At 38.4% G+C, this 144,179-nt stretch overlaps 9 protein-coding genes, 1 long non-coding RNA gene and 1 other non-coding gene across 12 annotated transcripts; 4 read left to right on the top strand and 7 right to left on the bottom strand.

Annotated features, from left to right (window-relative positions):
* The first annotated feature begins 5,640 nt into the window (after window positions 1–5,640).
* On the top strand, window positions 5,641–10,203 carry LOC131312786 (polyphenol oxidase, chloroplastic-like). Its single transcript, XM_058340762.1, has 3 exons — window positions 5,641–7,095; window positions 7,273–8,282; window positions 9,957–10,203. The coding sequence occupies exons 1-2, from the start codon at window positions 5,701–5,703 to the stop codon at window positions 7,675–7,677; spliced, it is 1,800 nt and encodes a 599-aa protein (XP_058196745.1). The 5' UTR covers window positions 5,641–5,700; the 3' UTR covers window positions 7,678–8,282; window positions 9,957–10,203.
* A 6,132-nt stretch (window positions 10,204–16,335) lies between these two features.
* Window positions 16,336–19,169, bottom strand: LOC131314055 (uncharacterized). The gene is made up of 5 exons (XM_058342551.1): window positions 17,934–19,169; window positions 17,853–17,877; window positions 17,673–17,753; window positions 17,181–17,519; window positions 16,336–16,688 (listed from the first exon to the last, which is right to left on the bottom strand). Exons 1-5 carry the CDS (start codon window positions 19,167–19,169, stop codon window positions 16,336–16,338), a joined length of 2,034 nt encoding a protein of 677 aa, XP_058198534.1.
* Window positions 19,170–25,973: 6,804 nt separating this feature from the next.
* Window positions 25,974–32,145, bottom strand: LOC131312783 (uncharacterized). The gene is made up of 9 exons (XM_058340760.1): window positions 31,788–32,145; window positions 30,547–30,741; window positions 30,369–30,464; window positions 30,159–30,285; window positions 28,595–29,804; window positions 28,323–28,488; window positions 26,808–26,972; window positions 26,519–26,671; window positions 25,974–26,406 (listed from the first exon to the last, which is right to left on the bottom strand). The coding sequence occupies exons 1-9, from the start codon at window positions 31,833–31,835 to the stop codon at window positions 26,206–26,208; spliced, it is 2,361 nt and encodes a 786-aa protein (XP_058196743.1). The 5' UTR covers window positions 31,836–32,145; the 3' UTR covers window positions 25,974–26,205.
* Window positions 32,146–32,593: 448 nt separating this feature from the next.
* On the bottom strand, window positions 32,594–34,249 carry LOC131314054 (disease resistance RPP13-like protein 4). The gene has a single exon (XM_058342550.1). The coding sequence runs from the start codon at window positions 34,247–34,249 to the stop codon at window positions 32,594–32,596; it is 1,656 nt and encodes a 551-aa protein (XP_058198533.1).
* Window positions 34,250–47,089: 12,840 nt separating this feature from the next.
* LOC131314053 (protein ALP1-like) lies at window positions 47,090–48,544 on the top strand. The gene has a single exon (XM_058342549.1). It carries the CDS (start codon window positions 47,246–47,248, stop codon window positions 48,542–48,544), a length of 1,299 nt encoding a protein of 432 aa, XP_058198532.1. The 5' UTR covers window positions 47,090–47,245.
* Window positions 48,545–54,939: 6,395 nt separating this feature from the next.
* On the bottom strand, window positions 54,940–62,710 carry LOC131312782 (COP1-interacting protein 7). The gene is made up of 9 exons (XM_058340759.1): window positions 62,339–62,710; window positions 62,061–62,237; window positions 60,400–60,533; window positions 60,164–60,216; window positions 60,002–60,054; window positions 59,744–59,896; window positions 58,383–58,639; window positions 55,943–57,639; window positions 54,940–55,547 (listed from the first exon to the last, which is right to left on the bottom strand). The coding sequence occupies exons 1-9, from the start codon at window positions 62,395–62,397 to the stop codon at window positions 55,362–55,364; spliced, it is 2,769 nt and encodes a 922-aa protein (XP_058196742.1). The 5' UTR covers window positions 62,398–62,710; the 3' UTR covers window positions 54,940–55,361.
* A 22,005-nt stretch (window positions 62,711–84,715) lies between these two features.
* LOC131312781 (uncharacterized) lies at window positions 84,716–85,297 on the bottom strand. The gene is made up of 2 exons (XR_009195981.1): window positions 84,932–85,297; window positions 84,716–84,781 (listed from the first exon to the last, which is right to left on the bottom strand). It is a non-coding gene; the product is annotated as an uncharacterized LOC131312781 (long non-coding RNA).
* A 6,270-nt stretch (window positions 85,298–91,567) lies between these two features.
* On the top strand, window positions 91,568–97,709 carry LOC131312779 ((E,E)-geranyllinalool synthase-like). Its single transcript, XM_058340757.1, has 10 exons — window positions 91,568–91,997; window positions 92,811–92,934; window positions 93,037–93,152; window positions 93,345–93,562; window positions 94,172–94,287; window positions 94,404–94,502; window positions 94,686–94,901; window positions 95,321–95,450; window positions 96,483–96,713; window positions 97,138–97,709. Exons 1-10 carry the CDS (start codon window positions 91,664–91,666, stop codon window positions 97,435–97,437), a joined length of 1,884 nt encoding a protein of 627 aa, XP_058196740.1. The 5' UTR covers window positions 91,568–91,663; the 3' UTR covers window positions 97,438–97,709.
* A 20,669-nt stretch (window positions 97,710–118,378) lies between these two features.
* On the top strand, window positions 118,379–124,833 carry LOC131312780 ((E,E)-geranyllinalool synthase-like). Its single transcript, XM_058340758.1, has 10 exons — window positions 118,379–118,775; window positions 119,398–119,521; window positions 119,624–119,739; window positions 119,933–120,150; window positions 120,636–120,751; window positions 120,866–120,964; window positions 121,149–121,364; window positions 121,805–121,934; window positions 123,532–123,762; window positions 124,456–124,833. Exons 1-10 carry the CDS (start codon window positions 118,451–118,453, stop codon window positions 124,759–124,761), a joined length of 1,881 nt encoding a protein of 626 aa, XP_058196741.1. The 5' UTR covers window positions 118,379–118,450; the 3' UTR covers window positions 124,762–124,833.
* Window positions 124,834–125,248: 415 nt separating this feature from the next.
* TRNAQ-CUG (transfer RNA glutamine (anticodon CUG)) lies at window positions 125,249–125,320 on the bottom strand. The gene has a single exon. It is a non-coding gene; the product is annotated as a tRNA-Gln (tRNA).
* A 1,396-nt stretch (window positions 125,321–126,716) lies between these two features.
* LOC131312778 (helicase-like transcription factor CHR28) lies at window positions 126,717–142,900 on the bottom strand. 2 transcript variants are annotated; one of them, XM_058340755.1, is made up of 12 exons: window positions 142,333–142,895; window positions 140,893–140,986; window positions 137,437–137,673; window positions 135,980–137,013; window positions 134,126–134,197; window positions 133,618–133,695; window positions 132,344–133,232; window positions 131,204–131,334; window positions 130,824–131,045; window positions 129,047–129,634; window positions 128,512–128,721; window positions 126,717–127,245 (listed from the first exon to the last, which is right to left on the bottom strand). In XM_058340755.1, the coding sequence occupies exons 1-12, from the start codon at window positions 142,456–142,458 to the stop codon at window positions 127,141–127,143; spliced, it is 3,786 nt and encodes a 1,261-aa protein (XP_058196738.1). In that variant the 5' UTR covers window positions 142,459–142,895; the 3' UTR covers window positions 126,717–127,140. The 2 variants fall into 2 exon arrangements, with proteins under 2 accessions (XP_058196738.1, XP_058196739.1); XM_058340756.1 differs by having other exon boundaries at window positions 127,042–127,236; window positions 128,502–128,721; window positions 142,333–142,900.
* Between the last annotated feature and the right edge of the window lie 1,279 nt (window positions 142,901–144,179).

Below are 144,179 nucleotides of genomic sequence, written 5' to 3'. Positions count from 1 at the left end.
TATATAAAATTCCCATGATATACATATATTCCAAGTTCGCGAGCTTAATCGAGCCGAATGCTGCTACGTTCATGTTCGGCTATTTATGAAACGAGCCAAAATTGAGGTTCAGGTTCGGTTCATTTAGTAGACGAATTGAACTCGAACGAGCATTTACCGAGTCGAGCCTCGAACGGCTCAATTTATTTACAGCCCTAGGTCACGAGACAAATCCCTTATAGTGTAACCTTCCAAAAACAAAGGTGTATAACCATTCATAGAAACACCACACAAATCCTGAAAGTAAGCAAACTTGCAGGAAAGTGAGTTTAAAATGCTGCTAAAGCACATCAACAAAGTCAAAATGTCTATTACAGTTTAATTGTGACCAGGAAATTTGTCATCCTGAAGAGCTCTTATTTGTCAGGTTTCTACAACTTTCAAACTAATTCCTGCCCAAAAAAAAAGAAAAAAACGTATTTGATTATGCCTATGAAGGGAGAATCCAATCATTTTTGTTCTGCCTTAGAAATTCATCCATTGAGCTTTATCACCAAGGCTATGATTTAGAAAAGTTAAAATAAAATAAAAAAAATAAAGTCAGTTATTCCATGTGCAAACAATATTTCACAACAAATCGCAATTTACGGACCATATTTCTCTGCTCTAGCTCTGATCTATTTCTGTTTAAATAAAAAAAAAAAAAAAACCTGTGATCTATAAAGTATCAACAAATTAACCTCTTTATTTTCTTTCGCAATTTTCCTTATTACGACCAGGGCACGAAATCCTTATTCGGCTCCAGGACTCTTCTTAGAAGACTGTTGGGTCCTTTCTCTAAAAAACTCTCTCCTCCTTCTCTCTACATCTTCTAGCGGCTAGGGTTTCCGGGGGGCTGCTTTCTCCTCCTCCCCCTGCCTCTCTCTCCCCCATCCCTCTTCTCCTCCTCCGTTTCTTGCTGTCTCTCTGGTTTGGAGGCCTTAGGTTTGTGTTGATCTCCTCCCACCCTCCCAAAAGTGAAAACTTGTTTGCAATGGCCGTGCTATGAGGCTCCGGTTTACAATATGGCCATTTGCAGTTGACAGTGTCGGTTTCGGATCATTAAGTAAAAGTAAGTGGCCAGAGTGTTCCACTTTCTTTTTAAAAGTTTTTTTTAAAAAAAAAAAGTTTTTCAAACTCAATAATCATGTATTCATGTAAATAATTTTTCTATTAATATGAATCTTATTTGATAGATGTCATTGAGATCTTTTAAACAGTGTAAAAAAAAATTTAAAATTATTTTTTATTTTCTTTATATTTAAACTTAAAAAACTTTTTTTTTTTTAAAATTCTTTTTACTGCGCATCTGAAATCCTCGATCTAGCAAAAATAATGCCTCAATTGACGATGTCTAACTAGAAACGGAAAGCGACGTAGAGGAACTTTTGTACTGACAAGAATGGCAATGGATGGGAATGATCATTTTGAAAACCATGATTCCATTTCAAATGGGCATTCCCTCGTAGACATACAACACACCATAATTTCTGATCAACTTGCGAACACCTCAAATTATTCCATGATTCCATTTCACATGGGCATTCCCTCACTTTCCAGTTCTGTGAGGCTGGCAGCCCAATTTGGATGGTAGTCTCGTGCCAGGCGTAATTAAAAAAACGGAAACTGCTACAGACACTGACCGGGAGAAACCGACCGTATGTTTCGACGACACACGGGGCCCACTCCGGTCCGTACGGATAATCCAAGTCGTTCAATAATTTTAAAAAAAAATCGAGTGGGCCCTTTAAAAAAAATTTAATCCGATATGTTTAGGTGTTTGATCTAATCTTCTCATTTCCAAAAAATTGAAAAAAATGGGAAGATTGGATGAAAAATGAGAAAATTGAATCGAATACCTACACTTATCGGAATGAATTTGATGAACTATACAGCTCTACAACATTTGAAGTTGCATGCTATCCAATTATTTGAATTTGTCAATTTATTTTGTTTTAGGAGTTCATCGTGCTTTAATTTAATAGTTTAGATATGAGTATGAGACTGTCATCATAACTCATTTTCAAAATTTAGCATTATCATACCAAGAGTTGTTTCTTTTTTTGTTACTGTTCAGTTTGGATTTTTTTTTTTGCCATATTTATTGCTACCTTTATGTATGTTTTCTTTTAGTTATGTTGATAGATTATGTTAATTTCGCCCGTGCATAATAAGAAAAGCTAATTACAAGACATGATAATTAAGGCAAAATCGTTGTTTAATGAAGGCAAAACATCAGTGTACAATCTTTAAATCGCTGAACTTGTTCTTACTTTGGAAAGATGCCTTCTACCTAATGTGCGTATTTGCTAATAACAAATACTACAGGCTGGGGCACACGTGATGCGTGTGCAAGACAACGGACACAACCCTTGTTGAAAGTTAAGTATGTTCCTTTTACATTATGAAGCAGAAGTTCTTTCTCGATTATATTATTAGTACACAAACCTAGATGTTAGCTCGAGTTTAATTCTTTATGTGATGGTGAATATTTTACTATGTAGTTGACCTTTCCTTCGTCTATCTAGTTTCAAATAATTTTTGCATGCTAATATGGGCTTCCCGACTGGAAAATGCCAAACAACTATCACATCGAAACTTCAGATATTGCCAACCATAGTTGCTGGTCAGATATTGCCAACCATAGTTGCTGGTCAAGCAAGCTAGCAGTCCGGCCTGGCCAACCCAACACACAAAAGACATCATTTACATTTTGTACTTAAACATACATCTGAGTGGCGGATATATTAGCTAAGATGGGAGCCGACCAAGAAGATCAGATAGTGGCAGATTTGGCGGGGGAATCAGTTTTTTCTTCTTCTTTTTTGTAGTTCACTGGAAAGGAAAAAAAAACATCTCCCTCAGCAAGCTTACCCCGAATACCCTGAGTTACAATATAAGAAAAAAGAGCACTGCCGTATGAGCACATCGATTGTGTATATTATTGTACAAAATGCTGCGTTAAGAACATAATTAACCACGTTGATGGGCTTTAAGATGTCAATTGAAAATTGAGTGTACACCAATATTCTAAATGAAGTACATGTTTCTACATAAATTCCAGAGATTATATGAATTATTTATGTGTTTTTTTTTCTAATTTAATAGGATTGGGATCTGCACACGTGGGTTTTACCAAACGCAAGGACTGCAAATTAAAACGTGAGGGAGTTGATTTGGAGCAAGAAAACAGGGGCGGTATCCCCATTTCAAAATGTTGGTTGGTTATCAATTTGGCCATGGCTTTGTTTTTGACAATCACTGTCATGCATGCCAATATATTCCTGGTCCTCCTTCGGTAGCTTTGTTGAATCCGGCATGCATTACGACCACAGAGTGTAGATCGATAATTGTCAAAAGTAAAGGAGGAATATTTCTATTCGAGTCCAAACAAGAATGCTACCCAGTATCCACGAAAGTCGAAAACATATACATCGTTCTGTAGGGACGAAGCCATGATTTAACTCGTAGGTGGTATTACGTCAAATTGGAAGAGAATGGTAGTTAACAGATTAGTTTGGTAGCAAACACGTTTTAGATTAACGTACCCACTACCTGATGAGGATGATATAATGCATAACAGAATTACATGTTCCAAAAGAAAGATCAATGGAAACAATTACCCTTTCTGTCTTCTGGCAGCTTGCTTCTCTGGTAAAGGGAAAGTAGTAAAGAAATTTATATATATAGTCAGTCTCAAATGGGGGAGTCCTTATTTTAGTTAAAATGCAGACCTCCTCATTTCTCCCATTTTCCGATCGAATTTCGATGATCCGAGCCGCTCAATATGTTCAGAACGTGATTTTAAAGGTACCCGCGAGAAATCGACGAAAAAAATGACCAGGAAGGGCTTCATCCGAGCAGTTTTTGTTTTAACCGTTCGATAAAAAACAAACAAAAACTGCTCGGATGAAGCCCTTCCCGGTCAATTTTTTTGCTGATTTCTCGCGGATACCCTTAAAATCACGTTCTGAACACATTGAGCGGCTCGGATCATCAAAATTTAATCGGAAAAGGGAGGTCCGCATTTTATTAAAATGAGGTGGTCCTTACGGGAGACGGACTATATATATATATATACCGTGATAGAGAAGGCATTTGATCAGGGGGCCTCACTCAAAGCCTATCCTACACTAGCAGGGGCCTCACGTAAAACCGAGACCTCTCTTTTGTCAAAAAAAACAATTCCATTTTCCTAACGGTGTTTACACCAAGGAAAAACTTGGAGAATTTTTTTTGTTGTTGAGAAGTTGTTAGTGGTTTTCGGTAGTGAATAAGTTGGTGAGAAATATCAAGTTATTTCCACCAGTGAACAAGTTATCGATGAGTATGTGAGTGCAAAAGTTATTTGGAAAGAAGTTGTTGCTAACAACTTTTTTGTTAGTATGAACCGAGATGATAAAATGCTGAAACTTGTTGATTATAAACAACTTGCAAAAAAACACCCAAGTTTTTTTTTTCCTGTTTTTTCTTAGAGGAAACACGGGAGGACTTTCCTGCAGCCTGCTAAGGAATAATTCTAAACAAAATTTTCTCCATTGCAATACACCACGTTTCCTTTATTTATTTATTTATTTATTTTTACAACATTGGAGGTATTCCCACTTTCAAAGAGGATGAGATTAATTCACCGAGGGTCGGTCGCCGTAGGAATCAACACTCACGGAAAGCGATTACAAACAACTAGGAAGGGGATCACTGGACGCGTCCATAAAGCTACCCACATGAACGTTCACCTCCCAATTGGTTAGCGTTTACCTCCGAAAATTGAACTCACCTCCAGGACGGGAGCATAACCGTGGCGTGGTGGAGACGACTCTGAACGTTTCCCCCCACATTTAAGCCAATATATATATATATATATATATATATATATATATATATATATATTTGTCACTTTCAAATTAGTCAAACTGAAGAACTTCCGCTACTACAGGTAAATACCCCATACACAATTTGTGTAACCACACAGGCTGAATAAATCTAAGTGAAATAGCTGCGGCAGCCCTCGTTTTTAATTTAGTTTGTCAACTTGGGAGACTAGTGTGGTCCTCAGTGGTGGACCCAGAATTTGCCTCACGCGGAAGTACATTATACTAATAACCTTAAGCAAAAATCGAAATTAAGCGCAAAGATACAAGCTATGAAAAATTGAATTGTAAATTTTATTCATTGGGTAAAAACCAAGTAAAAAAATGAAGGCCTAATTTTCCCAAACAATCAAGATATATATTACGTTCGAACCTTATAAGAAAAGAATAAAAAGTCCTAAATTATGTAGCCCCAAATTAAAAATCCATTCAATAAAATGTTACTTTTGCCGTGTAGCCCCAAATTTAATTGATGATTGGTGAGGAAGACAGTGAGATGACGGGCGATGACCACAGAGACGAGCGATCGGCAAAGACAAAGTAAATCAAGTGTCGAGCGAGTTCTCCCCGTCGAGTGTTTTGTGTAGATTTTTCGTTCTCCCACTCATTTTTGCCCAAAAAACAAAAAACTAATTTTTGCATAAAAAATAAACTGTAAATTTGTTTTTTTAAAAAAGGGATGGGGTAGGGTGGGGGCATGTGACCCCATGTGCCCCTTACTCGATCCGCCCCTGGTGGTCCTCACGCATAGAAAAGTCAATAATCTACCCCTATATAACCACAACTCTCATAAACCACCCAAAACAAAGCCATGGCTTCTCTTCCACCCTTAACCATCACCACCAACGGCACCGCCACGGCCGCCTTCTCCACCCTCTCCTCCTCTCCCTTTCTAAAAAAAAATCAACTTCAAATCTCCTCTATTAAGAATACCAAGCACCTTTTCAAAGTATCATGCCAATCCACAAATAACCATGACCAAAACCCAACTTCCAAAAACAGTGAGAATCCCCTAAACAAGCTTGATAGGAGAAATGTGCTAATTGGGCTAGGAGGCTATAGTGCTGCCACTCTAGTACCCAACCCGGCAGCCTTATCCGCCCCGGTTCGTGCCCCGGATTTAACCAAATGCGGGAAGGCGGACTTACCCACCGGGGCAAAAGCCACCAACTGCTGTCCCCCAATAAGCACAAAAATCGTCGAATTCAAACCCCCTCCGCGGCCCAACTCCATGAGGATCCGACCCGCAACCCATTTGGCCTCCGACAAATACACAGCCAAGTTCGAAAGAGCGATCCAACTCATGAAGGAATTACCCGATGATGACCCGAGAAGCTTCTCGCAACAAGCGGACATCCACTGCGCTTACTGCGATGGGGCGTATGATCAAGTTGGCTTTCCGGATTTGGAGCTCCAAGTCCACAACTCGTGGCTCTTTCTCCCTTTCCATAGATACTACCTCTATTTTTTCGAGAGAATTTTGGGTAAACTTATCGATGACCCAAGTTTCGCTATGCCATTTTGGAGCTGGGACTCGCCCGAGTCCATGAAAATGCCCGCAATGTACGCCAACCCGAATTCATCGCTCTATAACAAGCTCCGCGACACCAAACACCAACCCCCAACCTTAATTGATTTGGACTACGATCTAACCGACCCGACTACAACCAATAAGGAGCAAATCTCGAGTAATTTATCCATCATGTACAGACAAGTGGTGTCTACTGGGAAAACTGCTAAGCTTTTCATGGGTACCCCTTACCGGGCCGGGGATGATCCCGATCCGGGAGCTGGTGCCCTTGAAAACACCCCTCATGGGCCAGTCCATATTTGGTGTGGGGATCGGACCCAGCCCAATATTGAGGACATGGGTAATTTTTATTCGGCGGGTAGGGACCCGATTTTTTTTGCCCATCATAGTAATGTGGATCGGGTGTGGTCCATTTGGAAGACTCTAGGTGGAAAACGAAAGGATTTCACCGACCCGGATTGGCTGAATGCGGAATTTTTGTTTTATGATGAGAATGCTCAGCTTGTTAGAGTGAAGGTGAAGGATTGTTTGGACTCGAAAAATCTTGGGTACGTTTATCAGGATACAAGTGTTCCATGGCTGAAAAATCGGCCGACGCCACTTGTCTCGAAGGTTTCGAGGAAGATAAAGAAGTCCGGCGTGGCCATGGCGGCAGAGATCGCGGCAGCTTCCCAGGTATTGTCGTATCTAATGCTTCAAACAGTTAACATAGTTAATATCTATCCACCTAAAAATATACTCCTCCTGCATAGAACTCTATATGCCAAAAGACAACAATAATGCTTGCGTCTAATAATCAAGTTCAGTTTTTGAATTTTATATACATAAATCTAACGGTTTAAATCCCATCAGGTATTTCCCACAAAACTCGACAAAGTGGTGAGAGCGATGGTAGCAAGGCCCAGGAAGTCGAGGACCACGAAAGAGAAAGACGACGAAGAGGAAATACTAGTGATCGAAGGGATAGAGGTGAACAGAGAATCCTTCGTCAAGTTCGACGTATTCATTAACGACGAAGACGAGACGGTGATCCGGCCTGGAAACAGCGAGTTCGCCGGAAGCTTTGTGAACGTGCCGCATAAGCACAAACACGGTAGTGGCAAAAACATCACCAAGACTTGTTTGAGGCTTGGGATCTCGGATTTGCTTGAAGATTTGGGAGCCGAAGATGACGATGGGGTCGTGGTCACTTTGGTCCCTAGGAGTGGGGCCGGTAACGTCACCGTTGGTGGAGCCAAGATCGAGTTTGATTCTTGATTAGCCTCGTTTGTTTTGGAGTCTCAAAATCATTGGGCGTGGTATTTAAGATTTTCTCTCTCTCTCTCTCCACACTTATTACTCCAAATTTAAAAGAGAATAAATTGGTCCCAAATCAAAGAGCGAATAAACAAGATTGGAATCATCTCTATAATGGTGTGTGAGCAAGTTGTTGGAATGATTCAAATTTATTTAATTTAAAAGCTGTAGTGCATTCTCCCACTTTCCGATTAAGTGTCTATAATTTTTACCTAAATTACAACTGTCTGCCATGTCTTATAGTGCATCCTTCCATTTTCCGATTAAGTACCTGTGATTTTCACATAAATTACAACCTGTCTGCCATGTCTTCTTTACTGCAGATCGTCTTTTCTTTTCACGTTAATTTCAAATTTTAAACTCTCTCTCTCTCTCTCTCTCTCTCTCTCTCTCATGATAGTGAGAAACCCAGCCACCACCACCCCTCCAGCCCTCCTCCTTCCCTTCATCACCCGCGCACGATTTTGCTGCTTCCATCTCTAGCTTTTCATCGTACTCTCTCCTCAATTACCAGCGCCGGCAGCAGGATGTTTACCCTCCGTTCAAACCCTGCTTCTATATAAGATGTAATTTTTTGATCTACAACTTTGTTCTTCCATTTCTGCTCTTTTTATTCTTTGTCCCAGTTGACATGTGGGTTTTTCGAAGATGCCCACTTTGTATTTGTTTAAATGCTTGTGTTGAGTGAGTGAAAATCGTGGAGAGTGAATTAATTTTTTATGATTTATTTTTAAGAGCAAACATATTTATGGATTTTCTTATTTATTTTCCTCTTGGTGATCACATATTCTGACTTACGGGTCAAAGTGAGTTTCGATTCCAACCTACTTGAACTTCAGTTGCTTTTAAACATTATTAATGTGTGGAATTGCCAATTGGGTAAAGACATCCTTCCCCAACTTTGACATATATGTTTTTTTATTGCTTTCCCCTTTCACCAATAATAGCTGTGGGAGGGAGGGGCGGTAAGGAATAGTCTGAAGTGCGAAAGGCTAAGTTTTCCACATGTCAAGGCACACCCTGATGAACACCAAGTTTACATGGGCGAGACAGAAATCTCTATTGTGGATATTAAATATTAGCTAGCTTAAAAGTTTAGTTGGGGCAGTGCCGCATGCACGTGTAATTTTCTTTCGTGTTACCAAGAAGAGGATCACATACTACACACTAATGAATTGATTTAGTGTTTGAACTTTTAGTAAGTACCGTAGGCACAGGCAATTCCAATCAGGGTGGGTGGGTATCATGTCAATTGATTATGAACATGTTAATGTCTTTAAAAAAAAAACTTGGTTATTCGATACTTTCACTATGAACATTGACCTTCATGTGTCCAAAGAAAATAATGGGGAGAAATTGTTTTTATGCATTTTGACGCACCATTACTCTGATGCATTTATAAACTTCGTTTCTTTTAGAGTAAAATCAAATTGACTGTATCTTAATGTTTGCAAAAGATGTTGAAGCTGTTTGCTCACGTTGAAGGACTTTTCTATTGAACGTTGGTTTCCTGTTTTTTGGTCCTTTCTAAATAAGGATGCTCGAGTTTAGAGCGTATCAATTAGGAATTCATGTATGCGTATTTTTTCTGCCCGACATCTTTGGATAGTGTGGCCTTGGCTAGGATGTTCATTGGTTACACAATATTGTCAAAGCTTGGATCCTTAGTCTTTTACTTCAGAATGCAAAATTATTCCATTCAAATGGAAAGCATAGTTGTGTCTGCTTGAGATCCGTTGTTGTGAGGTTAGGGTAATGGGAACAGGTGGAGAAGGGCTGTTTGTAATCGGGAATGGTTGGAAAATGGGATGTGTGGTGTGAGAATCTTAAAGTTAAATTCACGCATTTGAAGGTTGATGATACTACCCAATATCTCTCTGTTTTTTTGTACTTGAAATCATCTAACATTCGCATTAATTTGGTCCCTCAACCAAAAGTTCGACGCCTTGCCCAATTTTTACCTCAACTCATCAATGACCTAATAATTTTGAGCTTATTATAACCTGCTGCTTCAGTTCTTTTTTGTCGTAAGAAGTGTAACTAATACTTAGAAGTGGGTCTAATAATCGATTTAATTTTTTGAGCCATTATCAAGATTCAATAGATAATTCCAATTAGGGCGGATAATTCCAATTATTGGAGTAGATGCAACTCCAATAATGTAATGGTAGCGACTTCTACTAAAATACTTGATGCTTGAAATGGTATGTGTGAGCTGAAACAATATTTGATTTTTGCAGGTTGCAGTGGCCAACCTTGTAACGTCGAAAGCCATGTTGGGATAGAGTTGATGTTAGAAGTGAAATCACCTCAATCTTTTTTCATTTCGAGTTGATTAGTTAGATGTTGCTTTGTTGTATGGATAAAATATAAGTTTTTCTATGTCAAACTTATAAAGTAGATTTTGTGAAGACAATTGGGTTTTTGGGATGTGATCAGTATTATAATTGAGTGGTTTATATCACTGAAGTTAAATTTTGTTTGTAAGTGCCTTCAGTTATGGGAATTCCGCTAGCTAAACTCACTCAAAATCATACTAAATACTCCATCCGTCCCTTTATTATAGTCCAGTATTCCATTTTGAGCTGTCCCTTAATAAGTGTCCATTTAGTAAAGTTCGTGGGTAAAATTTGGTACATTGTCTATTTTGTCCCTAAAAGTAGATTCTATTTTGAAAAGTTAGTGAGTAAAAAGTGTAATGATGATGGGTAAGTAGGGAAAGTGGAGAAAAAAGTTGATGTGAAAGGTATAATGATGATGTTTTTTTAATAAGTTAGAGTTACGAAGTAGGACATTTAAAAAGAGACGGAGGGAGTAACAAATTCATCGACCCGTGCCTTTAGGCATGGGCAAGCACTAGATACAACAATCTTGATTAGATACAACAGCACCCCAATTTACAAAGTGGGGTGTTGTGAAGATCTTTGAATTTGTCAGGGTGTCGTGAAGATCTTTGATGCTGATGATGTACATTTCTGCTCTATGTTGAGTGTATTTCTATTGCTAATCAATTTGCTTCTCTGTGATATGATGGAATCCCATCTCTTTATTATAAGCACGGGTAATTCTCTTTCGTGCTACTAAGAAGAGGATCATATACTACACACTAATGATTCGATTTAGTGTTTGAGCCACTAGCTAGCAAGTGCCGTAGGCATGGACAATTCTAACCGGAATGCGTAGTGCCGTAGGCACGGGTAAGCACTAGTAACCCGATAAATGGACTCATGTTAGTTTTATGGTTAAACTTGGAAAATTTTCTCTTGTACTGTAATCAGTTTTTTTTTTTTTTGGGTCAATTGGCTGCCATATTGAATATTGATAATTGCGACAATGGGAAGTCTAACAAAGCATCTTGACAAACCCAGTTTGGAAAATTATTCTCCCAGGTTGCGGAAGTCTCCACAGACAGAGTATCCTTAGTTATATCATGCGCCACCTTATTACAATTTCGAGGAATGAAAGCAAAAGAAATACTAGAAGAAACAAACTAGCATAATAAGTAGTAATTTGTATCGTTGGCGATGACGGCCAGATTAGACTTGGCCACAAGAACTCCCTGTAGCATCTTCAAAATACTCTTAGCATCTCTCCCTCAACAACAAAGCTGTCCCCTTCCAAATTCTTCGCCATTGAATTAGATGTGGCTTTGATTGATCTATAGCTCTATTGGGCCGCCTTGTCTCTGTTCATATGTTGGTTACCCTATCATTGTTCATGTGTCTATTTTCAACAATTTATTCTGTTCATTTTGGTCGTGCATGCACTTGATAGACCTAACCCACATGGTGTCATAACATCTTTTTTCAACACTTTTTTGTCGTTCATATATGTAGTGATGAGCTCTACAAGAATGTGTAGTCGAGAAGGGTATTGGGTCACCAGGTGACAGTGCCGCAAGACCACCCAATAATTTTTCAACATAAAACCTTACCATTACGATCTACTAGAAATGCATCACCACTCATGGCGTTATCCAGTTGCATTCTTGTTTTTTCTTTTCTTTTTTTTCGCTCTGTTTGTTTTATTCGTCTTTTCTAAATTTTTGGTAAATTTGCCTAATATGTTTTGGGCTAATCATCCATCACGACAAAGAGGAGTCTAAAAAATAATAAAAATTCACAAAAGACAAAAAAAATATCGAATAACTGTATTTTTTGTTTAAAGTGTTGTATTACATGAATTTTTTTCAACATCGATCTATATTTTTATACATTTCCGATTCCTCTCATTGAGACAAATGATTAATCTTAAAATTACAATGAAATTTAAACAATAAGTTACGGAAAATAAAAAATACCAAAAAAAGTTTTGGACAATTTTTTTTACAAAAATCCACCCTCCGTGCTTAAAATGACAAATTAGTGGAATGAGAGAAGCTGTAGTGCACCTACTGCATTATACCGTATAGTGCGGCTGATCCGACCGTCCATCTTAGCACGAATGGCTCGGATTTAATCCGACCTCCTGCAAATCCTAGCTGTCCATTTTTCAGATAAAAATCCGAGCTGTTTAATACCTAGATGAACGGACGAATTAACCGCACTACACGTGCATTGGTTGTTAAAATGGTCAAAGTGCTGTCCTTTAAGCCCCTATGGAGCACCCTCCGCACCCGGGGTCCCCAATTAGTACTCCAGTAGTCTAAAAAGAGATCTGTGGGGTATCAGCTTGACCCATTAAAAGTGCTGTCCTTTAAGCCCCTATGGAGCACCCTCCGCACCCCGGGTCCCAAATTAGTACTCCAGTAGTCTAAAAAGAGATCTGTGGGGTCATCAGCTTAACCCATTAAATAATTGTACAGTAGTTACATCAATATGTAGAATTGTTCTTTATGAATCTACGGGCCCGTTCCAAAATGTGAATAAGAACTTATTTTTTTTCAACAATAAGACTTGTTCCACAAAAATAAAAAGAATGTACTTATTTTTTCAGAATTTATATAGGTACCAATGGGCGCCGGGGAGGGAAAACGTACCGATGGCTGCGCCGAGCTGTCTCCGACCACCGGACAGCCGATCCGAGTCGTCCAAAAATTATTATAAAAAAAACCGAGGGAATCGTCATAGGAATCAACGGCATCCGAGGAGTGTAGGAGCTTGATCTGAGTATCCCTTTTTCGTGTATATAATTTCACACGAAAAAGGGGTGTTCGGATCAAGCACCTTACACATCTCGGATGCTGTTGATTCTCGCGTAAGCTCCCTCGGTTTTTTTTTTTGGAATTTTTGGACGGCTCGGATCGGCCGTCCGGTGGCCGGACACGGCCCGGAGCAGCAGTCGGTACGATTTCCCTCCTCGGCGCCCATTACTCATAGCACAACTCCTTATTTTTTAAGAAGACAATTTCAAGCTCAAAAATCATGTGCTTATGCAAATAATTTTCTTATCAATATGAATTTTGTTTGATAGATCTCATTGAGATCTTTAATACGGTGCATGTCACGTCCTCGATTTTAAACATAATTATAAATGATTTTCATAATAAAAATACTCACAAATATCCGTACGGTACCCAAAAGATTACTGTGTTCTCATTCCCTTAGTTACACTTCCAAGTCAAAAGAATTACAATTAAAGTTACAAATACATCTTTCAAAATAGATTTACAAAGATGAATAAGTAACTCCTTCGGTTAGCTTTCAAAAATAATGTCCACACTCCAAGCACGCCAAGCAATGCAAGCTATGGTTCCGGGTTAGCACCTGAAAATAATATATGGCTTGAGCTACACTAGCCCAGTAGAAAATTCTACGCAAACTTTATATGCAAATGAGTGAGACGAATGAACGAATGATGGGAAATCAAATGACAACGAAGGAAACACAACTTTCATGAACAAGTGTTCCAAAATCTTCAATTTTTTTCTTTTATTCAACCCATAAATCATACCCGTTCAATTCATGTCTCAACATGTCGTGTCGTTTGTGTGTCTGAGCCGAAGCTCCTGTCGGGCTAATTTTGGGACCCCGATATCCCCTGCCAAGCACCCACCTTGAAGGTTGGGCCTTGAGTGATTATTTTGAGCATTAGCTCCTGCCAGACTAATTATGGGACCCTGATATCTCCTGCCAAATACCCACCCGTCGATAGGCCCTGAATGTTCGCGCGTCATTTGCAAGTTCATGTGTATCGTTCGTAAAACATTGTGCAATTCGAAGCTCATCCTTAACATTTAAAAAAAAGGAATTTACATTTTCGGACAAATCCAAGTTGGATGTCTCAATGATCATGGTACCATGCATGATTGCCCATGCCATCATCATATATAATAAACTAATCATTGAATCCCCTGGAAAGGCCTTTAGGCTTGGAAAAGAAAAAGTAAGAACGGTACAGGAGGATTTTGCTCTTCACCGGTGGTCTACCGGTAGGGAACGTGGAGCTACCGGTAGGAATTGTAAACAGTGGGTACAAAGTTTCAGCTGGTACGAGTTCTACCGGTAGAAAGAAAAATACTACCGGTAGGTGGGAAAAAAATTAATAATCCTATCGGTAGGGAATAAGCCCTATCGGTACAAATTCAAAACAGTGAGCACACATCTTTACGGTAACAAAGTTCTACCTGTAGAGGAAAATATCCTACCGGTAGAAATCCGGAATTTGGCGATTTTTTATCAGATGACAGATTTTGATCCAGACCAAACAACAACCAATACAAGCTCAAACAAAGCATGGAAATACTCAAATAAGACATAGGAGAACCCAAATAACATATAAAGAGAGGTAGAATCTCCTACCTCAAGTATCCAAACCGAAATCAAGAAGATTGTGCAAATCCTAGCTTCCGGAGTCCAAATCAAGCAACAATACACCAAACCAAACTTTGTCCAACGCGATACAAGCTCGAATATACTAGTAGACGATGGAGTTAAGCTTGATTGTTATGAGTTTTGAGTGATTGGGTGAGAGAGTGAGAGAGAGACCGAGAGAGAGAAACGAGAGAGAGATGAGAATGAAGAAAAGAAAAAAAAAGAAAACATTTCCCAGGTGATATACACGACACACATATGCACACATGCACTAATTGCAATAACACCCCAAACTTTCCCAACCTCTGCACATATAACCCCCCACATTTATATTCAAGCCATTTTCACCCTTTTCTTTTCTTTTTTTTTCTTTTACTACAAATATTAAAATTAAATAGGAAATTTACGGGTCTCTACATCCTACCCTCCTTAAAGAAATTTCGTCCTCGAAATTCAAATAAACGTGCTCACTAAGTCATGCACCACTTATACATGCAAGGTCTCAATCACCAATATTATGCAACATGTTAAACATCAAAATACTTCGATCTCGGATACTCACGTTGGGTTACTCCGGGAATAAATGTGGATACTTCTCTCTAACCTCATCTTCTCGTTCCCAAGTTTGATCCTCGCTACCCTGACTTCTCCATAAGACTCGTACTAACGGTATCGTCTTACCCCTCAACACTTGATCGCGCGAATCTAGGATACGGACCGGTTCTTCCCCATAAGACGCATCGGCCTCTAATTCGAGTTCGGACCACTCCAACACATGCGATGGATCCGGTTCGTACTTCCTTAACATAGACACGTAGAATACGTCATGGACGCTTGATAACCTCGGTGGCAAAGCCAAACGATACGCAACCTCCTCAATCTTCTCAATAATGTCGAACGGTCCGATATAACGCGGCGATAGCTTTCCCTTTTTCCCAAAACGAGACAAACCTTTACGCGGTGATACTTTGAGGAATACATGATCCCCCTCTTCAAATGATAACGGGCGACGACGACGATCAGCATAACTCTTTTGGCGGCTTTGCGCGGTTAACAATCTTTGGCGAATCACATTCACTTGTTCGATCGTTCTCTCTTGAGCTTCCTTAAGGCGTTGACGAATTACTTTCAAGCTCTCGGAGGTCTCCTTAATCATGTCCGGTCCTACAAGCGTAGCCTCTTCCAATTCGGTCCAACACACAGGCGATCTACACGGTCTTCCATACAAAGCCTCATACGGTGCCATTTCGATACTAGATTGATAGCTATTGTTGTACGCAAACTCGACTAACGGCAAGTGATCCTCCCAACTACCCCGAAAATCCATAACACAAGCCTCGGTCGGCGTGAATCATCCACCCTTCTTGAGCGTTTCCGCTAAGGAATCTAGTACGAAGTTTCTCTGCTTCCTCATCGTGTTGTTGAGCCTCAATTACTCTCGTCGATAAAGTCGATTGCATCGTCAGGTTACACAATGTGACCCCTTCCCGAACTTCCTCAAAGTGCATGGCATAGGAGCCCAAATCGTTCATTGTTTTCCACTCATGAATCGCTAGGCTCGCTAAATGTGTCGGTTTTCTACTCAATGCGTCAGCCACAATGTTCGCTTTCCCCGGGTGGTATTGTAATTCAAAGTCATAATCCTCCAAATGCTCCATCCACGGTGTTGACGAAGGTTAAGTTCCTTTTGAGAGAATAAGTATTTCAAACTTTTATGATCGAAAAAGACTTCAAACTTCTCACCGTACAAGTAATGGCGCCAACTTTTCAAAGCAAATACGACGGCTGCAAGTTCTAGATCGTGTGTCGGGTAATTCCACTCATGTGTTTTCAACTGTCGTGACCCATACGCTACCACTCGTCCCGCCTACATTAACACGCATCCCAACCCTTCCTTAGACGCATCACAATACATGGAGTAGCCAACTCCACGTTCAGGTACAATCAAGACAGGTGCGGTAGTCAATCGCTTCTTTAACTCCTCAAAGGCTGTCTCACACGAGTCACTCCAAACGAATCGAGTCCCCTTACGTGTCAATCTAGTCATCGGTGCCGCTAAACGAGAAAAGTCTAAAACAAAACGGCGGTAGTATCCAGCCAAACCCAAGAAGCTTCGAATCTCGAATACGTTCTTTGGTCGCTGCCAATTCATAATGGATTCTATCTTTCTTGGATCAACAGACACTCCACCTTTCGAAACCACGTGACCCAAAAATTTGACTTCAGATAACCAAAACTCACACTTACTAAGCTTAGCGTATAGCTGGTGCTCTCCCAAAAGTTCAAGAACGATGGTGAGATGAGATTGGTGTTCCTCCTCCGTAGGCGAATAGATCAAAATATCATCCACAAAGACGACAACGAAATGGTCAAGATAAGCACAAAAAATACGATTCATCAAATCCATGAATGTAGTCGGAGCGTTCGTCAAACCGAAAGGCATAACAACGAACTCATAATGGCCATAACGAGTACGGAAAGCGGTTTTAGGAATATCTTCCCTTCGAACCCTCAACTGATGATAACCGGACCTTAAATCGATTTTAGAAAAACAAGTGGCACCCCGTAGTTGATCAAACAAATCATCGATTCTAGGCATAGGGTACTTGTTCTTAATGGTGACTCGGTTTAGCTTACGATAGTCGATACACAAACGAAGTGAACCATCCTTCTTTTTTGCGAAAAAAGCTGGTGCCCCCCACGGAGACGTACTTGGACGAATGAATCCTAGGTTTTCCAGTTCTTGTAATTGAGTCTTTAGCTCTCTCAATTCGGCGGGTGCGAAACGATACGGAGGTACGGAGATAGGAGCGATACCGGGAAGTAGATCAATGGTGAACTCAATCTCTCGCTCGGGAGGTAAACCAAGTAACTCTTCCGGGAATACATCCGGAAAGTCGCAAACCACTAAGGGTAACTCCCCACGCATGAAGGCATCCTCATCTAACGTCAAGCTCGCCAACAATGAATAAACCGACCCTAGCTCACGAGGCCCACATAAATAAGGTTCCAATGGTTCTCGACGCTCCTCAAAGAATTCAAAACAAGGACCTTCGGGAGGACAAATACGAACTCGACGCTTGAAACAATCGATGGTAGCATGAAATGTGGATAGCCAATCCATCCCCAAAATAAGATCAAACCCCGACATTCCCAAAACAATGAAGTCGAACACAAAGCGACGATCATGAATCATCAACTCACAATCTCGACAGATTCGATCAAGAGGCATTCTACCCCCTAGAGGTGTTTCGACAAACAAAAGAGGACTAATAGTTTCCGATTCTAATTCCAAAGTACACACAAATGATGCAGTAATGAAAGAATGCGATGCTCCAGAATCAAATAGTACTTTAGCAAATGAGTTGAACAAAAGAAAAATACCCCTCACAACAGAAGTTTCCGGAGCCTGAGAAGTGGTAGGTGGGATAGCAGAAGTGATGTTGAAAACTCGTCCCTAGGTACCTTGGCCCTGCACAAAACCTCCCCTCTGATCGGAACCCTGAGTAGGCACGGAAGAACTCGCTCCCTTATCAATCCCGGAGCTCTGAGCTGATGTAGTCTGGCGAAAGTAAGGCTGCTGCGGCCTTTGAGTACCCCTAAACGGCTGGCCCACATTACGCCCCGTTCCCGGCTGCTGCACGGAACCCGACTCGCTACGCACTCCCGACCCCTGAGGACAATTCCTTGCGAAATGATCCGCTTTACCACAGATATAACAAGTTTCCCCGAGGCGTGGACAATGAGCACGAACGTGTCCAGGTTGGTTACACTTGTAGCACACAGGCGAAGGCCTAGACAGAACACCCCGAGCCCCCAAAGAAGAAGAAGGCGGCCTAAAGTTCGACGAACTACCCTACGGTTCTGAGATGGTTCCCTTGCCCTTTTCCTCCCTTGGCTTCCAAAGCTCCCCGATGAAGAACTCGTGTTCACGGTTGGTTGTCGTGGTTCCCAAACTCCCCTATTCCTTTGTGCTTCTTTCGGTATCTCAATACTTCTCGCACACTCAACTACCTCGGCGTATTTAGTCTTGCGTTGCATCATTACCATTCTCCTCACGGTATTATGCAGTCCTTTCTCAAAGCGTCTACATTTCCTCTCTTCCGTCGCCACCAACTCTGGCGCAAAACGGGATAAAGATTGAAATTTCTGTGCGTACTCCGACACGGTCATGCCTCCTTGCTCTAACTTTTCGAATTGGTCCCTCAATTGCTCACGGCTAGTTTCTGGAAAATACTGCTCCTCAAATAACGCCTCAAATTCAGCCCATGTCAAATTCTCAACGTCTGGCTCATCTACTTGAGCCGCGGTCCTTGCCGCTCTCCTTGCGTCTTTCCTGCTTTCAAGAATGGATTCCCACCATTCACCGGCCTCCCCAACTAGTTGCACCGCCACGATACCTACCCTGATGTTATCTTTTGTGATATTAAGAGCTCTGAAAAGTTTACGAATTTGGGCTAGCCAATGGTCAGCCACCAACGGGTCGCTACTGGTTCCATCAAACACCGGTGGATTCCTACGGCTAAACTCTCGCATTGCCACCATGGCTCGATCCTCGACATTCTCTCTAGGTGTTTGGTTTAAAAGATTTGCAGCTGTAAGTGCTGCGACGAGGTCCCTAGCAAATTGAGTCTGAACAAGAGGTACTCCTGCACCTCGACCGGCCCCAGCCCCCGGGTTCCCACCTGGGGTTCTCCCCATGCTGACTAACCTCGTCCTCAAGAGGTACCCTACGACCACGACCACGGCCTCGACCACCCCGGGTCCCAGCCCCAACTCGTCTGACACGGGTCTTTGGAGGCATCTTACTACAATGATTAAGAGAGAAAAACTATTAATCGCAACATTATTACTATGAGGTCAAAGCCACGGACTTCCCAACACGGGTCAATAACGACTCTACGCCACTCTACAGTATCGAAAAATGCAGTGCCAAGTAATCACGTGAATGTTAGTCACACAAGCATGCACAAGTTATGTTAGAAGGCGTGACATTTTGAACCCATGAGACAAAACGTCTCCCCACGGTCTCTAGGTGTTCTAAATCTATGCTCTGATACCAAGTTGTCACGTCCTCGATTTTAAACATAATTATAAATGATTTTCATAATAAAAATACTCACAAATATCCTTACGGTACCCAAAAAATTACTGTGTTCTCATTCCCTTAGTTACACTTCCAAGTCAAAAGAATTACAATTTAAGTTACAAATACATCTTTCAAAATAGATTTACAAAGATAAATAAGTAACTCCTTCGGTTAGCTTTCAAAAATAATGTCCACACTCCAAGCACGCCAAGCAATGCAAGCTATGGTTCCGGGTTAGCACCTGAAAATAAATAAGGCTTGAGCTACACTAGCCCAGTAGAAAATTCTACGCAAACTTTATATGCAAATGAGCGAGACGAATGAACGAATGATGGGAAATCAAATGACAACGAAGGAAGCACAACTTTCATGAACAAGTGTCCCAAAATCTCCAATTTTTTTCTTTTATTCAACCCATAAATCATACCCGTTCAAATCATGTCTCAACATGTCGTGTCGTTTGTGTGTTTGAGCCGAAGCTCCCGTCGGGCTAATTTTGGGACCCCGATATCCCCTGCCAAGCACCCACCTTGAAGGTTGGGCCTTGAGTGATTATTTTGAGCATTAGCTCCTGCCAGGCTAATTATGAGACCCTGATATCCCCTGCCAGGCACCCAGCCGTCGATAGGCCCTGAATGTTCGCGCGTCATTTGCAAGTTCAAGTGTATCGTTCGTAAAACATTGTGCAATTCGAAGCTCATCCTTAACATTTAAAAAAAAGGAATTTACATTTTCGGACAAATCCAAGTTGGATGTCTCAATGATCATGGTACCATGCATGATTGCCCATGCCATCATCATATATAATAAACTAATCATTGAATCCCCTGGAAAGGCCTTTAGGCTTGGAAAAGAAAAAGTAGAACGGTACAGGAGGATTTTGCTCTTCACCGGTGGTCTACCGGTAGGGAACATGGAGCTACCGGTAGGAATTGTAAACAGTGGGTACAAAGTTTCAGCTGGTACGAGTTCTACCGGTAGAAAGAAAAATACTACCGGTAGGTGGGAAAAAAATTAATAATCCTACCGGTAGGGAATAAGTCCTACCGGTACAAATTCAAAACAGCGAGCAAACATTGTTACGGTAACAAAGTTCTACCGGTAGAGGAAAATATCCTACCGGTAGGAATCCGGAATTTGGCGATTTTTCACCAGATAACAGATTTTGATCCAGACCAAACAACAACCAATACAAGCTCAAACAAAGCATGGAAATACTCAAATAAGACATAGGAGAACCCAAATAACATATAAAGAGAGGTAGAATCTCCTACCTCAAGTATCCAAACCGAAATCAAGAAGATTGTGCAAATCCTAGCTTCCGGAGTTTAAATCAAGCAACAATACACCAAACCAAGCTTTGTCCAACGCGATACAAGCTCGAATACACTAGTAGACGATGGAGTTAAGCTTGATTGTTGTGAGTTTTGAGTGATTGGGTGAGAGAGTGAGAGAGAGACCGAGAGAGAGAAACGAGAGAGAGATGAGAATGAAGAAAAGAAAAAAAAAGAAAACATTTCCCAGGTGATATACACGACACACATATGCACACATGCACTAATTGCAATAACACCCCAAACTTTCCCAACCTCTGCACATATAACCCCCCACATTCATATTCAAGCCATTTTCACCCTTTTCTTTTCTTTTATTTTCTTTTACTACAAATATTAAAATTAAATAGGAAATTTACGGGTCTCTACAGTGCAAAAAAAATTGATTTTTTTTTTCATTTACATTATTTTTGAGTTTGAAAATGTGAAATAAACTTTTTATTTAGGTTTTGTGGAATGACCCTTCTTTATTTTTGTTTGAGAAGTTCTAAAATAAGTATTTATTTTTTAAGAATATTTTTGAAATGGAGCCTACAACTTATGGGCAAAAGTCAAGTTCTTTCCTAAGATATCCTCACCTTTGGGTTATCCTTCCCTCAAAAATTGGGGCTGATCAGCCCACGTCAACCACGCCCAAGTCACACACACCACACATCAAGTGTGTGGGGCTCCACGCACATGTGTATAATTTTGTGTGGTACTAGCATTTTTGGAACCAACCCTCCATGGGATGCCCACATTTGAGGTGAATTTACCATCTTACCCCATTCCCTCCAAAATTGTGGTGTTTTTTTGTTATTGTAGACATGGCATTGGGGCGGATAGTGGCAACCAAAAACCTACTCAAACCCGTCCCGATATCTGAATGGGGAATGGATAAATGAACCATAACCGAACCAAAAGGGGTTTGGATAATCCCCCAAACTGAATGGATAATCGAAAATTTGGTTTATCCAAATGAATGCGCCCCGCCCCGCCTCGAATACACACACACCAAGCTTCTAATGAGGGATCCCTCATTTAGCTTAGATGCAGACTTTTTATTTCTGAGTTATATTTTAATGATCTAAACCGCTCAACTTATTTAGAATATTTTTTAAAAGATACGTGCGAGAAATCAGCTCAAAATATGACTGAATATCAATCATCACCAAGAGAACTATGTCAATTTCCTTGAACCCTTCAAACAAGATATATTTGAATATGGCAACTAAGTACTAAGAGCATCCTCATTGTAATAAATAAATGGGTGTGGATAAGCAAACTTAACTACAATGTTCAAAAAATACATTCACATTATAATAAGTAAAGTTACAAGTCTTTTAACAAATAGTCAAACTCCATCCATTTCATAACCAAACTTAAACAACTTTTTGCCAATAACCAAAATTCAATGACCCAACTTAAAACTCATTCATTCAAAAACACCCAACATTGGAATCGTCTCATCAAGACGAATAATTTGGTGTGGTCGGGTGTGTGATGAACTCATTTGCTATTAGACATATGTGTATTGTGTATTGTGGGGCGTTTTTTTGGTTGGGGATGCAAAAGTAACCAATATGGAGGTAAAGATTGTTAAGTTTGATTATGAATTAAATGGATCATCAAATACTGACGTAACACATTTTAATTATTGCTTTTGATTATTCCCATTGCGGATGCTCTAATGATCACACATTTCTCCCAAACTGAACAACAATATACCAAACCCATTCACTTTGTTTGGTTTATATTTTAAAAAATTATTTTTGAGAGTTGAGTGGTAATGAGTGAAGAGAGATAGAAAGAAAAATTTATTAAAAATTGTACCAATAGTTAAAAGTTACCCTCAACAAGTTAAATCAAGCGAAGTGATTGCTATTTTCGGAACTGGAAATAGAAAAACCCATTTCAGTTGGGTGTATTTGGGTGTGTTTCAAATGCTCTTTTACACTCGCGCACTGGCACACAAATTATGTCCACCTAGAGCAAGTTTATCAGAGCAGCAAAAGGAACCTTTGTAGTTACTTTACCTCTTCAAGACACCAAAAGGAACCTTTGTAGTTACTTTACCTCTTCACGACACCAAAACAGCGTTGCAGCAAAGGAGGCAAACATGTAGGTATTTACCATTTATAAATAGTTCTTCTCTATTTCTACCGCACAACTGTTCACAGGGTATGTATTAAAATAATATTTCCTTATCTCTCCTCCCTAGCAATCTCTCGTTCTCTCTTCTTCTCTCTGCAACTCTCTCTCTCTCTCTCTCTCTCTCTCTCTCTCTCTCTCTCTCTCCCTACAAAGTGAAAATATCTTAATTTTGTATAATCAACTTTTGAGTTTCAAATGGGGTGAAATGAATTATGTGGAGCTCTTTTTCATGTTCAATTTGGTGGATTAGAGAAGAATTTCAGGTTTCTTGAATTCGAATTTAGGGTTTTTCTCAGTAGGATTTGGGAGGTTGCTGATAGTCTACTTTTGAAATCGTGAGCTGAACTTTGTCCAGGGATCTTGGAATTCTGTCAATTATTGTTGGAAATTTATTAGCTTTTCATTTGTTTGAGACTGGGTTTTGCTTGTTTGAGACTTCGTGTTCTTCAACTTCCGAAAAAAGGAAGACCCAGTTGAGGTTTGCTTTGCCATGGAGGAAACTCAGGAAAAATTAAATATAAATGATAAAAGATAAAGAAAGAGTGAAGAAAAATATATATTTTAATTGCTGTTAGGTAAAATAGATAATATTGGTGTAGTTGTGGAAGAAAAAATTGATAGCTAAAATAGAATTGTGAACTGTTCACAAGGTAGTATGACTACCCACCGGTAAACTTGCTCTTAGTCTGTCCGGTAACTTGGAAAATTGCAGTATGTTACGCCGACTTTCATTTTTTCACTCTCACGGACAGTTCTTTCAAATGCCCGCTCTCAGGGGAAAAAAAATTTAAACCAGTTTTCCCACTAAAATCTGTTGTCGAAAATTCCCTGGACCCAACACCTGGAAATTGGGTTTTGATCAATCGAAAGATCGCGGATCAAAAAAAAAAAAAAAAGATCAATCGAAAGATCAACCGATTGACTAATTGATGGGGCTAATTGAAGAGCAGCACACCAGTGGTTTGGGTTTATGTATGTGAGAAACTCAGCATCCAGTTTTATTGGTAACTGGTAAGTTGTTTCTAGTAAATCTGTCTCCGTACCGGTTTGCTGTTTTTATTCCAAGAATCCATGTCATTTGCATGCCAATATTGGTTTTGTCATAATTTCCGAAGGGTAGTGATTTTCCTGCTCTTTTTTTTTGAGAAACGAACTCCATTTTGTGTTCTTTAATAAAACTTTTATGTGTAATTTTTTTTATTAAAAGACAAGTAGTGGAGTGCAATTACAAAAAAGAAGTGTGCAAATCATTCCCTTTCCAAATGCTTTTCTTAATTTCTTTGTGGGAAAAAGCATTCCCTTTTAGTTTTCCTTTTTCGAGATATATTTCGTTTGGGGAGCGAAGTTTATCTCTTTTTGGTTTTTGTTCAGTTCCTTTGAAAATCACTTCCGGCTAGGGCTGCAAACGATCCGAGCCGCTCGCGAGCGGCTCGGAGCTCGGCTCGATAACGGCTCGGCTCGGCTCGGTTCAAGACAAAAACGAGCCGAGCTCGAGCTAGTCGAAACTCGGCTCGAATTGGCTCGCGAGCTCGATTATATAATATATTTATATATATATATATATATTTTTACATATTTATATTTATTTATATATATATTTATATATATTTGTTTCATAAACGAGCCGAACGAGCCGAGCTCGAGCTCCGTAAATACCTATCGAGCCGAGCTCGAGCTCGAGTTCTGCAGCTCGTCACGAGCTCGAGCCGACTAAATTTTTGCCGAGCCGAGCTCGAACACTCTAAAACTCGGCTCGGCTCGGCTCGTTTGCAGCCCTACTTCCGGCCAATTCATGTGTCCATTAATAAAACGTGGGACTTTTCTGAATACGTGGCGGTGATTGCTCTTAAAATGGACTATTAGCGAAGTCATTATTACCCTATAAAAAGTGCCCCCACTTCAGTACCTAGTACCTACCATTCGGTGTCTAGGAGGGTACGTAGATTGGGTCCAAACTATGCAAAAAGTGGTTGTGCTCAAATCCACGACCTCATGGTTATTTACGCCCAAGTTTTACCAAAGTGGCAAATAGCTTGTTGGATTTCTCTAGACACTAAGGTATGCGTTTATACATCTAGTGCCATGGCACTTCACTTAGAATTGATGGAGGACGACTTTCTAGCACGGACACAAATACTAACACGGGACACAAAAATTCTAAATAAACGAGGACACAAACATGGCAGGGAACAAGTCAAAATATATGTTGATATAGTACGTTGGGTTTTTCTCTATTATTCTGACGTTCCATCAGAAAACAACCAAAACTAGTAGTATCCTTTCTAAATGTTACAAAAACCAAACGAGGGTATTATTTGGTCAAAATTAATTTGTTTGTGCTTTTCCGCTTCTATTTTTGGAACATCATAACCGCAAAATAAGCTTTCAATACTGTAAAATGCTTCTATTTGTGTTTAAGTTGAGACAGGTGTCCCCGGCTAAAAAATAATCAAATTTATTGGACATGTGTCCCCGTAATGTCCGACATGGATACGGCAAGCAATTAGGAGTGTTGGTGCTACATAGACGACTTTCAATCCATCATAATAAATCAAGTTCCGTGCTTGTGTTTTGGTAGTTTGGGTTTGCTACTATTTTCGCAAGAATGAGAGATGTTGTATCAATGGATGTCTCTGAACCTTATGTTCCCATTACAGATTGGATGAAATTAATATACTGCTCTACTGAGATAATACTATACTAATATTTTCTGCATCAACATGTCCTAATGTGCCTGTGTCCTAGCTTTTAGAGACAAGATGTATTCGTGTCATGTCGTGTTTGTGTCCCGTGTCTATATTCCAGCTTCTTAGCAACAAATTTCCAGAAAAGTGCACAGGGATATCACTAGGAAAAGATTTTCTTTCCATGTTAACCCCATGACCATTGAAGGATATAGGTGCTTTGTAAAAGATTGATCTTTCTCTCAGAGTTCTATTTGGAAATGAAGAAATGAAACAAAATGTAGATAAGAGGATAAATAAGAGGACATTCATTGCAACATATAGAGGGTAGTTATTGAGAAATATCCTAGTATTTGGAAATCCTGTCTCAGAAGAAGCATCTCCGAGGCACTTGCCTGGACATGCTTCAACGTGATCAAAAGCCTCAACACGCAAATATATCAAGAGCATGTCATTTTTGTATTTGTTAAATCTTTTAGTAATCTATATTTATTGTACTAGTGATGAGGGTCGGTCTCGATTTCCTGAGCCAGTTCTCTTGTCAACATGTCGGCGCGATCATCGTGTCCTCCTGCGAATGTATAGACCCGGTATGCAAACTGGAAAGCCCTCCAAAGCATTTTTGCAGATCCTTTCTTCTTTGCTTCAGCTTTAGATCCACTTTCTTGGTTTTCCTTCGCCTTAGCTTCTCTCTTCTCCTGAGTCAGTGCAAATAAGTTCCATTTAGAAGTTTTAGCTACTTGACCAAGAAAGTAAGGACTTCATCAAATCAGATAACTACATTAGCAATTCGCTCTTAAACATAAGTACCTTAAGTGCCAACTCCATACAACCGGAGGAAACATCGACTATCAATTCTTTGATCCTTGTGAGAATTCCGAAATCGAAATTAATCTTGTGACTTTGGAACTTCTTGGATTCTTCATCTTTAGTTCGTTCCAGTGCTTCCAAATCTCCTTTGATCTATGCATTATTGACTTTTGTTAGTTAATGGAAACCAGGCTGTGTTTTTTTTTTTTTTTTGGTAAGTAAAAAAATCTAGACTGTTAATTTGACTCATATTAGCATATTGATGTGTAATCAAGAACCAAATGTTTACCTTATTGACGTAACTCTCAGACTTGTCAAGGAGCTGACTTAGAGGAGCCTCTATCTTCCAATTTGTCAGAGTATTGACCATTGCATCTAACTTGGAGTAGAGTGCTGCTGCCATCCTCAATGCCTCCAACTTTTTTCCAGGAAATTCTTCAAACCTTGCTAGCACCTGCGCATAAAAGAAATGTATGTCATCTATTCTAATATGTAAAGCCAGAACCACAGTTGGTTTCTTCCAATTTCTGTGTGTCAACTTTTGCCATTCCAAAATTGCCATACAGAATAACCTAAATTCAAGGTAAAAGCCTTTTCATTTGCATAGATGTTAATGGAAATGAACCATAACTATGCCCCGTAACGATAAAATGCCAACTACTCTACCACAAATCACTCCATGTTAATGATCCACAAATCGATGCGGTTCAGCCTACTTTCATAATCTCCTACAAATGATTTAGAAGGGAGTGAGATTTTCCTTAAGTATTCAACCATCCCAAATAAAGGTATGGAAGATAGTGCCGGGTCAACCGCTTGAGACATTGGTTCTCTTACCTTTCAGTTTCGACTTTTGGTTGTATTTTATTGAAGAAGAAAATTAGATATTGTATTGTTTGCTTTTAGTAGTTTATTTTCTTCATTTAGTTTTCCCTCCAATGGGCGAGGCTGTAAGATTTTCCTAACATTGTGTTTGTGCTCTATGTCTGTGACATACAGTTAACTTGAAGTTCATTTATCGGTGTGGAAATACACCTGTTATTCTTTTTTCCCATGTTTTGACACAAGACCGATATATACTTTGAATTGAACTCTCGTGTATGATGGAATTTTAAGAATGGCGACGAAGATAGTTTCCACAAACACTAAATTAAAGAAGAATAGACATACAGTGCAATTCCTTAGCAATTTGTTCAACATGATTTTTGCAAAACAGTAAATTACATTGATAATTTTACATCTCTTATGATGTATTTATTTATTTTTCAACGTAATTCAAAAATGAATATACGAAGACATGAACATTCATGGCGGTTGCGATGACTTATAGTGATCATAATGTCAGAACCGATCATGGTGAGCTAAGTAGCATGGACATAGACAAGGGACAAGACACGATCACACAGATTCCCAAAAACTGGACACACCACATTCAGGACACGTTAAATAAATATTTTACATATTTTTGTGTGTCATGCATATGATTATTTTGTGCATAAATAATGGAGAATGCAACATAGCACTAGTTTATACTAAAAAGACCATGTATTCCCGTAACTCAAATGATCAGATGGATGGAAATGTATACCAAAGTGTGGACTGTTTTTATGTTTGCCCAAGTTATGTGAATTTGCATTCTGAAGTCTCGCATACTAACAAAACAAAGAAAAAATGAGACATGCTAGTATGAGTGTCCAACACAACTTGAAACCCTCTTAGAAAGCTCTGGGATTCTCAGATGACGAGGATGAGGATGAATGGATGATCATGATAATGGTAATGAACAAGCTGATATGGTATAGACCTGAGATTCATCTGTTAGTTTCTCTAGATGAGATTCCACGTATTTATGGAACTTGAGGAGCTCAGCCATGTCTGTAGTTTGGAAAGTACTAATAGCAACTTTAACCTCCATTATTGTCTTTGCATGGTTTTTAACATCCTCCTCAATTTGTTGGTAGTATGCTGATCTGAAATGGAGTCAAATATGAAAACATGAACGCACGTTATTCCAAATTACTTTCACTCAAATATAGTAGTTTGTTTGGTTAGAGATTTTGTGGAAGGCGCACATACCTTTTGGTCATCTCTGCTAGTGCATCAGCCATTCCCTGTTGTCCTCCAGCTGGTGCCCCAGCTTTACTCTTTTTGCCATGTGATGATTTACCATGTAGACTAGACCCTTCTACCTTACCTTTTAGAACTCGATAGAGATTACCCATCTGGGATGATCTCTTCAATTTAGTTGCTGCTTTCTTGGGACGTAGGGATCTTGCACCACCCAAACCAGGAGGTGGCGGGGGAGCAGCTCCCTTTCCCGGTGGCATGGGTGGTGGCGGCACAGGCCCATTTGACGATGTCCCAGGTGGTGGCGGTGGCGGTGGCACTGATCCATTTGATGGCATCCCAGGTGGTGGTGGAGGCGGTGGAGGTGTGGCGCCATTCCCTGTTGGCATGGGGGGTGGTGGTGGAGGTCCTGGTGTTATATTTGGTGCCAGTTTGGGTGGTGACGGTGGTGGGGGTGGTGGCGACGGAAGAGGAAATGTTGTTACGTTCGGTGATGGTATGGATGGAGGTGGTGGTGGTGGAGGAGGCATAGTCAGTGGTGGTGGACAAGGAGGTGACAGTACAACATCGGGTGACATGAGCGGCGGTAATGCTGATTCTTCTGTCTTTGGGAGCACGGGTGGTGATGGTGGTCGACACATCACCTCTGGCGCTTCATTAGGTCTCAACTTAGGGAGTGATGGAGGTGGTATTACCACATCCATGGCACCTCTTGCCAAGGTCTCATGACCTGATGCTGGTGTCAAACTTGGGGCATCAATCCATTTTCTTCCTTTGTCACTAGTCAGCTTGTCCAGGTTAGACATCAGCATTATGTCCTCCATCATTTCGCATTCATCATTCTCAATCTTTTCTTCCTTCCCCTGCTTCAGTTCCTCAACTTCCGTATTCATCTGTTCTGTGGCTGCTACATAAGGGAACATATGGAAAGAGAGGCGCTTAACGTCAATGGGGTTCAACTTCCCAACAGCTTGGATTCTCAGAGGCAAGAGAAGAGGTGAGGAATAAGGTGCTCCGGACTGAGTCATGATGTTGTTCGCAAGGACTGACGTCGGAGTGACAGGTGAACCGGAGGGAGTTTTATCGTCCGAGTACTCTGACAAAGCCCTCCCAAATGCATTTGATTTGGGACTGTAATCTTTGGGCGGTTCATCTTCTTCCATCAGATCGAACAACCTCTCTTTTGCCATGTTTATCATGTCGTCAAGTATCGCCAATGCTATTTCAATTTCAAGACAAAAGGTGGCCATCAATTTATAAAGAGGTCTACTATATATCACCAGTTCTTTTTTCACTGGTTTATTTATTTCCATACATAGCAATATATAAGGCAATTGCCTGTTTGAGATACCATGTTGGATTTTTGGTAGATTTTTATTTTAGTGGCTCTTTGACTACTTAGTCCATAATTTTTTTTACTTTTCTAATTCTTCTCATGGAGACAAGTCGGATTATGACAAAACTTTGACCAAAAAGTGAGAAAAGATTTTTAAAAAAGCCCGAAAAAAAACCACAGGAAAAGTTAGGCTGAACTTGGCTGCCAAACACCGATTGGAGTAAGAACTTGACATACCTTGTTTTTCCAGTTCATTGGCTGCCAAATTATCATATGCTTTTTTTTTGGGTTTGTCCATCCATTCTTCTCTACTCGTCCAGATTTCTCCAACAGATTTCAACGCATTGCAAAACAAGACCAGTGCCTATTTGAAATTTCATGTTAATCAGCCAAAGTACATGATTAGCAATTTTAATCCTGATTGTTGGTATCACTAATTTGATTAACCTGATGAATAGGTGTTCCTTCACTTTCTGACATTGAATTTTTTGGTACGATATCAGGGTACATAGTGTGCAGATCTTTCAATGTGTTTATCACCAGCTGCAAGAAAATGAAAGTGGGATTTTGATATCTACAATGAGTTTCTGAGAATAAAATGGCAGAGAAAACAGTTGAAGAGTACCTCGTTTGCAGAAGCGGAGGCTACACATGGAGGTAAGTCAATTAAGTCCCTGAAAGTGAGGACCTTTGTCCTAAGCTCTGCCATTGTAACGAAATTGCCTGCCACACTGTGAGAGTTGTGCATCTTGAAGCCTTTAACTTCCCTCGGATTCTTTGATACGTCGGGCTTCTTGTTTGTCTTTGGCAGTTGCTTTCCCTGTTGAAATTATTAGCTGATTTATGCATGGTGCACTGCCGTTCTTAAGTTCTAGAACTAGCATGGCCTCCGCTTTTTCTCCATGGGCAAATAATGGAGTGGCACACAGATAAAAATATTCGAAACATTGACCTCGTTATCATAAATCAAGTTATTGAATATTTTGAATGAACTCCAAAATTCAAAACTAAATATTCCATAGAACCTTTAAGAAACAAGAATCTCGACTCGATTAGTGGCAAATGCTTTTTGACAAACCTTGGCTGCAAGAGGCTCTGTAAACCAAGACCCTATGGAAAGATGCAATGCATACCAAGTACCTACTTATTACCAACAAACATATTAATGTGCTTTGAATTTGAACTTGTTACTAATCCCAACGTGGACGTACTGAAAAAACTCATGTTAGCAAAAAAATCTCGAGTATCCTTGATCATGAGTCATAGTTGTAGCTATAAATAGGAACCCTAATTCCTCCTACGAGATTAAAATGGAAAAAAACCAGAAGAGACCTGGGATCGATAGTCTATCAATTCGTATACTCGTACTGATATATATGGATCTACCTGAATTGTTAGTTTTTTGCTGAGGATGCATACTAAGGATTGTTGGCTACTAGCTGATTTTTATAGGAACACACAACTAATTGTGGACGTACATATCTTTGAATATGGGTTCCCTGCGGGGCAAGTTATTTGCCGTTGAAACATGCATGGATTATTGCAAGGAAACTTAATACCGGAAAGAAATTCCAGCCAGAATATGGCGCAGCTATTCATCAGAAAACTGAAATTGTACAATCAATTTTTCAAGAACACAAGTTCATCAAATATACAAGAACACAATTTCATCAAATATACATCAAAACTTTCAAATAGTCTATATAGGCATGCATCATTGTAGCATTTTTCCAGATTGAAACAATATGATAAACGATGTGAAGATGCTTTCATCTTCGCGATTCGCGAAAATGGGTTGCATATACATAAAAACAACAAAGGGTAATCATGAAAATCTTAAGAACAAAATTGATGTCTGAATCATACCTCAACTCCAGGTGACTTTTTACGAAACAACATTGGTCCGTTAGCCATGGGTAATCAACGGGGAAAAACCTTATATAGTCTTGAACAAGAAGAGGACAATAATAAAAAAAAAATTCTGTTAAACCACTCGATTTACCATTCCGGATCAGTTTCCTTAGGTTTGACGAGAAACCTAAGGTTTGCAGGGTAAAGAAATGTATCACCAATAAAGAATAAAACAGGTATATTACTCCGAAAAAGGACATTCAAAGATCGGGATCAAAATTTTGGATAAAAAATTCAACACAAAGCGTGCAGCGCAATGTCTGGCTTTCAATTCCCTCCCTTGGAACTTCTTCTCCTCTTTTTTTGATGAGAAGGAGAGAGAGAGTCAAATTGGAGAGAAGAAATCTTTGCTTATTTAAGAAGAGAGACGCGAAAATGTGGATAGGGACAGTTTTGTAACTTTTGTTATTGTTATTTTTTGGAATGAGGTTAATGGACAATTTTGGTTTGTTTCAAACGGCTAACTAAACCATTCCTTAAATGAAGGAACACTGTTGGTTCTAGATCTTTGCCAACTCAGGCTATGAATCCACTTCTTGTACGTTGTCTTCAGATGACATGGTTGATTTATTAAATCCGTGTTTGGTACCCCTCTCTCTCTCCTTCTCGCGCGCGTGATAGAGAGAGAGAGAGAGAGAGAGAGAGAGAGAGAGAGAGAGAGAGAGAGAGAGAGAGAGATTTGTCGTTAGCAAGTTTTTGTGTTTTATTGTATGCCTTTAAACATGTTTCTCTGTAGTCATTGAGCACAAATGCACAATTGATCAGGAAGTAATATGCAGAATGAATTTGACTGCTGGTTCTGCTTCGCTCTTGGCTTGTTTTTTGATTCCAAGGTCTTCGTTGTCTACAGCCAGTGACTGCATTACATCATCTTGTGTTTGCATATGAGCACTTTGTGAAGAGCATCCTCCCCATGATATTGTAAGCTTTTGTAGGGCTTCAAATTTTTGGAAATCGTTAAGGTCCCTTTCTGTAGGAAAATCTTCCACACTCGTGTAGATATTCAGTTTTCTCAGCTTTTGCAGTCCAGACAAATCGCCGAGTGTACACGACTGTTTGTCATACTTGGAATCTTGAATGAGGAATCCCTTAAGGACTTCAAGCTGTGATAGATGAGCAAGGCTCTTGGGCATGTATTCTAGAAAGTAACACTCAGACATGTCCAATTGTGTCAACTGCTGTAGCAAACCAATCCCATCTGGAATTAACTCAAGATTGTGACAGGCTTGGAGATCAAGGATCTTTAGATGAGTGAGCTCTGAAATGAATGAGGGAAGCTCTGTGATCAAAGAAATTCCTCTAAGGCTAAGAAACTCCAACTGACTCGGATTCTTCAGGCCATGGAGAATTTTGGTATCTGCAACCTCAATGTGGTGCGTGGCTAAGCTTTGCCGCCTACCCAGGTAAACAATCGTGATATTTCTCATCTTCTCAAATAGTTGAGGCCCGCCGTCAATAATAGCCTCGCCGATATTGATAACACGTAAATACCTATCTAGACGAATAGTTTGATTATTTCGACCAAGAACATAAAATGTGCGTAGATAAACATTGGCCGCGATGGTTAGAGCAGAATGAACAGAATGACTCATCTGGCAACTGTCCGGAACCAAGCCACGCTTTTGGAAAACAGGCTTGATGAAGCACTCTGCAATTAGCATATCGAAGATCTCATTGCCAATATCCTCACCCGACTTTCCTGCAATGTTATTTCGCTTCGCATGCCACCCCACTAATCTGTTAGCTATCCACCAATACCTCAAAAACGTTCTCTTTATAATAGTCATTGGTGGGAAAATCAAGAAACAAAACAAATAGCGTTTTACCATGTACGGGAGTCCATCCAAAGCTCTCTGTAGGTCTTCAGGTTCACTGGAGCTGCCAAACTCTGGCCTCCAGTACAAGTGAATCATTTCATCGCCGGTTTTGTTTATGTCCGGCCATGTTCTGCGGTTGGAATCATAAGAAGGGATTTTAAGCCGAGAAGGAATCTGGGATTTTAGCCTGGCGACCACCATTTTGAGCTTTCTGAGCTCGTCGAGTTCTGTCCTGCTGCTAGTACTACCTATTGTTTTCAGCTCCTTAAGCTTGTAATGGGCATGGTTGATTTGCTCATTCAGACGAGCTATGAACTCTTCCATGGAACTGAGGTCTTGATGGATCAATTTGTAGAGGGCTGGAGCTCCACCATGGTCGTGGTTGTTGGCGGCGGTGGTTGCACTGCTAGACGCAGCGTTGCGGTTGCTCAGCTCAAACCGTTTAGGTTCGGGTTTTGATTTGTGTTTGGAGATATTGAGCTTGGCCTTGAAAAGAGCTGCCAAAGATCCTATTGAGCACTTGGCCTTAGAAGGACTGGTACTGTTGATGGATGGAGTACTGTCATCAGACTGTGAGGGTGGAGCTTCATTGATGGACATGGTTCAGAATTTGAATGATTCTCTCTGAAGTTTATGTGTTGAGAGTGTCTCCAGCTACAACGCTGAGTCAAGAAGTGGAGAACTTTTTCGGCGCTGAAAAGTGTTGGAATATTTTCAAAATATTTAATGAATATTAAATGTAAGTATTGGTGAACAGTTTTAATCCAAGTGGCGTGACTATTCAGGTTAAATGAATAGACATGAATATTGGATTTGAGCACAAAAGGTGCGTCTATTCAGGTTAAATGAATAGACATTACCAGACCAAAAGGTGTGACCATTGTGGTGGAATAAATAGACATGACTATTATAAATAGACATGACTATTGCATTTAATAAAAGAGGTGTAATCATTAGCCAACGGTCACGATCTATGCCTATAAAAGGCAAATGGTTCTACCAATTGAAATGATGAAGAGAATCAGAACAATTCTTATTGTTCTTTCTCTCTAGAATTATCTCCTACGATTATACTTAAGAGGCTCGCAAAATCCAAAGGTATTCGGGTCTTTCTTTGTTTGTGCATAACGCAGTTAGACAACAGTTGGAGATTGGACTTCATTTTATCTTGGAGGCGGCTTCGCTGTAACCCGGTGCACACCGAATTCTCTTGAATTGGTGGGGGCGAATATCGTATTAAGGACAGCGACATAGTAACGTGACTTGAAGCATCTCTATTTATCCACTTTCATCGGCTACGACGAATTTTGTACCAACAATCTTAAGACGATATTTCCGAGAAGATGAAAGTGGATTGATTACGTTATGGGTCCTTAAGACGAAGACGGAAAGATGCGATTGGAGACTTAATGGCGACAGGATTAATAATAATTACCTTTTGGGGCTATGATTTCCAGTGAGCCGTAAACTCTTACTAGTTTTCCTCAAGGTGAAAGGTACACTATAATCTCATTTTTGTCATGCCTCTGGACTATAGTTTTTGGGTTTGCAAACTCATAGTTTCATCAATACGTGGGAGAATTGTCAAGGAAGACAATTTTGGCATTGTGATTATGGTTCAACTAATAATCCAATGACTTGGCGGTAACGTGTCACTGACAAAGAAACCGCAGGGCGTATGTGTGACAGGAAAGTCATACAGGTTGGTGCGCCGATTAGAATGATTTCATCATTGTCATCGATTGTGATCGGACAATTCACGGAATTGGTGCCCATCCATGTATTCATTCGGGTGAAAGGAATGATTGTGGACGGTCACGACACTGGTTTGAATTAGTTAATTGCAATATGAGTATATGGCATCGGAATGGTATTTATTTTTATGCATGACTTGTATGCTGGAGTGGGTAAGTGATACAACCTTATTTCCCGGCCAGTTGTGATCTCTTTTTGGAATGTTTTTTTTAGAACTTTGACATTTGTTCGGGTGTCTTTCTATTAATCGGTGTCTTTTGAAATTTATTTTTAAATTGTCGGTAACCGTTGCACCATTTGGTTAAGAGCGGTTTATGAACGTTGGTTGCTTCTTGCATGAGCAGTCTTGGTGACTTTTGGAAAAGACATAAGTACTCTTATAAAAGGGCATCACCCATCAGTTTACAAGTCAGACACATGCTATATAAATATCTTTAGTGCTTTGCTTGTCCTTTTCCGATATACATTCTTCTGTATTCTTTTGGCTGGGTTGCAATTTTGAAGCACATTATTCCGACGAAATGCCTTCCGAAATTCCTTTAAACGTCATACGTCTTTCCGCTCCTTTCCTTCCACCGTTTAATATTGTTTTGGGAAATTCATCACATCCAAGTCCCGATGATATTCTTTGATTTAAAGAATGGAAAGAAGTCTTTGCAAGGCGAGGCCTCTTGCATGAGAGTCAACCGGTAATGATTGATATCTCTTCTGATGAAGAGGACTCTTTTGTGGAAGAACGTTTAATCCAAAACGTTGCGGCCATTCCGGTTAAGGAAATATCGGAACATGGATCTCAGGAAATTGAAAAGGATTCATCTATGTATGATGTTTTTCATAGTCCAAAGGAGATTGTTCCATTGGAAAATATGGAGGATTCCGATGAGTCTACTGCAGCAATGGGAGGTTCGCCTAACGGTAACAACCATGAATTGTCCCCTCCGCCGGCATTTGAAGGAGTGAGCGAGAGTGTTTATACTTCGACTCCTTTGCGTCAATTGCGGACGATGGAAATGGCGCGAAAGAAACGTCATGATGTTTTTGGTCACAAAGGGCCAATAATTAGGCGAACAGCGCGCAAGAGCGTTCCTTGTCCTGGATCGTTAAAGAAGATCAAATTTTCGGTTGATTAGGGTGTTTCAGTATGTGTTATCATATTGATTATGATTTATGTTTCCACATGTTAAAAGGTTTTATCCACATTTCTTTTATGGTTTTAGATGTGTACTATGTACTCTTGTGCTTATAATAAAGGATTTTAATTTGGAATTTTCTTATAATTCTGCGTGGGTTTGCATACTTTGGATTTATGTCACTACCACTCGGTTATCCTAAATTATAGCAATAATTATTTACATATAAATCATGTGAATAAAATGTGTGATATTAGACTTTATATCATCTAAGTAGATGGGAAGTACTGCAGAATGGTATGTATGCACGGGTAAGTATGGTGTCAAAGTGATTTGTAATGTTCAAATCATATAGTGTGTTTTGGCATACATGTATGAATGTCGTTTCGGACATTAGTTTGATTTCCTATGCCAGTCTTTACTTGATCAGTTGGCTTTAAGCCTCTAACATGTGCTATACTATGGAGTTTTGCCGATCAGTTTCTTTGGCTCTCATAATACACCTGACTATTAGTTGATAGCTACATTTATCCGTTCAGTTTTATTTGGTGACCTTGACTAGGCGCTATGTTCAAATGTTTTTTGAACATTTTTAGTCAAGTTTAATTATTCACGGGTTTGTAGCGGTTTGCCTCTTTCACTTATGTAGAGCATTTCTCTTTTAAGTGGAATTTCTTGACACTTGCCTTTATGGAACGATCATGTTTATAGATGTTTCTTTTATGAGCATGGGAATAAGGTTATATTTATGGAAAGTTTCGAATAGATTTTTATAGCCAAGGTTTATGTGCCCTGTCGAAGGTGATACCTGACATGGTATTTGTGTCATGGTAGTGTTTCTGTAACACGGAAATGTGTTATGTGGCTCTTGATGAGCGGTGTTTGACGGCCTTGATAGAATCGTGTCGGGAAAAGTACAAGGTTACAGTACTGTTGGACACGTGGTCAGTGGTAAACCAAATCAGTAGCTATTTAAATTATCTCGAATGTTTTGCTTTATGCAAATTGCTAGATACAGAGTATTCTGAAATCCTAGTTTTGGTAGCCATTTCCAAAACTGAACATACCATCATAAATTTGGAAAATTTATATGCATGTTATATGCATAAGGTAATCAAAATGGTGGGTGTTGTGAATTCTTTATATGAATGAGTTTGTTTTTATGAGGAAATAAAAACGGACGGGACTCTTCTCTTAAACTTTACCAAAATACACTTTGATATATACATGTACATATGTATATGTGGAGGTTAAGGATTTAACCGGGAGGTGTAACCCAAAAGGTGTGGCTCTTGGTTTTAGACTAAATGGTGTGACCATTGGAGGATAACCAAGGGTGTGATGTTTGGATTAAAATGAAGAGTCGTGATTATTCCATGAAGTATGAAATGTGGTTTTCATTGGAAGGAATGTTGATTATGTGGCCTTTCGGTTACATGTTCTCCTGTGTATATTGGAGATTAAACAAAGATATAGAGTGAAATGACAAATTCCTATTATCTTAGTTGCATAGTTGTTCCAAACAATTATGGTCCACAAGTTAATCAAATCCAAATTTGTTTATTTGGAGGAATTGGTTTATATGCTTGTAATTGGTATTCGTCAGTTATGATGGATACAAAGGCGCCTGATATAATTTAAGCATGGAAACCATGGATAAATAGTAAGTCTATTTTGTGGGGTTTTCTCTCTTGAATAAAGTAAGGATTTTACAATGAGATGGGGTGGCATGGTATTTTGTCACGGATATATTTCTCAGTAGGTCACTTAAGAAAGAGGGTTGATAGTTATGACTGTGGTGGAAGTCCGGACAAGTTAATCACGTCATAAACTATGATGATATAGCTATGGTAAATATTGCTTTCAAGGCAATAGTTTTATTTACTCTTGCAAGGGGGTTGATGTGGCAAACATCAAAAGGGATGGGATTTTAGCCCAATTAGTTAAATCACTCCTGGTGGAAACTCGACTCAACGCTTGAGCCATACCTCAAGTCTTGAGTTCAATGAGCAAAGTACACCATATGTTGTAATTGTGAGCACTTAATTTTTAAATTGATCCATCCCAAGGTAAAGTGCTTGGTACCTGTAATGTTGAAAAACAAGAGGGTGAACTACTTAGTTCTTAATAGGATTTTTGTGTTATAATTACAGGAACACTGACAAAATCCTACCTATATGAGTGTGGAGGTGGTGCCGCTTCCTATAGGTCTCGGGGGCTTTAGACTTTAGAGCACTCATGAAACCAAGATATAGACCCAAGGCCAATACATGGGTCAGCTTTTATGAATTACCTAAGGAGAAGAAAATTTGTGTGTGAGACGTGTCCGGTTAGTCAATAAGGATTGCTAGTTCAAAGACAAGTCTACTATGCTCTTCCGACTGACTTTGATGTGTCTTCACTAAGTGAATGGTTCAAATCGTAAGATACCTTCATTTATGCACAAATTTTCCAAGCTTAAACAAGTTTTATTTTCAATATTTTGAAAATGGTGGGGGATTGTTGGAACATTTCCAAAATATTTAATGAATATTAAATGTAAGTATTGGTGAACAGTTTTAATCCAAGTGGCGTGACTATTCAGGTTAAATGAATAGATATGAATATTGAATTTGAGCACAAAAGGTGCGTCTATTCAGGTTAAATGAATAGACATTACCAGACCAAAAGGTGTGACCATTGTGGTGGAATAAATAGACACGACTATTATAAATAGACATGACTATTGCATTTAATAAAAGAGGTGTAATCATTAGCCAATGGTCACGATCTATGCCTATAAAAGGCAAATGGTTCTACCAATTGAAATGATGAAGAGAATCAGAACAATTCTTATTGTTCTTTCTCTCTAGAATTATCTCCTACGATTATACTTAAGAGGCTCGCAAAATCCAAAGGTATTCGGGTCTTTCTTTGTTTGTGCATAACGCAGTTAGACAACAGTTGGAGATTGGGCTTCATTTTATCTTGGAGGCGGCTTCGCTGTAACCCGGTGCACACCGAATTCTCTTGAATTGGTGGGGACGAATATCGTCTTAAGGACAGCGACATAGTAACGTGACTTGAAGCATCTCTATTTATCCACTTTCATCGGCTACGACGAATTTTGTACCAACAATTCTTCCCAGAAGGGGAAGTTTTTCCGGTGCCGGCAGGGTATATCTCACGTGGTTCTCGCTCGGAGCATCTGGACCTCTAATGCATTCTTGGACGGTCCAGATTGAAACACTCTCTCTCCTCTTACCCCAACACTTTCTCTCTCTTTTTTCTCTCTCCAAATCCGAGCCGTCTAAAACCGCAACGTACGATCCGAATGTGCCGAGCGGACTTCACGTGCTACCCACTCTTGGTGAGAGTGATTCCCTTTCATCTTTGAACATAGAAGTCAATACTTTCGTTCTCTATTTTGAAATACTTGCAAGTGGTGAGAGGGGACAGGAGCCAAGGGCTCCACCACAACTTTTGCTTCAGCTGCCCGACAAGAAATTAGGGGCGCCAAGTTTAGTATTTCTTTCATGGCTGTCTCAATTTGTAAAAAAATTACTATTCCCTCCGTTCTCCAGAGATTGAAATTTATTAAGAAAAAAAACGTGTGATTTTTGGATAAAAAAATAAATTGCTTCCTTGCATGATTTTGTAAATTTATTGATATCAAATTAAAGATAAAATTATTTTAAGAATGGAGGAGTAGTAATATCAAACTTCTCTTTATTCTTTTTGCACTTTTTTTGGGGTCTTATTTAATACTCCATCCGTTCCCTTTTTAGAGTCTAATATTTTATTTTTGGTTGTCCCTTAATAAGTGTTCATTTTGTAAAATTCGTGGGTAAAAGTTGATAAATTTTCCATTTTACTCTTAAAAGTATATTGAGTGCAATTTTGTTCACCTTCTCTTTTATTGGTTGAAATGATGTGGATCTCATCACAAGTGATGTTATGTTTCCTCTTGCAATACAATTTTTTGGTAAGTATGACATCACTTTGTGGTGAGAACCACACCATTTCAATCAATAGAAAGGAGGGTAATGCATGTTCACCCTCTTTTAAAGAGGGTGGGAGGGTGAACAAAACTCAACTCAAGTATATTCCATTTTGAAAAATTTAGTGAGTAAAAGTGTAATGATTAGAGGAATAGAGATAAGGAGGAAAAGTTGAGGTAAAGTTGATGTGAAAGACATAATGATGTTTTCTTAATAAGTTGAAGTTACGAAGTTTGACACTTAAAAAATGACGAAGGGGGTAATACCTTATGTGTGAACTAGTGAAATAGTAACATTGTAAAGTTTATATGAATAAACCGAAAAGAGCGCGGATGGTAAAAAGAGATGTGCGAGAATCAATCGTCTAAAAACAGTGCTTCCATGGTGTGAATTTGGAAAAAAAAAATTTAATTTATTTTGGAAAATTTATAAAAATGGTCCCTCTAGTTTGCACGAATTCTCATTTTCGTCCCTCTACTATTAATTGTATCAATTTTAACCCTATAGTTTTCATTCCATCTCAATTTCGTCCTTCTCCCTAACGCCATCCATGAAACAAACGGAATTGAAGGGCAAAATTGTCATTTTTTCTCTCAGAGGGACCAAATTGAAATTTTATGCAAACCAGAGGGATTATTTTTAAAATTTTACATTTTACTTTCGTTTTTTGCAAATAAAATAAAAAAAGACCATAAGTAATGTATTTGACAACTGAATTATTTTTTATTGGGTAATCAAACTATATTGGAAAATTTATATTTCATTACACATTACAAAAATATTAGAAAATGTACAAATCAACCTCTTAGCTAATGTCTTTGTATCATGTTCTTATAATCTTTTTATTTTTTCACCTAATAAAAAAATGTTTAAAATCCATATTTATTTGTTATATGAGTGATCTTATGAGTAAGTCTCAAAATAAATGCACTTATACCCATATTTTAATGTATTTGATTTCTTAATATTTAATAGTGTTTCATTGCTTAATTAAACACAATTACAAGATTTCTAAATACTACTGAACAACTTTTTCTTTTTAATCATGTGACAAAAAAAATAACGATAGTGAAAATTCAATTGAAAAAAAAATACAAGACCAAGACAATTAACATAAGGGTTGTTTTTCGAATTTTCTCATATTTTTTGTGATGTATATAATAAAAACTTTACAAAATTTCAACATATATTTTATTATTCAATATAAAATGATATGAGAAATATATTATATATGATGTATTTTAAATTTATTTACAAAAACAAAAGTAAAAAACAAAATTATAGAAATAGTCTTTCTAGTTTGCATGAAATCTCAATTTAGTCCTTCTGTGAGGAGAAATGACAATTTTGTCCTCCAATTCCGTTTGTTTCATTAACGCCGTAAGCGAGAGAGACGAAATTGAGACCGAATGCAAATTACAGGACTAAAAGTAACACAATTGATACTAGAGGGACGAAAATAAAAATTCATGCAAACTAGAGGGACCATTTATAAAAATTTTCCTTTAATTTTCCTATAAGTAGCTTATTTAGTTGTCGATTTTTTCCTTACTCTTCTGATCGAAACATTTGATCAATTTTTATTTTTATTTTTCTAGATGGAAGAAATCAGCAAAGCAAAAAGAAAAAAAAAAAAAACCTAAAGACCAAATGTGAATTTTTTTAGAATAAATAATATAAATTAAAAAGTTTGTCTGCTTTGGCCTATTTTTTTATGTAGAGGCTCTTTTTAATTTTCAGTCATAGCATTTTCCTTATTCGATTTCTCTCATCAAGACATACCAGAAAAGTGAGTAAAAGTGTTTGGCCCAAAATTGAGAACAGATTAGAACGTACAAATATAAACTTAATCCAAACCCCAGCTCAAGTCAACATGCACTCAACAAATAAAGAAAGCCAAATTGGAATTGAAAACATATCACCTCAACGGTATTTTTTTTTTTGTTGCCAAAACCGATAACAGAGAATATTATTACGCATCAAAACATCAAGTGGAGCTTCGATCCCTTAATAAAGGATCAAGGATCCACGTAGGAGAGAACTCAGTCCAAAGACTACACCCCTCACCCACTAAACCCTTACAAGCCAAAACATGCGCTACATTGTTAGTAGAGCGCCTAGAGAAAGAAAAAATACAACTATGAAAATTCTTTCCTAATGCCCTCACATCATTCAGAACAATACGTACATCTTGACTAACTTCAATTTGGCCATTGAGCATATTGATTATAGATTGATAATCACTCTCCATCACAACTGATATCAAGCCCAAATGAAGTCCCAACTGCATCCCCGTCGCAATGCCATCGCCTCCGCTACTGCAGGACTAGAACACCCCAATGATACTCCCATAGCTGCAGCCACAAAACAACCTGTATCACCCCTGACTATTATTCCATACCCTCCATTGGATGATCCCATTTCCATGATCCATCAACGTTAACCTTAACAGCACCCATCCAAGGACGCTGCCATCTCTCTTGAACTTGACCCGCATCCCCAACCCTTGCATTGTCACCTCCGTCCTCCCCGTTCCCTATCCGGTTCGCCACCTTAAACTCTTGCAAACATCTCAAAGCCCTTTTACTAATTACATCAGGCCGAAGCACTTTTTGCTCAAACAATACCCCATTTCGGCCCTTCCAAATATGCCACATTGTAACTAGGCCTGTCAATGGACCGGATCCGATCCGAATCCGACAGATCCGGATCCGGATCCGATAAGACTCAAATCCGATAGTGGTAATCCGGATCCGAATCCGAAAAATCCGGATCCGATCAGGAAACTTTTTTTACTTCAAAAATTTTAGCCAAAAAAAAAAAATCAAAAAAATACAATTTTTTTTTTCAAAAAAAATATTTTCCGAAAAAAAAATAAAAATAAAAAATAAAAATACAACTTCTTAAACATTTTTTTGTTCAAAAAAAAAATACTATTTTTTAAAAAAAAATTTAAAAAATAAAGTTCGGATTCGGATTGATAATGGATTTAATCCGATCCGATCCGGATCCGTATTGAATTACCGGATTCGGATTATCGGATCGACTTTTTCGGATCGGATCCGGATTAGATCCGCTCCATTGACAAGCCTAATTGTAACAGCAACCAAAGACAAATTCCAAATTCTATTTTGAACATTTTGCCATTGCATACTCAATGCATCCCATAAGGCATAAAAAGAATTAAATTGTGCACTCCCAAAATTCACATTAAGACTTGACGAAGCCCATACGTGTCTTGCAAGCGAGCATGTACAAAAAATATGGATGATCGTTTCCTCTCCTTCCCCACAAACTGGACAGCAAGAATCCAGCAAAATCCTCTTTCTGCAAAGCTCTTCTTTGGTGGCCAAGATTTCTTAACAACACTTCCAAATAAAAAATAGAATTTTCATTGGAATGGGAAGGTGCCAACACTGTCTCCACCGCTTCTCTTCCGCCTCTTCAGTGTTTATATTTCCCCTATTCTCACCTACTCTCAACCCTTGATTTTCCAAATCCACCGCCGCCATGTATCCCGAATTAACTATATATTTTCCTAAACGAGAGAAGTGCCATATCAACGTATCTGCCTCGTCCATCCATGATAATGGAATCCCCAAAATACTTCGAGCATGATCTGCCTCAAAGTTATTGTTCACCACGTCTACTTTCCAAGCCAGTGTAACTAGATCAATGAGTTGATTCACTGTAATCAAACTGTCATTCACTACCTTTTGACGAGGTTTAAAACTCCCTGGAATAGGAACCCAAGCATCATCAATACGAACCGACTTCCCATTCCCAATTGCCCATCTCACTCCTTTTTCCAAAACTTTCCTACCTTCCAAAATACTCCGCCACACCCACGACGGGTTGTTACTCAGCTTAGCCTCCATGAAAGAACAATTTTTAAAATACTTACATTTAGAACTCGGGCCATGAAACACTAGGGGGCGACCATAAGCCTCCATCCCTGATTTGCGAGAAAACATAGATTGTAAGAGCTAAGGCTTCGAAACCCCAACCCCCCTTTGAACTTCGGTTTACACAGCCGACTCCACTTCATCCAATGAATCTTCCTCTCATTATCTTTTTGCCCCCACCATAATCGTGCCATAGCCGCCTCAATCTGCTGGCACAATCCTAGTGGGAGTTTAAAGCATGACATCGCATAATAGGGCAGCGCGAGTGCTACCGACTGGAGCAAAACTCTTTCTAGCCAGATTAAGAATTCTCTCCTTCCACCCCGCTAGCCTTTGAAGAACCCTGTCTTTGATGTAGCTAAACATCTCCGTCTTTGTTTTTCCAATCTCGATCGGTAATCCGAGATAACGACCAAGATCACCACGGGCCGGAATAGCCATGAAAGCACTCAAATTCCTACGTAAATCTGGCCCAACATTTCTACTAAAGAACATGGAAGATTTTTGGAAATTAATAAGCTGGCCCGACGCATTCCGATAATCCTTCAGAATAGAATCAACAACTTGCAGTTCACTTCTTTTAGCTTTGCAAAAGACAACCGTGTCATCTGCAAAAAGCAGATGACTAATAGGAGGCCCATCACGACAAATTTTAACACCATGAGTTAATCTCTGCACCTCTGCGTTTCGAAACATCTCCGAAAGCCCCTCTGCACATAACAAAAATAAATATGGAGAGAGAGGGTCCCCCTGCCGCAATCCTCGTGATGGCTGGATGTACCCTGATACTTGCCCATCTAGGAGTAACGAGTAGCTAACCGATGAGATACATCCCATTATCCACCTAATCCAAACCTCCGCGAAACCCATTTTCCTCATTATCGCTTCCAAAAACCCCCACTCCACCCGATCATAAGCTTTGCTCATATCCAGCTTTAGTGCTACCGATCGATTACTCCCACTCCTGCAACTTTTCATATAATGAACAGCTTCTTGCACCACAATGATATTATCTGAACAAAGTTTTCTCTCTCTACATGAGAGCTTCTCTCTCTAGAGTTTTCTATCTCTAGGGTTTTTCCATCGATTTTTCTATCTAGAGGAGCTCTCTAGGGTGGTTTCCGTGCTGTGTTGAGGGTTTTTCAAGGTGAACCACATCCTTAGCCTTCCTTATATATCTTGTATCAAGGGAACTAGGGTTATTTGTGGTGTGGGCATCTTAATATACTGCTATGGCGGAAGACATGGTGGAACAGATGCGACGTTTTTCTCTCACTCAAGATGAGGAAGATATCATTGTTATTGATCCTTCATTACGTGCTAGAGCAGTTGAGGAGCGTTCTGCGAGTCTGGTAGGAAAACTCCTCACGAAGAGAGGGTTTAGCAAGGCAGCGCTGAAGGATACTATGAGGAAGGTTTGGGGCTCACCTTTGGGACTGCGTATTGTGGATGTTGGAGATAACCTTTTCCATTTCCGGTTCAGTAATGAATCGGATTTGCAGAGAGTGGTGAATGGGGGTCCGTGGTGTTTCGATAATATGTTGCTTTTACTTAGAAAATGGGAGGTGGGAATGAAGGTGGATAATGTCGATTTTCATGAGATAGATTTTTGGGTGCAACTTTGGGGGCTTCCTTTTGAATGCGTCTCGCTGGAGTTCGGGCGGGCAATCGAGAGCCGAATTGGGATGGTGATCGATGTATCAAAAGGGACTGATCAAGGAGACCGTGGTCGGTACATTCTGGTTCGCATCCGAATTTCGTTAGATCGCCCTCTCCAACGTGGGGGACATGTCACTCTTGGAGAAGGTGATAATGTTTGGGTTGATTACAAATATGAACGTCTTCCGGCATTCTGTCATTATTGTGGGATGCTGGACCATGATGTTAGGGATTGTATGGTTAAGAATAAGGATGTGGTGGCTGGAGTAACTAAGGAAAATGCGTACAGGGCATGGCTTGCTGCTAGTCAAGGCTTCCGAAGGGGATACAAGTGGAAGGGGGCAGAGGGAGACTTTCAAGGGCGTAAATCGGGGTGGGATGTTAGCTCTCGGAAGCAATCCTTGGTGTTTTCCGGCGGTGATGGTTCCGGCAGTGGCCGGACGAATGATGATTCTGGAGATAAGCATGAGAAGATTACGGAGATGATTGAGGGGCGAGAATCTCGGCCTAGAGAGGTGGATGATAACACGTTAGAGCATCCCCAATGGGGATGCATTTTAGAAGTGGTTGTATAGTTATTTTAGATGTAAAAAGTAGTTAAAAGTTGGTTAGATGTAAAATAGAACCCATGCCTATCCAATGGTGGGATGTAAAAAAAAGATGGATAATTAACTAACTTTCCATCCTCCTTAATTTTCCTTAACTTTCTTAATCCTAATTTAAATACTACTTCCGTTGAAAAATAATTTTGGTATCCGGTAATCGAGAACTTTAAAAAAAAAAATTTCGGAAAAAAAAAAAAACTTCCTTCTCATTTTTCTTTTTTTTTACTTCTCATCCACTTCAGTAACACAATTTACTTCATCCATTTACTCCCATCAATTCTCAACCACGTCATTTAATTGATCCATTTACTCCACACTCTCAACTACACCATTTACTATAGTCATTTACTTATATCTACTCTCACCTACATCATTTACTGTCATCTACTTTCACCTACATCATTTACTCTCATCTACTCTCACCTACACCATTTACTTCAGTCATTTACTCTTATCTACTCTCAACTACACCATTTACTTACCATCTATATATACTATCCTCCCCATTATTCATTCTCACACTCAAATCTATATACAGTCTTCTCTTTCCAAAAAAATCATCATGAGCAATTTAACCCACAGAATATTACTGGGAGAATTTGACGGATCTTCCTCCGATGATGATGAGATTACAATGGTGCAAATGATCATGGCCAGGCAATACCAAAAATTTCAAAGAAGACGCCAACAAGGAGGTCATGTTGGTTCTACAAGCGGTCGAGCCTGGATCCCCCGTGACAGAGTTGCTGCCGACCAACGACTCAATGATGATTATTTTTGTGAGTATCCGCTCTATGACGAAAAATTGTTTCAGCAACGTTTTCGAATGAGTCGACCCTTATTTCACAAGATCTTGGGCAAACTCCAAGAGCATGACGTGACGTTCGTCCAAAGGAATGATGCGACGGGAGCTGTAGGTCTTTCTGGTATCCAAAAGATGACAGCAGCTCTGAGGATGATGGCATACGGGACGCCTGCTGATAGTCTTGATGAGTATCTCAAGATTGGGGGAAGTACAGCAGTTGAGTCTCTTCAAAGCTTCTGTAGAGGCGTTATCTCTATTTTTGAAGCAGAATACCTGAGAAAACCAAATGAAGCAGATACTGCAAGGCTCCTACATGTGGGCAATCAACGTGGTTTTCCTGGAATGCTAGGCAGCTTGGATTGTATGCATTGGCAGTGGGACAAATGTCCAACTGCTTACCATGGCTTCTTTAGTGGCCGCAGCGGAAAACCCACTATCGTACTTGAAGCAGTTGCATCGTATGATTTGTGGATTTGGCATGCTTTCTTTGGCATGCCAGGTTCATTCAATGATATCAACGTGCTTGATCAATCTCATCTCTTTGATGATCTCAGTGCAGGTCGTGCCCCTCCAGCCCATTTTATTGTTAACGGGAGTCAGTACGACATGGGGTACTACCTTGCTGATGGTATATATCCAAAATGGGCGACTCTCGTCCAAACCATTTCTCAACCACAAGGAAGAAAGAAGCAACACTTTGCGAGGATGCAGGAGGCATGTCGCAAGGATGTTGAAAGGGCATTTGGCGTACTCCAAGCACGCTGGGCAATTGTGAGAGGACCGGCGCGATTCTGGAATGAGGTGGATCTAGGCTACATCATGAAAACATGTGTCATTTTGCATAACATGATAATTGAAGACCAACGTGATCATGATGCTAGTGATGAAATTACTGAACTTCTTTCTTCCAACCCAATTCAAGTTTCGAGAGATATCACTCCTGCATTGGTTGATTTCTTTAAAAATAACCGGAGGATTCGATCAAATGAGGCACATCATTCGCTCCGCAATGATCTTATTGAACACCTATGGGCCCGTAATGGAGATGAAGAATGAGGTTCCCGTGTCTTGTATTTCATTATCGAGTCGTGTATTTCATTTTCGAGTCTTGTATTTCATTATCGAGTCTTGTATTTCATTATCGAGTCTTGTATTGCATTTTCGAGTCTTGTATTTCATTATCGAGTCTTGTATTTCATTATCGAGTCTTGTATTGCATTTTCGAGTCTTGTATTTCATTATCGAGTCTTGTATTTCATTATCGAGTCTTGTATTGCATTTTCGAGTCTTGTATTTCATTAACAAAATAATAATACCTCATTTTGTTCTGTCATTCCACTTTGATGTTGCCTTTGAATTTGCCTTAAATGCCCACGATATTTGTTGCAAGCTTGCTGGATGACTTGCCATCGAGACTTGATAGAAGCATCCGATCGTACATCACCTCCTGTGAATTCGGTATATTTTTTTGCAACCCGATCCCATAATTTAGATCGTGGTTGGTTGGTACCGATAATCGGGTCTTGACTAACGCACAAGTAAGCATTACAAATTGCTTCATCTTGATCGGAGTTGAACGATTTTCCTCTCGCACTACGACTTCCTTCTGCCATAATTGATACACTATTTTTTTTGGAGGGTGTTTGTGGAGAATGAAAATTTTTTTTGTTGTCTAAAATCCTACTAACACACATTTATAAGCAAGGAAAAAAAAAATGACCGTTGGAATTTTTTTCATCCGTTGGTGGTGACCAACGGTCGGATCCTAATTAAGGAAAAAAAAAAAAAAAAAAAAAACGGTCAGAATTTGCTTTCCCACACCCAAACCCAGGCCCAACTTTACTCTCAGTCTTTCTAATCTTTCTTCTTTATCTGTTCTCTCTCTCTCTCTCTCTCTCTCTCTCTACGAACCCAGAACACGCCTCCTCCCAAAAAAAACCAGATGACCCTCTCTCTCTCTCTCTTTCTCTACTGCAGCAGACCCACCCCCCTCCCTCCCTCTCTCTCTCTCTCTCTCTCTCTCTCTCTCTCTCTCTGGTTTTGTAGAACCCAGCCCTCCTCTCCCTTTCTTTGAACCGAAGGAAATCACAGCCGGAAGGGCATGGCCGGCGAGGGTTTCAGAAGGGCACGCCGGCGGCATGCATCTGCGCCGTCCATGGATCGTCAAGAATCGGGGTGAGGGACGGTCATCTCCGGATTCCGGAGTACTCTACCAGATTCCGGCGAGTTCTTCCATTTTCCGACGACTTTTCGACGAAATCAGGTGACCTCCGATTGTCCAAAATTCTGGTATTTTCAGTTGGGTGGTGACCTGTCAATTATAGCTGTAGTTATGTGGGGATGGAAATATCCATCTCCTTTTCCATCTCTGCTATTTTACAACCTGATTTGTTCCATTTTACATCCCCATTGGAGGGGTTTTTTTTTGCATCCGGTGCTATTTTAAGTATAGCACCTGCTTTTACATCCCCATTGGGGATGCTCTTAGTCGCACTCAACGGAATGCAGTTTCGGATGGGGGAGTTGATCCCGGATCCGCCGCGTATTTTGAATGGAATGGTTTTGAATAAAGATTTGGTGGGTTAGGGAATGGATGAGATTGGGCAAGATGGAGCTGATGATGGGTCCAAATTGGTTTCTAAAAATGGTGAGACCCTAGGAGTCCATGATGGGCTATCTGGAGTTAGGCCCATTATTGGCAATCCTTTGGGCTTGGATAAATCCCCTGGACCTATTTCTCAAATGGGCTCTGAACATATAGAAACTAGGCCTTTGGACTGTCAAGTTATGGAGGCCAGTACGTTGGTGGAAGTGCACGTGTTTAAAGTCTCAGATACAATGGAGAGTTCTGCAAATGGACTCAGACGCATGGCAACTGGAAAGAATAAAAAGAGTGAAGTGGGCACTAAGAGGAGGATGAGCAACTTGGGCATGAGCAGGAAGCAAAAAGGGGAGAATGAAGCGCAACACGTTGTTGGCAAACGCAGATGGGATGATTTGGAGGAGAGCAATCTGACAACATTAGGAGGTAAGCGAGTTTTCTTGGGGGACATTTCAAATTCTGTTCGGGTGGAGGTGGCCAACCCTAATGGGCCCCCAACTCCTCAATGAAAGTTCTGGTGTGGAACTGTTAGGGTGTGGGGAACCCTCTGACAGTTTCCCGGTTGAGGGAGTTGTGGCGGCTCCATTCCCTGATGTGGTGTTTCTGATGGAAACCAAGAATGCAGAGAGATACTTGGTTTGGCTTCAGAAGCACCTGGGTGTAGATGGCGGTTTGTTTTTTGTTAATCCTGTAGGTTTGGCTGGGGGATTGTGTATATATTGAAGGAAAGGGGTGTCTTTTCAGATTAATAAAGGGAATTCGCATCTGATTGATGGGTATGTGACTAAGGGGCAATACAAATGCAGAATGACTTGTGTTTATGCGCCTACCACTGTGGCGGATAGGCGAGTTTTGTGGCAAGAACTGGAGGCTATTGGGAGAGGGGAGGATCTGGATTGGATAGTTGGTGGGGATTTCAATGCTATTACCCATCAAGATGAGAAGTTTGGGGGTCTACCTCGACATAATTGGGAGATGGCTGATTTCCAGAATTTCATTCAAGAGAGTGGTTTAATTGATTTGGGCTATGTAGGCTACCCGTTTACATGGAATAATAAACGGCATGGGTGAGATAATGTGAGGGAAAGATTGGATCTTTTTTTCGCTAGTTCTAGTTGGCGGATACATCATCCTCATGGTGTGGTCAAGCACTTGCAACCAGGAGGTTCGGACCATTGTCCTATTCTCTTGGAGGCATCTGATAATGTTAGGAGATTCAAACAACGGTTCATCTTTGATAGACACTGGGCAGAAGATGAGGACTGTGGTAATATTGTTCGGCGAGCTTGGGCAGCTCGGTTTCAAGGTTCAAAATGGTTTCGGATACAAAGGAAAATTCGAGAATGCCGTGTGGGTTTGCTACATTGGAGAAAGCAGGCAGGTGTGAATTCCAGGTTCAATAAAGATAGTTTGGGGATTAAATTGCAGCATATTTTTGAGAGTCCTAATTTCAATCATGAAGAGTTTAATCACACCGAAACTTTGTTTCAAAAGGCATTAAAGGAGGGAGAGATTTATTGGAAGGACAAAGCTAAGGTGGCGTGGCATAAAGAGGGGGATAAGAATACTTCTTTTTTCCATGCAATGACGGTACAGCGAAGACAACAAAACCGTTTGGTGGGGTTGGAAGATGAGAGAGGTCATTGGCGAGAGGGGGATCAAGAGGTGAAGGAAATAGCAACTAGCTATTTTCAGAATATTTTTTTATCGGAAGGGATCTCACGGGTAGATTCGGTGCTGAGATGTGTTGATCGTAGAGTTATGAGTCGGATGAACAGGTATTTGACACGACCGATTTCTTTCAATGAGGTGAAGATGGCTGTGTTTGGTATGGATTCTGGTAGTGCACCTGGACTGGACGGAATGGGTGCAAGTTTCTTTCAAAACTTTTGGCCTGTGGTTGGTCCTAGCATTGTAGAGGCAGTCCGAAGCTACTGTCACTCGGGGCACTTGCTTCGGAGCATCAATCACACTCATATTGTTCTCATTCCGAAAGTTCAATGCCCTATGAATATGGGACATTTACGCCCCATTAGTTTGTGTAACTCTGTTTACAAAATTTATTGGCAAATAAAACCATTTCAACAGGCTTGACAATTATATTTTCATCAATCTTGAAGGAATTTTAACATTCCCACTATTTAAGTCTTCATTTTTTGTCAACGGAGGTACAGATACAACCGACACCATTGCTCATGAAGAATTATTTTGTGGACTTTGTGCCTAGAAAGTTCCCCCTCCCCAAAAAATAAAAAAAAGAGAGAGAAAGAATGAAAGACTTTTGTGCCTAAAGCTCTCACATGTGGACGTAGTGCAATGAAACAGCTCTATACTAGGCCTGTCAATGGGCCGGATCCGATCCGGATCCGACAGATCCGGATCCGGATCCAAATCCGATAAGACACAATCCGATCCGGATCCGATAAGACTCAAATCCGATAGTGAGAATCCGGATCCGGATCCGAAAAATCCGGATCCGATCCGAAAATCCGAATCCGATCCGGAAACTTTTTTTACTTCAAAAATTTTAGCCAAAAAAAAATATTTTTTTCAAAAAAATACAATTTTTTTTTTTCAAAAAAAAATTATTTTCAGAAAAAAAAATTAAAAAATTTAAAATAAAAAATAAAAATAAAAATACAACTTCTTAAACATTTTTTTTTTCAAAATAAAAAATTTAATATTTTTTTAAAAAAAATTAAAATTTAAAAAAAAAATAAAGTTCGGATTCGGATTGATAACGGATTTAATCCGATCCGACCCGGATCCGTATTGAATTACCGGATCCGGATTATCGGATTATCGGATCGATGTTATCGGATTCGGATCCGGATCGGATCGGATTTTTCGGATCGGATCCGGATCGAATCCGGTCCATTGACAGGCCTACTCTATACCCAGGCCACTAAATAGATTTAAGTGTGCAACCCAAAATGCAATGGAATTTTATTCACGTCTTCTATTCTATGTCATCATAGAGTCATACAACTACTATAAGAATTTGAATCGAAATTCTCTACATTTTCTCACTTTTATCGGTTACCTTTTTTATTTTTAGTTGAATGAATTGAAGAGTACATATTTTTTGAGGAACTCAAACATATCATATGTGGTCCGAAAACATAAAAATACAGAAAAAAACTTGGGTCAACCGTCAATGGTCTACGTGGATGCTGCAATTAAATAAAATAAGACAATAGAGATACAATGTATTGTCAAACTATGTGCGCATGAAAATTGAAAATGGAAATTGAGTGATTACAGCAAACCCAATTGATGTTTAGATATGATTCATGGGAGAATTACTGGAGCTGCACAATCTCTCAACTGGAGTATTTGCTTTTCTCTTTTCATTCACTGATTGTAGGGGTGTATGTAAATTTGGGCAGGCCTGGCTCATAAATAATCGGCTCGGGCTGGCCCAATCCAAGTCCGTTGAGCTACCGCAAAAAATCGGGTTAGGTTTGGCCAGTACAATGATTAAAACCCTAGCCCATACCCAATTCGCAACCCTAACATATCCGGGTTAAGGAGGCGGGGGAACTGCTGTCCCTTTTAAGGGGTAGCAGCATGCTGTCCCAGCCGAGTGGGGCCCGCTCCAGTCTTGTTCCGATAATCGAAAACGTTCACTTCATAGAGTTCGTTGAATAGAACATGTGTACCATAAATCAGCGTAATCGGATATCATTAAGAACCTCATCAGAACATTTTTATCTTCAAAGGAATGGATCCGAAATACTGGATCAAATTCACTGGAACCCATTATTGACAAGTTATGTGCTGCAGCACAAAGACCAATGAAAGAATGAGAGTGCAGCTGTCCTTGCTTTACTACATTCCTAAAATTCTACGACAGGTCTCCTCCTTGAGGTGAGATCCGTTGATTTTTGATATGCATGTTCTACTCGACGAGCTCTACGACGTGAACGTTTTCGATTATCGGAACAAGACTAGAGCGGGCTTCGCTCAACCGGTACAGCACACTGCTGCCCCTTGAAGGGATAACAGCTCCCCCGCCTGACCGGGCTAAGAGCTTGGATTCGGGCTAGGGTATTTAGGGCCTTTTTTTTTTCGGTGACTTCTATTTCTAGAAGTAAAATGGATCTTGGAGTGTAATTATTACTCCCTCCGTCCCTTTTTTTGTGTCCAGTATTTCATTTTGGGCTGTCCCTTAATAAGTGTCCATTTTGTAAAGTTAGGGGGGTAAAAGTTGGTGTATTGTCTATTTTGTCCCTAAAAGTAGATTTTTTTTGAAAAGTTAGTGAGTAAAAGTGTAATAATGATGGGTAAGTAGGAAAAGTGGAGGAAAAAAATTGATGTGAAAGATATAATGATGATGTCTTTTTAATAAGTTGGAGTTACGAAACAGGACACTTAAAAATGGACGGAGGGAGTACTGTAATTACTTGAAAATGAAGGCTATTTTTAATATATGAATCACGAAAGTGTTCATTGAGTGTGACATTCTGGTTTTGCCTTTTGTCTTGTTCTTCGACAAATTTGTTTTCAGATTGGAAGCAACAATCACACGGACTTGGGGGACAGCAGCATTCAGCAGCACTGAATTTTACCGTTCAAAATTGTTTAAATTCTTTTAAAATCCGGACTATTGATTATCGAGATGAACGATGTGGTTGAGCAATACTGAATATTGTTGTCCCCTAGTCCCAATCACACAGCAACAGCGATGCCAGAGGTATAACTGGAGAACTTGAATCTACTAAAAGACCTATGGACAGCATCATCTCAAAGAAACAAGAACAAGAAGATAACCAAGATTAGCGCGATTTTTTTTTTTACAAAAAAGCATCTCAAACAGAATGGAAGTAATTATTTCGACACAATGGGAAATCTGAATGTTCAACAAGATTTATTACACCACTGAGTAGATACAAGACCAAAGAATTTTGGAAACAGAATGTTTACAGCAAGCCGAAGGCAATAACAACTCCAGATATCAACGGAATCTTTTGAAGTGAAACAAATACAAGAACTCAATATACAACTCAAATGACACTATACACCGGGGGCTTAGTTCGCGAAATATGATTACAATGTCAACTGTGACACGTTACATGTATAAATGGGCAACAATCCCTATATGGGTATAAACATAAGATTATGAACCAGAACTTGAAGAATACACCAAAACCCACAACAAATCAGTAATTTTGAGGTTCTTGCGGTGAGTTTTTGCCATGTTTATCCAAAACTTGGCAGTCGCTCATACCCGGAGCGACTCAACTCCAGAATACGATGTGAGACTGGTAATCACCCACGCAATTTGATTTGTCCAGGCATAACAAGATTTTTGGCTGCATTTGGCCTTGGCTTTGCAGATGCCATGGGGACTTTTTTAGATACTGCTGGAGTTAAACCACTAGCTGCGGTTCTTTCAGCAATTCTCTTCTGGCGTTCAATCGCTAATTCTTCCATTTTCTTTCGAGCCTCTTCTTCCTGAAGAAAACAACTCTTATCAAGGTGGGTGCGTCTGGAACTTGAGGAAAGAAGGGAAATGAAATGAACACGATTATTTTCACTTATTTTTCATTTCGTTCTGAGGAAATGACAAAGGAAAAAACAATCTAAGAAAAAATAGTGGTAACTAATTTTCCTCCTCATTTTCTCCCTCTTATTCCTTTAAACTTGAACATGTAAAATTAATTTTCTTCTCAGTTTCATTTCCTTTAAACTTGATCTTAATTAATTTTCTTGAACTTTTACTTGCTTGCTTCTTCTTATCTTCCCTCTCTCTTCCACAAGTTTCAAACATGCCCTTAATTAAGATCACAAAGAAGGAAGAAACCAAAATAAGCAATCAAACAATCAAAAGAATATACAGTCGTTAGTACCTTCTCCAATTTGCTCTTTTGAATCATAGGCCTACTAGTAGACAACGGCTTCTTGCTCCTCGACAAAACATCAGATTTGCTCTTTGAAAGAGATCCCTGCAAACCTTTACCCCTTGTTTGCTTTTCCGAACTAGTTCTCTTAACATTTCCGCTCGTACCATTCGTGGGACTCTTCTCTTCAACTGGATCCGGATCAGTTGTTTCAACTAAAGGCTTTTTAACAGGTTCCTTAAATGAAGCCTCAACTCCATAATCCATTTCAGCAGACCAAGAAACTCCAACAGACTCAAATCCAGAATCCCTCGAAAGCACCACACTGAGATCATCAGGCTCGTGGGATACACCAATCTTTTTTTGCGAAGCATCAGGGGTCCCGTTTTCGGGTACAATTACGCCTGAAACCAAGCTTAGGTCTGTTTTCCAGTGACCATCATATTGATCACCCATTGATGTCTGCGTCTGTATCATGAAAGAATCGTCAACTGGAACAATCTTTTTACTCACTTCACTCTGAGAGCGATCACCCACAGATGACAAAGCATTATAAATACCGCCATCAAATGATGTCTGCCTTTCGACATCTCCAGAGTGGTTGACGATAAACCAATCTTCTCCTTTCCCGTTCTTAATTATGGACAAGTCGTTTCCACTAAATGGAAGTGTTCCTACAATATTGCTCCTGGTTTCTTCCACTCTATTTGGAAATAACAATGCCTCCTGCTCAATATCCCTTCTCATCATACCTGGACGGAGAGTCTCACCATTGCCAAAATCTTCTAACTCAACTCTACTGCCATTTGCCTCATCCCTATCATTGACAATAAATGAATCCGTTCCAAATGTCTTCCGTGGTTGAATTTTCTCCGAGTTGAAGTCAACGGAAAGAGCATCTGCATTGGACATGACTCCATTAACAGAGCTCTTGACTGAGAAGTGTTCGTCAACAACATCCATAGGCTTCTGACTTTCTACCTCTTTTTCCCTCATCAAAAGGTTCTGGAACGAATCCCAGTTTCCATTTCCATTTCCTCCCGCAGACATATTATTAACTGGATCATTCTCAACCTCTTGATCAGCTACAAAGTCTGAGCTCTTCTTCCCACCTCTTTTCTTTTTACTTGAAGTCAAGTTATGGGATTTCTCAAAAGTTCCAACTACATCCTGCACCTTGTGCTTAAGGAAATCTCCATCAACCAAAGATCCATCCTCCACTGAAGAATCATCGTCAGAGTCTCCATCCTTTTCTCCATTTCTCCTCTTCGATGTAATGTAGTTGATATTTCGGATGACAACTGTTTTCGAAGACTTCTTTTTCTCCTTTTTCTTGTATGCAATTGCCTCTGAATCAGTCCCAGTATCAGAATCAGCCGATTCAGTTTGTTCATCTTCTTCTGAAAATCCAGCTCCTTCTACATTTCGAGATTTATCCTTGTTCCTTGAAGACGACCTTTTATGCCGATGATGATCAGGTTCCGAAGTGGGACCACGTCTAGATTCATCCGTATTTTGAGGCCAATGCATATTTCCTGGGTAATACGGCGGTGCATTTTGCATAGGAGGGAAAGGATAGGGCGGATATGGAGCCATTTGTTGACCCGGATTCTGAAAGTTGAACATGTACTGTGGAATTTGGTTTGGCCATGGCATTTGCATTTGAACTTTTGATGGTACCTGATCTGATGCATGCACGGTATTATCTGCACGTGTTAACCATGGTCATCAGCGAATTCCGTGAATCCGTGCACTTAATGAATGCATAAACATGTTTTCATAATATTCATCGAGCCAAGACACATTAGAATCTATAATTGGGAACCATATCTTCTTGTGACAAGCGAGGGTGTTAGGAAGCTTTTTATTTTTTCCTCTCCCCATTGGACTGCGTATATTATTTAATCTGACCCCTTTCCAGGTTCTTGAGACGCCTTGTTATGAAACAATATTCTTAAAAACAGTGACACATATCATCTGGAATTTGATTCTAAGTATAGGCACATTACTATTAAGGATTGTCAAGGCACGTTTCGTCCCTCCAATCTATTTTTTATTGCGCGCAACAAAATTGAAGCATATCGTCTTTAGTGATCCCTGCATTGGCACATTGACGAATTACCAACTAATGGCACCTGATCTTCATCATATTCATGAGAAAATCAAATGGGCAAGGCAAATTAAACGACTGAAAGGCATACTACAAATAACATATGAAAATGCAAAAAATGACTTACAATGATGAAAAATGCATCAAGAAAAGTCGGGGGGAAATGCTCAAGCAACATGAACATGACAAAGCTTTGCTAGTTTGACCACCACATTTTGAAAGAAACGTTGTGAGATTTTGTTAAAACATGTAATGATCAAGCGTTTTAAAAAACAAATTGAGATTTTGTTAGAACACGTGTTGTATAGATGAAGCAGAAAAAGCATGAAACAAACGTACCTTTGTTGCTGTCCGACTGGCTTGCTGTTGAGTCGGATGAAATATCCAAAGACCCATTTGACATAAGATTACCGTTCGGAAAGTTTAGCATGTTATTCTGACCCAGGGGAGTGCCTTCACAAGCAAGTATTATCCCAGATGCACCAGAGAATGAGAGGTCTGGTTGGGAATATGCCTCCATAGCAGCTAATTCGTCCATCCAAAGCCCATCTGAGTGCTTTTTCTTGCACAGTTCCTTGAAATCAGTGCACGCCTCCCTACATGTAACCGAACTTTCTAAAACATTGCACCAATTTTAATCACCCTATGTGGTATTCAACTAGTCACTATACTTGATACATAATTACATTTTTATAATTCGATTTTGACAGTCAGATGAGAGAAGAAATAAAAAATTACATCACCTGCAATTTGTTTCGTTATATTCAAAGAAAATGGTAGTACTAAATGAAAAAACTGAACTCCTTTCATTAACCTCATGTTGTAGGTCCATCTATATGAGACTTAGTTCCCAGCTGAATCCCCATGCTTAATGTCCCAACCTCTTGTCTTTCCCGACTTAACTATATAGTTCTATTTTTTGGAAATGCGCAAAGTTAGTAACTAAACTGGGACGAAGAGTTTGCCTCCCAGAAATCCCTTTGTTTTGGGTGATAATAAATTATTTAGCTCGAAAAACAATTGACCAAACTGGGACGAAGAGTTTGCCTGCTAGCAATCCCTTTGTCTTGGCGAAAATACATGATTTAGCTCGAAAAGGCAATTTTACTTATTCAGAGCTATACTAAATAATTTCCATTTACTTTTACCAAATGAGAAAAAGGGATACCCTATACAACTAGAAGATGGAAAAGGAGGGGTGAAAAGAATGTTTTGGAAAGTAAGGAGGAAAAAAATGGATACATAATGAATATGTTTTGATACTAATGACATGTCAGGTGAGACCTGAAATTTATCTCAAAACCAACTAACAAGTTACAAAGCTGGGTGTCAGAAATAAAGATCCTCACGCAGATGAATTAGCTTCTGATACTGAATTATCCAAAAGATAGAACTTTGTAGAAGTCAGTCACCTAGTATTAGTACAGATGAAGAGCAGTATTTTCCAAAGCACCAAAAAAAACAGATGTAAATGCAGTAATAAAATAAGGCAAAACACGTACAATTGCGAAGTGTACAGAAGTAAAAGCTTTAGGACTCTATGGAGCCAAATCAATCTTAACATGCAACAGTGTCCATAAAAATCGAATTGATCTGCTCATAAATCTGGTATGTAGTACTATGGAGTGATGGACTGTTGTTTGATCTCCAACTTGAAAGTTTGATGCTTGAAGTTATTACCAAGTTCTATGGAACCATACCTTAAACGTGAAGCTCCAAAAGCATCAGCAAAGACTAAGAGATCATCTAAATTGTCCAATTCAAATCCAGCGGCAAGAGCACGGGCATAAGCCATTGCTTGCTCTTTTCGAAGTAGCGCTTTCCGAGTCTCCAGAAGACGTTGCAGACGAATCCTTGTCAACAATATTAACAAAACAACTCAACACCCAGAAAATAGTGCGGAAGAAGTTAAGAATAGTTGTCACAGAGTACAGAAATTTAAAGTTACTATCACGTACTTCGAGTTCTGTTCTTGTGCAACATCATCATTCCCATCAGTTTCACCTTTAAGCTGGAATGACAGGTAGAAGAAATTCAAACAAAATGAGATAAAAATCAACATAAGTATAACTAGGTAATGTATTATGTAGAGTCTCTCGGCTTTGCAAGTGAGGTGATACCTTCGAAGTGGTAGTAGACTGCTTTGTAGTCCCGTTGGCAGCAGAAAAACTTCCTGACAACCATAGCGAATAGAGGATTTAACATAAGAGAAGAAAATCGGAAACTAACATGTAAGATATAGTCAACAATACAACACACTGATAGAGGATCAACAAGGATACATGAATCCAATAAATGAAACTCTACCATAAATATATTGCTCAGCTTTTTAGACAAAATAGTATATCTTGAATACCTTCCTCTGCTTGCCCTACGACGATGCTGTTTGCAGACTCATTAGGCTGAAATGAACTTTCGATCTGCAGAATTTCTTTTTCTAGGCGTGCAAACCTCTCAAGAATCTCAGGAGTGCTTACAAAGCGCACGAATCTGCCACAGAAAATAGACAAGTTTGAAATTAAATACATCAACCTAACTCCAGCGTCAGCTTGCATTCCCCCTTGGCCCCTTCAGGTCCTTGAAGGAAACTCATGTCCAGGTTTGACAATTATCAACTTTGCACCCCTAGTAAACTTTCAACTTTCGTACTGTAATTCCATACACAATCACGAAAGCAAAACTGCATCCCACTAAAAAACCAATTTTGGAATGACCTGAGTTTGGAACCATTCATCAAAATAATGGACCAGGATATAGAAATCATTTGACTGCGAAGTTTATGGGTCCAGACTCCAAAGCAATATCAAGAGGTGCAAATTCTGAAAAACTGACTTAAATAGCGATGCTATCAATGCACATTGAACAAAATAAGGATGATTTGGCAGCTATAGTAATTGAGAATTTAAGATCTATAACAATTCATGTATTACATAATAATAGATATCATTCAGAAATCCATATTACCTACGGGGGAAAACTAAAATTTGGGAGTCTTTCGGTAATTTTGAAAATGGAGGAAAATCCAACATTATAATGCTAATCCCCATTCATAATGTAGTCCGAGAACTAATTAACAGCAAATTGAATGTTGAGTCTTACAAATGTCAGGATGACTTCCAGAAAACTTCTCGAATAATATACACACAAAGTGTGACTAGGAATATCATGCATTAGTAGCAACAACAAAGCTCTTTGTCCAATAATTCTCTCACCGTGCATCAATTTGCAATTTCAAGCTGTATTTGATTATGGATATCTAGAGGAAATAACCAAGTGAACGAGATTACAAAATGATAGAAGGCCGAAGCAATAAACTGTACTATTTCATTTCATTACGTTCTTAAATTTTCCTTTCCAGCGATAACCAATAAGTACCTCAACAAATCCAAGATCCAAACACAGCCTCCAAATCATTGTTCCTAGCCTAAATGAATTTGGGTAAGCAATGTCTATTGCAGTAAATTGAGAAAATCAGCGAATACCACACCAACTACAATAGCTATTATGGTGTGGACAAAAAAATAAAGCTGACTCACATTTTTCATTTCCCTAATTGGACACAGAAAGGACAAAAATTTATGTTCAATTCTACATACGCCCTCGATAACTGTAAGGACAAAAATGTAAACACATGATTCATGTAACCACCCGCTCCATCGCAGTTTCCTAATTCTTAGGGCTAAAAAAAGAAGTTTCTAGGCAGAAGCACACGCATTGCGTGTTTGCCCATCGCTCGTCAGAGATTAAGAGCATCGCTAAACAGTAAAGTCAAAATCACTATTCATAGCCTAAATAAATTTGGAACGTCTATTGCAGTAAATTGAGGAACCAGCGAATACCAAACCAACTACAATATCAGCTTGCCTTTGACCGGACCAGGGAGGGGAATAGTTGAGGTGCGCGTAAGCTGGCCCGAACGTCCCCGTCGAACCAAAAAAGAGAGCATTGCCAAACAATAATGTCAAATTGAGCAATTCCTACATAGAATTTTATGTACTATGAGAAAAATCAAATTACCTTAGGAAAGTGGCTTTGGTGAACCATGAGGCGTCAGTCTTAGGCGGTCGGAGGGTAATTGAATACCCACCTTTTGGAATCTGATCTTTCGCGAATTTCAGGTGAGAAACAAAGGGTTCCACAAGCCCAGAAGCTAGCTTCTCGCTCTTACCCCCACACACCACCACAAGATCACATCTTTTCCACATTTTGAAACCAATTACACAATTAATCAGTACCCTACCCAAGAATATGTATTACATATATACCAAGAAAGATAGTGGAGGAAGAGAGAGTACCTTGTTCTGGTTGGAGTGAGCTGAAACAGAGCGTGGTCAAGAAGGGCTTCAGGATCCATGCCCAGAACTAGTGATGGAGAAATTGAGGAGAGACAAGAATGGGGTTAGAGCACCTTGAACAGAAATTTCATGTTGATGAGAGAGAGAGAGAGAGAGAGAGAGAGAGAGAGAGACAGCAGGAAGTGATGAAGCATACGGCATACCACATGCTAATGAGTGAGAGAAGAGTATAGCCCGTGGTGGGTGGGGGAGAGCATTTTGAAAAAATTGGAGGGTGGGGCCAGGCCAGCTATACTATACCCATGCCGCCCCCACTTTCTCTCTCTATAATGTTTGTTTCTCTCTCATGAATACTTCTGTGGGGAGATTTGAAAGGCAAGGGACCAAGAAAGTGAAATCTACCCAATAAAATATGAGTGCTGCTATTCGTGCCAACGGATTTTCCATCGAAATCGTATCGACGGCTTCGTCGGGCCGTCTCCGGCCATCAGACGGCCGATCCGAACCGTCCAATAATTCTAAAAAAAAAAACCGAGGGGCCTTGCGGGAGAAATAATGGCATCCGATATGTGTAGGGTGTTGGATCAAGCACTCTTTTTTTCGTGTAGAGTGCTTGATCCAACACCCTACACACATCGGATGCCGTTGTTTCTCATGCGAGGCCCCTCGGTTTTTTTTTTAGAATTATTGGATGGTTCGGATCGGCCGTCCAGTGGCCGGAGACTGCCCGGCGAGGCCGTCGGTACGATTTCGGTGGGAAATCCGTCGGTACCTATATCTTTTCCGATAAAGTATAAGGGTACAGAGACCACATAAATACAAGTTGAAAAAAAGTTGAGATTCATTTAATCCTAAGATTGATGTGTGTTATCTAAGGCCCCGTTCCATAACACCTTCTTAAAAAATAAGTATTTATTTTACATTTTCAAACTCAAAAATAACGTAAATGAAAAATAATTTTTCAATTTTTTTTGCATCGTATTAAAGATCTCAATGAGATCTATCAAACAAGATCCATAGTGATAGAAAAATTATTTGCGTAAGCACATGATTTTTGAGCTTGAAATTGCCTTCTTAAAAAATAAGTACTTATTTATCGTTCAGGAACGGGGCCTAATTCTCTTAAGAAACACCCACACGCTTACAAATATAGGAGTACAAAAATGTCATCAAAAGGTGGGTAGTGCTGTAGGCACGAATAAGCACTAGTTATTCAATAATACCGGAAGCACCGTCATCTGAAACTCCGAACCACTACACATTCACAGATTTTTGTAGGATTCACAACTAAGAGCATGAACTCCATGTAAATAAACGGTTCTAAAGTGGTTCGAAATACTCCATCCCTTCGGATTTAATTGTCCATAATTCTATTCTAACAAGCTAAAAAACGGGTTATATCTTTGAATTTATAATAAATTTCAAATCGAATATGGATCTTGTTTGATAGATCTCGATTAGTTCTATAATACAATATTTTTGAAATCACGTAAAATATTAAAAATTGAAAGATATAATTGAATAAAAATGACACGAACTCAAAAAAAGAATTATTAAATTCAGACAGAAGGAGTATCACGTGGCAATAATTACAGACTATTAAATAATTAATCGACCAACAAATGATGGGATGTACTATTTGATTTGAGTGGTGTTGGTTGGGGTGTCGGTGTCACTTTGCTGGATTTTAATTATAAGTATCAAATAATGCAAGTTTTGGAGGTAGCCAGTCGTCTCCATTGAAGTGGTAGTCCTAATAATTTGGTCAAATGTAGGCGTACTATATATACAAGAAAAAAATACAGTACACAATAAGGGATCCGGGGTGCTGTAGTGTACCCTCGCACTACACGTCCGGCCGTCTATCTCAGTAATAGACGGCTCGAATTTTTATCCGAACAATAGACGGTTAGAATTTATAGGAACTCAGATTAAATTCAAGCCATCCGCACCGAGATGGACAATCGGATTAACCGCACTACACCGTGTAGTGCATCGGGTGCACTACAGCTCCTCCCATTCCACGATAAGGATAATACCTAGTATTCAGTTTGGCCTAATATTGGGGGGAGGGGGGTGTTTCGCATGTTCTTTTTTTTGTTGTTTTTTCTTAATTTTTACAAAATTAGGCGAAAACTCACCCAGAACATAAGCAACCGAAGAGCAACAAGGCTGAAAGTATATGGATCATCGGTATAATTTACTAATACTAATTTTCTGTTGTGGGCTAGAGTACTTGTAGCGACAAGAGAACTAAACAACCTAAATAGTACCAGTATTGGTCATTAATTAAGATAATAACAGCCAAAGATGTATGATTAAAACAAAAACCAAAGATGTCAAATGGACTACCATGCTAATTAAGGAAATTTAGAGTGTTTGGCGCATTACAAGTACAATATAACGAAGAAATACTGAGCACAAAAATTTAAATATTCTCTATTAGGCACAATAGCTTGTAGTATAATTTATTCAAAAGCTTCAAAACATAAGCACAAAAGTCTAAATATACGTTGCTAATCGTTCTTACAATTAACCTCGACGAGTTTTTAATCACGAGAAATTATCAGTAAATAGGAGATTGCATGTCAAATCTTGAAGGGGTCCATTGATTTAGTTGGAAACCCATGACAACGCAATAAACCCAATACCCAAAATTTTTAATTCTTCCGAAATCTTTTGAATAGGTGTAAAAAAGAAAAGAAAAAGAGTATTTGATAAAATTCCAGGGGGACACGTGACCCGGTTTCCTTGGCCATAATTGGGTCCATTCAGAGCACCCAAAAGTGTTCTAAATGGACCGGCCATTACGGCCTGGACCGGCCATTGCAGCCTGGAAGGAAAGGCCAAACATCCAAAATGCAAAAATGAGAAAATAAAAATGCAAAAAGTTGATATCCTAACAGGCTGAGATTATGGGTCCATTCAGAAACAAGAGTATAATGCCATAATAATGCAACTGATTTGTGCTTCATTAGTGTTTAACTCCTCAGCATGCGAGGGTGAAAATGAAGGCAAATGTAAGGTATAGGGGCTTTGCTTGTCGTCAAAGGTAGGCACAAAGTTGTGATCATAGCTTGTTCCTCGTGAGTTTTTCCACCTTTTTTTTTTTTTCCAGGTTTGGGGTCAGAAAAACTATTAAAGTTAGATCTAGAAACACGAAGGTTCAACTTTTTCTTTTTCTTTTTTATAACTCAAAGTTTTCAGACAAGCTTACACAGACCTCGACTAATTTTGGGGGGCCAACTTCAGTGCTCGGCCACTTGATGATGTCCCAATCAAAGTCAAAGCAAAGCTCTGAATAGAATAGAGTACTGGTTCCAAATGAGCTAATTACACATGAGAGGTTTCAAGTTTGAGGACTTAAGAGGGAGCAAACACCTAAGTCCTGCGGGCATAACGAAGGTTCAACTTCCACAGGATCTGTTTAGGAGTGATGGTCACATGATTCTCATGGTTGTATTGTTGAGTTTGTAAAGTCACTTGGGGAGATGTTGCATTATTGAAACAATTAAAATGATACTCCAGTTAGAATTCAACAATATCGCAATCATGGTTTGCTCTTAATGTTAAACCTAACAAACTCTCAGAAATCATAAAATTATAAATAAAATAAAATAAAAACCCAATAACAAACACTGATTGCCTCTTTCTTTGATTCATGTTCTTTACTTAGAGTATCTTCATGGGAGGTAGCAAATTGCCAAAGGATTTTGGTCCGACGACGTCAGGTGTGCATTTATGAGATAACGAAAACTATGAAAACAAAAAACGATCTAAAACAACGATAATCCCAAACGATATAAGTTTAGAGATACTCTCTCTATGACTCAATTTTCATTTAATGATAACCAAAAACCGAATTGCCCTAAGGTTTACAAATGATACCTGTAGGGTTAGAGAAACCCTAGACAAACTAGAAAACTAATAAACTTGCTAATCAAGCCGAAATTAAAAAAAAATTACTGAAATTATCAAAAATAGAAATTCAAAAATAAAGTGCATAATCAAAAACTAGACGACTAAAGAAAATTGCCAAAATAAACGGCGACCAATGTGGAATGTCATACTAAAAGTTATAAGCATATCAATCATATACGGCAAATTAGACAAATCGAAGGTCTACACGGTGGAATCGAGCGGAAGCCCACTGGGGCTCATGGTTCTATACAACGATGGGCCTTCATTATTCGGCCATTTTGCTTCAACCAGGAGACTTTTACGCCTATTCGTCAATATTGGGTCGCACCAACTACTAGTGCCTTTTGGGCCACGAACAGTCAAGGTAATCAAAGAAACGTCGACGTGATCCACTCTACATTAATTTAAGTGCTAGAAAAAAAGAAGATCAAGAGTTCAACTTCTCTACCGATGTATTAATCTAATTCTTCTATCGATACTGACTTTCACTGATAAAAAAAAAGGGAGGTAGCAAGTTTCTATACCATATTTAATTTTTGTGACACATATGGCGGGTTAAACAGTCATTTGTAACAAGTGCGCTCCAAAGGATCCTTCAAATTTTTAGTTTTTTACGACGATTAAGGGACCCACTTTGCCAAATAAATGAATCAATTCATCAATCATAAAAACAAGACATTGTGAGTTTCGCATTTTGAAAAGTCATTTCTCAATCTTCAAACTTTTTTTTTTCCCGGTCAATCTTCAAACTTAAAGAATGAGAAAACTACACCAAAATAGCGTAACAAGTTTGCTACTTTTCTCGGAGCAGGTTTGCCTACGTAGCTCTTCAAATGAGTAGTTTGAGTTTTGTTTTGATATCTCCCTTCGAGAGGCTCTTAGAATCTAAAGCCTCAAAACAAAACCCACAACAGATTACTCGGGGTGGACGACACGGGCGTACATGATTGGGCTTTATTGGGCTTAAGCCCGTTTACTAATGGATTGGGCTTTCGAAGACCCATTTAAATTGGTGTCTTGTTAAATAGAAACCTAATATAAGGCTTATATAGGTTCAAATGGGGGAAAAATTCCTAACCGGTCCCATTTTTTGTCTGCTATCCCATTCAAATCCCTTTTTATAGTATTATCCCATCCAGACTCTTTTCAAAGATGTTCTTACTATTGGGCCGGCTTCAAAAGGACATGCTTTAATAGAGGCTTTGAATCTTTTGATTTGTTACTGTCGCCAACACCTAGGTATTTTCTTGTTCATTTTTTCAATTCGGAAAAGATACAGGTATCGACGGATTTCCCACCGAAATCGTACCGACGGCCTCGCCGGGCCGTCTCTGGCCACCGGACGGCTGATCCGAACCGTCCAATAATTCTAAAAAAAAAAACCGAGGGGCCTTATGTGAAAAACAACGGCATCCGATGTGTGTAGGGTGTTGGATCAAACACTCTTTTTTTCGTGTATATATGTATAACAAGTAACAACAATTAATAATTGTGACCACTCAATATTCCGAAGTACTAGGAGTGTTTAGGGACAAGAATGAGAAAAACATGTAGAGTGTCCGATTACTTATGCATTTGGCTTATTATAGTTGGTTTAGCGTTTTGGTAATTCATCTAATTTGGTGGTTGTGTTGCCAATTTTTTTCGGGGTACAGCTAGCTTACGATTCGTCGCGTGGTATGCTGGCCTACTTGGCAGTGGCGTAGCCAAGAATTCACGTTAGGCGGGGTGCTTTTAAAACTTGGTTCACCAGAAAATAATTGGTAATTAATAAGCAATGCTAGAATAATACTTTCACTCTACGAGTAATGACCAAGCTAACATATTTAGTAAGAAAAAAACAAATTACAAAAATAATGAATACAATCCAACCTTTTGCCATATGAGTAATGAACACTTTTTTGACCAAATATTGCTAATCTTAGCAACCTTTTGATTTTGATTATTCCACTACGGATGCTCTTCGATCATCGATGTGAGTATAGAGTGGAGCCCCCAAAGAAAATTTTAGCGGATTAAAGGATAAAGGGAGATACTATCATGAAATCTCTCAACAACAAGGACAGTTCTGATCTGTCGGACCACTTTTTCACCATCTCTTCTAAAATCAATTGGTGTTAGGAAGAGTTTCAATTAAGTTTTTTATGGCATTCGACATCGTACACGCAAGTCTGTTTTTAGAGCGGTCGCAGAAAGTGACATTTTATAACCAAATCCATAGGGACACTCCTGGCCCAACACGATCGGGAAAGGAAAAAAAAAAAACCCTCTGATAGTTCAAATTCTAAAAGGAAATATGCATAAAACTATCGGAAACAAAGGGTCATACATAGGGGTGTAAACGAGCCGAATCGAACCGAATATCGGCATGTTCGAGCTCGGCTCGATCAGAATTCGTCTGGCTCGAGCTCGGCTCGAGTTCGAATTGAGCCGGAAAAGTTCGGCTCAAGCTCGGCTCGACAAACATGTACAAAGCTCGAGCTTGGCTCGTTAGTATTCGGTCTGGAATAAACGAGCCGGCTCGGTTCGAATTCGTCAACTTTTTGGCCTTGATATTGAAAAATTGGCTAAACGAGCCGAGTCGAACCGAATATTGGCATATTTGAGCCGAGTCGAGCAGAACCTATATATTTCGAGCAGAGACAAACCTGTTCGCGAACCTATATATTGGCATGTTCGAGCCGAGCCGAGCCGAACCTATATATTTCGAGCTAAGACTAACCTGTTCGAGCCGAGCCCTGCTAGGTTCGAGCTCGGCTCGTTTATCCTTCGAACCTAGCCGAACGAGCCCTTACCGAGCCGAACTCACGAGCTGCTCAGCTCATTTACAGCCCTAATCATACATAAATAGGCATCAGTTGTATTTTTATCTTGGAACTGGCTCCTCTCCTTTTTAAAACAAACTTGCGTGTTTTTGTCATTCTAAATGTCAAAAAGAGTGCTAAAATCAAATCTCCGCTTTATTTTGTCATTCTAAATGTCAAACCTTTTTGCAAACTACCATCAAATGCTTCCAGATTTTTGGGACAGGCCCAGAATCCAACTTCTTAATTACCACCCTGAAGTTATGCCATCGCCCTATTCATTGCGGGTTGGATGTTCGTCAGCGCAGGCTTAGCTTCCAATGTGTTTGGAAGCCTTCGGCCAAACGAATACATCACAGAGAGTCGACAAGAAATCCCATTAATAACTGGCCCTTTTGGTCCTTCGGAACAACTTGATGAATAAAGTAGATCCTTTTAGGAGGTCCCAGTGATCCTAGCTAGATCAAACCTGTCAAATTTTTACAGCGCGATGATAATCGTTTACGGACTTGCTATACATACCGTTTCTTTTTTAGGGTTCGTGTATCACGATAATAATTGTTCACGGACTTACAGTACCTATATATTGTTTCTTTTCTAGGGATCGTGTATCACGATGATAATCGTACATGGACTTAATGTACCTGCGGTGCCTATTGCCATGGGTTCCACTTTGTTATCATCATCAAGAAGATCTAGACCAATAACGTGCCCTGTTCAATAATTCCTCAGGCATATTTCTTTGGTTCTGTCGAAGACCACAACGTTGTCGATGTCGCGACTTGTACACCGTTGCCGCCATATGATTCAACAAAAAAACAAAATATATGTGGTTCACATAAGTACTAGGAAATAGTTGTGTAAACGGACTTTCCCCATTAACCCTAAAGCGGCTATAGTTGTCATGTCGCAAGCATAAAGCAGGCAAAAAATCATATGAAAAGCGATACGTCGGGGGTATCGGACGATACATATGTGATTTTTTTTTGGTGTAGCGCTGGTATAATATTGTGTAGTAGTGTGAGAGGACCTAAAAATCTCTACATAACATATCGGACCAATATTTAAATCCTTACTTTATACCCTATCCCTGCATACCCCATTGAATTTACATTTGTGGGCCCATTTCGACCCCTATATTATTGTAATTGGTCATTTGTAGAACTAGAAATGAAGATGACCGTAATAGTACCAGTTAGTCAGTATCGGCTTTCTTTATGATTGTAATTGATTGCTTGTAGAACTATAAGAGAACATGACTGTAATAATACCAGACAGTACCGGCGGATACCGAACGATTCTTAGATATATTGGTATACAATGCCATATTTTACAATTTGGGAAAATAACCCTAATATATAACGAAAATTTTGAAACGGCACATGGTATCAAATCAGTACTGGTTGCGTCCGATACTAGCTAGTAGGTAAATGGTATTCTAAGCCGGTGCGACATTCGGAACCTTTGCTGGCAATTTTTTTTTGTTTTCTTTTGGCTTACTCAACTCAAATGAGAAAATGAAAGGGAAGAGAGAGTAGACCACACCATTGCGGGCTGATGCATAATTTTTGAAACGGCACATGGTATCAAATCAGTACTGGTCGCATCCTCTACTAGTAGGTGAACAGTATTCTAAGCCGGTGCGACATTCAGAACCTTTGCTGGCAAGTTTTCTTCGTTTTATTTTGGCTTACTCAACTCAAATGAGAAAATGAAAGTGAAGAGAGAGTAGACCACACCATTGCGGGCTGATGCATAATTTTTGAAACGACACATGATATCAAATCAGTACTGGTCTCGTCCTCTACTAGTATGTAAACGGTATTCTAAACTGGTGCGACTTTCGGAACCTTTGCACCAATTTTTCTTCTTTTTCTTGCGGCTCACTTAACTCAAATGAGAAAATGAAAGGAAAGAGAGAGTAGACCACACCATTGCGGGCTGAAGCATAATTTTTGTCAGGGGCCCACTGGCATGATTTTTTCCTGGAAAAGATGAGGACAAGCATAGAGGAGATTACTGTCACCATAAAGTCCATTATCACCTCACCAAATGGTACGACCATTTTTGTGACCATTCAATCTTTTTTTCCCTTTTATATTATAGCAATGCTACAATCACACACAAATATACAAATACTTACACACATTCATAATAGGCGTGAGCCCCATGCACACTGCATATCTCCAATGCGTGTGAGTCCCACCTCTATTGTGAGTGTGTGTGTGTGTGTGTGAGAGATGTAGAATGCGTAGAGCCCTAATTCCATGATCAGTTGGACCGTGTCAAGCCTCGAAAGCCCAAACGATGTTGAGTTTTCGATTATCTGATTTGGCAAAATTCAGACAAGCTCGAATTAGACCCAAACTTGATGGGCTGACTTATTTTCGCGCTACGGTCAATACACCCCACCCTAAGGTTGTGATGTATGGTGGATTTTAGCCTAATTCATCGGTTTAGGCCTTCAATTGCGTTATTTGGCCATTTTGGAAAAGTTTTAATTTGTTAATAACTCTTAAATTGTAATTCCTAATTTGTTGGTTCTTTTTGGGAAAGTCTTGTTTTTCTTTCCCATTTCCAATTTTAAGAAAAGTCCCAAATTTTGGGACTTTTTATTTTCCGGCTTTATTTTTGGGGTTTCTAGGGTTTCTAGCTTATATAAGGGTTGTAATCTAATGTTTATGTAGCTTTTTTAATGATCAATAATATTCAGACTTTGTCTTTTTCTCCCGTGGGCTCGAGTTTTATCATTCGTTCGATTAGTATGCAACTAATCTTTCTTGTTAATTCCGATGCGTCAGTGTGTAAGTGTTTGTGTCTTTGTTTGTGGTTCTAAACTTATTGTATAACAAGTAACAACAATTAATAATTGTGACCACTCAATATTCCGAAGTACTAGGAGTGTTCAGGGACAAGAATGAGAAAAACATGTGGAGTGTCCGATTACTTATGCATTTGGCATATTAGAGTTGGTTTAGCGTTTTGGTAATTCATCTAATTTGGTGGTTGTGTTGCCAATTTTCTTCGGGGTATAGCTAGCTTACGATTCGTCGCGTGGTATGTTGGCCTACTTGACTGTGGCAGAACCAAGAATTCACGTTAGCCGGGTGCTTTTAAAACTCTAAGCAATGCTAGAATAATACTTTCACTCTACGAGTAATGACCAAGCTAACATATTTAGTAAGAAAAAAACAAATTACAAAAATAATGAATACAATTCAACCTTTCGCCATATGAGTAATGAACACTTTTTTGACCAAACATTGCTAATCTTAGCAACCTTTTGATTTTGATTATTCCACTACAGATGCTCTTAGATCATTGATGTGAGTATAGAGTGGAGCCCCTGAAGAAAATTTTAGCGGATTAAAGGATAGAGGGAGATACTATCATGAAATCTCTCAACAACAAGGACAGTTTTGATCTGTCGGACCACTTTTTCACCATCTCTCCTAAAACCAATTGGTGTTAGGAAGAGTTTCAATTAAGTTTTTTATGGTATTTGACATTGCACACGCAAATCTGTTTTTAGAGCGGTCGTAGGAAGTGATATTGTGTAACCAAATCCATAGGGACACTCCGGGCCCAACCCGATCGGGAAAGGAAAAAAAAGACCCCCGGATATTTCGAATTCTAAAAGGAAATGTACATAAAACTATCCAAAACAAAGCGTCATACATAAATAGGCATCAGTTGTATTTTTATCTTGGAACCGGCTCCTCTCCCTTTATTTTCTCTCCAGTACCTGTCCAGTTTGCCATTTTTATGTCAGTCATTCATTTTAAAACACCTGTACGTGTATCAACTTGACCAAAATCAACTTAATATGATCAATTGTAGGCATTTTCTTGTATATCGAATTTGTCTTCCAAACTAATCAATGATCTATGTGTCAAATTCCGGAATCTATGTTAATTGCGAGTGACCCTGTTCAGTTTGGGTTTTCAATGAAGTTTTAAAAATTTATTAGGGATCGTGCACATGAGTTTTAAGTACCCCAAACGAACAAACACTACATGTTAGTAAATGTTCAAGAAATGTTAATTACATAGTTATGTTTTGGTCATAGCCAGTAGCCACCCAGGCACCAAGGAACTGTCAGACATATATGTTGCAGAACAACAGTGCTACTTGCACATATTTTTGTGCACATATAATGCACATACATTTTTGTGGGGTCTATATCGGGATCTCACAAAATGATCCGAACCGCTCATCTTTTAAATTTTTTTTTTTGAAGGCTCTTGTAAAAAATCAACTCCAACGGATATCGGTAAGAGCTTTTTCAGAAATCTTAGGGCAAAATAGAATGATTCGCCCTACGATTTCTAAGAAAGCCCTTACCGATATCCGTTGGAGTTGATTTTTTACAGAAACCCTCCAAAAATATTTTAAAAAAGACGAGCGGTTTGGAACATTTTGTGGGACCCCAATATGAGCCCCACAAAAATATATGTGTATGATATGTGCACAAAAATCTGTATAGGAATCATTACTGTGTTGCAAAAAGAGCGTCCGAGTACATTTGTCCGAAAAAATATTTCCATATTTTAATAATGGAAATGAAACAAAGAGCATCAGACACGTGTCTGAGAATTTACAAGGAGTGTCGATATGCGACACGTGCTAGACATGGACACACCACGTCTTTTAAGTGTTCGTTCTTCTTACGATAATTTATGGTGTCCCAGTTAGTTTATGTGGAACTTTGACTAATTTTTGGGAGCATCAATATTTAGTCGTTCAATCTTTAAAATCCAATGGGCTTGTAATCAAATGGGACTTCCTCACCTCTTTCACATGAAAGGTGAGAGTTCGTTTTTCACCAGAAGCATAAGTACTTGGTGTGGTGTGCCTAGACATCTATTTCGAGTAAGAAAAAAACATTCAAAAAGAAAATCTAATTGTTCATTAGCATAGATGGGACTCGATTAAAGTTACAGCAAAACCCTGCATGAATTAACACTAGAAGAGTTTATTAACCTAAAGGATTTTTACGCATGGGTGTCTCCAAGGGTTTTTACTAATTTTAACTGTACAAAGGAACAGTTTATTAATCCTTGAAGATACATGGAAAGTAAAGACCAAAGAAAACATGGATAAAACAACATCACAACTAAGAAAAAACATCTCGACTAAATTGGCACGGGAGCCTTCGGCAATCGCACGCCATCCCAAACCCAAATAAAGGGAACTCAATACACAACCAATCTCTAGCCGTCTATTTCTGTAATAAATGGCCAGGATTCATTCAAACTCTTTCACATAAAAGTTAGATTTTTTTTTGGAAGAGTTTGTTTAAAATCTAGACCATCCAAATACATCTTGACTATCAGAATTAAGCACACAACCAACACAACGGTTGTGCAAATAACATTTTTGGGGGAACATTGGCGACGAGCCAAACACAACCGCAAAAGGAGAAGAGATTTTCATAAAACACAAACCTCCAACAAAGTGGAGTGAGACCCCAGAGGCTAAAAATCCCAAAGAACAGAACAACCCCATGATAACCTCCCTTGAATCCCTGAGAATCACCAGCCATTTGTGCCAAAACTCAGCAATCCGAAACAGCGACAGCAAAACCATCAATTTCATTATTCAAGATATTTAATTATCTACACCGCCACTACGCACCATTGTCGCCCCACAGATAAATTTCATTATCTGCAATTAATTTGATCAATGGTGACCGGAGTTGGTTAGTTACTAGAGAAGCGGCCATTTAAATACTAGTAAATTAGAGTTTGGGGTAAACGCGATACGTGTGTAAGCGGTGAAAAATCACTCATATACGTAGGCATCATATGGCACGTTGAAGTGGGAACGAAGAGTCAGTGGTTATTTCCCTAGTATATGTTTTAATGGCGGCGTGAGAGGATAACCACAGGTTGAAGAAAAGAGAAGAGGAGCAATGGGATATAGAGGGAAAACGTAGGGTGTAACCATTAGCCGTGTAGCAGTTTTGAGGGAAACGTGGGTTGTCGCCGTGTAGCGGTTGGTGTGGGAGCAGTGGCGGATCTAGAATTTTGAATACGGAGGGTCGGCTTAATAGATATTTTTCTAACCTAATGCAGTTAAAATATAGCATTCATTTTAATTTTTTTCTTAGGCTACCTCAACTGTCACGTGTTTATTTTTTATTTACAAAAGAAATTGAGAAATGATAATGTAAAATAACCGGTTTTTTATCAAACCAAACCAAAATTATTAAGATTATAAGTAGTTATACACGAATAATTCAATAATATTTAAATTCAAGTATATACAAATTAAAAAATTTAAAATTCAGATGCTTGGGGAGCCGGGGCCTCCCAGGCCCCAACATAGCTCCGCCCCTCTGTGGGAGTGATTTTACATTTTGCCCCTAACAGTTACATAGGCTCCGGAGTAAAGTATTTTATAATATAAAATGTTTTTTCAAAAAACATACTTTAAAGTTTTGCTTTTCGGTATTTAGTTGACACACGAAATTTCAAAACAATGGCAGATTGCTGGTTTAAAAATAGTTTAATCAAGTAAGCTCTCTCTCTCTCTCTCTCTCTGGATGTAATATGATTTGGAATAAGAATGCAATGGAATATGTGGTTTTGGAAAATGTCGGACCATTGGGGGTGAAATGCAAAAATGACTTAGAGCTAACATTAGAGGAAAATAATTTCACCCCATTAGGACAAAATGTAAGTGTACAATAGAATTTTTATTCACGGGTCTTCAATAGAAAAAGAAAAGGTCTGCTTTAGGTTTTTTTTTTTTTTTTGGGAGGGAGGGGGGGAATTTGCTAAGCAAAGAAAAACTTTATTCGTCCAAGAATGGACAAAGTACAAACGATATATCGATTGGCATAGGAATGAGCAAATTAAGTACGTACGACATATCCCAGAAAACACTTTTGAGACGATACGATACATCTCTAGCAACACTTAACGACCAATACCGACGCATATGAACCTACTGCTCAAACCCAACTTGATCAACAACCTCCCAACATCTCCCAGGAAGTAGTAACCCCGGTAACCATGGAGAAATAATAATCAACACCAATAAAATTGTACCCAACTACAATATTCAACTGAACCAATAATCAGGAGGTAGCCACAAGATCCACTGACAATAAACGAAATAATAATCAATAAACGAAGCAGCAACTGGTTCGGAAATCAACCCCGGCAGGGCTCAGAAGTGCCGGCAAGTACTGGGTAAGGACCAAAACAACTATTCCGGCGCCGGCGATCACTGTTCATGTGCCGACGAGGGTCAAAAGGGACCGGGTCTAGGGTTTCAAGTGGTTGGAGACGCCGACAGGGGGTTAGAAAGACTGGGTGAAAGGTTTTAAGGATTTTTTAATTAGGGGTTTTAGGGTCTGGGCAACGCCGACCAGGACTTTTCCGGCGCCGACTAGGGTCGACGGGGGCTTGGTTGGTGATTTCGAGGGTTGATGATGACTGGGTTAATGGTGTCAGCAGTTGTGGTGGTGAGTGGTTGTGATGTTTTAGGTTAGTGGCGACAAAAATGGTTTAGGATTAATGGTGTTAGGGTTAGGACTAGTGATGGTTAAAAAATTAATGGTGGTTTAGGCGACAGTGGAGGTCGCAGGTAGTCCGATTAGTAGGGCTGTAAACGAACCGAATCGAGCCGAATCCTGTTAAGTTCGGCTCGGGTTCGTTAAGATATGAGTTCGGCTCGGGTTCGGCTCGAGTTCGATTCGAGCCTGAACAACTTGGCTCGAGTTCGGCTCGTTAAAATTTTTCAAGGCTCGAGTTCGGCTCGGTTGGGCTCGTTAAGATACTAGTCTGGCTCGAGTTCGGCTCGGATTCGGCTTGAGTTCGATTCGACCTTGAACATCTTGGCTCGAGTTTGGCTTGTTAAACTCAAATGAATCGAGCCGAGCCGAATCTAAGCTCGAATTGAGCTCGTCAAGACTCAGGTTTGATTCGGCTCAACTTATTAAACTCAAGCGAACTCAAACTCTCTCATTGATCGTATAGAATTTGGGAGAAAAATAAGTATTGAATTATACATACAACCTTAAAATTTTTTACATTTACAAATAAACCCCTATTGAATTATTAATTAAATTTAAGTATAGGTTCGCGAACCTAACCGAGCCGAATACCGTTAGGCTTTGGTTCGGCTCATTTACGGAACGAGCCTAGAATTGAGGTTCAGGTTCAGTTCATTTAGCAGACGAATCGAACTCGAACGAGCTCTTACCGAACCGAGCCTCGAACAGTTCGCGAATGGCTCGGTTCATTTACAGCCCTACCGATTAGTGGGGGTTGAGAATTTGGATTTAGGCCCTGCTCTGTTTAGAAGAATAGAAAAAGTGTGTAGAGTATATTTCACCATAACACATACATATATTTTTACTTCTTCCATTTCAAAATGAGTGATTTTTTTGGGAAAATGTGTCATTTTAAATTGTTTATATCTTTTAATTTGAATGTTAAAAAATATGCAATAAGAATCTTGTTTGATAGATTTTAATTAGTTCTATTAAACAAAATTTTCAAAATCACATAAAATTTCATAAATTAAAAGATATAAAATTTTTAAAATGACACGAAATTCCAAAAAAATCACTCATTTTGAAACGGATGAAGTATTACTCTGAAGAGTTATATATACATTAGATAGACGATGTGAGACAAAATCACTTATATTCTAATAAACACTTCTAATAGTACATATGTACGTGCGACATATCCATGATTTTTTTGTGGTTTGAATTCATGATTTTTTTGTGTTTTTTTACAGATGCATCCTGATCAAATACATTTAAGGGGACGTGATCACTCTGACTCTGAGTCATCTCATGATGAATATGGAGCAACTCCTTTAATTTCACCCCCACAAATGGGTTCCATAGGTGAAGCTGCTTCAAACACTATTGCAACAGGTTCTACTTCTCCAGGTAGTCGTGGGGTAAAAAGGGGTCGCCTCACTTCAGGATATGGGATCATTTCCATAAAGTTGAACATTTCATAGATAAAAATGGTATTGATCAAGGATTAAAAGCTGCATACAATTTGTGGAAGTGATTTTAGCTGCAATAGTAACCACGGCACAGGGCATACTGGTAGACATTTTAAAAACAAACATAAAAAAAGAACTAAAACAAGGTAGACTAGGCAGTAGTGGACCTAGTGGTGGTTTGTCAAAATTTGAATATTCGAAACCTAAAATAAGAGAGGGATTGGCCCGTTACATAGCTGCAACAGAACAACCATTTACTTTTGGTGATGATATTAAATTTGAATATTTTGTCAAGAATTATCCTAATCCTGAATTCTTTAAAGTTTTTAGAAATACAACTAGAAGTGATTGTTTGGGAGCTTTTGCAAAAAACTAGAAAAGATGATAACTGAAATTAAAAAATTTGATAGTACAATCTCTTTTACTTCTGATATGTCGTCTGGTATCAATAATCTTGATTATATTTGTGTGATTGCTCATTATATAAACTCTAGTTGGATTTTGAATAAAAAAAATTATTGCTTTTCGTTTAATGGAGCATCCTCATAATGCTAATCAGATTTTTCAATGTATAAGTGGTGTTTTTAGGGAGTTTGAAATTGTTGATAAAGTTTTTAATATTACTTTTGATAATCATAGTGCTAATAGTGCTGCAATTGAATTGCTCAAGGTAAATATGACAAACTTACGTTCTCGTCAATTTTTTCATATGCGATGTGTATGCCATATCATTAACTTAGTTGTGCAAGATGGTTTGAAATCTATAGCACCATAAATACAAAACATTAGAAATGCTCTTTTTTTTATTGTTACTTCCGGAGCTAGACAACAAGAATTTGATGCATTGTGTAAAAGTTACAACGTTAAACCAAAAAGAATGAAACCTGATATGAAAATTCGTTGGAATTCAATCTTTCTTATGTTAAAATCATGTAGGAATCACACTGATATGATTACTGCTATAGGCACCCCAATCTGGACTTCCAGATTAGTTTACTTTCGGTTTTTGATTCCCCGATGATGAAATAGATCAAGAACACCCCAGGAATGTCGAGTGTTTGATACCCCTTTTGAACCTAACCAAGCCTAAGTCAATTCAAAACGCCAAAACTCTATTGACACACGCTGATTGAGAACTAGCGCTCATGGATCAAACTTGACAGGTGTTGGTCAATGGTCAAAGCTTAACCATTGACCACGCGTGAGTAGGTTTGTGAAGCTTAGCCACCAAGTAACCCAAAGCCAGTCTCGTGGACAGGCTGAGCTCCTCTCTTTGCCACCATATCTACCACCTCTCCTCCTATATATACCACCACACCCCCCCCCCCCCCCCCCAGTTCCTCCATTAAAGGGGTTCCAAAAAAAATATTCAAAGAATTACCAAATATCAAGTTCCAAATGATACAAAATTAACCCTAATTCCAAGCAACACAAACTTCTTGATTCACTGCTACTCTAGAGCCAGTTTGGTGACATTTTGCTTGTGATATAGACACTCTAATTAGTAGGACAAATATAACCAAGCATAAGTCATAAGTGAGTGCCAGCCCATTTGCAAGAGACTAGTAGAGTAGTATAAAGTCCTTATGCACAACAATAGTTGACATTAAGCCATTAACAAAAATAGTTTTAAGTCACATGAGATGCCAATTGCTATAGCCTATAGGGTTATAGGGGTCAAATGGCACGGCCCGTTTGACACCTCTTAATGGGCATGACACAATTAAAAACGGCACGACACAGCCCGACCAAGTGTAGGCACTCCAATCTGGGCTTTCAAATTAGTTTACTTTCGGTTTTTGATTCCCCAATGATGAAACGGATCACCCCGGAAATGATAAGTGTTTGAACTTTGAGTGTTTGCAAAACCCTTGAACCCCTAACCTTAGCCAAAAATCCTACCGGAACGTGCTGGTTTAGAGCCTGCGCATGAAGATCAACTTGACAGATGTTAGACAATGGTCAAAGCTTGACCATTGACCAACGTGTGAGTTGGTGGTACATGCACGCGCTGCACCCAAACTCGCGCGCACAGGTCAAATGGACAGGTGGTGGTCAACAGTCAAAGCTTGACCGTTGACCCACGCGCGTGTTGGTATGACATGCGCGCGCCGGGGCACCATATGAGCACGCCAGTCAAAGCCTGTCCCCATCACCTTTATAGGAAAAACTTAACCACCAAGCAACCTCAATCAGACCTCCTGGACGGCCTGAGCTCCTCTCTTTGCCACCATACCTTCCCACCTCTCCTCCTATATATACCTCCCATGGTTCTTCCATTAAAAGGGTTCCAAAAACTATATTCAAAGGGTTACAATATATTAAGTTTCAAAGGACACAAAACCCTAACCCTAATTCTAAGCAACACCTTGTTTCCTTGTTTCTATCACTCATACTCCCTCAAGAACATAACTTGTTCTTCTACCTCAATCAAGTCTCAAACCTCAAACACCATTCAAACTCAAAAACCAAAGGTACAACACCTTTGTACTGTATTCTATTCTGATCCCTGAGGGGGGCTGACAGGGTCAATGCAGGTGATCAATACCAATCTTGGCCCTAAAACTGGCAGGGTTTCAAAAACCTTAGTGGCAAGGACCAACACGCACAGGATGTTTGTATGCGCACGCCACTCTGTGGCTGCACGCGCAAGTCTTGTGTGGGGATTGGTGCCTTGTTGTTTTGTGTCTATTTTGTATATAGACCACTGTTAAGCATGCTAATAACCAGTTTATTGCTTTCCTTTGTTAAAATTGTTAGTTTTAGTTCAATGTTCATACCTGCTGCTATAGTGTACCTATAGAATCATTCTGAACATGTTCCAAAACCCAGAAACATGTAAAACCAAACACTGGTTTGCGGGCTCAAATCCGCGCGCGTCTGTGGACTACCCGCGCGGGTAGGTTATCCTCTGACTAGTGAGTGGCCTTTGCATGGGTAACTTGGCCTTAGGCCACTATTTTGTCCCCACTCTTTTTATGGGGTGTTTTGTTAATTTGCAGGGCTTTTCAGCCTTTAAACTGTACATTATAACTGTATAAACTACTTGGTTTGTCTTGGGTGTGCACTGGTCTGTATAGAGCCCAGAGGGTTGAGAATAAAAGTTGTGGGCTTAGGCTTACTGGCGCGCGCAGGTCGGGTTAGCATGCATTGATTTGATTAGTGCATGCTGGTTTCTACCTGTGCTCGTCACTCCAAAGCAGCAGCCTTCCAGTCTGTTTAAACTCCCACAGGAGTCTGTTTTCATCCTATACTAACTGTTCGAGCATGCTATCCATCACATTCTGCAAATTGTTACAGTTTTAATCCCCATTAAACAGTTCCCCCGCCATAAATGGCTAAAGAATTGATTAATCAAACAGAATCGCAAATATTTTCGCAAATGCCTAAGTAGAGACCGATCTCCGGATTGGGTGAGAGGGGTGCCTTAAAACCCTTCCCCTCTTGTAACCTGGCTCCCCAACCCAGATATGGTTATGACGAACTGGTACTTTCACTTTTTCAAATCAAACAGCGTATAAAGCGTTTCGAATTTGGTTTCTTGGGTGTTAGACCTTCAAACCCAAGTGACGACTCTCTGAATTACGAGCGCTCATCCCGCTTAGCGCTCCCTTGATCCGGCATTAAAAGGAACAGAATCCTTTTAAGGGCACGTTGGTCACACCAAGTAAACTGAGCACGACACGATTGAAAAATAGCACGACACGACACGATCAAATAAACGGGCCGGCACGGCGCAACACGATTAAAAAATGGGCCAGTACGACACGACACAATTTAAATAAATGGGCCCGGTACGGCACGACGCAATTAAAAAACGGCACAACATGACACGATCAAGTAAACGGGCCAGCACGACACAACACAATTAAAAAATGGGCCAGCACAACACGACACGATTTAAGTAAATAGGCCCGGCATGGCACGACACGATTGAAAAACGACACGATATGACACGATTTAAGTAAATGGGCACGGCACGACACGATTGAAAATGGAACGGCACAACATGACGCGATTTAAGTAAACGGGCCGGCACGGCACGGTACGAAACTACGGTTGGCACAAAGCTAAACGGGCCAGACCGGCACGGCATGGCCCGTTTGGTTGTGAGGTGGAGGTGGGAGGGGGTGATGAAAATTTTGAAAAGATAATAAAGTGTGAAATTATTTTAAGTTAAGGGTAAAAGGGTAATCTTCATATGAGATTGTCCTTAGGGGTAAATAAAAATTAAAATATGGTCTAGGGTCCACTATAGCATGTTTCTAACCCACTAAGTCCACTAATTAAGTTTCTAACCCACTAAGTCCACTAATATGTATTTAGTAAGGCATAAAGTCCATTACATTTAAAAAATGAAATAGTGCCTTACAGATTTACCCTTCCATTTGTGGGCACGCCACCCCGGAAATTTTGCTTTGCGGGATCGGGTGCGGCCCCCTTTTTTTGTGTTCAGAAAAGCGCGGCGAAACGCCTCGATTCAGAGTCGCCACTCGGGTTTTAGCGGTGAAAACACCCAAGGAACCGAACTCGAAAACGTTTGCCACATTTGTTTGATTTTGAAAAGGCGTAGACCGGTCCGTCGTCACCTTCGATATCTGAGGTTCAGGAGCCATGTTACGAGAGGGGAAGGGTTTTATGGCACCCCTCTCGCCCAATCCGGAGATCGGTCTCTACTCGGGCATTTTATAAAACATTTGTATTCTTCTCTCACTTGATCATTTTTTTTAGCCAGTTAGGGCGGGGGAACAGTTAATGGGGGTTAAAACTTTAACAAGTTATGATTTATGTGGCAAAATATTTATGGATGATTTGATTGCAATGCTAAATATAGATTGAGAACAAGCACTGAGCAAGCTGGACAAATTGCAGTACGCTGCCCCGCAAGTTCTACCAGCATGCATTGGTCGAGCCACTGCATGTTGGTTTGACTTGCGCACGCCACAGAGAGACTGGCGTACTCCACTCATCTAGTTTCACAATCCTTGTTTGCAACCCTCTGGGCTCTGGAAAAGGACCAGCGCACACCCAGGACAAACCATGCAGTTAAATAAGCAGGATATATATTTACAGACAGATGAGATGGCTTGAAGCCATGAAAATAGACAAGAAACCCCCCTAAACAGAGTGGGGACATGCAGCAGGCCAAAATCACACTAAAATGCAAGGGCCAGCCACTGGGTCGTGGGACAACCGCCGTACGCCAGTCATGGACTGCCGTACGCACGTTTGACCCTAATCCAATGCTTGGCTTTTGCATCATCTGGGCTCTGGAACATGACCAGAAGGATCCCAGAGGCCTTTTGATTAGACAAAGAGTAAGCAATAACCTTTACGTCTAAACAGTTCTAAACATACAGAAAGCAATAAACTGGTTGTTTTAGCATGCAAGGGTGATTGACAGAAAATATAAAATAAAAGGAATGACGATCCATGATCCCCACGCCAGTTGTGCTCGTACAACCATGACTGGCGTACGGCATGTAGGAACTGGCGTGCGCCAAGTATCATCGCAAACGATTGTTGTGTTTTACCAGTTCAAGGCCAGGACTAGTATTGTTTACTAGCCTGGGCCTTGCTGGTTCCCCTCAGGGGCCGAAAACAGAAAGGAATATAAAGGTGATATACCTTTTGGGTGTTGAAGTTTGAAGGTGGTTTAAAGCCTAAAGGTTGAAGATGGATGCTTAGATGGTGACTGGATATCAACTGGGTGTATGGGAGAGGACTTCTTTCCTTTTTCTTTCAATAGAGGAAGAAGAAAAAAGCAAGAAGAGAGGAGAGGGGAGCTTTTTGCTTCTTGATGAGGCTAACCCCTTGCAAATGAATGCAAGGGGGGTATTTATAGGGGAGAGAGACTGAGATCAGTCTGGGACCAAGGCCTTGTTTGGCTGGTTGGGAGAGGAAGGGAGCCTTCCATGCATTAAATGCATGGGACTTGGCTTGATGGGGGGTGTAGGAGAGAGAGGGAACGTCTCTGCCGAGAGTAATCATCAGGGACGCTGTGGCCGACGTCAGGGTGGCACAAAAGTCCCGCCCAAGTGGTTGAATAAAGTTGATTTGACTGGATTTGACTGGCGTGCGCCACTATTAACTGGCGTGCACGGGTAAAAGCTGGGCCACTGGTCGATGACTGACACGTGGCAGATAACTGGCGTACGCCTTCAGGACACTGGCGTATGCCAGTTGGGTTTTGTTGGGGCTGTTTGGCTCTGGTTTGAAGGGTTTGAAAGGGGTTTGAGAGAGGTTAGGGACGCTCAAAGCTCAACCACACCTTTGTCCTTAAACTATTTTCGACTAAAATCATCATTGGGGAAATAAAAGATCGACAAATAACGTTATCTGGACAGTCCAGAATGGGGTGTCTACACCATTCAAATCCCATCCGTTTAACCCATAATCCCTTATACGTTTGAAATCACGTAAAATTCTCGGGAAATAACAGTTACTTTGAATCAGTTTTGTATCTAACGTTATTGTGCTTATATAACATTTTATAACATTGTATATTCTGCTTTGTAGAGTTACATCTTGATCTCAACTGCTTTGTTGAATATTTTTTGAATTTGGCTGCATAAAAACTCTCATATAACATTATATTTTCACTTTATTGAATTGGTCCGCGCAGCGACCTCAATGACTTACTTCTAGTAACAATAATACACACAAAAAAACGTAATACATGTGACAAAAAATAAACATATAACCTTATAACGTTATACATGAGATTTTGTCCTTTCTAACTCTAAAAAAAGAAAAAGAGGAGATCTCGTAACTTCTTTCCATTATATTTTCACTTTATTGAATTGGTCCGCGCAGCAATCTCAATGACTTGCTTCTAGTAACAATAATACACACAAAAAAATGTTATACATGAGATTTTGTCCTTTCTAACTCTAAAAAAATAAAAAGAGGAGATCTCGTAACTTATTTCCCTTCGCCGCCGTCGCCTTCTTCACAGTCGACTTCACAGGTAACTTAATACTCTTCACCCCTTGAACAACTACACAAATAACAGCCTTTAACAAAATTAGTATATTACCAACATTGATATAACCATATATACTATCAATCGAATCCCCAACTTAATTCAATCATACTATACCGGATCAAAGATTGATATAACCACATATACTCGCAATCAAAACCTTATCTTAACTAAACCAATACGTAACCGATCAGAGTTTGATATAACCATCTATACTCGCAATCGAAACCCTAACTTAATCTAGCCAAACTATTCATATAACCATATATACGAAGAGAAAAACTTAGCCAAGCCAGTTATATAACCAAAATTCAATCCAGCAAAGCCACTTTTATTCCGTAGTGTATCACCATTAATCATTACCTTAGCCAAACCAGTTATATAACCATATAAACTGGACTGCTCAAACATAAACATAAAGATGCACATAAACCATTCATAAAATTTCCCCAGGATGCTCTGTACAAAAACCCTCAAACAGAAGGTACATAACTTGTTTGAACAAGGAATCAAAGAGGTCAACAAACTCTGAACCAAAAGAAATCTAATTTATGATATAACAAAAATAAAAACAAGAAGTTAACATTGATATAACCATATATACTATCAATTTTGTATATGACTAAAAAATTGGTTATATATCATCTATTCACACACAGTTTACATTCGCAGTCTTTAACAAAATTCGTAAATAACCAACATTGATATAACCATATATACTATCAATTTTGTATATAACCAAAAAATTGAACACTTATGTAACCATTATAATGGGCTGCTCGAAAGAAATCGAAACGAATAGATTAGCCACGATACAGGATTACATGAATCACCAAATACAACTAGTACTACTTTGCCCAGCCATGAATCACCAAATCCTTGTTGGTTTACTATACATCAAAAAATTGCTTTCAGAAGCCCTAACTACTAGTGCAAAGCCATGTTCAAGGGAAATATAGAACATAACTAATCTCCCAGCTTTCCATATTCTCCATTCTCCTTGCCCAAAAACTAGCAGTTATAAAAGCATGTATACTAGTTTACATTCGCAGTCTTTAACAAAATTCGTATATAACCAACATTGATATAACCAATTATACTATCAATAACTTGATATAAGCACATTGAATTCCTAACTTAATTCAACCATACCATACTAGATCAAAGATTGATATAAGCACATGCTCATGTTTGTTACACAATCAAAACCCTAACTTTACCAAACACCAACCTAGCAAATATATATAACCATATATACCCAAAGTTCACTTTTAGTTTTCTAAGAAACATATCGACTGGATCGAAGCAAACGGAAGAGATTGACGGTAATGGGGATGATCCAAAGGGTTTCAACGGCGACGAGGATGGAGAATGACGGAGATGAATCGAACGAAATCGGAAAAGGAGAATATATAACGTTAAGGTTCGATGAACGGGCGAAGAATGACCACTAGCACCAGAATAAAACGGGTGAAGAATGGGCCACGAACGGAGATGAACGTCGACGAACTACGAAGAAGGTCGGACTGAAACTAGGGCGACGAACGGCGACGAATGGAGAAGCGAGACTGTTGGTGAACGAAGAAGGCCGACGGCGATCCAATGCTCTTCACGAACCGTTTAGGGCTGGGAGAATTTTTCAAGAATCGTCTAGTATCGTTCCTTCTGAAAAGGGGGGGAAGGGGGGGAGGGGTGAGGGGTTTTGTAGTGAATCCGGAGTTTTTTGGGGGATAGGGAGAATTTTGAATCGGATGTTTTTGAACTGGATGAAAAAACGGTGCAAAAAGTTTTTTAAAAACAGGGGTATATTAGACCAATCAGGGTTATTATATCTTTACTAATAGATTAGTGGACCTAGGGGGTTATAGAATTTAGAAGTAGACTTATGGGGTTTGAAAAGTGGTATAATGGACTTATGAAAAATTCTCCCAATAAAAATTGAGTTCATCCTTAATTGGAATTAAGTTTTAGTTTTCTAGACCCACAAGTAATTTTCTGTTTGATTGTGCTATTACTGTCGCCAACACCTAGGTATTTTCTTGTTTATTTTTTCATTTATTGATCTTTTCCAACCGCGTACATAAATCAATTTTAGAGTAATGTCCATTAGTGACAAACCGCATTAGTAGAACATATGATAGGTAAAGCTCATCCCCCGAATGCAATAACGACAACTCAGTGAGGATGTCGGTCGACGCCTTATTGCCCATTTTAACAACCCCCACCACCCCCCCCAACCACAAATTGTTCGATCCTAATTTTGTGAGGATGTCCTTTCTCTCCTGGACTGACAAGGCCTCAGAAAGGAGATTTGGTCCATCAATTTTTTAAGGTCAAATAAGATGCCAAATTTTGTGGCAACTCTGGGACCATCTGTCTCTTTCCTTCATTAGATAAGGGAACGAACAGTTTCCTCATCGATCCGAGAAGATTTTCAATGCGGAGCAGGTACCACGTGGTGCTTACTCGGCGCATCTGGGCCGTTCCTTTCGGTTTTGGACGACTCGAATTTGGAGAGAGAAAGAGGAGAGAGCGTGTTGGGATGAGAGGAGAGAGAGTATTTCAATCTGGGCCGTCCAATACACTTTTGGACAGTCCGAATGTGTTGCTCGGGCACCATGTCGGCCGGGTGACGTGGTACCCACCAGGCACCCAAAAATTTCTTTGGTGCTTAATATGAAAACTATTTCAGTGGGAGATGTGACCGAACACATTGGAAAAATCAGTTTTTGGTTGTGAATATCGTTCATTCAGAAGACCCTTTCACTTGAACAGCACATCTTCAGATAGGTATGGAAATAATTAACACAATATTTTGCACAATACTAGTAGATACTATGTCATAAACTTTGGAGGCGCGGCAGATTTTGAGAAGGATTTTGCTTCTATGAACGCGTTCTGTATCAATTTGGCGTTCATAAGAAGGACGTCATTGTCATTATTATATAGGAGTATCTAACGTAAAAAAATAATTAGGAGATAGTAAAAGAAGAGTGCGAAAATCAAATCCCCATGTTATTTTATCATTCTTAATGTCTAACCTTTTTGCAAACTACCATCAAATGCTTCAAGATTTTTGGGACAGGCCCAAAATCCAACTTCTCAATTACCACCTTGAAGTTACTCGTTGCCCTATTCATTGCGGGTTGGTTGTTCGTAAGCGCGGGCTTAGCTTCCAATGTGTTTGGAAGCCCTCGGCCAAACGAATACATCACAGAGAATCGACAAGAAATCCTATTAATAACTGGCCCTTTTGGTCCTTTGAAACAACTCAATGAATTTAGTTGATCCTTTTAGAAGGTCTCAGTGACCCTAGCTAGATCAAACCTGTCTAATTTTTACAGCGCGATGATAATCGTTCACAAACTTGCTGTACCTACTATTTCTTTTTTCAGGAATCGTGTATCATGATGATAATCATTCACGGATTTGTTGTAGCTACAGTTTCTTTTTTTACAATTTTTCAACTCCAGTAACCTGTTCGACTCCGCCACAGAACTACTTCATGACATAAACAGAGCAATTCATGTTCCTATTCCTATCAAATAGGAACGGAGGGAGCCCAGCCGGCGCCTATGGAACTTTGTTTCTACGTCACAAAGAGTTGGCAAGAAATCCTATTAATAACTGACCCTTATGGTCCTTTGGAACAACTCGGTGAATTTAGTAGATCATTTTGGGAGGTCCTAGTGACCCTAGCTAAATCGAACCTATCTAATTTTTACAGCGCGATGATAATCGTTCACAGACTTGCTGTACCTACTATTTCTTTTATCGGGGATTGTATATCACGATGATAATCGTTCACGGACTTCTTGTACTACTGTTTCTTTTTTAGGGATCGTGTATCACGAAACAAATGCTTATTAATATATCATTGCCATGGGTTCCACTTTGTTGTCATCATCAAGAAGACCAATAACGTGCTCTGTTCAATAATTCCTCAGACAAAAAAACAAAATATATCTGGTTCACAAGAATAGGAAATAGTTGTGTAAACGGACATTTCCCATTACCATTAATAAGGATGGCGTCCTTTCCACTATTGCCAATCCTCGGAGGATCAGCTCACTTTGTACCAACATTTTAAATAGCGGTAGCATACTCCATAGAAATTAGTGGCGTGGCGGTAGCGCTAGTATCTAATGTTGTGTAGCGAGAATTGAGTGTACCGATCGTGACATTTTTTGATAGACTACTTTTGGTGCCAGAGTACCTAAAGCTGCCATAGTGGTCATGTCAGAAGCGTGAAGCGTGTAAAAATCACATGAAAAGCGATACGTAGGGGGTATCAGACAATACGGATGTGAATTTTTTTGTAACGCCGGTTTAATTGGGTGTAGCGGTGTGAGAGGACCTAAAAATAGCTATGTAACATGTCGGACCAATATTTAAATTCATCCGTGCATACCCCATTCAATTTACATTTGTGGGCCCAATTCGAACCCTATATTATTGTAATTAGTCATTTTTAGAACTAGAAATGAAGATGACCGTAATGGTACCAAACAGTCAGTATTGGCTTTGTTTATGATTGTAATTGGTTAGTTGTAGAACTAGAAGAGAACATGATTGTAATAATACCAATCAGTACTGGCGGATAGGCCTAAACTTGGTGGGTTAACTTATTTTCGCGCTACGGTCAATACACACCACCCTAAGGTTGTGATGTACGGTGGATTTCGGCCCAATTCATCCATTTAGTCCTTCAAGTGCGTTATTTTGCCATTTCGTGAAAGTTTTAATTCGTTAATAACTCTTAGACTGTAATTCTTTATTAGTTGGTTCTTTTTGGGAAAATCTTATTTTTCTTTTCCGTTTTCAATTTTAGGAAAAGCCCCAAATTTTGAAACTTTTTATTTTCCGGCTTTATTTTTAGGGTTTCTTGGGTTTCAGGCCTATATAGGGGTTGTAACCTAATGTTTATGCAGCTTTTTTATCAATAATATTCAGACTTTGTCTATTTCTCTCGTGGATTTGAGTTTATCATTCGTTCGATTAGTACGCAACTAATCTTTCTTGTTAATTCCGTTACGTCAATGTGCAAGTGTTTATATCTTTGTTTGTGATTCTGAACTTATTGTATAACAAGTAAAAACAATTAATAATTGTGACCGCTCAATATTCCGAAGTACTAGGAGTGTTAAGGGACAGGAATGAGAAGAACATGTGGAGTGTCCGATTACTTATGCATTTGGCTTATTAGAGTTGGTTTAGCGTTTTGGTAATTCATCTAATTTGGTGGTTGTGTTACCAATTTTCTTCGGGGTACAACTAGCTCAAAATTTGTCGCGTGGTATGTTGGCCTACTTGGCAGTGGCATAGCCAAGAATTCACGTTAGGCAGGGGTGCTTTTACAACTCGGTTCACCAACATGTGGAGTGTCCGATTACTTATGCATTTGGCTTATTAGAGTTGGTTTAGCTTTTTGGTAATTCATCTAATTTGGTGGTTGTGTTACCAATTTTATTTGGGGTACAGCTAGCTTACGATTCGTTGCAGGGTATGTTGGCCTGCTTGGCAGTGGCATAGCCAAGAATTCACGTTAGGCGGGGATGCTTTTAAAACTCGGTTCACCAGAAAATAATTCATAATTAATAAGCAATGCTAGAATAATACTTTAACGCAACGAGTAATGACCAAGCTAACATACTTAGTGAGAAAAAAACAAATTACAAAAATTATGAATACAATCCAACCTTTCGCCCTATGAGTAATGACCACTTTTTTGATCAAACATTGCTAATCTTAGCAACTTTTTGATTTGATTATTCCACTACAAATGCTCTTAGATCGTCGATGTGAGTATAGAGTGGAGCCCCCAAAGAAAATTTTAGCGGATTAAAGGATAGAAGGAGATACTATCATGAAATCTCTCAACAACAAGGCTAGTTCCGATCTGTCGCACCGTTTTTTCACCATCTCTCCTCAAATCAATTGGTGTTAGGAAGGGTTTCAAAGCATTATATGATAATAATACTGCATATAATGCTTTGGGGTTGGGTTGGGGGGATAACGGCAATAAAGAGGGATTAGTTGTAAGTGTACAATAAAATTTTTATTCACGGGTCTTCAATAGAAAAAGAGAAAAGGTCTGCTTAGGTTTGAGGGGAAAAAAAATTGCTAATTAAGCAAAGAAAAACTTTATTTGTCCAAGAATGAACAAAGTACGTACGATATATTGACTGGCATAAGAAAGAACAAAGTATATAATATATATATATATATATATATATATATATATATATATATATATATATATATAGCAACACGTACGATTGGCACATCGATTATTGCAATATTACGTTCCCCACAAATCAACAGATAGATGCAACTTCAATTATTAGGTCATGTTACAAAACTTCAACAATGTGTCAAATACATGTTGACTTAAAGTCATATGTACGTATGGTGCTGCATGGGACAACAATAATTTGATTTTGAAAACGTTGTTCACGTTTCCAGCGGTCCCCAACTAAAGTGATGGACTTCTCAAAATTTTGGGAGCATACATTCTAACATCTCTGATTTTTTCTCTATAAATAGCTTGCTTGATTCATGTATGATGCTCACCCCATTTCTCCGAAGCAAAATCGGGTTTAATTTCCTCAATTATTCTCTTCTTCTTCTTCTTTTGCTATGGAATCCTCGCTCTCGCGAATTCAAACTCTGGTAACCCAAATCAAGCAAGAGATTTTCTCATCACCTTTTGATCCTCTCTCCTTTGTTTTCCCGTCTGCTTACGAGACTACTGCTTGGTTAGCTACGGTTCCTGATCACCCCAAACAAGGAACTAATCGTTCCGTGTTCAAAGGTTGTTTGGAGTGGATTGTCAATAACCAGAGAGAAGAGGGGTTTTGGGAGGAGGATGGGAGTGATGGCCTCCCCACCATTGATGGCCTTCCTTCCACTCTTGCTTGCCTTGTAGCACTCAAAACATGGGGTGCTGTTGGTGAAGAAAACATAGAGAAAGGTACATTTAATTACATCGCACGTGTCTACGACGAATCAAGTTGCACACACTTTGCCAAACGGTCTGCCCTTGCGTACGTACAATGAACTTGTGGATTCAACTCTTGTGCAAATAAAAAAGTTGACATAGTAACTAGAATTCCTTATCGAAATCGGTTTAGGTTTATTCTCTACTTTTGGCTGTCATAACAACATGCACCCTTATTAATGAGTTGAGTAGGACCGTAGAAACTTTATATCCATCTCAAAACTAATTGGTAATGAGTGAAGAGGTCTCAAATGCTATTAACCCATTCCACTCCCAAGTAATGTGGGACTCTATTTTCTTAACAAGGACTTAATTGGGTCATCATAAATTCTCTCATGTATAACCACAAAAAAGTTGCACACACTACCACTCAAACAAACTCTACTTATTTGGTTGGCATTTTAGTTTAGTTTAGTTTTGGTAATGGGTGAAGAGAAAAATAGGATAATTATTGAAAAACTAAACTAAAATGGTAACCAAACACAACCGATAACAGAAATAGAAATCACATTACACACCTCACTCCCACACATACACATGATTTATATTAAAGCTACACAAACCCTTGCCTCAGGTCATTTGTGTCCAAAATGCATGTATCTCTATTCTCGTGTAATGTCAGTCGCATAATTGCACAAAAGATTCTTTTCAAGAAGAGGCTAATGTGCGATTCTGCAGCTGAAATTGCATGAAAACGAAGATACATACATGTAATCATATGTTGTTATCATATGCGAAAAAACGTAAGGTAACAAACTCTCAATTTTGACTAATTTTTATATGCAGTTCCAACGACCTGCCCTGTTGATGGAGAGCTAATAAGGCTTTGTTTGGTTAACCATATACAAAGACTGGGGCTGGCTGAGCACTTCACCAAGGAGATTGACGAAGTTTTGGAACGTATTTACCGGTACGTGCGTACAACACCTAATTTCAATAGTACTCAATTCCTAAACTAACCAACGCTGTTCGATCCTCTGTTTTTTAACCCTTGTAACTAAAAATCATGCAGGAGTTACAAGAATCAAGAATCGCGGGAAATAGACCTCCATTTAGTGCCGGCAAAAATATACAAGGACTCTTTGGCATTTCGTCTGCTCCGGATGCACGGGTATAATGTAACACCAAGTAAGCCTCGATCGGAAATTTTAGTATTGCCTCGAAACACAAACAAAAATGCATTATAAAACGCAAACAAAATTACTGGGTTGCTCGTATTTATTCTGGAGGTGGTACCTACCATACCGCTGCAGAATAATCGGGGCCACCCAAAATCTTTCCTGTTCAATTTGACTAACTAAAAACGTTTTGATGGTGCAGGGAGCTTTTGTTGGTTTCTATATGACGAAGACATAAGGGTTCATGTGGAAAAAAACTTTGAATATTTCATGGGTGCATTGTATAATGTTTACAGAGCCACAGAGCTTATGTTTTCAGGGGAATATGAAGCAGAAGAGGCAAAGTTATTCTCAAAGAAATTGCTTGAAAAATCCCTCAAGCTCACAAGTGTGAAGGATAATCCGAATTTTAAAAGGCTGGTACGTACGTTAATTAATTCAATATCTCAGAATTAAGCAAGAAATATACACATTCGAATTTCTTCTATAAAATGTGATTTTCTTTGAGCATATCAAAATGTTTTTAAATTCATGCAAATTAACGCATTATCGCTCAAAAATTGAATACCCAACAGAAACGCAGTGAGTTTTTTTTTTTTTCCCTCGAAAAGAGTCTTCGAATAGTGTGGCAGAAAGTTTATTTGAAAACAGCAACCAAAATGACAAAGTTTTTTTGATCGGAAAAAGAAATATATTCATTAATTACAAGGACAAAAAAGAAAAAGAGAAAAAAAAAACATTGAGTGAGTCTCAAAGAGTTCACAATACCTTACTATTAGCGCTATTCGCAAATTTTTAACCTGTCTTTCCTCCTCTCGAAGTTTTCTTTTTGAAAGCAAAAACAACAAACAACAAGAAGAAGAAGAAGAAGAAGAGAAGAGTCAGAGAGGAAAAAGTTTTTATTTTTATCGGCAATTTTTTTTTATTAAAAACTCGACAAAGGGTACATCGAGAAAACAAAAAGAGTGACAAAGTTATGAAATTGCACTTGTACCTAAGCTGACCTTGTAATTTGTTATATATATACAGATTGAGCATGAGTTGAGGAATCCATGGATTGCTAGACTTGATCATCTCGATCATAGGATGTGGATTGAACAAAATAAAATTGACACCCAATGGATTGAAAAGGCCTCGCTTGATAGGTATATGATCGCGCGTTTATAATAAACACATTCATTCATTCATTTGTTGAATAATCTTGCGATAATATGATTAAATCAAATAACAAAATTTCAATTAAAAATCTTAATTTGACTAGGTTATCATGTCTCCACAATGACAAGCTAATGCAACTTGCTGTGGAGAATTACAATTATCGGCAATCAATTTACAGGAAAGAATTGGAGGAACTCACAAGGTATGGTCGATCAATCCGCTCGCATCAGAAGATAAATTTAAGCTTCTTTTCTCCGAATTTTGTTTCCAAATATGATTTTTTTTTTCCTTGTACTTTTTCAATTTCTCTGTTCAAATGGATTATATATAAGTATCATAGAAGATTGTGTATATTTTGGCTTTATGAGTCTATATGTGAGTATAGGTGGTCAAAGGAATGGCGACTAAGTGAAATGGGATTTGGGAGGGAGAAAACAGCCTATTGCTACTTCGCAATTGCCTCCAGCACTTGCCTCCCGCTGGATTCCACGGTCCGAATTCTAGTTGCGAAGAGCTCCATACTCGTTACAGTTGCCGACGATCTCTACGACATGGAAGGCTCTTTAGACGACTTGCACGCCTTGACTCAAGCCGTTCAAAGGTTAATGATTTGGAATGTTAATTCTCTCTCTCTTTTTGAATATAGATAGATAGATGTATTATCCCTAAGCCCTGAGCCAATAATTCTGGGACCATTACGATGAACCGGTGATGGGAGATGGGCCAGGTGGAGACACAACATTCACTCAGAAAAATAACGTCTATTGACTTATACAATACTACAACGACTCTCTCTCTCTCTCTCTCTCTCTCTCTCTCTCTCTCTCTCTCTCTCTCTCTCTCTCTCTCTCTCTCTCTCCTCCAGTAGATTATTCATGCAACAAAATTAAGTCAGATAACATTTAATTTTGAAGAAATAGATTCATAATGATTCTAAGACTGGATCTTATAGACGACCAAAGCACGTCTCAATGATCCGATGTTCGAGTTCTTCTCACATTGCTATTAACATGCATGCAGATGGGATGGAAGAGGCTTAAGTGGACATGGTGACATTATTTTTCGTGGCCTTGAGGATATCGTGAGTGAAATTGCTGAAAACCACGTTCAGCAATACGGAATTGACATCACGAAAAACCTTCGTCATTTGGTAAGATTTTTTTATATCAGTGTGATTGAATTTGCTATTTGAATTCTCTCCATTTAATTAAAAGTACAGTCAAGAACGTATAATGCTAGACTGTGATCATGAATTTCACAATGTGCCTTAGCCTCTCATTTTTTTTTTTTTAAGGGTCCATTTGGTTAGCAAGAAAATGATGGAAATAGAAAAATTATATCAACTTTTTGTGTGTTTAATTAGAAAAATTGGAGAAAAAATGCTTGAAATTAAAGAATCATGTACAACCCATTAATGCATTTGAAGTTGTCTTTTTTTCCTTGCAAAAACACACAAAATTGTAACTTTCTCATCATGAAACTTGTTATTCTACAATTGGAATTTCAAATTTATCATTCCTTTTCAATTACCTGCTATTAATGAAATTATGTTATATATATTTTAGTCATGTAAGGTTAATTTAGGAATGTGCAAGTGGAGTGGAGTGTAGTTAGTACCTCCCTTATACTCTCATGCACATGGGCAGCGTTCAATTCCCGTAAGTACTTATCCCCCTTCGCAAGTCCCCTAGGATAAAGTATGTTAGGTTTAACGAATGACGAAAAAGAGAGAGGTTAATTTAGAAATGTACCTATATTTTCTGGTGACTTTCATTGTAACCAAACTCTATAATGGAAAATATTGAGAAGGCTTTATTACAAACAAACACATGCAAGCAAATAATTTGTCTTTTCAACGTTACTTTCTATCATTTTCATTTTCCATTATCCTTTTCTTTCTAATCAAATGGACCCTAAAGTACAGAATCCCTATGTAACCAAGGAGAATCCAATGGAAACTTGAAATAGTAATAAAGATTATTCTAACCTCTGCCCAAAATGTTAGGATAATAGGTAAAATATGCATTGATATCCGAGAAAAATGTATTAATATATATTTGTGAAATGTATTAATATCCGTGAAATACATTGATATCCGAACTTGTTTAGAATTATGTGCATATTAGGTTAGCAAAACTGTAATAATAATGGTAAAATTTTGTGGATTTTTATTTTATTTTAGTGGGGTGAAACATTTGGTTCATGGATGATGGAGACCACATGGAGTAAAACAGGATACTTACCATCACTGGATGAGTATCTTCAAATGGGCATGACTTCTATTGCTACACACACCATGATTATGCCAGCTCTGTGTTTCCTCAACTATGACCTCAAATCTGATCACTACCAGAGCATCACCAAGTTGCTCATGGCTTCATCTCGTTTGTTGAATGACATTCAAAGCTATCAGGTAAACTAAAATTACGAGCTAACTTCTTTAATTGTTTCTTTTTGCCAGACGATAGGATGTTAGTATGTTACTAGAGTTGCATTACTACGTACGCCAAGCCAATGTCGTTCTATCGACTTGAACCCGTTCAACTCAAAAATGAAAATTTCAAGGACAAAATTGACAAAATTTGTGGTACCTAAAAAGTGAGACAAAGTGCATACTTTGATAGCGTAACTCGGGTGTTTGGACCAACGTACTATGCACACTTCGACTAATCCTGTAAGAGTCAAATTTCACCGCCCACCTGCAGAGAGCCCAATTAAGTGCATACTTCAGAGACCTTTAACCGCAATTTACCCACAAATGAGTTTCTTTTTCATGCTACAATATATCTAAAAGAGAAGCTTTCTAATTAAGTTCTTAATTTGTTGTTAATTTGCAGAAAGAACTAGAGGTGGGGAAGAAGAACTTTGTGATATTGTATTCGAAAGCAAATCCAAAGGCAGGCCTTGAAACTTCGATCAAGCATGTGAAGGAAATACTTGACGAAATGAAGAAAGAGTTGCTTGAGCAGGCCTTGATGGATGGCTTCAATGATTTGCCCAAGACATGCAACCACTTTCATGTGTCCATTCTGAGGGTGTTTTACATGTTTTTTAACTCCAGTAACCTGTTTGACTCCACCACAGAACTACTTCATGACATAAACAGAGCAATTCATGTTCCTATTCCTATCAAATAGGAACGGAGGGAGCCCGGCCCATGGAACTTTGTTTCTACATCACAAAGAGTTGACAAAAAATCCTATTAATAACTGGCCCTTTTGGTCCTTTGGAACAACTCAATGAATTTAGTAGATCCTTTTAGGAGGTCCTAGTGACCCTAGCTAGAACGAACCTATTTAATTTTTATAGTGCGATGATAATCGTTCACGGACTTGCTGTACCTACTGTTTCTTTTTTCAGAGATCGTGTATCACGATAATAATCGTGAACGGACTACTATTTCTTTTTTGGGGACCCTGTATCACGAAACAAATGCTTATATATCATTGCCATGGGTTCCACTTTGTTGTCATCATCAAGAAGACTGGCCAATAACGTGCTCTGTTCAATAATTCCTCAGGCATATTTCTTTGGCTCTGTCGAAGACCACAACGTTGTCGATGCCGAGACTTGTACAACGTTGTCGATGTCGAGACTTGTACAACGTTGCACCATATGATTCACTCAAAAAACAAAATACATGTGGTCCACATGAGTAGGAAATAGTCGTGTAAACGGACATTCCCATTAACCTTAATAAGGATGGCGTGTGGTGCCCTTTCCACTATTGTCAATTATCGGGGGAATCAGCTCACTTTGTACCAACGCTTTAAATAGCGGTTGCGGACTTCATAGCAATTGGTGGTGTGACGGTAATACTAATATCTTATGATATGTAGCGGGAATCGAGTGTATCGATTGTGAAATTTTTTGATAGATTACTTTTGGTGCCAGAGTACCTAAAGCGGCCATAGTGATCACATCACAAGTGTTAAGAAGGCAAAAAATCATATGAAAAGCGATATGTAGGGGGTATCAAACGATACGGGTGTGAATTTTTTTGTAGCGCCGATATAATAGGGTGTAGTGGTGTGGGAGGACCTAAAAATCGCTACATAACATATCCGACCAATATTTAAATCCATTCCTGCATATCCCATTCAATTTACATTTGTGGGCCCATTTTGAACCCTATATTATTGTAATTGATCATTTGTAGAACTAGAAATGATCGTAATAGTACCAGTCAGTCAGTATTGGCTTGGTTTATGAGTGTAATTGGATACTTGTAGAACTAGAAGAGAACATGACAGTAATAATACCAGTTAGTACCAGCGGATACCAAACGATTCTTAGATACATTTGTATACAATGCCATATTTAACAATTTGGCAAAATAACCCTAATATATAATAAAATTTTGAAACGGCACATGTTATCAAACCAGTACTGGTCGCGTCCTCTACTAGTAGTTAAACGGTACTCTAGCCCGTATCATAATATTCAAAACCTTTGCTTACGATTTTTCTTCTTTTTCTTTTAGCTTACTCAAGTCAAATGAGAAAATGAAAGGGAAGTGAGAGTAGACCACGTCAGCTCGCACACCATTGCGAGCTGATGTATATTTTTTGTTGGAGGCCCATTGACCGAAGGAGATCCCCTGTCCGACTCCCATCCAGACAGGTGCTTGTTCTACTCTTCTCATCCGTTGATCTCGCAAATCAATGATTGAGATGAGCCGATTTCTCCATTGACATGATTTTTTCAAGGAAAAGACGATGACAAGAATAGAGATTACTGACACCATAAAGTCCATTGTCACCTCACCAAATGGTACGACCATTTTGTGACCATTCAATCTTTTCTTCCCTTTTATAATTAAAAACACTGCTACAATCACGCACACTCATAATAGCAGTGAACCCCACATACATTGCACACCACCGGTGCGTGTGGGTCCCACCTCTATTGTGAGTGTGTGTGTGTGTGTGTGTGACGTAGAACATGTAGAGATCCAATTCCATGATCAATTGAACCGTGCCAAGCCTCGAAAGCCCAAACGATGTTTAGTTTCCGATTACCTGGTGGGCTGACTTATTTTTGCGCTACGATCAATACACACCACCCTAAGGTCGTGATGTATGGTGGATTTCGACCTAATTCATCTGTTTAGACCTTCAATTGCGTTATTTTGTCATTTTGTGAAAGTTTTAATTCATTAATAACTCTTAGACTGTAATTCCTTATTAGTTGGTTCTTTTCAAGAAAGTCTTGTTTTTCTTTCCCGTTTTCAATTTTAGGAAAAGCTCCAAATTTTGGGACTTCTTATTTTTTTCGGCTTTATGTTTAGGATTTCTAGGGTTTCAGGCCTATCTAAGGGTTGTAACTTAATGATTATGCAGCTTTTTTTATCAATAATATTCAGACTTTGTCTCTTTCTTTCGTAAACTCGAGTTTATCATTTGTTCGATTAGTACGCAACTAATCTTTCTTGTTAATTCCACTCCGTCAGTGTATAAGTATTTGTGTCTTTGTTTGTGGTTCTAAACTTATTGTATAACAAGTAACAACAATTAATAATTGTGACCACTCGATATTCCAAGTACTAGGAGTGTTAAGGGACAAGAATGAGAAGAACATGTGGAGTGTCCGATTACTTTTATGCATTTGGCTTATTAGAGTTGGTTTAGCGTTTTGGTAATTCATCTAATTTGGTGGTTGTGTTGCCAATTTTCTTCGGGGTACAGCTAGTTTACGATTCATCACGTGGTATGTTGGCCTGCTTGGCAATGACGTAGCCAAGAATTCACGTTAGGCAGAGGTGCTTTAAAACTCGGTTCACCAGAAAATAATCGTAATTAATAAGCAATGCTAGAATGATACTTTCACTCTACGAGTAATGACCAAGCTAACATATTCAGTAACAAAAAAACAAATTACAAAAATTATGAATACAATCCAATCTTTCGCCCTATGAGTAATGAACACTTTTTTGACCAAACATTACTAATCTTAGCAACTTTTTTGATTTTGATTATTCCACTATGGATACTCTTAGATCGTCGAAGTGAGTATAGAGTGATAGGGGGAGATACTATCATGAAATCTCTCAACAAGAAGGATAGTTATGATCTGTCGGATCGCTTTTTCACAATTTCTCCTAAAACCAATTGGTGTTAAGAAGGGTTTCAATTAAGTTTTTTATAACATTTGACATCGCACACGGAAGTCTGTTTTTAGAGTGGTCGCAGAAAGTGGCATTGTGTAACCAAATCCATAGAAACACTCTGGACCCAACACGATTGGGAAAGGAAAAAAAAAACCCTCGGATAGTTCGAATTCTAAAAGGAAATATACATAAAACTATCGGAAACAAAGGGTCATACATAAATAGGCATCAGTTGTATTTTTATCTTGGAACCGTCTCATCTCCCTTTATTTTCTCTCCGGTACCTGTCCAGTTTGCCATTTTTATGTCAACTATCCTTGTCATTCATTTTAAACACATGTATGTGTATCAACTTGACCAAAATCAACTTTAATATGACAATTGTAGGCATATTCTTGCATCGAATTTGTCTTCCAAATTAATCAATGATCTGATTTTTAAGATCAGATCATGTGAAAAAAACGTGATTAATCATGTGATCAGATCACCAATGTATGTGGGCCTTCAAATTGGTAAACTTCTGGGGAGCCCAAAGGCCTCGAGTACTGGACCATTTCCGTACTTCACTTCAGGTGAAGTGTTATTCCTTTTTTTCTATTCACACAATAATCCAAACACAATAATTCACACAGCTTCTTACATACATGTGGGGCCCACACATAGTAGTGTGTGTGGAGCCCACATATATATGAGAGATTCTGTTTGGTGTTGTATTTGGATTATTGTATGAGTAACATTTTTGGCCGACGAACAACCCCCCACACTAGTTATCTGATCAATCGTTGCCACGTCATCTTTTCCTCTGGAAGTTGTCCGTTGCACAGATGCAGCATTAAAAGGGATTTTAGTCTTCTACGGCCTTGTTCCAGAACCTTAAATAAGTACTTATTTTTTAAGAAAGCAATTTTAAGATAAAAAATAATGTGTTTACGCAAATAATTTTTCTACCAATATAGATCTTGTTTGATAGATCTCATTAAGATCTTTTATACGGTGCAAAAAAAATCAAAAATTATTTTTTATTTACATTATTTTTTAGTTTAAAAATATAAAATAAACTGCTTATTTTTTAAGAAAATTTCTAAAACTGGGCCTAACTATGGTTCTGCTTGGTCCCTAATCCCTATCCCATGTTATAGTAAAAGGGTAGCGACTTGAAGAGCTCTAGTTGCTTATTTTTGTTTCGAAAAAATTAATCAAGTTTGTTGTGGCATCTAGAAAAAGGGAGAGGAAGCTTACAGAGGCGGCTCCACTAGGAGTTAAGGGTTTACTTAAATTTCGGTGTCTTTTTAAAATCAAGATTCAAGTGAACCCTTAACTCCTAGTGGTTTGCATTGATTTTTTTTTTCTTTCTTTCTAATGTTAGTTGCACAGGAAATAACTTGTGCATAGTTTATTAATTTTGGTTGGCATCTTGTCACCATCAGGTGGTTGTATTTTCTCCTTTGGATCCTAATGCGCAGCATGTGATTGTCAGCCTATGATCACAGTTGCATCCGGTTGGGATGAATCGTCACCACATTACGATAGCTACAACACATAAATCATAATGTTGTACGTAGAACCATACATTTATGAAGAGAAAGCCGCTGAGCTAATAATATCTGAACAAGTTTACAGAACTTGACCTAGGATGTTTTTCTTAGAGGATGAATGAGAATGACTACTTGACCTAGGACTGTTCTATGCATTATTATTGTTGTTGTTGGCCCATATATGTGTTCCTCTGGAAATAAAAAACGACGACGATTCTTAATTTCGTGACTACTGAATTAGAACCTCTACTACCACTTTCCTCCCTCTCCTCTCTCTCTCTACAAGCCGATTTAGGGTTTTGCTCAGGGGAGGCGGCGCCCGCCGCTAGCCGCCCTCCCCCCATCTCTCCTCCTCCCTCTTCCCCTCCTTCTCACCCTACGTTTTCTTCTTTTTTCTTTGAGCAAATTGAGTAGGAGGACATACTATAAGAGTTTTTGCTATAATAAGGACGTAAATATTTTTTGATAAAGTCTAAAGGATATTCTGCCCAGTATTTACAAAAAAACCCTTCCCAAGGTTGACCGGCATTAACCAAAATTGACCGATGTTGACCAAGGTTGACCAGCATTGACCGGCGTTGAAAGTGCCTAAAATCCTAGGGTACCTTATATATAAAAATGCCTAAAACCCGAAGGTACCCTATAAAAGTGTCTAAACCACTAAAACCCTACAATAGAAAAGTACACCCTAAAACCCTATGAAAGTGCAACAGGATCGAAAAACATGAAAAAAAAGACATATTTTGTGTTAGCCAAACAAGGTCATTTAAGACATTTTTTGTTTTAGCCAAACAAAGCCATTATCTCATTAAAGGCAATTTTGTATTTTCACGGACTCTAGACTCTAAAATATTTTTATTAATGGACTCTACACATAGAAATTTAAGCAGGACTAAAGCTCCTATGAGGTTGTTTCATTTAAATTTTAGACTAATGTGCTTACTAAACTCAATTGAGAAAACGAAGGGGAAGACTGAAAGAGAGAGTAGACCACATTATTGTAGGGCTGATGCATAATTTTTGTTAGAATGCCCATTGACATGATTTTTCCATGGAAAAAAAAAAAAAAAGGACGATGACAAGCATATATAGTGGAGTATGGACGCGGGGGGCTGCACAAAAATAAATGATTTTTACACGAAAAAGATGAACAAAAATACCAAACTACAAAATGATAAAAATTTAAGGAGAATGGGTTAAGGGTTTTTTTGGCTAAAGAATCTATTTGGATTTTTTTTTTTTGTCCTTATTCATTTTTTTTTTTTTGGAATTTGTTTGTTTTTTGGCAATTTTTGTAGATTATTACTTCATTATGATAGAAGAATCTTAAAAATAAAAAAATTAGTATCGAAACCCAAATGTTTTTGAATAAAGAAGAAAATAAGCCACTTATTAATTGGCTTATTTTTGTCCTTATTCAAAAAAATAAAGTTTCGATCGTAATTTTTTAACTTAATTCTTTGGATTGCTTTGTCATGACGAAGCAATAATCCAAAAAAAATGGCGTCGTCATCCTCCCAAGCTTCTTATAGTCCCCTGTTTTTTCAAGTCTTTGATGTACATAAATTTTTAGAATGAAGTTAACTAACGTTTTTTATTCTAATATGATTTTCAACTTTTTATAGGGTATTGCATTTGAGAGAGTGGGACACAGTTTCATGAATGAAGCGAGTCACAATGGAAGCGAGACCGAGCCATTCTTCCCTGATGATAATTTAATTTCTCGAGTTATTAAGCAATTCGCAACCATCTGATTCGGCTTATATGTAATGTATGGTGTAGTTTTTTTGTTATCGCTAAACTCAATTTAATTTATGATAATTTAATTTCTCGAGTTATTAAGCAATTCGCTGCTGCTGCCGTGGAACATAATTGGACGAGTTTTTCCTCTCAAGTTCTTGATGCTTTGTTTAATTACTCGTACCTTGGTAACTCAATTTAATTTATGTTCTTAATAAAAGTTATTTGCTGATATTTGATTAGTTTATATTTCTTGATTGTTTTTCATCTCGCGCAATGGAAGCATGTTTCAAGTTAGGGTTTCTTTTATTTTATGCGCAATGATTAGTGAGTAGTCGTTTAGATAGGGTCACGGGGTGATTAACACACCGTGGCCGGTTCGGATATGTTCTGCTCCTATTTTTGAAATAAAAATGTAAAAAAATAATAATAATTTTTAGATTGGTAAAATACTTCCCACAGACGAACTCGGGCATTGTCGGAGTCCATGTGAACGGGGGTCCAAAACTCATTTTCCGCTGCGCATGAGTAAACGGCAACCATAGGGTCTCGCATCTTGCGGGGTATCTTTTTCGATCTAAAATTGAACGTTTTAAAGAACACTGAACGGAGCAAGTTAATCCAGAATGGTTACGAAAGCTATAAATCCTACGACCGTACCTTCTTTTTTAATTATTTGAAAAGTCAAACAATTTCTTAATTTTAGTTAATCTCAACATCAAACTACAAGGGGTGGCTACCTAAAAATCAGTTTAAATAAGTAACAACCCGAGTTTTTAGTTAGCACACATTAGTGACATTACCGTCTTTGTGGATTCGACTCCGAACTTATCGGATATTGTGCTACGTCGGTCTCCGCCTTACGCTTAGGGCAACCCATTAATTTAGAACTAGAAAATCCGTCAACCAGGTTGTTGAACTTACTTTTTGTAGTTTGGTATTTGTTTTTTTCATCTTATTAGTGTAAAAATCATTTATTTGAACTCAAAAGGTGCAGAATTGAGGTCCCCCAAATTGACTTATCAAAAAAAAATGAAAGGTGCAGAATTGAGGGGTATTGTAACAGCTCACTGATGGAATGCTCTATATCCATTTGCTACCCACTAACACATGAAACGGTGTAGTTTTTACCACACAGCAGCAAGCTGCTGTCCCTCGTCGGCAGCAGCCTCCCGCATCAGTACATGTCCATTAATTGTCACCAAAATCAAAGTGGGAAAAATGACAGTTCAGAACGTGTTTTGATAATTAATATCCGTTAAGAACAAATTAAAAACATTTGTTAATATTAAAATTGTCCTTGACGAGTACTTAATTATCAAAATACGTCATTAGCCATCATTTTCCAATTAAAGTAGTACTAGTAATAAATGGTACAAGTAGGACCATTTTGTGACCATTCAATCTTTTTTTTCTCTTTTATAATTAATTGCGACCACTCAATATTCCGAAGTAGTAGGAGTGTTAAGGAACCGTTAAAGAATGAGAAGAACATGTGGAGTACTGTCCGATTATTAATGCATTTGGCGTATAGTTGGTTTGGTGTTCCACGTCCCCTCTTTAAAAAAAGAAAAATTCTAAAATCAGCTTAATGGGCTGACAATAATGAGTGTATGAATGTGTATTAAATGGTATAAAAAGTACACAGAAATACGAATTTTTCTTGTTTCCTAGTGTGCTTATCGTCAGCCCAGTGGGCTAACAATAGCAAGACCGCTTAAAAAATAACTACTTATTTTATTTTTTAAATTTAAATATAATGAAAATAATTTTTTAATTTTTTATTTTTTTTTTGCACCGTTTAAAAGATCTCAATGAGATCTATCAAACAATATCCATATTTCTAGAAAAATTATTTGCGTAAACATATGATTTTTAAGTTTAAAATTGTCTTCTTCAAAAATAAGTATTTATTTTCGAATCCGAAACGAGGCCTGTTGTCTTACCAAATCATTTAAATGGTACGACCATGTTGTGACCGTTCAATCTTTTTTCCCTTTTATAATTCATTGTGAGAGGGAGAGGAAAAGAGAGTAGAAAGAGAAGGCTCTTGTGCATGCTCTTTAAAACACTTCTATTTTCTTCGTCAAATGTGTTTGGTCATGTTTACTATTTGGGAGTTCTAAAAAAATTGCCTATATCTTTTAATTTATAATATTTTTTATATCAAATATGAATCTTGTTTGATAAATCTCAAATAATTTTATGAAACATAGTTTTTGAAATCATTTAAAATATTATAGATTGTGAGATATAAACAATTATTTGAGTGGCAAAAAAAATGAAATAAGACCAAGAATATGGGACGGAAGGAGTACATTACAACCATATGACATAGTGTTTCATCCTAATTAGATGTTAGGCAGTTTAAAAGTATCGCTATTGCGTCAGACCATATCTGGGTTAGGATGAAAGATATCGATTGTCTTGTGATTTACTAGTTTTCTATTTGTTAGACGATTAGTTTGGCTTTGTCAAATTCTTTGTAATGATCTCCATTTTGTAAGTGCTGTTGAACGTTTATCAATACAATCTTTTTACTTTTGACAAAAAAAAAAAAGAGAATGTAATTATTTGTTCTCTTTTTTAATTTTTGTAGACCCGCTTAATTTTTTGTTTTAATGATTTGTCTCGACAGATAAATTAAAAAGGTTTATGACCAAAAGCAATAATGATTCCTTAAGACGAAAGAAGAGAGTTGCCGACACAAAAAAATATATATATATGAAAAAGAATTCGTCTTTTCCGAACTTTCCCCGATCTGTGTTTTTCTTTCGGTGCTTTTGGTTTTTTTTTTTTCCTTTCGGCTGATTGTTTTGCGCTGTTTTGGTTTTTGTGGGTTCTTTTTGGTGTTTGGTTGACGTCTTGCCTTCCCTTAAATCTCGGATAGCTTCTTGTCGGTGTACCCTTGATCATTAATCTTTTTAATCCATTATAAAAATTAATAAATTCTTTCTACCTAGAAAAAAAATAATAAGGGCTGGTGCGTGTAAATTAGGCTCCATTCCAGAACACCTTCTTAAAAAATAAGTACTTATTTCACATTTTCAAACTCTAAAATAATGTAAATGAAAAATAATTTTTCAAATTTTTTTGCATCGTATTAAAGATCTCAATGAGATCTATCAAACAAGATCTATATTGCATATTTTTAGATTTCAATAAGCCTATAATTTTTTAGCTTGAAATTATTTTTTTTAAAAATAAGGACTTAAAATCCGTTCTGAAACGGAGCCTTAGTCTCGAGGCCTTTCTTACAAAAGAACAGCTATAATGGCTTTCTAGAAAATAAATTGCTATAGCGAAAGCGCCCGGGGAAGAGGGACCTGGTGGTCCCTGGATTCAAACTGTTTCGGGGGGTACCTGGTGGTCCCTGGATTCAAACTGTTCAACTAACTCTTTTAAGGTATCTCCTTTTTAGATGTATATGTGATCACTATTTGAAATCAAGGCTCCGTTTCTTTCGATGTAAAATATTTTATACTGTAAATTGTTTTCTATGTAAAATGATTTTGCAAAAAACAAATTTTAAATTTTTATCTTTTGGTATTTGATTTGCATTTGAAAATATTTTCAGAAATCAACAAAATAATGTAGAGAGAAGGGGGGGTAGAGCTTGAACGGAGGAGAGATATGAGAATATTGGAATTGAATGTGGGTCAGGACTAACGATCGAGGAAACTGAATAGTAAAAATTGCAGTAGAACGCAGCGGGTTCATTTCGAAAAATACCTTACGGAAGATTCAAGAGTAAGTTATTTTCATCCAATTGATGGAAAATGTTTTATATGTAAAATATTTTCCTAATTTTTTACACAACCAAACACCAGAAAATATGTAAAATATTTTACCAGAAAACATTTTACGCCCAAACAAACGGAGCCTTAAGGACAAATGGAAGGACACGGAAACAGGCTCTTGGCTTGAGAAAAATGTCAAATAATGCCAATTGCTATGCAATCAAACGGGGATTAGAGAGGTGGCCAGGTGGGAGTGGTGCCAACCTAGTCGGGATAAGGGCGATTGGTTGTGATGCCGTTTTGTGTCCGCTCGCTTTAATCTTCGCATACCTTCAAAGATTAATAAAATTCTTTCTTCGCAGAGAAAAAAAAAAACCGCGCCCTTCCTCAAAAAAGCTGTAGTTGCATATAGGAGGGACCATAGACAAGCATATGGATTGTATGAGGAAAAAAAAAAACACTTACCCGTCATCTTTCCACTGCTCAATCTCCCTTCTCCGGATTCCAAAATGGATGTGTTTGGTAATTATATCTCTTAAAGCTATTAGATTCCGCTAAAGAAAATAAGTACTCTGTGGGTTACATAACCTCTTATGTAGTACTCATGCGAGCATAAGTAATTGGCCTAATACTCAAGCTCCTCTGATACTTGATTCTTTGTCACAACGGGGGTGGGGTGGTGGTGGTGCTATGGAGACAGTGCGGTCGTGGGCGAGGGAGTAATTTTTCTGTCACAGTTGGCATCTTGTCAATGTTGTTTTTTTCTTTTTTGGATCCTAGCAGCATATGATTTTCAGAGTGTGGAGGTGTCAACATTGTTGATACGCCCTTGCTCCAATGTTTCCAATGTGATGTCTCGTGCTTAGGGTCTTTTTAATCATGTACTCCCTCCGTCTCATTTTTTGATACTCTTTATTAAAACTCGTGTAACTTTGATCTCAAAATAGTAATTTAGTGAGACGGATGGAGTAATTTAATTAATTTTACAAATTAATAAATCCTTTTTTTTTTTTTGCTGTCTAAAAATTATGAGTGATTGGACTTGTCAAATACTATTAACGCATTTTACCATCTCATTTTTACTAACAAAAAAACTAAACACTTAACGCATTTTACCTACTGGTTTTTACTAACAAAAAAGTTTCTACCAACTTAAAAACTTTTTCACTTACATACCCAACAAAAACTTATTCACTACCGGAAACAACTTGACATTTCAAAACAATTTATTCACTATCAGAAACACCTAACAACTTTTCAACCACAAATAAAAATCTACAGAATTTTTACTGCCGAAAATACCCCTAAATGAGATACCTTTATCTTTTAGGATCGTGCATGATCATCATTGTTGCATCCCGTTGGGATATTGAGTCGTCACAACACTAGGATCCCTACAACACGTTACACGAACTACTTATAATAGAACCATACATTCATGGAGAGAGAGAGAGTGCGCGCCTCGCAAATTAAGCCAATAATATCCGGAGAGAGAGAGCCTCGCAAATTAAGCCAATAATATCCGGAAAGAGATTGAGAGAGAGCCCCTTGCAAATTAAGCCAATAATATCCGGAAAAGTTTACACTTGGCTAGAATTGTACCATGCATTATTGTTGTTTGCCCCATGTTTTCCTCGGAGGAAACGAGGGCGGCTCTTAAGACCGTCCATAGCGGTATAATAAAAAATTGATAATCAAAAGTTGACATATTAATTTTTGATTATTTATTTTAGAGGTTGTTACACTTAACAATAGAGAGGTCCACAATAGTCACTTCTAGTCCATAACCAAAATAAGGGGTTCACTATAATCTCTCTCTCTCTCTCTCTCTCTCTCTCTCTCCATTCACTTCCCTCAATTACATTTTTTTGAGCAAAAATATATCGAACATATGGTGTTCTTCCTAGTGTTCTTGAATGTGAAAAAGAATGCAAGGTTTTTCATGTACTCAACCACATGAGAGGAACGAAAAAGGAATAAAATAGAAACGGGGAAGAAGAGTAAAATATCTTAATTCGGCAAAGATGAGTTGAATTGCAGATGATCGAGAGATATGAGCTTCACTTTTGGAGAGAAAGAAAGAAATAATTTGTGGGTGAAATGAAGAAAATATAGAGCAGGTGAAGAATTAGAAAATACTGGTTGAAACACAGTTGTATACAAATTTTGGAACCAATTAACTTATATGGTGTGAAGTCCACAAAATTTGATTATTGAAAAATGTTGCTATTTTTGGTTATTCAAAGCCCATAATTTGATTATTTTTAAGAATGTTGTTAAGTTTAATTATATCATTGTAAGCCATATTTTGCACCAATATTGTTAACTTTAACAACAATTGACTTTTGATTATACCATTGTAGATGACCTTAATTTTGTGATTTTCTTAAGTGTGCACACGTTATTTTATATATGAACCCTGTCACCAAAACTCCTTTATAAGTCCCAAGTTCATCAAAGTGTCTCATCTTTTAATTGAAGTTCGCACAGATACCGATACTATATGATACGGATACACGGATAAATTATTTCTCTAAAACGTATGACGCAGATGTTTTGGGATACTTTCCAGTGTCTAAAAATATCTAAATGTGTAACAGTGTATATGTATCACCATATATATGTCTATAATTGAATACGTACGGATGTATAAGATATACGAATAGAGAAAAATTTATTTACAGAGCCTCCACAAATAAGATTTACGACGCTCAATCTTGCACGTCCAAAAGTGTTTTGAACGGTTCGGATTAAAAACAAACTATTACCGGTCAAAGATTAAAAACGTATCTGAACCATATACATTGAATTTAAACTTTATTAATTGGTCTTAAGGATAACTATTTTTTCAGTTTTGTATATCATAGTGATGTGTTGGGGATTTTTGGTTGGCTTCTTGCACTTCTTTTAATCTCTGTATTTCTTTTCTAACATTAATAAAAAAAAAAAATATTGATGTGTCAAATTCCGGAATCTATGTTAATTGCGAGTGACCCTGTTTGGTTTGGGTTTTGAATGAGGTTTTAAAGTATGATGAGTGGAAAGAGAGATAGAAAAAATTTAATAGGAATCGTACGCATAAATTTTGAGTACCCCAAACGAACAAGCACTACATGTTAGTAAATGTTCAAGAAATGTTAATTACATAGTTATGTTTTTGTCATAGCCGGTAGCCACCCAGGCACCAAGGAACTGTCGGACATATATGTTGCACAAAGAGCGTCCGAGTACATTTGTCCGAAAAAAGATTTCCATATTTTAATAATGGAAACGAAAAATGAGCATCAGACACGTGTCCGAGAATTTCCGAGGAGTGTCGATATGCGACACATGCTAGACACGGACACACCACATGTTTTTAAGTGTCAGTTTATGTGCAACTTGACTAATTTTTGGAGCATCAATATCTAGTTGTTCGATCTTTAAAAGCCAACGGGCTTGTAATCAAAGGGGCTTCCTCACCTCTTTCACATAAAAGATGAGAGTTCGTTTCTCACCAGAAGCACAAGTGCTTGGTGTGGTGGTTGATATCATTTGGACTTACCCATGCACCGCTAAGCGGTACCCTGTTTCCATCTCCTTAGGAGTAGGCTAGACATCTATCTCGAGTAAGAAAAAAAACATTCAAAAAGAAAATCTAATTGTTCATTAGCATATATGGAACTCAATTAAAGTTACAACAAAACCCCGCATGAATTAACACTAGAAGAATTTATTAATCCAAAGGATTTTTACGCATGGGTGGCTCCAAGGGTTTGTACTAATTTTAACTGCACAAAGGAACAGTTTATTAATCCTTGAAGATATATGGAAACAAAAAACCAAAGAAAACACGGATTAAACGACATCACAACTAAGAAAAAACATGTCAGGCAATCGCACGCCATCCCAAACCCAAATAAAGGAGGATTGGCAATGGGCCAAACACAACCACAAAAGGAGGAGATTTTAAAACACAAACCTCCAACAAAGGGGAGTGAGGCCCCAGGAGCTAAAAATCCCAAAGAACAGAACAACCCCATGATAACCTCCTTGAATCCCTGAGAATCACCAGCCATTTGTGCCAAAACTCAGCAATCCGAAACAGCAACAGCAAAACCATCAATTTCATTCTTCACGATATTTAATTATCTACACCGCCACTACGCACCATTGTCGCCCACACAAATAAATTTCATTATCTGGAATTAATTTGATCAATGGTGACCAGAGTGTGGTTCTGTGCTCAGGCCGGCCCAATGGGGAGGCCCAAGAGGCCGCCGCCTTAGGCCTCCATATTTTGGACCAAAAATGGGGCACCCCCTTCCTAGATAAGTATATATAATTTCTGTGTACGGAGGTGGTTAGTTGCTAGAGAAGCGGCCGTTAAAATAAACTAGTTGTTTTCCACTTTTCCACCGGGTAGGTGTGAGCGAAAAATCAAATGACGTGTGCGGTATGAGCGCGGGCGTGCCGGACTTGTCGACGTCCAACATATGAAAGGCGAGGGCGCCTCGATCTGACTTCGTATGTGATGCGATTGTGTGTGACCCAAAGGGTGAGGCCACAAGAGGTTCGTGGTTTGCCACAACAATAGTGGACTTAGAATTTTCCAACCGTATGAGAAAAAGTAAAGAACATAAAAAAGAACTTCATTATGTCAGAATAATAAAATTTTGCGTACAACAGAAAGATAAAAAAACTCGAATTACTTGATGAAGTAATTGAGTTGGTACAAGAAAAGTAAATATAGTTGTTTCGCTGGAAAGACTTTGATTTAAGCGCTGGATTTTGAGGTGTTGAACCCCAAAATAATCCGTTGAAACTCCTATTTATAGACCCAAGGTAGTTCCACGGCTCATGAAGCAGTTAACAGGCTTGCTCTTCTTGTTGCCATCTATCCCAAAAATCCCATGAAGTCAGGCCCTTCTCCAGCAACTTTAGATCATGGGTAGCAGTTGAAGGGAAAACCAACTGAACATGGTTTGCCATTTTTCTTTTTAATTAAACTAATCACCCATGTATCAATAACTGTCTCCATTTTTGGATGGATATGGCCGACAGTTAATCTCTAGTTTTTCCATGTGTGCACATCTCCGAATAAATCCACCTCTAAGGAAAATTATTCGGTGTAACTTGCTTCACTTGAAATTTAATTAATCGGGTCTTGCTCCAAACCACAAAATTAATGTGGCCCATTAATTTTAAGTCCAAGAAACTCATAAATATCGGCCCAATTTAATTAATATTTAATTAAATGACCCTCCAACACGGGCCCAAGGTTTGGTGCCAAAAACGGATATAAACACTAGCGTTTGGGGCAAATGCGATGCGTGTGCAAGCAGTGAAAAATCGCTCAAATCCATAGGCATATGGCACATTGAAGTGGGAACGAAGAGTCAGCGGTTATTTCCCCAGTATATGTTCTAATGGCGTGAGAGGATAACCACTGGTTGAAGAAAAGAGATGAGGAGCAATGGGATATTGAGGGAAAACGTAGGTTGTAACCATTAGCCGTGTAGCAGTTTTGAGGGAAACGTGGGTTGTAGCCGTGTAGCGGTTGGTGTGGGAGCAGTGACAGAACCAGAATTTTGAATGCGGGGTTGACTTAATAAACATATATTTTTTGGGTGACCCTAATGCCACAACTAATTCTTTTAATGCCATGACCACTTCTTTGGGTCAGCCAAGTTTGCCCCCATTTACTGCATTTGGCTTTTCTCCTTGGCCCTACAGTCAAACTCCACACAAACCCACTTCTCATCCCTAGACCCTCTGCGCTTATTAATTTCCTTATTCAATCGATTCAAACTTTTCAATCGTCCTCCACCACTTCTTCGATTGATTCGCACCTGCTTTTGTGGTCATTCCTGGATCCAGTCGTCCAGATTTAAACACTTCTCCCGTAGACAATCAAATGTCATCAAAAACTTTTTTCAGTGGAGGAGGACGTCTTAGATCGCCGTCGCTGGTCTTGGTAATAGAATAAATTGTAGTGTGAGAAGAGGGGGAGAAAATTGACAAAACTAGGTTCTATTATACAATTTCCCTATTCATTCTTCCCTCTATGTACTTTCTGGTTTTTTTTTAGAAAGTGGTTCTAACTTTCTTACTAAATTAACGGAAGAGGTTGTTAACATAATATTCAGAAATATTATGTTACTATGTTTTGTAGGTTCTATTATTCATGTTTCCTAGTTAGGTTGATTTTTTATAATGCATGTTTCCTATTTGGTTTAGATTTCTTAGTGACCAAGAACAATGTAGCCTATATAAAGGCATGTTATGGTTATGTTTGATAATACAATCAAGAATACATCGTTTCTCATATTTAATATGGCATCAGAGCTATAAGATCTAGGCCCTGTGGAATTTTCACTCTCAGCAGGCGGGCCTAAATTTTGTCGCCGTCTGTCGAGCACTGGTAGTAATATGTAACCGGCTCGTGCATTCGAATTTCATCTCAAATCTCTACTGCATGGCTTCTCTTGCTCATGGCTGTTTTTGGCTCTCTTGGCTGTTTCTCTTTCTTGGCGTCTTCTGATTTCTCTTGGCTTGGCTTGACTTGGCATGACTGCTCCGGGTTTCTCTTGGCTTTTTCAAACTCAAGTTGATAGATCCACTTGAGTTTGAGGGGGGTGCTTAGCTCCGCAACCTCGCTTTCAAATATAAGGTTGGAAAACCCCAAGCGTAAAGCTAGATCGTTGGAAGCATAATAAACCGGCAAGACCGGGATCATACCACAGGGATTCAGAGATAGCTTAATCGGATTGTAGTTTGTAAGGATTTCGGCGTTTAAGACGGCCAACTTTCGATTTTGCTTTGAAAGAAGAAATACTAAGGCAAAAGACTAGAAAAAAAAATTAATTAACTTAAAAGAGGCAAGCCTAGGGATCATCCATCCCTTAACTTAGGCCGTTATCGATTCCCGAATATAACTCAAGTGAGAGTCACGACCGCACGCTCTCACTCGAAAGATTTAGCTTTAAAGACTACGTTTAAAGAAATCAAACCAACTTGTTTTTCTAATGAATCTAACACGTAGGAGGCCACGAGCTCTAGGCATACCTCGTGCCAAGACCGCTTGACTAAACGGCATATTAAGAAGTTAACACCCCTCGTTTAGACCGAAAATGGTTAAGTTAATCCAATTCCGAAAACCATGCTTTAAGCCTGAAGGTTCCGAGAACAAATAACATCCTAAATTATTGGGATAGATTAGCCCAAGACTTAGCCAAAAGACTACTCAACCATAGCTATAGAACAAAACATAATAGAAAAATGAGACATGATATTTAACCGACGGAAACGAAAATAAACTTGATTTAAAGAAGAATCTAATCCGTAGCTACAACATTAATACACGACAAACTAAACGAAACCAAATACTTACTTGAGTTCTAAAATGATTAGAGCTAAGAACTTGAAGAACAACTATGGAACTTAAAGCAACTAAACTAACTACCTCCCCTTTACAAGTGAGAAAGAGGAGTATTTATACAAGAAACCTTCTCTCTCCACGCAAAATATCCCAAAAGGTACCTACTAATGGAAAGTTTCCACTAATGGAAAGTTGAAATCTGTCAAAAAGCTGTCGGAAAGCCTCCCGTATCGATACAACAGTTTCTGTATCGATACCGAGTAGTTTTGGCTGCATTCCAAAGTTCCCCGTAGCGTACCCGTATCGATACAAAAGTTCACGTATCGATACGCTGAAGCCTAGCTTGCTCTCTGTTTCGTTCCCGTATCGATACAACTATTTTTGTATCGATACCATAGTGTTATCCCTTCATCTTGGCCTCAGCTTCAGCAGATAGCTCCCAGCAGCTTCACAGCTCCTCAGCATCTTATTTTCATTCTCTAAATACTCCATTTTAAACCTTTTTTTTACATTTTCTTTACTTTAATTTATTTAATAAAAATAAGAAAGTACCCCCCATTTGAAAATAATGGCATTACTAGAATTTCAAGATTTCAATTAAATCAAAATGTCAACCCCTCACTTTTAGTGTAAAATGAAAAACTGCACGTTTTTCTCAAGAGAAAATGACTCAAAACATGACCTTGCTCTTCAAATAAAACTTTGCAATTTTGTAGTTACTCTTAGAAAAATTCAAAGATCAATTACCGCCATTTTTAATCTCGAAAATCGATACTTTTTCGGAAAGTCATTTTTCTCATACTTAGACAGATTTTAAAGGGCTAACAGGGTCTTCGGGTACTTAGAAGCACTTGAGCCATCCATGGCATCAAAACACACCTTATTCACACGTTTTACCTGAAAACACTAAAAACACACCTTATGTGCAATATCGCTATAAAAGCTAAATAAATGCAAAATAAAATAACATAAAACGGAATTAGTCGCACTAAATATCTACAATATTGGGTGCTCATCAAGGGGATGTTAACATAATATTTCTGAATATTATGTTATCATGTTTTGTAGGTTCTATTATTATATTCATGTTTCCTAGTTTGGCTGATTTCTTTATAATGCATATTTTCTATTTGGTTTAGATTTCTTAGTGACTGAGAATAATATAGCCTATATAAAAGCATGCTAGAATTATGTTTGATAATACGATCAAAATACAACATTTCTCATATTTAACAGAGGTATTCTAGATTTCTTCATTGATGTCTGTTTCTTGATTTTCTTTTTAAATTAAAGGAAGAAGTATTCTACCTGCATTCGTACAAGGAGTTTGATCTTTGGAAGAGAGAGGGGGGGGAGGTGGATTTGATGAGAAAAAGTGTCCTAAGTAGAAAGCAAATAGGGATGGTCAATGCACAATAAATTTCATGGCACTAGAAGAAAGTATAACGGCATTATAATTTTCTAATTTTTTATTGGAATATATATTTATTATATCATAAGGTTTTTGCTTTTCAATACACATTACATTTAAACATTGAAATGATTCCAGCCGAATGCAGTTAAAGTATAGCAATCATTTTAATTTTTTATCTTAGGCTACCTCAACTGTCACGTGCTTATTTTTTATTTACAAAAGAAATTGAGAAATGAGAATGTAAAGGTTGTGTTCGGTTCTTAGTTTAGTTTAGTTTTAGTTTAGTTTTTCAATCATTACCCTACTTTTTTTTCCAATAATTATCATATTTCTCTAATTATTACTTTTTCATCTCTCTCTATCTCTCTCCAATCATTACCAAAATAACCGATTTTTTATCAAACCAAACCAAAATTATTAAGATTATAAGTAGTTATACAAGAATAATTATCAATAATGTTCAAATTCAGGTATATACAAACTAAAAAATTTTAAACTACGCTTGGGAAGCCGGGGTGCCGAGCCCCAACATAGCTCCGCCCTTGTGTGGTAGTGATTTTACATTTTGCCCCTAACAGTTACATATTCTTTATTTGTTTCGATGTAAAATATTTTGTAACGTAAAATATTTTTACAAAAAATAAACTTTAAAGTTTTATTTTTCGGTATTTGATTGGCACATGAAATTTTTTTCCCAACACAATGGCCTTTTTAAAAATATTTTAATTGAGTAACTGAGTAATCTCTCTCTCTCTCTCTCTCTCTCTCTCTCTCTCTCTCTCTCTCTCTCTCTCTCTCTCTCTCTCTCTCTCTCTCTCTCTCTCTCTATATATATATATATTTGGATGTAATAATATGTGATTTGAGAGAAGAAGGCAATGGAATATGTGGTTTTGAAAAATATCAGACCATTTGGGGTGAAATGCAAAAATGACTTACGGCTAACATTAGAGGAAAACAATCGTCCCGTAGGTGCAAAATGTTTTACCTTGAAAATATTTTTCTCCTTTTTCTAGCCAAACAATGGAAAATGGATAAAATATTTTACCAGAAAGTATTTTACGTCCAAACAAACTGAGCTTAATAGAAGGACTACCTTATTATATATATACAGTTTTTGTTTGTGTATATATATAAGGACTTCCATTTTCCGATCAAATGGAAGCTCACTTTGTCCCACAAAAAATCAGCCAAAAAAAAGACCGGGAAGGGCTTCATCCGAGCAGTTTTTGTTTGTTTTTTATCTAACGTTTCAAATAAAAATTGCTCAAATCAAGCCCTTTCCGGTCATTTTTTTTGCCAATTTCACGCGGGTACCCTTAAAATCACGTTCTGATCATATTGAGCGGCTCGGATCATCGATATCGGATCGGGAAAGGCGAGAAATGGGAGGTCCGCATATAAGGTCCTTATTTTAAGGTCCTTACTTGAAAATTTCTGTATATATATATATATATATAGCAACACGCACGATTGGCACATCGATTATTGCAATATTACGTTCCCCACAAATCAACAGATAGATGCAACTTCAATTATTAGGTCATGTTACAAAACGACAACAAATGTGTCAAATATATATCGACTTTAAGTCATATGTATGCAATGATGGATTTATGTGTGGTCATATGGGGGCCACGGTTCCCGCATTGTTTTGGGTGAGTTTTTTTTTTAATTTTAATATTAAAATTAGTAATTTTTTTGTTTGTTAATAACACTTAAATATTATATTTTGTATTAAGTGCTATTTAGACATTTAAATCCTTTAAAAATGTGTTCGTTTTGGATCCAAAACCCAATTTTTCTTTCGGCGTCACGATCTCCCATAAGTTTTTTCTTCAATTATTTATCTCATTCCTCTTTCTATCTCTCTCCACTTACTACTCCAAAAACCTCTCTCAAAATCTAAACCAAACAAACTATTAGATTTCTTAACCTTAAAATTTCAAAAATCTTGTCCATAGTTCGGTCCCTGCATTTACAAAATCATGGTTTCGTCCCTGTATGTATGGTACTGCATGCAGGGGACAACATGAATTTGATTTTGAAAACATTGTTCACGTTTCCCGCGGTCCCCAACTAGAGTCGCGGACTTGTCAAAATTTTGGGAGCATACATTCTAAGATCTCTGATCATTTTTCTCTATAAATAGCTTGCTTGATTCATGTATGATATATGCTCACCCCATTTCACAATTTCCTCCGAAGCAAAATCGGGTTTAATTAGTTCAGTTTTTCTCTTTTTTTTCAGCCATGGAATCCTCGCTCTCGCGAATTCAAGCTTTGGTAACCCAAATCAAGCAAGAGATTTTCTTATCACCTTTTGATCCTCTCTCCTTTGTTTCTCCATCTGCTTACGAGACTACTGCTTGGTTAGCTATGGTTCCTGATCACCCCAAACAAGGAACTAGTTTTCCCATGTTCAAAGGTTGTTTGGAGTGGATTGTCAATAACCAGAGAGAAGAGGGGTTTTGGGGAGAGGATGGGATTCCAACCATTGATGGCCTTCCTTCCACTCTTGCTTGCCTTGTAGCACTCAAAACATGGGGTGCTGTTGGTGAAGAAAACATAGAGAAAGGTACATTTATTTACATCCCACGTGTCTATGACGAATCAAGTTGCACACACTTTGCCAAATGGTCTGCCCTTGCGTACGTACGATGAACTTGTGGATTCAACTCTTATGCAAATAAAAAAGTTGACATGTGTTGGAAAGTGACTAGAATTCCTTATCAAAATCGGTTTAGGTTTATTCTCTACTTCTGGCTGTCATAACAAGATGTACCCTTATTAATGAGTTGAGCAGGACTTAATTGGGTCATCATAAATTCTTCTAATGTATAACCCCAAAAAAGTTGCACACACTACCACTCAAACAAACTCTACTTATAGTAATCTTTTAACAGAAATAGAAATCACAATACACACCTCACTCCCACACATGCACATAATTTATATTAAAGCTACACAAACCATTGCCTCAGGTCATTTGGGCAAAAAATGCATGCATCTCTATTCTCGTATAATGTCAGTCACGTGATTGCACAAAAGATTCCTTTCGGAAAGAGGCTAATGTGTGATTCTACAGCTGAAATTACATGAAAATGAAGATATATATATGTACGTAATTATATGTTGTTAGCATATGCGAAAGAACGTAAGGTAACAAACTCTCAACTTTGACTAATTTTTATATGCAGTTCCAACGACCTACCCTGTTGATGGAGAGCTAATGAGGCTTTGTTTGGTTAACCATATACAAAGACTGGGGCTGGCTGAGCACTTCACCAAGGAGATTGACGAAATTTTGGAACGTATTTACCGGTACGCGCGTAGAACACCTTATTTCAATATTACTCAATTCCTAAACTAACCAACGCTGTTCGATCCTCTGTTTTTTAACCCTTGTAACTAAAAATCATGCAGGAGTTACAAGAATCAAGAATCGCGGGAAATAGACCTCCATTTAGCGCCGGAAAAAATATACAAGGACTCTTTAGCATTTCGTCTGCTCCGAATGCAAGGCTATAGTGTAACACCAAGTAAGCCTCAATCGAAATTTTTTAGTATTGCCTCGAAACGCGAACGAAAATGCATTATGAAACGCAAACAAAATTACTGGGTTGCTCGTATTTATTCTGGAGGTGGTACCTACCATAGCGCTGTAGAATAATCTGGGCCACCCAAAATCTTTCCTGTTCAATTTGACTAACTAAAAACGTTTTGATGGTGCAGGGAGCTTTTGTTGGTTTCTATATGACGAAGACATAAGGGTTCATGTGGAAAGAAACTTTGAATATTTCATAGGTGCATTGTATAATGTTTACAGAGCCACAGAGCATATGTTTTCAAGGGAATATGAAGCAGAAGAGGCAAAGTTATTCTCAAAGAAATTGCTTGAAAAATCCTTGAAGCTCAAAAGTGTAAAGGATGATCTGAATTTTCAAAGGGTGGTACGTTATTCTGATTTATTCAATAATATCTCCGGAGCAAAAAACATATATATATTCGCATTTCTTCTTTTAAAGTTTTGATTTTCTTCGAACATCGAAATGTTTATAAAATCTTGTGAACCCATTCTCGCTAAAAAAATGAACACCCAGTGGAAACGCAGTGAGTTTTTTGTTCTCGAAAAGAGTCTTCGAATAGTGTGACGGAAAATTAAGTTTATTTGAGAACAGCAACCAAAAAGGACAAAGTTTTTTTTTTTATCGGCAAAAGAAAATCATTCCAGTACAAGGATAAAAATAAAATAAAATAAGAGAGAAAATCAGTACAATAAAAAAAGAGAACATTCAGAGAGTCTCAGAGAGTTCACAATACCTTCCTACTACTGTTACTCGCAAATTTTTAACCTACCTTTCCTTCTCTTGAAGTTTTTTTTTTTTTTTTTACTTATTCCTAAGCTGACCTTGTAATTTGTTATATATATAAACAGATTGAGCATGAATTGAGGCATCCATGGATCGCTAGACTTGATCATCTCGATCATAGGATGTGGATTGAACAAAATAAAATTGACACCCTATGGATCGAAAAGGCCTCGTTTGATAGGTATATGATCGATCGTCTACGATAACCATATTCATGATTTATTTGTTGAATAATGTTGCAATAATATGAATTATTAATCAAATAACGAAATTTCGATTAAAAATCTGTAACTAGGTTATCATGTCTCCACAATGACAAGCTAATGCAACTTGCTGTGGAGAATTACAATTATCGGCAATCAATTTACAGGAAAGAATTGGAGGAACTCACAAGGTATGGTCGATCAATCCTCTCGCATCAGAAGATAAATTTAAGCTTCTTTTCTCCGAATTTTGTTTCCAAATATGATTTTTTTTTTCCTTGTACTTTTTCAATTTCTCTATTCAAATGGATTATATATAAGTATCATAGAAGATTGTGTTTAATTTTGGCTTTATGAGTCTATATGTGAGTATAGGTGGTCAAAGGAATGGCGACTAAGTGAAATGGGATTTGGGAGGGAGAAAACAGCCTATTGCTACTTCGCAATTGCCTCCAGCACTTGCCTCCCGCTGGATTCCACGGTCCGAATTCTAGTTGCGAAGAGCTCCATACTCGTTACAGTTGCCGACGATCTCTACGACATGGAAGGCTCTTTAGACGACTTGAACGCCTTGACTCAAGCCGTTCAAAGGTTAATGATTTGGAATGTTAATTCTCTCTCTCTTTTTGAATATATATAGATAGATAGATGTATTATCCCTAAGCCCTGGGCCAATAATTCTGCGACCATTACGATGAACCGGTGATGGGAGGTGGGCCAGGTGGAGACACAACATTCACTCAGAAAAATAACGTCTATTGACTTATACAATACTACAACGACTCTCTCTCTCTCTCTCTCTCTCTCTCTCTCTCTCTCTCTCTCTTATACAATACTACAACGACTCTCTCTCTCTCTCTCTCTCTCTCTCTCCTCCACGGTTACCGAGTAGATTATTCATGCAACAAAATTAAGTTGATCAGATATTCGGATAGCATTTATTTTGAAGAAATAGATTCACAATGATTCACATAATCATGCGCCGAACAATTCGATCGAGTTCTTCTCACATTTCTGTTAATAACATGCAGATGGGATGGAAAAGGCTTAAGTGGACATGGTGACATTATTTTTCGTGGCCTTGAGGATATCGTGAGTGAAATTGCTGAAAACCACGTTCAGCAATACGGAATCGACATCACGGAAAACCTTCGTCATTTGGTAAGATTTTTTTTTTATCAGCGTGATTGAATTTGCTATTTGAATTCTATCCATTTAATTAAAAGTACAGTCAAGAACATGTAATGCAGACTGTGATCAGGAATTTCGTGAACCTGGGTAGTGTTGTGCACCATCTGGACTATCTGTCTCAGCAATCAATGAGCCGGACTTTAAAAAAACTTCCTTGGGAAGAGTTTTTTTTTAAATTCGGACCATTCAAAACGTTTTTGAACGGTTGAGATTGCAGCACCACTGCACCGCCCCGCGTTGGGATTTCACAATGTGCCTTTTGAACGGTTGAGATTGCAGCACCACTGCACCGCCCCGCGTTGGGATTTCACAATGTGCCTTAGCCTCTCATATTCTTTTAAGGGTCCATTTGGTTAGCAAGAAAATTATGGAAATAGAAAAAGGACGCTGTTATTCACAGCCCTTTATTTTCTCCCATAACCCACTACATTTCGGTAAATAGTTGTTGAAAATTATACATAACATTTCAGTAAATAGCTGTTAAAAACAAGATTATAGTATTTCGGTAACTACATGTCGAAAATATGTTCAACTTTCGGTAAACAACTGCCGAACATACATTTTCGGTAAATAGCTGTTGAAAAAAATATTATATTTCGGTAATTGAATGCTGAAAATATATCTCATTTTCGGTAACTAACTGTCGAGTATAATTGAAATTTTTTAACGGGCTATGAGAGAAAATATAAGGCTGCGAATAGCAGCGCCCTAGAAAAATTATATCAACTTTTTGTGTGTTTAATTAGAAAATAATGCTTGAAATTAAAGAATCATGTACAACCCATTAATGCATTTTCCTTGCAAAAAACACAAATTTGTAACTTTCTCATGAAACTTGTTATTCTACAATTGGAATTTCAAATATATATATATATATATATATATATATATCATTCTTTTTCAATTACCTGCTATTAACGAAGTTGTTATATATATATTTTAGTCATGTAAGGTTAATTTAGGAATGTGCAAGTGGAGTGGAGTGCAGTTAATGCCTCTCTTATACTCTCATACACATGGGCAGCGTTCAATTCCAGTAAGTACACATCCCTCTCCCCAAGCCGCCTAAGAATTAGAATAGAGTAGATTAGGTGTTTAACAAATGACAAAAAATAGAAAAAGGTTAATTTAGGAATGTACATATATTTTCCTGTGACTTTCATCGTAACCAAACTCTATAATGGAAAATATTTAGAAGTTTTTAGGGAAATGATATTGGCATTCCAAAAATTGATGCAGACGCTCCAAAAAACAAAGAAAAGTGGCTTTGGTGTTACACTGATTTTGGAGTGTCTACATCAATTTTTGGAGTGCCAATATCATTTCCCAGTTTTTATTACAACCAAACATGCAAGCAAATAATTTGTCTTTTCAACATCACTTTCTATCATTTTCATTTTCATTTTCCATTATCCTTTTATTTCTAATCAAATGGACCCTAAGGTACAGAATCCCCACGTAACTAGGGAGAATTAATCCAATGAAAAATTGAAATAATTGCTTATCAAAATGAAAACTTGAAATAATAATAATGGCAAAATTTTGTGGATTTATTTTTTTATTTTAGTGGGGTGAAACATTTGGTTCATGGATGATGGAGACTACATGGAGCAAAACAGGATACTTACCATCACTGGATGAATATCTTCAAACGGGCATGACTTCTATTGCTACACACACCATGATTATGCCAGCTTTGTGTTTCCTCAACTATGATCTCAAATCTGATCACTATCAGAGCATCACCAAATTGCTCATGGCTTCATCTCGTTTGTTGAATGACATTCAGAGCTATCAGGTAAACTAAATTACTAGCTAACTTCTTTTAATTGTTTCTTCTTGCCAGACGATAGGATTTTAATATGTTACTAGAGTTACATTACTACTATACGGTAAGCCAGTATCATTCTATCGACTTGAATCTAAGACCTCATACATTGGCACCTGAGTGCCTAGCTACCCACAATCGCTTGAGCTACAGCTCTGGGGCAATTAACCCACAAATAAGTTTCTCTTTATGCTGTGAGCCAAATTTTACCGCCCACTTGCGGGCAGCCCAATTAAGTACAATTTACCCACAAATAAGTTTCTTTTCATGCTACAATTTCTAAAAGAGGCCTTCTTCTTTTTTATAACAGCGAAAAGAAATTTTATTAATCTTTGCAAATGTTGCAAAGATTAAAAGGACAATGAGAGAAGGCATCATATTTCTAATCATGTGCCTAGTCCGAGACCTAATTCCTTGATTGGCAAGATGTCAACCAAGGAAACACCCAAATGGACAGGTCCATACAACATATGGGGCGCAGCTCAAACACCTAAAGACCTAAAAGCCCGAATAATATGGGAGAAACCCAAGCAAATAAGCACAAAGGCCTAAAAGCCTAGAAACAAAGGCACAATCCTAGTCAATTAAAGCCCAACAAAATCCTAACAGCACAATCCCAAACGAGGCTTTTAATTAATTTCTTAATTTGTTGTTAATTTGCAGAAAGAACTAGAGGTGGGGAAGAAGAACTTTGTGATATTGCATTCGAAAGCAAATCCAAAGGCAGGCCCTGAAACTTCAATCAAGCATGTGAAGGAAATACTTGACGAAATGAAGAAAGAGTTGCTTGAGCAGGCCTTGATGGATGGCTTCAATGATTTGCCCAAGACATGCAACCACTTTCATTTGTCCATTTTGAGGGTGTTTTACATGTTTTTCAACTCCAGTAACCTGTTCGACTCCGCCACAGAACTACTTCATGACATAAACAGAGCAATTCATGTTCCTATTCCTATTCCTATCAAATAGGAACAAAGAAAAATATAAGAATATGTATTTATTGGATGGTTGTGGAAGATTTATAATATACTATTTTGTTTATGCTTTTGTCCAACAGTTTTAAGTTTTCATATCTTTCATTTGCTTTTTTGGATTTTGCTTGGTAATTTGTAGTAATATGCAGGAGCAGAACCAGGAATATAATCTGCGCTTGCCTAAAATGGGTTGGTGGGCTATTTGTGCTACATTTTACATATGAAATTTTCGTTTTTTTCAAAGCTGACCTGGGCTATAGCCTATAGCCCACCTTTCTATATACTCATAGTTCTGCCCTTGATAATAGTTTTTTCTCAGAACTTCATTGGGGCGGAGGGAGTAGTAGCAAGGAGATTCCTATTCTTACTTGAGATGAAAGCCATCTAAACATGGTATAAAAAAATAAGTACACTTGGCTTGTTTTTGGTTTAAAATGGTCTTGTGGAATGGAAAAGGAGCAATACTAATATGCAAAAGACAAAGGTCCCACCGAGACTTGAACTCGGGTTACTGGATTCAGAGTCCAATGTCCTGACCACTAGACCATGGGACCCTATCTGCTTCATGCTGCTTCATTTATTAATTTGAACAAATACTTTAGAACCCAAAGCAAGTCTTAGCATACTCCTGTTACTAAATAACTGTCCAACTCGCAAACCTAAGCCTTTAAAAAAATGCATTTGATTCGTTGAAAAAAAAAATTTCCACAAATCAATAGATAGCAATGATTTCTTTTAAATTGTGAGAAAAAAATTAAATTTTTAAATGAAAGAATGCATCTTTTGTAAGGTCTAGGATTGTGGAATGGACACTTATTTAGAGAAAAGGGAGTATTATTTTGCACAACAAAACACACAACATGCTCATGTCCCATTATTTCATAGCAATTAAAAGGAATGCTATTATACGGCAATTTGAGAAACCACCACATCACCATGTTATGTGTTTGTTGTCGTGCAAAAAGGATATTAATAGATTTTTCTCAAAAAAAAAAAAAAGTAGAAGAAGAAGAAAAGAATCACCACATCAGTTGAAAATCCTTTAAAATGACATCTTTTTCTCTTATGAAACAACGATATTCGAGTGAATTCACTAAAATGATAACAAAATAAACAATACCATAACCAAAAGACTGAATTTTGTGTCCTTTCCTAAAATGAATGAACGGACCACTTCTTTACAAAATAAGGCTTCATTTATCTGCCGGAAAAATGGTTGGATATTCTGTTAGTATTCAAAAGTGATTTAGATAGTCAGGAACGAAGCCAGAAATTGTGCATCATAAGGGCGCCAAGTTAAGTTTACGGGGAAAAAAATAACTTTTCGGAAAATCAACGATCCTATTCAAACAGGTTATACGCAGAAAATAAAACATGATATAAATTCAAATTCCGTAGTATAATGAGAATAAATGTGGTCTATGTGTAGCAGTTACGAGTAAAACTTGATCTTCTTAATGAATCTGAATTACTCCTTACTGCAGCAGATTGTAGCCCAGCAAATCTTGTTTAAGCCTGCTAATCCGTTAATCTCTTCAACCCAACACTATTCTTTTACTCCTTAGCCTTGCAATTAACCTCACTTTAAGATAATCATAAAATTACTAATAGCTTTCTATTAATCAAAAAACCACATTAGCTCATTGAACAAACAACAAATGCTCTTATCTATATGCTTCCTACTAAGGGAAGGATCAGACGAACGCAAATCAACCCTATTTATAAGTTTTCATAATTCCATCACTCATAAGTCGTAACTATAGTTCTTCCGTGCATAATAGTAGTTTGAAACTTCTGCACCAAATTAAAGATCTCAATCAGCTCTCTAAATCGGTGCAAGAAATTCAACGATTATAAGCCAAAGTAATTTTATCTTTTATCCAAAAAAATAACACGACTTTTCACAGTGGACCAGTGCTTTCATGAGGAGAGAGTAATTAAGAACAAATAAAAAGGAACCAAGAGAGGAAAATACATAAATAATCACATCAACCAATCAACACACGATGGTTAGCAGTATCTGTATGTGGATAAATGAAAGACAACTGGATCCTTTACAGTTTGGGAGAGAGAGAGAGAGAGAGAGAGAGAGAGAGAGAGAAGAAGAAGAAGAAGAAGAAGGAGAAGAAGAAAACTACAGGGGCTCCTATAATCAGTACTCCAAATGCTCTATACAATTAGTCAAGACAAAAAATGAATGTCAAAAATATGATCATGTCAATTCTCCAACAAATGCCCCCAACCAAGTCGGGAGTTTTCTATTCTAGTAACTGCATTCTGTTAAAAAAAGGCTTCAACTGTGCTGCTGCTGATAACGAATTTGTAGAACACAAATCAAAAAGAGGGTCCAATGAATAGATAAGAAATACCCAAGTTAGGCCATGAACAGGTACTTCAAGTCCTCTACCGTAAGGCGAGTCTGACCACTACCCTTCTCGTCCTCACCAAATGCCGAAGCAACCATCACTCTCTTCTTTTGCTGCAAAACAGAACAGAGCACATGCATAAATTAGCATTCCCGCCGAAATCTGTAAAATGAAGACCTGCTCTAAGAGAGATGATGTAGATTTTAAGATACAGAAGATTATCCAAGGAATAAGAATAAACTGGGTAGAGAAGCAGCATAGCAAATTCAGATTTCAATACTTTGGTAAGTTATAGATAAGAATACCCCCTGCAATTCAATCCGCAAGTGATATGCCAATTTCAAATACAATGGGGATTATCAGAAGCGTCACTTATCATTCTTCCGTCTCCTCCAGAATATCTTGACGTATACTTTTCAAATTTACATGTGCATTTTGGTCAATCGAAGAACGAGGAAGTAACAGCGGGCTAAATGAATGACTCGCAAATCAAATAAACTTGTGCCTGCAGCAGTTGTTCCAAAGTTCGTTTCCCCAATTGTGTACTTGTATGTTTGCATCATTCCATTATTTACCTTCATAAACATTTTTTCATTCCATCATTTACCTTCATAAACATTTTTTCCTCTCCGCCTGTATAGTAGAACTACTATAGTTGAAAGGTTCATTATCCATATTGCGGTTCACCATATCAAGGTCTAATCGTATCATTTGCCTTAGTGTGTACTACTGCGTGAATTTTGAAACCATGAGGTACTTTAGCAGTCAAAAGCGTGTGAGTTTGAGCAAAAAATGCCAGCCATGTAACCAGTTGAGTAATAAATGACAAGTCATTCCATTTCATAACATAAATCCTTCCCTTCCTTCCAGCAACATAAAATGGCAATATAACTGAACTACAATATAACTTAGCTGAGAAATAAACAGGGATAGTGAATTTCAAAGAGATGTTCATTCAAGAAACCAGCAACTACTATTTGCAAGTAAATTATCCTCACCAATCCCTCTCTTGACCACTTTCTTGATATGAATGGATTTTATGTACACATAAAAGTGTATATAGTCGGGTTAACATACCCTTTATGCCTTGTTTTAAGAATGTACTTACATATCAAGAAATACATACAAGTTCTCAAACAGAGTAAAAAAAAAATTTCACAAGTTCAATTAGAATTGCAGATAATTATTGGAAACAGAAAAAAAGAAGTAAAGAGACAAATTCAGCGCCAATGATAATGAGAGTGCAAAGTGTGATTTTATAGCTTAGCCAAAAAAAAAAAAAAAAATGTGTGCTTTTATACTCTTACCTTAAAAAAGTAGAAGTTTTTTACAATGAAAATGGAAATTATTGAGTAGAAGATACGAGCACAATATAATACCTGGAGAGCTAAGATGCGATCTTCAACTGTGTCTTTAACCGTCAACCGCAAAACTGTAACCGGACGGGTCTGTCCAATCCGATGGGCTCTATCCACCGCTTGATCTTCAGTTGTAGGGTTCCACCAGAGGTCAAGAAGAAGAACACGACAAGCTGCAACCATGTTCAGTCCAAGACTAGCTGCTTTCAAGGACATAATCATGACGGACACCTAAAACAAAGCACAAGTGATCAAATTCGAGAGATGAAATTTGTTAAGTAGCAGATATTGCAACAAACTAACAAAAGATTCCAAGATCCCCACAAACCTCAGGCAGATTATTAAATTTGTCAACTAAAACCTCATATTCAAGAATTTTCTTATATTTTCTCCTAGAGGAAAAAAAAAGTTACAGGTGGGTTTTCCATACAATTCTACCTCCATCAAGCACTAAAAAATTCCTACTTTAAGATTTCCAAAAGACATGAAATCTCTCAAGTCATGAACATCAAAGCAATAGAAGCATAGAAACAAAAGATTCAATATCTCCACAAACCTCAGGAAGAGTGTTAAAATCTTTCACAGCTTTATCTCTAGCAGCAACAGTCATCGTACCATCAAGCCTCCTGTACTGAATGGAAGAATCCTTAAGACAAGTTTCAAGCAAATCCAACATCCTTGTCCACTGAGAGAAGACTATTGCTTTCTCTCCGGCTACTTTAAGCGACTCATTCAGACCATTATCCAAATCTGAGTTTCTGTTATCAAGCAGATACCGCTCTAACCCACTTGAAAGAGGATCAGAGTTTTCTGATGATAGGCTTGGCAAGGATAAGCTTGGCTTGGATAGTGTTTGCAGCACCTCAAGAGCAGCCTTGATTTTTGAGGAATGAAATGGACTCCACTGAAAAGGCTCAAGCTTATCAGAGGCTTGAGAACTGAAACAATCAGGAATACTATCTTGACCAGATTGCTCAGAGAGAGAACATTTTAAGGTGGCACTTGAAAACACCGATGATAAACCGAGTCTAGCTTTGCAATTTCTGGTGGGGCACTGGTTGTCATCACCGGAAATATGCTCACAAACACATTGGTTACAAAAGACATGCCCACAGCTTGTGACAACAGCATCCTCAGGCGGGTCCTAAGTGAATGGCAACATATTTATTTCAAGAAATAAGTACCTCTCTAACTTCAATAAAGATCAATATTGATACATGGAAGGGGCATAATTTCAAGATCAATACATGAATAAAAAAATTTAAGCGTAAGCAGAGAAGCAGCTAACAAATGGGAAGCTTGGAAAACTTACAAGTTACGAATGAAACCACTGACATGTAGGAGTTTATGTTCCTAGAATGTAATGAATGTCTGGTTCACAGGACCAAATGGGAATTGGGAGGTATTTAGGATTAGGGAACATGCGAGGGGACCACATGTTCCCGCATTGGCTATGGTCAGTGTTTAAAACAGCCAGTAGTAAGTCCAGGACTGGACAACAAGGGACTATTGGTCATTTAGTCCTACTTATGTCGGGCAAAGTAATACAATGGGGAGGTGGAATTAGCTAGTCCCTCCACTCTGGATTGATCTTCCTTCTTCATCTGAACAGTCAAAAACTATCCTCATTTCTTTGTCCCATTCTTTCCCACTAAGGTATATCCAATTTCATCAATTATCCCGTAGACCCCACATGTATCCTCTATCTATCCTTGATCCCATATTTACCAATCTTCCCAAAAATAATCCCCAAATCATATGTGCTACTAATCACATCTGTCAATAGAAGTTGAAAGCAAGAACCTCTAGCTGTGGTACATACTACAGCTAATGAGAATATTGACCAGGGAATACTAGAACATAGAAACAAGGTTTGGCACTGGATATACACAAACATGGAAACATCAGTTATGGCCATTTTCCTTGTACGAGGCATGAGAAGGAATGTTTCTCTCTCACCATTAACTTCTAATGCAGAGTGTATAATAAACATAACCATAATTAAAGGTCCCAGCTAACCGCAGGCTCTGGGACTCTATCAGAAATAATAGGTAGGAAAACTTGTACCAACATTTTTGGGAGAGTGAGAGGGTATGACTCAAGCGCAAGGCACCAGGATGGGGCCGAATAGCAAAACATATTGGATTTTGAGTTATACATGTTGCATCAAGCGGGCAAATCTCTTGTATTAGCTATATGAACTTCCACCCGCCCTTATTCAATGCTCTGATATCATTATTAAAAGATGCTTGGAAAGGTTTTTGTAAGAAATGGATAACAAAAGATGATAGGTTTGAAACATTCAAAAAAACGACAAGCAAGTGGACACATACATTGCATATGCCGCAAATAGCCAAAGAATCTTCCAAGCACTTCAGAAGACAAACTTGCTTCTCCTGAGGAAGCTTCTTCGCCACTTCAACTGATGATTTCCATGTGGAACTAGATTTGTATCCCCTCACAAGAAGAGGATGATCACAAGCTTGTCGAAGGCGCAAGAGCATCAACAAAATGTTGACGTAATTTTGTTTGACAGTTCCAGCAGCCGCATATTCCTGACAGTACATAACGTAACATAAAAATCTAGTGGTCAAAAGGAGGACCACAGAAAAGAGAACTAAAAAATGCACACAGCATTGAACCATTTAAACAAATGACATGACAAATTGCACTGTTAAGAAAGTATTTCCCAAAGAAACAAGAAACAACATACTGCAAACTGAGCTCTCGAATCAGCCTCTAGTCTGCAGTAGAAATCGCGCTCCTCCTTTGTAAAATCCACTTTCCTCAGTTCTACTGATTTGGGTGGTAAGTTGATGATGGGTTCCCCGTCAAGAAGTGTGCCTAGAGGAAAAATTGCCAAAAAATAACAGTTAGTCCCAGAAGCAGGTCGCACATTGATGTAGTCCCAGTTGCAGTTCCAGACAGAATAAGAGCGACCAATTTTGAATAAGTCGGATAAAGAACAAAGCAGATCGTGGAACAGGAATGTGGTATGCCATACACCCTATCTACTATATTAGATGTGCATCTTTAAAACAATCAACATCCAATATAGAAAAATATTCTTTCAAATTACTCACGGAAAAACATTTCTAGGAGCCGAATATCCAGATTTTTGCATTGTTTTTCCCAAGCACCACTATCTCAATATTTAATTAGTACATGTGAGTTTGGAAAAACTTAGAGGGATTGATCACCAAATCCACCATTTTTCTTGCAAAGGTGTACACCATGCGTTGGAGCGCCATCCCAAAGCGTAAATTCTTAGGGTATTAGCATTCCTTGGTGGCAAAGCTCAAAACTCATACATCCATCAATGTTGGTATACAAGCGGCGGCACCAAAACAATACTACCTACCATCGTGCATAGGAACAAATTTGACTGCAAGCCAACACCCTATAGCTATTTGTAAAAAATGCAATGAAAGTACACTACTATAATATAAGCCATAGAACCATTTTCTCCTTAAAATAAGTGGTTTATTTAACACATCATCCAGTGACTCGCAAGACGTGCAACAAAATAAAAATTTCGGGAACGAGCACAACAATAATCTTTGACATAAAGTTCCTAGCAATTTACTGGAAATGTTCATTAACAAATGCAAATGCAAGAAAAAGGCAGGCCCTGGTCAAGTTACATGCCTCCTAGGGTAAAACAATGGAAACTCAACACACTACAGTAGTTATTAGAGATAAGTGACAGGAAGCTATTTCAATACGTCCAGCAAAAAAAGCTTCCTAAAGGAATCAACTCCTAGAATATTGAGAAGCATAGAAGAATTGTGACATGTAGTTTCCAATAAAAAGATGAGGATAAAATTTTCAAATAAAACTTGTTCCGATTCACCTTTTGTACGACGAAGCATTATTGTCTTCAAGACAGCTTGTAGCTTTTTGTAACCCTTCGTTGGATTCCTATTGATCTGGAACTTTATCGTGGAGCAGAATAACTTATACACAGCGTACGGATCGTATCTGAGAAATCTGAAGTAGCTATAGAGATCGTCAACAGCATTCTGGATAGGGGTCCCAGATAAGCACCACCTGCGCTTAGCACGGAGCCCCCAACAAGCCCTAGCTGCTTGAGTTCTATGATTTTTTATGCTCTGTGCCTCATCCAGAACAACCCTAAACCATCCAACCCTAGCAAGAGGACGAGCAGCAGATTCAAGCAATGCATCATCCATTCCCTTCTTCTTACCCTTCAAAGATTTTTTGTTAGAACTAGGAGGATATTTCCTCTTGTTACTGGATGAAAGTCCCGTAGGATGAACTACATCATCTTTATCAACAAGAGGCTGCTTTGGGACCTCTGTGCTTACAATTGCATATGTTGTAAGAACAACATCATACTTGGCCAGCTCGAAAGGATCTTTCGTTCGATTGCTTCCATGATATACTAAAACAGATAGATTTGCTTTCCTAGTCACCTTATTGTGCAATTCATCAGCCCATTGCCTTAGGACACTCGTAGGACATACAACAAGGGTTCCAGCAGCTGGCCTACCCTTTGCTTGCACGGAAGTGTCCCTGTGGTTGAGTGAAGCTCCATTAGACACAACTCCACATGATTCAACATCCTGCTTTGATCTGTCAAGGTGAGGCACACAACCATCATCTTCGTCCAGATTTAAGGGTTCCATTTCATTGGGTTTCAAATTATCTGGACAAGCTTTGGACGACGGAGCCCTTTCCTTGAGTATAAGAGCGATTGTTGATATTGTTTTTCCCAGTCCCTGTCAGAGCACAATTGTATAAACCCAGAACAAATCAAGATCACTTCCTTCACCATCTACGTTCAAGTAACATTAAAATATCAAAATATACTCCATATGTCCCATATTGCTGGTCCATCTTTCCAGTTTGGGATGTCCCACAAAAACTTTAGTCCTCTTCGAAAAGTCAAAATACTAAAACCTTTTAGTTCTCCAAAACAATCACTTAATGGCTTAAGGTATTAAAAAGTGAGAATAAAGGGTCTGCTGAAAATTACTGCATGTCAATTTAAATATAAATGCAATTATTTCATTTACCCTCAAAAAAACTGGGAATTGACAAAAGACATGAAGAATACGGGACAGAGGGAATATATGTTAAAGTTTAAGAACCAAAGAAACCAACCTGATCGTCTGCAAGAATTCCTCCAGAGCAGTGTAAGCTAGCTGTCTCCTTCTTGACCATCCAAGCCAAAGCAATTCTCTGCCCAAAATTTCAACTGTTGTCAATCCAGGCAATTACCCCCATAGAAAGATAATATTACACGCACAGACAGGGTAGGTAAGTTCCCACCAGTATCAAACATGAATGATGATACATCAAACTACCCTTGGATTGGCTACTTTCATTATATCCATCAGCACAACTACGCATCTAGCAAATAGAATAGATCGAACTGCAATCCTACAACACGAAATTCCTTTTAGGAAATTGAATGTTTCATTCTTGGTATCATCATTATTGTGGCAGACACCTTATATTTTTCCTCCACGGAGCATCTCAAACATAAGCCCAGTCAACGTGTCTGCTTCCAACAAACTTCAGGTCACATATTGCCAAATGATTCTCTATGCTTGACCAAAGAATCCAAAACAAAACATAAACGCAATTCAACCTAAAGACAGGTCAAAACCTGGTGTCTTAAAAGTGGCACTGCCAGAACACCATCTGGTGGAGTAGCTTCAGTTTTAGGCTGAGAAAGATCCTGCAATGCAAACCAAAACACTGACCTCAAGAATTGTTTGGCATTGAAAAAACAAGAAAAACATTTCTGCACAAAGATAATGCCACCCCAGCACCTGAATCTCTTAAAACACCTGCTAGCATAGCAAGTACAGGATGTATATGTTTTGGGTGTAATCAGTCGGGACAAAATAAGAAGCAAGCACACTTCTAAGAAGGCACCGACACTTGTGGACACACACAGACGTGACTTTAATTTTACAGCAGAACCAGTTATGCTTCAGACAACTGTGGGGGGGACATATGTACTTACCACTCCAAATGAAAAGCGATGAGTGATCCAATGGAAAATAAGGACAATGTGTAACTATATTACTAATCCCCTGTTACAATTTGTGTTTTCAATAATGCCCAAAATCTGGTAAAATCGAATTGGCTTGTGGGAAAAAATTCAAGATCAATATTACCTCTCTAAGTTCAAAGTTTTTTTCAAGTACACAGAATGTAAAATTGACTTCTTGCCGTTTTAATATCACATTGTGATGTAAATATTAAAATAAAATATTTGTTTTCCATGTATACCTATAAAAGAGACCTATTCACTGACGTTTCCTTATCGGGTCATGAGAAAATACTTTTGAAAATGTAGTGCCAACAAGTCAATGTTGCCCATATCTGTGCTTCTGAAGGCACAAATACAAGGGCCACGATTCTACACAGACAGCACCAACACACTAGTGATTTATTCTATAAAAAAAAAGTTAGTTGTACATGTCTCTCCTTAGCCCATATCTGTGCTTCTGAAGGCACAAATACAAGGGCCATGATTCGACACAGACATAGGACCAACACACTAGTGATTTATATATTCTATTAAAAAAAAAAGTTAGTTGTACATGCCTCTCCTTAGTTGAACCACTTAATTTGTTTCTTACGGAATAGAACAGGAAGGGAGGAGACCAATGAAGAATAGAACAATGGTCCCTAGTAGAAAGAATAATACACCCATTTTTCATACATACATTTTCAAAAAAAATCTTGTTTAAAGATGAACATATTTGTCATGCAAATGTTTCTTGTTGGTAAACCATTAAACTTAATCAAAATCCAAAAGGCAAAAAAATAGCTGCCAAACATTGCAATAATTCATCAAAGAGTTAGTTTCATAAAATTGATGGAATTCAAGCAAAAGATAGTCTATTGGTTCTATGTGCACACAAAAAAAGCCAACTAACACACCAAAAGCAACATGCAATCAAAGTTATACACTCAACAGTAAGTTCATTCACATCCTTAGCACCAATTTTACGAAGACTTGGATATAAGCATCAAGTGTGGATGTGCGTCCGAGCACGGACATCCCTAAATCCTTAATCTTAGCTTTGGGATATGTACCCAAAAGTTGGATATGGGTAAATGGATAGGAACGAACATTCAGATACATATTGCGTGCAGCAAAGTGACATAAGGTGTTGTTTAGATTAATGTACTTGCAATCAAATAGAACTAGAGGATATGAAGGTTTCTATCAATAGATGTAAGAAACTAGAATTTTTCTTCTCTCTCGGACATCTGCTTCGTGTTCAAACCGTAGTTAAAAACCAAATAATCCAGTTTCCAAATTTGGATGCAAGCAGCGGAAGCGTACGTCAAATTAATCATATTTTGTACGGAAACCAACTTATACTACTTATAACTCACTAGGCAGGGCTCCTAGCTACACCAGATACTGGATTAAAAATCAGCAGCTTTAAATTCTTGCGATTTATAAGCAACAAGATCATCTCAAACAGTGAGGGCTCACCTGTAATGCTACTCGATAAATTAGGCGTTCATCATTTGCTCTAAGCTTTACACCTGCCGCTGCCACGTGATTAATGGGCTCAGTATACGTAGAATGCTGCAAAGAGACGAGGGATTTCCTATTCACTGGACACATTTCAGTTGGTGAAGGTTCAAATCTATCAAGGATAATACACACATCCGAGCCATCTTCACCATGCGAGCTAACCCTGGCATTACTGCATATTGTTTGGCAGCTGACCTTCGAAAGATGGGTACCCAAACTCTTGGGCTGAATCAATTTACTTCCATTTTCAACTTTTGTGCACCCTAAGTTACCTAACTGCATCTTTATCGGAGTAGATGGCTGGCTGCAAGACTGCTCTGAGACCTGTCCATCAATACCATGATCACCAGCAACAGGAAAAGCTCTTTCAGATGCAAAATTCATATCTTCTTTTTCATCCTTTGAATGAACCAACAGCTTCCTCTTTGAATTGGAAGGTAGATTAGGTGGCAACAATTGTGTTGGCATTCTCCGAGATGCAACCAATTCATTAGTTGTTTCATCCTTTATAGTAACTTGTTTTTTTCTAGGCGCATATGAAGGAGTACAAGGCAAAGCTGGTGACAACATCATGTCAATGATAGGTTTACAATTGGTTTTCATGAAAGAATGCCCACGTGTGGGTGATCTAATGTTATTTTCTTTGCAGTTACTACTAAACCCACTAACTCTGTTGCCGCCGGTCATTGGTGCTCCCAAGACTGCTCCACCATCGCTTCCCACTTGGGCCTCTGACATGATCGCACCATATTTTTCTGCAATCTTAGATGAGAGATCCTCCCGTTCATCCTTCATATAGCTAACAGTTTCATTGTTGTCAAACATAAATTGAAAATCAAAACTATCAATCCAAGGCACAGGCCTATTCATATCCATCATGCAGGATTCCATGATCTCTGGTCTCCCAAAGGTTTGAAAGCTGTTTTCAGCTGGAACACAATATGCATAATTAACATCTGACTTCTCCAACAAGGGGCAGTGAGATCCATCTGAAACATGAAGAAACCTTAATCAGTTCTTCCAACAGAAATTCTAGAAAAGTAGGACATCCGCAAATAATGAAATGAAGAAGCTACACTACAACACTACACACATAAGTGCAAGAAAAACACCAATACTAAGTTCTTATAACCACATAATCACAGGTATCGGCAGGTAGAATTCCCCTCCAAACACACCTGAACTGATTCAGTTTCTTACTTCAGACGAGTGGAATCCAACCAAACCAAACTAGGCTTATGCCCCAATCAGTTGGGTTCAGTTAATTAGAATCCAACATCCCTATGAAATCTGAAGCTTGATATGTGGTACTGCAATTAGGTATTTCAAATTGAGTTCCTTTCCAATCATTATTGCTATGAGAAGAAACATTTTGACAGACTCCATTACTACATGCACTTAAGAATCTTTACCTGGAACTGGCAATATCCGACCTGCATCTGGAAGACTTACAGGCCAGCTATCCATTAGAGAACCAGTCTGACCTGAAGCATTCTGCTTTCCACAATCATAGCTGACGAAGTTCCCCACAGATTCAAAAGAACCACCTGAAACACCAGCCCTATAATCCAATACTTCAGAGTTGTATGAAGTAGAAAATGTACCAGATCCTGCAAACTCAGCCCCAAACGTAGATGTCGCCGGGTATACTGGACAAATTCAAAGGAAAAGTCATAACGACATCAAGTTAGCATCATGATGTAATACCCAGTCTCGCTATTATGCAGTCAAAATTCTGGTAAGCATAAAATAACTAGCTGTCAGAAAAGTTTTAAAATGCTTAAGCTTGGGCTTCGTTCGATATGGCTTGACTATACAGAACTGTGCAGGTGCATGCTGCAATAATGTCTTTACTTTCTGCAGCTTTGTAGAGGCAAGCTATCAACTTGAGCAAAGTTCTCAGCGTGCAATGCGTGAAGTACATAAAACGTGGGACCACACAATTGCATGTCATCATTCAAATATTGCATTTTGACCACACAAAGCAGTGAAAGCACAAACGCTTGACTTGTCTTGTCTTGTTCATTATAAAGCAGAATGTGGCTGATGGCTCCATAGAAACTTTAGCTTTTAGGTGTAGAGGTCCCTTATGTATGTTAACTGATCACTAATTCTATACCCAAGTGAGGCATTTTTATCCCATGCTAGGAAAGGCGTAAGCATTTACAATTGGAAAATGCCACCAGTCGGACTAGTGCCGGAGGATAATTTGCAAAAACTGCATTGATATGCATGATGAATATGTTGGTATCAGTTAACTGATATTTGTGAAACGTGTTATCTACCGCCCAAATAGTGGTTGGCAAAACAATTTATAATATACTTTCATGTCAAATAAAATAATACAAAATACAAGAGAGAGAGAGAGAGAGAGAGAGAGAGAGAGAGAGAGTAAGATCAAGTAAATTATAAAACCTCCTGCAAACACAGAGACATACATACATACGTATACATATATTATATTTGTAATTATTTAATTAAAGCTGAGTCACTCTTACAAGCTAAAACTATGCCCATGGTCATCTCTACAGAGTACAATAAGTTTCATAAGATGAAAGCATACCCACAACATATATTAGCACTATTTGTAGCCATTGCATGGCTGACTTTGGTCACATCTCTCTCCCGTAAGACCTTCACACAATTGAGAGAGAGAGAGAGATATCTGTAGTTCCAGATAAGTAACATTTCACATGATTGTTGGATAGTTTGACATACATTGTTGGGCCCATTTCTTAAAAACTAAAGCTTTTGGTACACTTGGTGGCTTAACATGGTATCAAAGCGTCGATTCTCAGTGGTCTTGGGTTCAAGTCTCTCTATTTGCATTTGTTATCCATTCACATTGTGCTTCTCCAATTTGGTTTCAAAATGGAGAAAAAAAAATGAATGTTGTTGTGACTAATCTAGACAGTGGTGCCAAATTAGAAGTTCCATATCTTTAAGGGACTCACGATCCATAAGGATCATTTGATTGTTTTGGTCAAACCTTGTTCCGATTGTTCAAAATTCTATCCTTCTTGATATAAGCCATTAAACATGCATTATATTTGCATTGGTCACCGAGGTTTAGGTATATGGTAAACGAGCGGGTTGTTTGTGGCTAAAGTGGTCCAATAGAGCTGTGGGGAAAGGATATTAGGGGTGGAAAAAAAAAAACCCAAACCAACCGGAGAAACCGGTTGTTTTTTCGGTTTTCGGTCAGTCTCGTCCCGGTTCAGATAGGGTTCGGTTGCCTGGAATTCCGGCCGGACTGAACCGAATTGTTAGACCGGAATAGGACCGAACCGATCTGATCCGTTGATCTTTACTCCTAAAATCTGGTCCATTGATATCTAACCCTAAAATCTAGTGGTGGGTTTGGCTCAAAATCAGTTTTTTAACTTGGCCCAGGCTGGCCCATTTCAGTCAAACCGATTTCCCCGAAATCTCCGACCGGACCGACCCCGCCCCGAACTGATACCGAACCGAAATAAAATCGGTCGGGATTGGTCCTGAAAAGTCATGCCCTGAACCGAATTGGTCCTGGAAAAAATCTCCCCGAACCGAACCGATTTCACCCCTAAAGGATATATAGCAGGGCTATTTTCCTTTTTGTTTTGTTAGGGTTGCTCAATCATTTTGGCTGGTTAGAGATGTGGGATGGGTCTGGCTGTGAAGTGGGTTGGGTGGTTTACAGGGTTTGGAGTTGGTGGGGGTTGTTAAACGCAAATGATTAGGCTGAATGGTCATAAGTGAGCTAGACAATGTTGTCACAAAGGCTGATCTAACCTTATAGTCGGCTTAAAGAGTTTGGGCTGCGTTTTACTGTAACTATTAGGGTAGATTTGGGTTCCATTAAACTGAAATGGTTAAAAGCTGAGTCAGCTAAAGGTTAGGAACGTGAGATTATAACTACTGTCTGCAGTGTCTGCATTGCGGTCAAAAATCTTACGCTCTAGCAATGATGGAATGCCATGACTGAAGAACTAAACGAGGTGCAACGAAGCTGACAGATATCCTCACCTTCCAAAAATTTTCAGCGGCAATCGGCTGTGCTGCCAGATCGGGCTGTGATGGCAGCTATAGCTTCAGATCCGACTGGGTTCAGATGATTCTGAGTTCTGACTGGGTTACAATGATTTGCGAGATTTCACAAAGGTGTTCTAGGTTTCAAAAACTATGCTCATGATGACGATTTGACTGTTTCATTGCATATGCTCCAAATTTTGAGAAAGTAATGACAAAGGGGCAGCAATAGAGAGAGGGAGTGAAAGAGATGGGAGATGGAATCTCAGGCCTAAGCTTTGATACTAAATGATGGAGGCGAGATAGATAGAGATACGGATAGAATCACACACAAGGCAAACAACCCTAGCTCTCAAACCCTCTCAATCTTACTAATCAATGTCTAAAGAATACAACGGCAAACCTCTTATTTATAAATACCAACCTAATAAGTAATAACAATAAAAGACTAAAGGATATGATAATCTCCAATTGCTAAATAAAACAACTACCAGTCACATTTATTAGACCAAAAAGACTTCTTCATTCGCACTGGACCGTAGCACTTCACCTGAGGCTGCCATAGTGGGTAATTAAAATTCAACCACCCAATGGATGCACCATCAAATAAGGCATACATGGCACACCTTTGGAGGCTAAAGCACAAATTCAAATCCTTATGGTATATTTTGGATGTCTCACCTTGATGCAAGCCTCAACTCAGCCTTTGAAGACATTAGTTCAAACTATTAGAACTGGTATACTACTATTATATTATACAGTTTTCATCCAAGCCTAGACGAACCAAGCATACTTAGATCAAGAACATTATAGATCACAAAGGACATAAAGCAAAGCGGCTGTCAGAATGATACGTTTACCTGTTTGAAGCTGGGAGTGTTGTTCATTATTGCCAAAAATCGAAGCCGGCATACCTTGTTGCTGTTTTACAACTAACATATCTTCTGAATGATTCTGCAAATTACAACGTATATGTTAAGTACATAGCAAAAGATGCTTCCTTGAAAACACTTAAAGGACTTGTGCAAGTGAGCATAAATTTCACCCAAAATTTAAAGATGAGCAAAAAGTGGTGGAGGCAAGATCTAACTCTTCGCCTGAATCAAAAACTGATGCCTCGGTACAAAATATTTTATGCATATCTAATACCCTTTTCTTACCCTTTCTTAACAATCAAACAGTTGTAATGCTCATTTAGAATGTGAAACTAATACTCCCCCTGTCTTATTGTTTTCCCTGACAGGGGAACACATCCTTTTATGGGGAGAGGCAATTAATATATGCATGCTTAGAAAATTTTGACTAGATTTCCAACATTATCCGTTATTCTCTATTTTCAAAACTAATGGTAACCCATTATGCTTAGAAAAAGGAACAACATTTTGAGACATTCCAAAATAGAATAGTGCATCAGGAATTATCAGCAGAGGGGGGTATATAGAAGTCAAAGCGATGTGCGAATCCCTGACTTTGACCTAAACCTTTCAGCATATGCAACGAATTTTATCGCACTAAAACTATAGGCAGCTCTACCAATGAAAATTTTCAAACTTCAAATACATTCACCATCAAACAAATATACAATTGTTGTCCCCTTGAATCAAATTAGTTCTTGACAAACCTTTCCCAGCGAGTCAGAGTATCTTGATTCTTGAGAACCTACCTCAATAACCAAAAAAGGCCTATCCTTCTATATATCCTTGAAAACCACTTTACCCAAGCATTAGTTTAAACCCCATGGCCCCTCCCCCGACTCTAGCTGATGGTTTGTTCAACTATGAACCATCACTTACCGTAATGTACCATATTATTCCTATCCACAATATTATCCTCCACCTCATGTTGCTTAAACAACTTAGTGAACACCACGCTCCTAACAAACTACGAATGCCACACACCAGATATCATTCAATCGGGAAATCATGATTGTAATCAATGCCTAAGATTCATTCATGACATCCATTTCTTATATTTACTTCTCTCCGTAAATACCTACATATCAATTCATATACGTATAAATACCTCCAAAAACCCAATGGCAATAAATCTAAGCGAATAATGTAACTTCCCAAACAAAATGAATATATCAAAAGAGGGAGCTTGCAAGTTTCATTCCAACAGATGCTATATCTAGACAAAATAAAACTCTAAATTACAGTTCCACAACAAAGAAAAAAACAAAAACAACACTACACTACACTACACAACCACCAAAATCTCAGGTTTTTCCGAAACTTCCAGGACAAAACTAGCATCCGAATTTTCCGTCCGATCGCAACAAAAGTAGGATCAGAACACACCTGCACTGGATCGGGACGATCATCCATTAAGTCCAATAGACAATTGATGTCGAATCCACCAAAATCGGTGCCGGCCGTCAGATCCTCGAAGTTCCAAAGGTCCGACCTTTCGTCTGCCATCAACATCGCCAACACGAAATCACGCCGGAATACAACAACAAAAAAAAACCCTTATTTACTCCGACATCTCCAAACCCTAACAACAGTCAAACAAACCCCCAACAGTACCGGGGAAAAAAAAAGCAGCTGCTTTATATGTAGAGAGAGGAGAGAGAAAGTTGTATCTTTCTTGTTGCAGGGGGAATGAATTTGGGAGAAAGTAGGTTGGGGGGGTTTTCCTGCCTGATTCCTACTCGCTGGAAAAGTCTTTTAGGAAAGTTCAGACAGAGACCAAATTTGCAGGTAAACGGCTTTATTTAGTATTTTAGTACTTTTGTTTTGTTTATGGTTTGTTGGCATTGGGCAGGTACACAATCAATCGGCCATACTGCCATAGCCATTTTGAGGAAGGATGGATGGATAGATAGATAGATACTGGGAAGGAAAGATACGAGGTTTTTGTTTATAGTTGTGGCCGCGTAAGAGCATCTCCAGCAGAACCTTCTAACGTCAATTTAAAAAGCAAGAGCATCTCCAGCAGGCTCCTCAAATGTCAAAATTAAAAAGTTTGCGAGGCTTCACGTGCTTTGATAGATAAGAACTACATGATAGACAAGTACTACTTTTCAAATTTTTGAATGTCTCTCGTTAGAGATGATCTGTTATTCTATTTTAGAATGTCCTTGAAATATTATCGATGTTGAAAAGTTTCCGAAAAAGGTAGTAATTGACACTCTCACTTGTCTGTCTTTTTTGCTGGCCTTAAATAAATTAGAATATCAAGAAGTATCACGTCACCAGGCAAAATTGGAGAGTTCGTAAAAGTACAATGTAATAATTATGTTTCCTTAAATAGAGTATTTGGTTTTCCAAAGAAGCTCCAACAAAATGGGACGAATAGAATATTGTCTTAAAGACCTTGTTCGGTTAAGGATTTGGATTTTCAACTCTAATTATTATCCCTTTTTTTTTGCACTCATTACTCTCATTTTTCTCTCTATTCTTTTTTAATCATTACTCGTATTTTCAATCATTACTCTATTTCTCTTTACACTGATTACCTATAAAATTCAAAATTCCAAACGAACGGGTAAGGCCCTGTTCCGGTTTAGGAAAAAAAGAAATTTTAGAAAATAAAAGTAATTTCAAACTCAAAAATCAAGTATTTACGCCAATAATTTTCCTACCAATATATATCTTATTTAATAGATCTTATTGAGATATTTTAAACAGTGCAAAAAAAAATTAAAAAATTATTTTTCATTTTCATTATATTTGAACTTGAAATTACTTTTTTTTTGAAAAAGAAGATTTTAAATAAAAAAAAAAAAAAGCAGAACGGGGCCTGTCTTTTGAGTATCCTATGAAGATAGCAAAATCCAAACAAGTAATATGACAACAAAATTTGGAGCATCTCCTGGGTTGCACAACAAAATGGTTTCCCTTCAAAATGGAAAGCAAGATATAGTAATTAATTAGGACTAACTCAGTCAGTCAGGACTTGTATTTCCTTAGCACGTTAAGAATTTGAGTCTTTTTTCTCCTTAGTGGGACTTGTATTGGGTTGGATTTATAGTGATTGCAGACCCTTTGATGGACTTATTTATCTTGTTAGTTGAGCTGTGAGCTTGGCTGTTTCGTAGATTTTCACACAATTGATGTAATGTTTCGTGATTTGTACTTTGTAATCAATGCATGATGTAGATATCTCCAATCAATTGAAAAAATAAATGGAAAGCAATATACCA

Source organism: Rhododendron vialii, chromosome 13a (assembly GCF_030253575.1).
Source record: "Rhododendron vialii isolate Sample 1 chromosome 13a, ASM3025357v1".
Taxonomy (NCBI): Eukaryota; Viridiplantae; Streptophyta; class Magnoliopsida; order Ericales; family Ericaceae; genus Rhododendron; species Rhododendron vialii.
The sequence above is the reverse complement of the archived record's forward strand: the minus strand, read 5'-3'. Positions and strand labels throughout refer to the sequence as shown.

Coding starts and splice junctions, on each gene's coding strand:
- LOC131312786 (XM_058340762.1), top strand. CDS start 5,701: ATGGCTTCTCTTCCACCCTTAACCATCACCACCAACGGCACCGCCACG. Junction 7,096..7,272: donor AGATCGCGGCAGCTTCCCAG/GTATTGTCGTAT, acceptor AAATCCCATCAG/GTATTTCCCACAAAACTCGA.
- LOC131314055 (XM_058342551.1), bottom strand. CDS start 19,169: ATGGGGAGAACCCCAGGTGGGAACCCGGGGGCTGGGGCCGGTCGAGGT. Junction 17,520..17,672: donor TGATCGAATCTGTCGAGATT/GTGAGTTGATGA, acceptor GTCCTCCCGAAG/GTCCTTGTTTTGAATTCTTT. Junction 16,689..17,180: donor CCTAGGATTCATTCGTCCAA/GTACGTCTCCGT, acceptor GGTTATCTGAAG/TCAAATTTTTGGGTCACGTG.
- LOC131312783 (XM_058340760.1), bottom strand. CDS start 31,835: ATGGCTAACGGACCAATGTTGTTTCGTAAAAAGTCACCTGGAGTTGAG. Junction 26,672..26,807: donor CTGAGAGTTACGTCAATAAG/GTAAACATTTGG, acceptor AATAATGCATAG/ATCAAAGGAGATTTGGAAGC. Junction 26,407..26,518: donor GTATGGAGTTGGCACTTAAG/GTACTTATGTTT, acceptor GCACTGACTCAG/GAGAAGAGAGAAGCTAAGGC.
- LOC131314054 (XM_058342550.1), bottom strand. CDS start 34,249: ATGTCCATCAATGAAGCTCCACCCTCACAGTCTGATGACAGTACTCCA.
- LOC131314053 (XM_058342549.1), top strand. CDS start 47,246: ATGAGCAATTTAACCCACAGAATATTACTGGGAGAATTTGACGGATCT.
- LOC131312782 (XM_058340759.1), bottom strand. CDS start 62,397: ATGGATCCTGAAGCCCTTCTTGACCACGCTCTGTTTCAGCTCACTCCA. Junction 59,897..60,001: donor GCACAAGAACAGAACTCGAA/GTACGTGATAGT, acceptor ATTGTTGACAAG/GATTCGTCTGCAACGTCTTC. Junction 58,640..59,743: donor TTTGGAGCTTCACGTTTAAG/GTATGGTTCCAT, acceptor GGTTACATGTAG/GGAGGCGTGCACTGATTTCA.
- LOC131312779 (XM_058340757.1), top strand. CDS start 91,664: ATGGAATCCTCGCTCTCGCGAATTCAAACTCTGGTAACCCAAATCAAG. Junction 91,998..92,810: donor TGAAGAAAACATAGAGAAAG/GTACATTTAATT, acceptor TTTTATATGCAG/TTCCAACGACCTGCCCTGTT. Junction 94,288..94,403: donor GAAAAGGCCTCGCTTGATAG/GTATATGATCGC, acceptor TAATTTGACTAG/GTTATCATGTCTCCACAATG.
- LOC131312780 (XM_058340758.1), top strand. CDS start 118,451: ATGGAATCCTCGCTCTCGCGAATTCAAGCTTTGGTAACCCAAATCAAG. Junction 118,776..119,397: donor TGAAGAAAACATAGAGAAAG/GTACATTTATTT, acceptor TTTTATATGCAG/TTCCAACGACCTACCCTGTT. Junction 120,151..120,635: donor ATCTGAATTTTCAAAGGGTG/GTACGTTATTCT, acceptor ATATATAAACAG/ATTGAGCATGAATTGAGGCA.
- LOC131312778 (XM_058340755.1), bottom strand. CDS start 142,458: ATGTTGATGGCAGACGAAAGGTCGGACCTTTGGAACTTCGAGGATCTG. Junction 131,335..132,343: donor AATGCTTCGTCGTACAAAAG/GTGAATCGGAAC, acceptor TTTTTCCTCTAG/GCACACTTCTTGACGGGGAA. Junction 128,722..129,046: donor ATTTTAACACTCTTCCTGAG/GTTTGTGGAGAT, acceptor GCTTTGTTTTAG/GTGTCCGTCATGATTATGTC.